This window comes from Rhizophagus irregularis, chromosome 3, assembly GCF_026210795.1.
Source record: "Rhizophagus irregularis chromosome 3, complete sequence".
Classification (NCBI taxonomy): domain Eukaryota; kingdom Fungi; phylum Glomeromycota; class Glomeromycetes; order Glomerales; family Glomeraceae; genus Rhizophagus; species Rhizophagus irregularis.
In genome coordinates, this window is record NC_089431.1 from 1,280,467 (window position 1) to 1,389,635 (window position 109,169).

Sequence of the window (109,169 nt, forward strand, 5' to 3'; positions counted from 1 at the left end):
TGATTATCTGAATAAATTTTTAAATAAAATTTATTCTTTCTTTTTTAGACTTTAATTGATCTGTCTGAAATTATTTTTGAGGTGAAGGTTGAAAAAAATCGTGTATTTTTTATGAAACAGAAACTGCAATTGCATCCGCAGTAATAACTCCAGAAAAATATTAATCTTATAATTTTCTTTTATTTCATTTCAAGTTTAATTATTACGTTCACAATATTAAAAGATAAAAATAATAAATTGATCCAATTAAGAATTTTTATCTTCTAAAATTCTCCTGCACCAATTTATTTGATTATTAACTGAACCAGTTTAATGACGAAAGTAAAGTATTTAATTAATTATAGATCATGCTATTCACGGACTGGAAGCAAAATAAGAATGTTTGTTGGTTGTTATATTTTTATATAAACATTACTATTTAAATTTATAAATGAAAAATTATTTTTAAACGAAATGAAAAAAAATTAATTATAAGGTATGTAATGAGCGTTACTTTAACAATGCAAAATAAAAATACTTTTATAATAATAAATTCAATTTTTCATCTTGGAATAAAATATACTAATATATACAATACATTTCTTTTAAAAAAGTTTATATAATAAATTTAGTAATATTGTACCAGCCATTTTATATGATATCAAAGGTTCTCGATAATCGAGACATTGAAAGATTTTTTTTTTTTAGAAAACATTACATTTATTGAAACAAGTAACATTCAATCCACGGGATCATGGAAAACGATAGTAAATACTATTTCTATAATATTATTTATTAATCAAAGTATTTTAAAATGTGTTCACTATTATACTTTCTATTAACGATAGCGTGTCTTTTAAAGAATCCGAAATGAAATTGGGATTACGCCATTCTTATTACATCGAATTGCATAGGCGTTATAAAGTAAATATAAAAGTAATCAATTTTTAATATTATAAATAGACATTAAACGTAGTTACAGAGCATAAATAAATAAAAGAACGATCATCATGTCCCTGCTTATTCAAGTCACCATCATATTAAGTGAAAGATTTCACTTTCCAAACGTGACGGTTTTCTTATATTATAGTTACTTAGAGTTTTTTGTATCTATTCCAACAAAATAATAATGTAACTTTCTTCACGCAATTGTGACCATCAAATATCATTGAAAATGTAACAAATTATTTGAATTAAATACACAAACTTTTAATATTTAAATATAGGAAAATTTATATAATACTAGTTATCATATATTCTTCAATTTGTAAATTATATAAATTAATAAAAAAACTTATTAAATATCTGAAGTATGAAATTTAGTCATCAAAATTTTGACCGATTCCTTATTTATCCAAATGGTTTCACAGTTGTTCGATCAGGTAATAGTTGACAATAATATGTGCGGCTGACAAAATTGTTGATTCTGATTGGAATGGAGATGTGCATGATGCAATTAATGCATGTTGTGCAAATTTTTGTATACATTTAGTGAAAATAACATTACGATCTTTACGTTCACTAAATTTGTTTTAACAGTACTATACATACAGTATATAAAATTACTGTTAATAACTCATTTTGAAATTGGTTCGAAATTGTTAAAAAAGATATTCAAAAAGCCAAGAAATACTAGTATGGAAATTTTAAATAAAATATCCAAAGAAAAGCCAAGAAATTTATGGAAAAAAGTTGATTCGAATAAATATCATGTAAATGAAATTTCAATTTATAATTTATTATAAATATTATGATTAATTAACAAATATATTTTGGTTACTCATTTAGAAACATGTTACAATTTCTTCTATTGATTCAGCTACTAAATCAGAAGAGATTGATGATAGAATAATTTATATGGATGAAATAGAAAAAAGAAAAGAAGTATATGGTATATGTGGAGAATGTAATGAACCTGGCATGGGAGAAAATTGGTGTCAATCTTGTAATTCAAAAAGATTTAAGGAAAATTTTAAAAATTGGACTAGTGGAAATAAACATATTGATGAATTAATACAACATTCACAACTTAATTCTTTACACCGCCTTAATAGTCTTGAATGGATACCTTTTGAGAAATTTCAAAATGTTACCTATATTACCAGAGGAGGCTTTGGTAAAATTTATTCAGGTGAATGGCCTGAAGGAGATATTAGGTATTGGGATATTGAAAATCAAAGATGGAAAAGAAACATAAATTGTAAAGTTGCATTAAAAAGTTTGGATAATTCTTCTGAAATTAGTGCTGATTTTATAAATGAGGTAATTAAATAAAAAAAATTTAGTGTTCATTATGTTTAAATTGTCATTGTTATTTTTATTAAAAAATTTTAATTATTAGATCAAATCTCATCTTCAGATTTATTTTCGGGGTATCATTTTCTGCTATGGACTAACTCAAGATCCAAATACCAAAGATTATATGATGGTTTTAAAATATTGTGAAGAAGGAAATTTAAGAAATTACTATTTAAATAATTATTGTGATACTGTAAAACTTTATGAATTATCAAGCATTGCGAATGGACTGTTAAGTATCCATAATGCTGAAAAAGTCCATAAAGACTTTCATTCAGGAAATATATTATATGGTGGGGCTATATTTATAAGTGATTTAGGAATGTGTCAACCAGCAAATGTGATGTCAGGTAAAGAAGGAGTTTATGGAGTATTACCTTATATGGCACCAGAAGTTTTACGTGGATATCAATATACAAAAGCAGCTGATATTTATTCATTTGGAATAATTATGAATGAGTTTCTTTCTGAAGAAATTCCTTTTAATGATATTCCTCATGATCATATTTTAGCTGTTAAAATATGTAAAGGACTTAGACCAAAAATTTCTGAAGATATTCCGAAATTTCTTGTAGATTTAATTATGAAATGTTGGGATGCTAAAGCAGAAAATAGACCAACTGCTAAAGAATTATATCAAATATTAAAAAAATGGGATAAAGAAGATGAGAAATTCAATAGTGAAATTCGTTCTCAAATGAGGGAATGTTATACAAAAATTAGAGAAAAATCACTGAAAAACATTTCAAATGAAAATAAGTCTGAAAGTATTAAAACTCATCCTCAAGCAATCTATACAAGTAGACTTTTAAATTTCAAAAATCTTCCAGAACCAGTAAATTCTTTAGATTTATCATCATTTCAAGTTGATTCAGGTAAATTTTCAATTTTAATTATGAAAAAATCTTATCCAAGTTTTAACGATATCAATTTTTTTTTTTTTAATAATAGATGATGTTTCATCTGTATCAGAAAACCTAAGTAAGTAGTACATAATAATTAATTATTTTTGTAATTATAAAATTTACTTTATATTTTATTTTAACATTATATTATTATTTAATTAATTTATAGTTTCAGAATGCTTTGATGTTCAATTCAGTGAATCAGGTAAAATAATTTATTTGAAGTAATTTATTATCTTATTAATAGTTTTCTCATCTAATTTTATTTAATTATTCTAATAATAGATCTCAACGAAATTAATCAAGAAGAAGATAATTTGAATGATGAGTCTTAAAATAATAATAATAATAATAATATTTCGAAATCAAATATTTTAGAAGAGCTACGACTATAATTTGACTCTCAATGTTCCTATTAATCATATTGCCATCGGTTTATTATAAATTATTAGTAGATTTTTTTCTGGATTAGTCAGAATATTGCAGTATTTAATAAACTTAAAGTTAGTATCATATTTAAATATTTTTATTTAACTTAGTTTATATTTTTATTTATTTTAGTATTTTATATCTTAGTAGAAATTTTTATGACAGGATCAAATAAGCGAAAAATAAAATATATTAAAAATATATTATTATTGGGAGGGTTTTGCGTTGATAAAGAGACGCTCAACCTTGATTGCAAACGTTAGAAAGCGAAATGCTTGGCAAATAGCATTCTGATGATACCAGGATAAAAAAAAATTTATTTGAGTTAGCTGGTCTATTAGTAAATATTAAGAAATCTTTAAAATTATCTTTATATTTAAAAGTGATTTGTTTTTTATTTATTATTATTAGTTTTTTTATCTGAATAAATTTTTAAATAAAAAATTTTTTTTTCTTTATGTTATCTAAGAATTTAATTGATTCCTCTAAAATTAATTTTGAGGTGAGAGTTGAAAAAAATCGTATATTTTCTTTTATGAACCAGAAACTGCACTAGTATCTGCAGTAATCACTCCAGAAAAATATTAGTTCATATTATAATTTTCCTTTCTTTCCAATAGTACAATAAGATAAGTTTAATAAAATATATGGTCACAATCTTAAAGGACAAAAATAATAAATCGACCGAAATTCGTTTCAGTTAAAAATTTTTTATCTTCTAAATTCCTCCTGTGCCAATTTATTTGATTAATAACCAGTTTATTGATGAAAGTAAAGTATTGAACTGACATAGACCACGCTATTCACGATTATCGGATCAAATTAACCAATTACAAACAAAACAAGAATGTTCATATTTTTATATAAACGTTTACAAATGAAAAAATTATTTTTAATCGAAACGAAAAAAAACTATTTATTATATTATCTTTTATTTTCACAAAATAAAAATACTTTTACAATAATGAATTCAATTTCAAGATTTTTTCATTACATCTGAAACAAGTAACGTTATATTATTTTTTTTTTAATATCGGATTTTTAATATTAAAAGAAATAAATCGAATGAATCGACTATCATACCATTCTATTATACTTATATACTGTACTTAACGTTAATAATAACGTACTTTTTTAAAAAAATCTGAAATAAATTGGAATTACGCTCGCTCTTATATTGAATTGCAAGTAGTATCTTCACTTAAATATAAAAGTAGTCAATTTTTAATCTTTATAAATACTTTATTATGACAACATTAAATGTAATTACAGAACATGCCTTATTCTTTGGCATCTATTCCGGCAGAATAATAATGTAATTTCTTCACGTAATTGTGACTGAAAAAAATTCCAAATATCATTTGATGGAGTAATAATGTTACTGGCCTTAACTAAAAATGATTAAGCTCGTTTCATATCATGTGAACAAATATACAATATTATTTCTATCGAGTTTTGACCTAAAATAGTGTGACTTACTACATTTAAAGCCTAAATGAATGGATCATATTGTTAATTGTCGATTTGCCATAGAAGATAAAGTTAAATTATTCATATCAAAAGAGCAAAAAAATCGAAGTGCCAGAAAAAATAACAGTCAAAATAACGTAAAAATTAGAATTTACATAACAACTTAACATGATTTATAACATCTTATCTTTTTCATACTGCTTTTTACATCATTATACAAACATTTTTAACAGTTCATTTAATAATAAGCGCCTATTTATTAAAAATTTATATATATATAAGATTTAATTAATTTACCAAATTAAATTAATAATATCAGTTTTTATTAGTATATATATTTATGTATATTATATACCACATAATCTAATTAACAAGGTATATTTAAGTTCTTCTGTAAGGTCTTTTGTTATCATAATTTTATATTCTTCTTTATAAATTCCTAATAAATTTCCATTGCTACTTCATTATTATGAAATCCTATATAAATATCTTGATTAACCATATCAATCTTACCACCATTAGGTCCTAAAATATATCTTTATAAACTATTGGGCGTATTTTGATTTGATTTATAGGTAAAAATGGCAGAAATCAAGCAGTTAGCAGAAATCCAAGATAAATTAGGATCATTCCTCTTCGACAAGTTTATCCTGAGAGTGTTATCAAAAGGCATATGCAAGCAATTGATTTCTGATATGTTAATGGAGACCCCAATAATCCACTTTTATATCAATATCCCTAATCCGATGTTTAAAATTACATTATGAAATAGCTTTATGTATTTGTTATTGATTTAACAATTTATGGTTTTTTTTTTATACTGGGAATGCAAAAATGTCACGTGTTGAAAATGTCACGCGATGTTAGAATGATCGATAATTCTTATATAAGCATGTTTTTGATTGTCATTTTCAGTAGGTGCATAATTTTTTTTCACAAGCACAAATACACATAAACGTCATGTCTTCAAAACTCTCCACCTTCTCCTCAAGCTTAAAAATGGAAGAAGTTTCAATGGCGGACGTTGCTAAGGGTCTAAATTACAGAAAAGCTTATCGAATATTTGCAAAAAGGCTTTAAAACTTGATGATATTAAAATTCTTCTTAGAGAGAAAATTGTTGTACCTGACTTTCTTAGCAAAAGAGAAATGTTGGTTTGGCATTAGGATCAGTAACGAGACTTGTAGACTCATTGAAGGCCTCAGCCAGAAATTATGCAATTATCCTTCATATAGATCTCTTGACGAATTGAAGAAAATTTTGTTTTAGAAATAAGGTCAATGGAGAAGATATGATAGCTTACTCCTGGTGAGTGAATACACTCTTAATATTACTTCGATTTATAATGGACCATCGTGTATAATAATTTATTTTCTTTTCCTTGCAGCCTACGAGGAAATTCCGTTATTTATTTTGTTTTTTTCTTCATTTTATCTAGTAAACGTATTTATATATTAACGTAGAAATGGGAACAAGGTGAGAGACAATCCGCAAGAATTCACGAGTTTCATCGTGCGAATGATTCTTATAAACGATTGCAACATTACCAGAAGAGAATGGCCCCTAGTCCGGTAAGAATCTTTAATTATTTTTTAATATTTAATTAATATTCACTAAATTTACTAAATTTCTTTCTTTTAACGTTGCAAATTTATTTTATCGATCTTTCACGCATCTATCGTATTGCAAAATAACTTACTTTCAAGATATCTTCATAGTATTACAAAATATATCTGTTGAAGAATCAACCGGACAAATCGATTGCGCAATCAAAAGTCTGAATGACTTCCTTTATATCACTGAAGGAAAGTCTTGCGCCTTCAAAATAGGTTATGCATAGGTACTGTAATTCTACTACTTGCGTTTTTTTTAGGAGATTCAATGACATTAACACCGACATTTTATTTCTTAGAATCTGGCACAACTTGAAAGTGTATACTAAATAAATAAGATGGAACAAACCACGGATCAAGCATTTTGGTAGTAACAGTTATTTTGACTACTTCTGTGCTGAATTCTACAAGTGGCAGCGAGTACCAATTGTGGGTTGTTGAAGGATGGATTAGTACCGATAGTTTTCCAGCTAGCAAGAGGGCTAGAATCAAAAAAAAATCGATCAAAAAATGATGGGCATCAAAACAGATAGGCGCTAGTGAAGCGCTTCACATTTTTTTTTACTTTGCTTTCGTGTATTATCGGCTATGTCCCGACACTTGTAATTTATTTTTCATATAATAATAAAAAATTAATATCGTGTAGCATTATTTTTTTTGCTTTGGTCAACATGATAACAGGCACCTAGCAACTTTAATGCCGCTAGCATGTATTATGCGGTTATATAGCAATATGATAGTGGCTACATTTTATAAGGAAATATTTTATCAATTTACGTTAATATTCATACGGTACAGTACTATTTTTGAATAATGTTAATTTTTTCATAAATATTATTCAAAAATATTGATTTTATTATTAACTTTAATGAAAGTATGAACCGATTTTTATTTTTAATATACTTTGCAAATATATAGTAAGGATTATGCACAAGATGCCGGATCTCATAAGGCTGATTGTGGCAAAACTGAAGGATAAGCTAAAGTCTATCAGTAGTTTAAAATTGTATACGGGACGTTAATCTCAGTTATTTATCATCACGGCTCCTCCGTGATAATTAATGATTCCCGTTAAATAACTATTACTATAGACGTTTATTTTTTTTTTATTTTTTAATGAAGGAAAGGGACGACAGACTGTTTATTATCATTATTATTTTTTTTTGTACAAGTTATTTTTATTTATATATAGTTAATTAGTGAAAGAAATTATGTACAATTTTTTTATATATATTAACAAGAAATTAAGTTGATTAAGAAAGCGAAACCTTAACAGCTACATAAAGAATAAAATTTTAATTTTCTTTAAGTTATAATTAATACTATGTACTGCAAATAATTACAGTAATGATAAAAATATTATAATGTTGTAGAACTGCCCAAAAGGATCTCCTGTGCTCAAGTTAGGTGGCGTTCGGCTTTAAGATATCTTTTTGCTTTACTAACCGCATCATATTTGTAGTCCCAATCATCGTTTTCTGAACAGAGATATAACTTAATTGTTTGTATACGAAATTCCGTTTTCAGGTCATTAGTACATTTATTCATTGGATTAACAATCTTTTCAATTCTTTCTACGTTGATATCATCGGAGTTCTCCCATTGTTTCGCTCATTTTTCAGTTCTCTTTGTGGTTCTTGTCCATTTTTAAAAAAATGAAATAAAAGAGACGTGAATCAGCAGTTCATAAATATGACCAAACAAGTTTGCACTCAGTACTCTCAACAATAGAAGAGTTGACTTTCAACAGACAAGTTGTTTGATGTTTAAGAAAGGTACGTAGCAGGTTCCTCCTCCTCACAGAACCAGCAGATCTTAAACCAGGAACTTGAAAATAAAGAAGCACCACTCTTTTACGGATTGTAATGGACAATACTTTCTGATTCACGAGCTCAATACTTACATCCCAATTATCAAGAATATTTTTTGCTTTTTCGCGGAGATGAGGTTTTAGTTCTTTTTTACTGAAATGTTTTAGATCTTTTCTGATTTTAATTAACACTTCACTCAGGGTTTTGTTGTCTTTATTTTTGTAGTAATTATAGACCTCGCTATACATCCACTTCTCAGTTAGCTCATCGCTTAAAAAATTCCATAATGAAAACGCGTAAAGCCGTAAACTTTCTAAAATCACTGATAATAACATTTCCTTTTTAAATTTCAGGCTATTTCAATCAGTGATTGGTGTAACCCGATCAGACCCATGTGACAAAATTTTCATCTATGATTTTACAGATACTACTGGGATACCACCCTGAAGAGCATTCCAACAATTGAGATAATAAGTTCATTCTCCACAATATTCACCGGAACCCATTCACCTATATTATTCCATATACTTTTTTCTTTATGATCTCTTTGCAAATAGGGCAGATTGCTGAATTATTAAGATTAAATCTGTCACCACATTTGTCATTATCTCTTAAAGATAGATAAGGAAACTGCTCTGCACCAATCCAATGATATGTTTTCGTTTTTCTTCTGGGTCATCAGGTAAAATAGAAAGTCAGGATTTGTTAGATAATATTACCTAACGGGAGGAAGATATAGATGATACACTTGCTTGAAATTTGATTTGTGTGATACTGTTGGTATCTGCACCTCTACATCGGGTAATTTTCATATTTTTTTTGTGATCGTGTAGTAACTTTTGTAGTTTTGTTTGATCTTTTTTTATCTTTACGTTTTGTTGGTTAACTCAGCTCTTTACCAGTTACTTGACTGTCTAAACCAAATTCTTCATCATTATTATCAAGATTTTTTGCTTTTTTTAAACGTCGAAGAGATAATTCTGCTAATTGATTTTTCCTTTTACTACCTTGATTTGTTAGATTCATTACAGATTTATGATCAATTTTATCATCACTTTGTTCTTCACTCTTGATTTTGACCTGTAGATAAAACTTTTTCAATTTCATTATCTAAAGATTTTTCTTTTTTGATAGAAATTGGTTTGTTTGTCTTAAATTTTTGGGTACGTGAAAACAAAGACTGTGATAAACTTGTATTTGGAAGATCATCAATGGAATTTTCTAGTAAATCGATTTCTTCTTGCTTCAACAAATGGTAAATCATTTTCGCTAAGATCGCAATGAATACCAATTTACCAATTTCCAATTTTGGTGCAAGTTTCTAAAACGGGAATCTTGACCTGCATCATATACAACTTGTATTTTAAAATTTACTTTTCCTTTGTTAGTAAAGTTGAAATTATTATTATATTCCGATACATTAATTCCAAATACACAATCATCTTGTTTAGGCCTAGAATAAACTTTTCCAACAAAAGAAATATATGGTCCAGTTGATGGTATTTCATCTTCAATTAATTCTATCTTAAAAGCTGTTGATATCATTACCTTATCAATTAATAATAGAAATATTATTATTTATATCGATATGGTCATATTAGTTATTATAAAGTTTAATATACTTACATACATATCTTTGTTATCAAAAAGGCACTTTCCACTTATCAATACGTAAATCTTTAATGTTGAATTCATGGAAAGTTAACGGAAATGTTTTGTTTTTTATAGAAGCCATAGTGGAAGTTTTTAAATATATTTGGCGAAATCATATAATTTGCCAAACAATTAACAAATCCCCATCTGGTCCTTTTGATTTGATTTGACATAACACAGTGACTGCTGATGGCATTTTTTTTTTTTTACTTAAAAAAAAATCTGAAGTAGGATGGAAAGAAAGGGGTTTAAATATATATTAGAAATTTTTTTTTAAATAATAGTAATTAATTTCTTAATTATTCTAATCTTGATCTATTTTAGATTTCTGACGAAAAAAAGAATTTAATTCTCAGACAATTGAGCCTTTTGTTTTTGATAAAAAAATTGTTATTTAATACAAAAGAATCTATTCTATTGTATCCTTTAGATTATTTCAAAAAAAAAAAAAAAAAAAATCTTCGTAATTGTTGATATTGGTACAATTATTTCTGATGAAAAAAAAAAGATTGATCTTAGACAATTATAATTATGCCCTTTGTTTATTTTATATTTTAATGATAACATTATTACTAAAAAAGCCAGTTACTGGAAATAAAAGAAAAAATTTAATTTTCTAACCTAACCATAAAAACATTAGATCAGCCGCAGATGAATCACATTGACACATGAATTTTTTTATTACTCTTTTTAGATTATTTCAAAGAAAAAAAATCTTTCGTAATTGTTCATTTTTGATTTTTGACGAAGAGATAAATTGTTTATTATTAATTTTGCAGAAGAATTTTTATATTTGATACTAAAAAAAGTATATTTTATTGTACTCTTTTTAATTGTTTAAGATTATTTCAAAAAAAAAAAATCTTTCGTAATTGCATGATTTCTGACGAAAAAAAAATCTTGGACAATTATAATTATGCCTTTGTTTATTTTATTTAATTAATAAAGAGAATCCTAGATAATTATTTATTATTAATTCTGTAGAAAAAAATTGTAATATTTAATAAAAAGAATATATGCTATTGTACTCTTTTTTATTAGTATTCAAACATTCAAAAATAGCTATCTTCTAAATACATTTCTTAACAATAATAAATCTTAATAATCGTATTAAGACTAAGAAAAAATCATATTCTTTCTAAACACATAAGTTTTTTAGTCAATATTTTATTTATTTTTATTTATTTTTTATTAGTGAAAAAATTAAATTTGATCTTATAATTTAAGCGAAAGGATTTAAATTTGATCGTTTAATGATCATTTTTATGGCATTAGATATAATAGTGAAGTTAATTTGGCTATTAAAAAATAATTTGATTACCTAATTTAGTTAGTATTATATTTCATATCTGGTATTCCAATCAATGATCTTTTTTTAGCTTAGTAATTTTTGACGAAAAAAAATTAATTTTCTTATTAATAAAAAAAATACAATTGTTTTATTTTGTAATATTACTTTTTTTAATTAACTTATTAAAGTTAGCTTAGAATCACTATCCCACAATTTTTACAAAAGAAAAAAACTTTATATGAATGCCTCTTGTCTGACGGGTGAGATGGGCGGGCCGACAAGACAAGTATTGAACTGTACGAAACGACATATACAGTATATATACTTATATATACTTTTACATATATATAAAATTTTGTCTCTAAGTAGTTTCCTTTTTAGGATGCTGATCTTCTATATTCAGCATTGATTTACACATTATGTAATACATTTCTATTATCTCGGATTTAGACTTTTCCTTTTTTATATTAAAATCGATCAACAAATCTTTTAGTGGTGTAATTATTCTTTTGTGTCAATGTGAATTTAATAACAAATTAATTAATCATTGAAGAAACAAGAAAGTTGTGAGAGATTAACTGCACAACCGTGATATTACGGCAACCGTTCTTTCAAAATATGATCGATTTCATTTGAATTTCTTCTGATTTTTGCTATATATTAGAAATGGCAACTCCGATTGAAAGATATCCAGTTAAGAATAGGAATATAACATGCTTGATCTAAAAATTTAAATATATTTCGGTTGGTTTTCTTAGTTAAATGAATTAAATTACGAAAAAGGATCAAATGAAAATGGATCTAGAACTGTACCTTTTCTTCTTCAAATTTTCTACTGGTTTAAGGATACTTGCGCTCTGAATAGTGCTCGCAATGTTACTCCTCTTTTCATCAATAAACTTACATAAAATCAGAAATAAATATCTGATAGAATTCTGGATTCTGTCGTCTTGTATATTATTTATTACACAAAATTTCGTAACTTTATGGCAAGCTTATTTGTAAGCCATTAAAGCCATTAGATTAAAATTTTGTGGCAAATCTGGTCTATAAATTTAATTAATATTGAATATAGGAGTTATTTTATTTTTTCTTAAAAACAAAATCACATTTAACCATTATTTTAAATAAGGCTTTTTTCGTTGTTGTTATAAATATATATACATTTATCCTTAATTTTTTTTTTATTACAGAACATAAATCAAAACATTTACGCCAAATCAAAAAATTTCAATATCTCGAGAATAAATAAAATGTCTACACTAAATCAAAAAATTTCAATATTTTAAGAATAAATCAAATGGTCTACGCTAAATCGAAAAATTGCAATATTTCGAGAAGAAATCAAATATCTATGCTAAATCAAAAAATTTCAAGAGGAATCAATCAAAAATTTAAGTTAAATCAAACGTCCACGCCAATTAAAAAAGTTCTCAATATTTCAAGAGGATCTATATGATATCAATATTTCGGGAGGATAAACCAACCATTATGTCAAATCGAACACCTACACCAAGTCCGGATTTTGGAAATACCTTCTTCCCATCTTTTAACGATTTCTATTGTGAATTTTCTTATATCATGAGGCTTGTAGCATTTAAAATAAAATAGAATAAAAAAATTAGTATTGGAAAAGAAAGAAAAATACATTAAATATAAAAATAAATTTTGTTACAATGTACATACTTGAAAGAAGAAATTTTTAAACTTTTGAAATGAAATTTATAAACTTTCGTATAGAAAGGAAGAGGAATAACTAGAAAAAAAAAAATTTTTAAGCAATGTAACTCCTTTCCTCTCTCCTCAACGTTGGCGATCAGGTGACAACAAGCTTTTGAAAGACTCGGCTAAGTTAGCAACAAATAGTCACTTTTAGTAAATATATTTATAACTATAAATTAAAAATAATTAATTTCTCATCTATAATTATTATTCCGATTATTGAATTTTTAATTTTCGTTTTTGTAATAATTTCGGATGATGACCCATTTATATACTAAACTAGATCTTTTTTATCATCCTAAGATATACTAATTGGTCCGCCAGTTTATAACTGGCGGAAAAAATCCTAAATACCAATTAGTAGCCATGTTTATATATCGAACTGTTTGTTATATAACAGCATATAATATTTAAAATTCAGATGATTACATGACTTACCATAACACTATGTTTTATCTAAATTTTATGTGATCATTAAATTTTTAAGTATTTACTTGCTATTCAATACCATATTAACAGAAATAATTTTTCCGGTAACATCCAAATAATCCAATCTTTTATATTACTCCAAAAATGGTAGCAGGATTCATTTTGCCGGGTTACATATAATATTATGTATGTGACAATTAATGGGCGACAATTTATTATAAAATTGAAGAGTGACACTACGTGACAAATTACTAAAGAACCGGCAAAATGAATCCGGTTACCATTTTTCGGATATGATGCTAAGTTCGTCTACTAATTAAAAGTTATAAGATAGTTCGGTATTATTAAATACCGTTGGCCACTGCATTAGTAAGATAATTATTCCTGAAATTATTGTTTAATTTAGATAATCTTTAAAGTAAAACATGAAACCCTAATAGTGGAACCTATAAATAAATAAAATTTTTTTTATGAAAAATTTAAATAAAAGTAAATGTAATTATTACGTACTTTACTAAATTTATTTTATGTCCTATCATTTTTACTTTGTGTCGAGACTCACGTGAATAAGTGTGCGCACTGTGCAGCAATACTTGTGTCACGTCAATTAGGTAAATCTTTTCACAACCATCATTACTAATTAAGTGTATCAAAGAATTTTTGTGTTTATGCATGAAATATTTGCATGTATAATATGGCAAGAAGCGTGAGAAAAAATTTTCCCTTTTAAGTTAAAATAATATTTATTTAGAAACGAATACCTGATAGTTGTTTCAAGAATCATCTTTGATTTTTAAAAAATATAATGTTAAACAACCAAATCAAATAAATATTTAATATTTATATTATAAAGTATCTAATAATAAAAAGCGTAATTACTAGACAGCTTTCATTAAAAAAGCATAAAAAAGATATATAATACAAAGTTTTTTATTATATGAATAAAAATATATAAAATTTATAAAATTACTAAGCAAAGAGACTTTATGCAAATGCCAAAGAAATAAAAAAAGGCCGACATGAAAAGACTGACGGATCACTCCGTCCCGTAAATAATACGTAAATAATAATAAATAATACGTAACACCAAGCCACATCTAGAAATAGCCTGTATAAAAAAAAATATATATATATTTGCAAAAAAAGTTCGAATTTTATTCATCTCTTATTTAAAAAAATTGCAAACGCTTCAAGATGTCTCAAATGTCTCAACACACTGGATCCAGAAAGAGTTTTGGTAAGTGTTTTGATTGCGAACGACAACGACCAGCACTAGCATGGTGTGAGAATTGCGATATTGCATTTTTAAAAGAAAATTTTAGTAATTGGACTAAATTCTAAAATAGATGAACTTATTAAACATTCTCAGTTAAATGCTAGAGAGAGTATGGATTACCTTGAATGGATTGATTTTGATCAATTCGACTTGATCGAAAATATTAATAAACGAGGTGCTTTCAGCTCGATTTATTCAGCAGTATGGATGGATGGCCCAAAATGGAATCTTGACGAAAAAGCCGAAATATGGACTCGTACTGGTCCAGTTAAGGTGATTCTAAAACGATTAGATAATTCTCAGAACATAGATCAGGAATTTGTAAATCAGGCAAGTAAACAAACACTTTTAGTATATATAGACATGATTAGGAATTTAGGATTATAAATGGCACGTTAGCCAGTTCAAAATATGATGATGATTGGGAAACTAAATGACGTTATTTCTGAAAAGAACTATAAAATTCAAGTAAATTCTAAACAAATTTAGGACGGTTAAATGTATTTCCGAGTTGAAGTCACAATCTTCGTTATCCTAACAAATCTATCTAAGAAACGACAACTGCTAACTAAATTTCTAATTCACATGAAAATGATTAACTATTGATATTAACTCTATTATTGTTTTTTTTTCTTTTTTAATCTAATAAAGTTATATAGATATCATAAATGCTTGCAAAGTGGAGCACTTGCAGATTGTTTTGGTATAACTAAAGACCTAACATCATGCTACATACTCGTTATGAGATATTATAAAAATGGAGATTTATACTCGTACCTTGAAGAAACTATGGAGATTCTTTGCTGGAGAGATATTGTAGACATGCTATGGTCAATATCCGCAGGTTTAAATTTTATTCACAAACATGATCTTGTTCATGGACATTTACATGGAGGAAACATATTAGTCGAAAGTAATGTGAACTCTATTGATACTAAAATCACGGATACTGGATTACACGGACCTTTTGATAATCAAATATTGTCCAAACAAATTTACGGTGTAATTCCCTTTGTTGCGCCAGAGATCTTTGATGGAAATACGCCAACTAAAGAATCCGATGTCTATAGTTTTGGAATGGTCATGTGGATGTTATCGGCTGGTGTGCGTCCTTATTGTGATAGACCTCATAATAAACAATTAATTCATGAAATCTGCTTAGGATTAAGGCCAAACATCGTAGATGGAACTCCACCTGTTTTCTCCAGTTTAATGTTACAATGTTTAGATGCAAATCCATCAAATAGACCAACAGCATCACAGCTTGATGAATGTTTTGGAAATTGGGTCATAGCAATTTGTGATGACCCTAATCCATCTGATTTATCAAATCAATTTGACGCTGCTGAAGAAACTAAATTCTCAAATTTAGAAAATTCTAATTTTAATACTTTCGCGAGTCACGAAGAAGCATTTTATTTCAGTCGTCCGTTATTAGATGCTTAAAGAATGGCGCTTCTTTTTTTTTTTAATTCTCGTCGTTAAACGTATTTTCGATTTCTTCAGTTTTTAATTTTATTATAATTTATAATTTTATCGTAGATTTTAATCAGAAATTTAATTCCTTCTATCGTCAATATTTATTCGTTTATTCCGAAATCACAAACACAAACTCATACTTATAATATGTTTCATAAATTTAAGATTTTCTTTCACAAATTAATTAAGTTAAACCCTCATTTCGTTTAAAATAAGCAAATATTATACGCAAACACAATTATTTTTTTTGAATATTTTACATCGTTATAATAAGTCAAAAATATATGACAGTAAGTTTTTAAAATAGTCTCATATGAATTTTGAATTTCTTTTTCAAAACAATGTATCTTTTCTGTTTATTCGATAACCGCAATAAAACGAATACTGTTTACCCGTCTATTATGATAAATTAAATACTCTTACTTCTGATTAAAATTGCCCTAAAAGCGCTCGATAATTGATATTTTTAATCAAAGTCATATTTGACCAAAATCATTCCGTAAAAAAAAAAATTCTCTTGTTTTTAACCCAAGATTATTTTTTTTTCACGTTATATTTATTTTTCTATTTTTTGGCTATATTTCTTTTTACATTTGAATAAGTTTTTTAACATACTGTATATAGAATTAATTTATATCACACAAGTGCCATACATTGATTGTAATTTTTTTAATTTTGGACAATTGAATCATTTTAAACAGGGAAGATAATTGTCATGAGCCAACCAGGTAAATATTATAATATTTAAATGTTGACAAATCGGACGTTTAATATGTTAAATTTCGAACACAATAACCAAAGAAATTCCGAATAGTACAAACAAATCATCAAATTTAACGAAAATGAAATGATTTTTTCTTGAAAATCCCACATGAATGAAGAATCTTAGCTTTTCACGCAGTAAATATAATTTACTTTGATGATCATCATGTTTATCATTTTCATGTGATGTGGCGTAAATATTTGTATGGCAAACGGAATTGCCTCGGAACTTTATACTCCTTTTTTTTCCTCTTCTCTCTTTTTCGTTTTAATACTTTATATGGCATATTCAAAGATATTTTCAGGAGATTTACCTGAATTATTAAATGAAATTATACAATATTTTCATCATGATTATAAAACATTACATTCATGTATATTGGTTAATAGATTATGGTGTCGTTTAGCAATTCCATTATTATGGGAAGACCCATTTTCAATTCCTACCTTAAATTGTCGTTTTATTGATATTTATTTATCTTATTTAAATGAAGATTGTAAATTAAAATTAAATGAATATGGAATTAATAATAATTTATTTCCTTCAAATACATTCTTTAATTATCCAAGTTTTATTCAACATTTGGATACACGTAAAATTAGTAATTCTATCGAAAATTGGGTGGCACAATTAAGTTATTCAATACAAAATAATAATTTACAAATAACAAATTTCACAAAATTAATTTATAGTTCACTTTTTTTAATATTCATTGAAAATGAAGTAAAATTACGTAGTTTGGAAGTTTCATTACTTTCACATCAAGTTTGTGAATATTTTGATGAAGCATTTGAATTAATCTTAAAAAATCCAAATTTCATTTGTGATATCAAAAATTTGAAATTAGATTTTATTATAACAGCTGAAACTATAACAAAATTATTATTATTTCTCAATTCTAATTGTAATTCAATTTCTTCACTTTATTTTTTATTTCCATCATATTACAATAATTATCCAATAAATGAAAAAAGTTTATCCCAAATTATTGATTCTCAAGAAAATCTCAAAAAAATTTTACTTGGTTATAATAATTTTCCTTTATATCACTCATTATTATCATTAAAGAATTCTAATTGTTCAAATACATTAAATACAATTGTATTTTATTATATTGATTTTAATAATATAATTGTTTTTAATGAAGTATTTAATCAATTGAATGTTTTAGAATCAATTCATATTATTTATTGTCATTCTTTAGATATTAAATTTATTCAACAAATTATTAATATTACTAAACCATTTAAATTAAAATCTTTATTTTTAAATGAATTATTAAATATTGAATCATTAAAATTATTAATACAAAAATTTGGTAATAATTTAGAAGATTTTGGAATTTGTATAAGTAATATAACAGATAAATCACAACAATTAATTCAATTATTTGAATCAGTTTTAAAATATTGTCAAAAAATTAAATTTTTATATTTACCTGTTGGTTTAAATAATCAGAATATTAATTTATTATTCAATTTAATTGATAATATTAAACAAAATCTTAATTATCTTAGAATTGATGCCCTTGATTATGATAATCATTTTAGTTCAAATATATTACAAAATTTAGGAAAAATTCTTCCTTTAAAATTAGAATATTTAAATTTGGGTCTTGTAATTAATAATTATGGAAATGATTTAGAAGTATTTTTAAAAAATTCTCAAAATACTTTTATTAAAAAATTATTAATTAGAAATAAAAAGGAAGATGAAAGTGATGATATTTTCCCTTATATAAGAGAATATATTATGAAAAAGAAAAGAGTTAAATATTTGGCTATTTTAGAAACTATTGATGAAAAATGTGAAGATTTATTTTCTTTAAAAGATAAAGTAAAGGAATTAGAATTATATGATATTCAAGTTTTATATTATTATAATTTATATATTGATATTTATTGTTTTGTAAAAGAAAATTATTTACAGTAATAATATAAATGTAAATTTCATATTAATTAACTCAATAAAATATATTTGAATATAATTTCAAGTTTTGAAAATCTAAGCATTATATAGGATTATATATTGTAAGTTATCAATGTTATTACCAAAACTAAAAGATTAATTTTATTAAGTATACAACTTATTATTATAATTACGAAGAATGAAAGAATGGTATTTATTAATGATGTTACATAAAGTGAAGTATTGGAATTTTGACATACAGTATATCCTAACAAAATAATAATGTAATTTTCTTCACGTAATTGTGCCATAATTATAAATTCTTATTTTATTTTAACAATTTAGTAAATCAGGTAAATTAGTGATTTATTATTTTATTAATAGTTTTCTCGTCAAATTCGTCTAATTTATTTATCTCTAATAATAGATCTCAATAGTGTTGGTCTCCGTAAATAATATTACAACCGCTTAAAGTTATAATTCGATATATAATAATCGTTACTTACGGCAACCAACCTTAGATCTCAATAAAGAAGACAATTGAATGATGAGTTTTTTCGGGAATATATATGGTCAGATATTATTCGATAAATTTAAAGATAGTATTCAAAAATTTTTATTAGTAGCCTATATTTTTATTATATATTTTAGTGGCAGAACCAAATAAGCATAAATAAATAAATATATATATACTGTATATTAAATACATTATGATAAAAGAGACGCTCAACTTTGATTACAAACGTTAGAAAGCGAAATGCTTGGCAAATTCCTCAAGATTAAATCAATTTATTTATTTTATATTTATTATTTTTTTTTTAACTTAAAGTATTGAAAACATCTAATTAAAATGTTTTTCAAAATTTCAGACTCTTTTGTTTTAAAAAAAAGAAAATACATGAACCTTTTTTCGTGTAATAGTAGCTGGCGATTTATATTTTTCTACTAATGTTTAAATAAAATAATTTTTATTACAAAGACATTATGAGTTAAAACTGAAAGAAAGTATAACGTTACTTTTATGATTATTGGTATACATAAATTTCTTTAGTATGGAATACTATTATACAAAAAAATTATGAGATACACATTAAGTTAAATGGGGAACAAAATCCAATTTATATTTCAAATCTAACTCATTTCAAAATTACATACTATTGGCTTTTACAATCATACCCAAATATTTGAACTGATTTATGATAAATGCTAAATCTATTAATAGCAAAATCATACCCTAATTTAAGATATCTCAATTTGTGGGATAGCAATGAAATGTCTATGTATGGTCACGCAGTGTTGTCAAATGACACAGAAATGACATTGAAATGACATCAAATGATATTAAAATGACAAATGTCATTTGAAAATGGGCAAATGACATGGCAATTTAACAACACTGCGGTCACGAGATTATGCCAAAAACTAGAGTATCTAAATATCAATTATTGTAAAATATTACTAAAAAAATCTTTTCATGATCATGATCTGCGAGAGTTTCATTTTTGCTGAAGCACGTGGGATCACGGATAAATCTATAAGTTGCATCATAAACAGATTCTAGTATGTTAATGACGCCTCAATATAGAGTATCTAGACTTTAATAATGACATGCCTTTTCGAGGTGATGCAATAATTGTAGCTATCATCAGATTCTCTCCGAAATTAAAAGAATTTAGGGCTAATGGTAATGAAATTATCAGTGATGAGGTTATTGAAGCACTAGCCCTGTAGCCCATGCATGTAATAAATTGGAAGTTCTTTATCTCGTACATTGTGATTTTATTAGTGAGCTATCGATTTGTAATGTTGTTCGTTCCTGTCCAAATCTCCAAAGTCTTAACCTTAGTTACTGTAATATTACTAATGTAACTCTTGATTTAGAGGGGTGCAATAATATTAGCAAAAAAGCTGTAGATTAGCTTAATCCAAATATCCATATCGAGAACTTAAGGAAGATTATTTTGAACGGAGTAGCTCTGAGGAGAGTATGATGTTGAAGAATTTACCTATGGTAACAATGTGTTTCTTCCAATGTTTCATGGCATTGGTAGTTCCAGTATTTTCAATCAGGTAAATCAGGTACAGTCAGACCTCTATAATTGCACTCTCCATAATTGCACCCACTATGTATACCCCCTCTAAATGCACCCTCTGGTTCGGTCCCAAGCTTATATGATCTCTAATTATTTTACCTCTATAAATGCACACCCTCTTTAAATGCACTATTTTGAAAATTATGCATATGGTCCCAAGGGGTGTGCAATTATGGAGGTCTGACTGTAATTGGTTTTATTACCGCATTTAGTGATTATATTTAAGTCAGTATTACCAATCAGAATTTGGCGCAGTCTGGAGCTTCACACACATTTCTGTGCAATGACATGGGTGATCACACGGGAAGGTCTGTGTAACATTTTAATTTCTAAAATACAACATGCTAATATAATTTTAGTTATTTCAGTTAGGGGTAATCCGTAACACAATTTCACGAAAGCAATAAAGATCCCATATTGAGATTGATTTAATACAATAACAACAATTATTTTCAAACTTTCTTTATCTTCTTTTTACGGTTTGTGGTTTACGCCAAATCCTGAGAAGATAATCTAACAGGCATTTTGTAATGGCTCCGAATCTCCGATTCACTTTTATGAAAATGATAAAGTAACCCGTTGCGTTGCGGGGATGGGACTTTGCCTATTAAGCCAAGAGAGTAATCACGTGAATAGGTCTAGTTTTTTGCTATTATTATGATGGAATTAGTAAGTAATAAATGTAATAAATTTATATAATTTATATGCTTATACAAATAATAGTAAATTGTGTGTGTGTGTTACACAGTATATGAAATATTATTATTAAATAATTCAACCTTTTTTTTCGTTGATCTTGTTTGTTTCAGTGAAATCATTATTGAAGTGATATTATGTGATATATTGATGGAAAATCAATGCAAATTTTATTTATCATATGAAATAAATGTTGCAGCACTGTGGAATTTATTATTTATTTATATATTTACAAATTCATTACAAAAACAATTTTGAATACGTAGTCTATTGTTACAAAAAAAAAAATAATCCTTTTTTTATTTTTATTTTTTATCTTAAAAAATTCATTATAGCTACAGAAAAAAATATCTCACTAGTTACATGAAAAAAAAAGAAATCCCATAAATCACGTGTTCACAATTCAGAATTATTTTTACAGGCTAGATTATTGCTTAAAATTATTTGATTCAATGCCATTTTCAATTTAGTGCGACCCTAATTGTGTAACCAGATGTAAATTTAATTTGATTTCCCCATTTTTTTTCAATTGCTTCTAATAAAAGTTTCTTGTTAAGTTTTATTTCTCGTAAATTTCCCATGATTTTATAAACTTTTTATGACAAACTATACACTTACAAGGTTATAAGTACGATATTTTCCAGGTAAGAGTTGGTTTTCTAGTTATGAAGTTTTACAGATTTCCTTCGACTTTCTTTTTATGCAAAAGTTGTCTTAAAAGTTATACTTTCGAACAAAAACATTACTTTTATTTAATTATACAAAGTTAAACAAGTGTTAATTAAGTATTTTTTAATAGGTTTAAGTTTTATTGAATAAACTATACATTTCACATAATTTATGTTATAATTAGTATTATGTCGGTATAACTATGTATAGTCATGTCAGATTAAGATAATTTTAAAGTATTAGGACAAGCTTTGTTTGTTCTTTTAGAATATTAAAAATTATTTAAATTGAATCACAGAAAAAACATAATTATTAAATTTTAAAATTATACTTGTTTCTTTTTTTTTCGCTCGAAATTAATCACGTGATACAGCTAATTTTATTGGCTTCTCACTATATGATACGCGTCCTGATGAAAAATTATGGAGGTCGCACTAAATTGAAAACAGCGATAATTATATTCGCTCAATTCTGTAAATTTTTATATTTTGACCGTTATTTGTTAAAAAAAGCAAGGTTAATCTTTTGATCTTTTGGAATATTAATATGGGTAGATCGTTATACTAAAATGGAAACAGGACGCTTGACGTTCCCTCCGTACAAATAAATTATCATGAGTGACCAGAGTCCACAGCTAGTTACACTCAATTGGTAAATTAGCCTTGCAAAACTCGGGGCAACGCCCACAACTATTATCGATTTTTTAAAAAAAGTTATAGTAATGGTAATCTGGGAAAAAATTTGTCCATGTCCTGTTTTTAAGCAATGCAAACAAAGAAATGGGCGTAATCGCATCAGTTTGATTTTATCGATTCTTTCATTAGAGATGGCCCATTCATTCTTTAAAAGGAAATCCTATTTGTTGATTATCTGATTATTCAATGGATAACGAATAAAGGTTATATTATTTCATTTTCTTTTGCTGCTGACTAATTTATTTTAACGAATTTTCTAATTGACTAACTAATTTTATTTAAATTATGATAGAATTATAACCGGTTGTTAAATAAACTATTCTTGAAATTGAAATTTTTGTTACTTAAAGGAGCACAAATTCCGTGTATATCTCTGATATTTATATAGGCTACAAACTAACAGATATACACTATCAAAAAAAAATAAAAAATAAAAAAAAATGGATACTCAAATAGGTTGCGCTATCAAAGCCAGCAATGAACTAGTAAAAAATTTACATCGTGATGGATTTGATCGTGGATGTATTGCGACATTCAACGATTATATGACGGTTAGGCAGGTGAATGATATTTCCCTTTTAATCCCGTATTATGTACTGTTTTGTATGCTTTTTTTTAAATACGTTACGTTCTTTCTATTTATGTACAAGACCTTCACTAAAAATAAAGCATCACTTCATCGTTCTCTTAACGGGATAAATAATGCTAAAAATGGCACTCGTCTTTATGACAGTATTGTTGACGTCATACAAATCTTTCGGAATAGAGGTGAAGTTTCTCGTCCCTGGATTTTGGTTGTCGTGACTGATGGAGATGATAATATAAGCAGTCGAAGTTTACATAAATGCGCTCAAGAAACATCAAGTCTATTTACTACTAAGGAATCTAATAATTTCTTGTTCCTTGTCGGAGTTGGAGATGGTGTGAATTCAGAAAAAATGAATGAGGTATTGCCATACTTTTTGTTTATGAATAATTTGTTATTTTAAATCACATAATTATACTTTTTAATTAGATGGCTAGTGCTGGCAACTTCATCTACATCCATGCCAAAGATTTTTTCCTTCTTGAACTTATATTTTTGAAAATTGCCAACAAAATTACCACTTCCTTATCTCTTTCGCTTGGGAACCTCACCGTCGGTGACCATTCCGCGTCATGGGCCGAAGTTCAAAGACACAGAAATCTCAGCAAAGTAGCGATCGATTATGCTCTCTTGATTGACGTATCGGCATCCATGAATAGTCGTGTAATAAGTTCGAATAGTGTAACAAATCTGAATAGTGTAATAACTCATGCAACTCGTGCAATTGGACAATCCTTTGACTCTAGGATTATTAATACTACAAATGTAGCATTATTAGCAAGTTGGATTGATAAGAAACGAGGAAACCCTTATAATTTTAGTGATTTACCTTTTGAATTTAAGCTTATTCATCGTGCTAGTCGTGATGGTTTTGGGAATGACAAATTTCATAACAATTGTGATAATAAGGGGCCAACCATCGTTGTTATTAAAGTTAAATATTCAGGAGAGATAATTGGCGGATATAATCCATTAGAATGGCGTTGTGTTAAAATAAATGAATGGAGTACTCTATTGCCTAATAATCATGATTTTTATATTGATCAACAACGTAGAACGTCAAAGAGTTTTATATTTTCACTAACAAATCAAACAATTAGTCGAGTAACTTTAAATAACGATGCGATCATTTGGAGTAGAAACAAAGGACCGTGTTTTGGCTTACAAGATTTATGTATAACAAATAATTTTGGTAAAAGCGAACAACGTTCATACGAAAATAGAATTATTAACAAAAAAAATTTTGAAATAGAAGAATATGAAGTATTTCAAGTTATTGATAAAAGACCTAGATTTTCTATTTTCTACTTTATTTTTATGATTTTTATGGGGATTTTTAAAATTATTAAGTTTATATTTATGAGATTATTTTTGGGAATTTATTGGACGTGTTATATTGTATATTGGATTATATATTGGATTACATATTGGACGGTTATAACACTAATTTGCGTTGCAGGCATAGGGTTGATTGTTTCTATTCTTGCACTTCCTATTATACTGTATCTGTATCTGGAAGCTGAGATAGCTTGGGTTATTCTTTCTGCCTTATTTATATATGCTCCAATTTTGGGGCTTATTGGGGAATACTTGGTAATTTGATGTTCCAATCACGTGATAATATTACACATGTGGTTCAGATTTTGTTTTTAAATAAATACGTATTTTATGATATATGTATACATATATTTTTTTATTTCATTTATTCTGTATTAAATTCATTGATTAAAACTCGAAATTATTATCTTGAATTATTATCCGAATCTGACTTAATAACAAACTACAATAAGCAAACCAGTACCTCTATTTTTTCCCGAACAAATGTAAAAAAAATGTGAAAGAATGTCTAGTTGCGATACAGTTGGGCATGTGACATAACTACGCCACTGTATCATCGCATTACGATCTATAGGTCATGCATTTTTCGATTTTTTTACTCGAAAGTTCTGGTATATTTTTATTACGCAAGTTGAATTTTTAATAAAAAAGCTTCCCCCTGATTTACATAGATCGTGATGGTAAGCAGGGTGTTGTTAAAATGAAACAAGAATGGAAATTGAGCGATTAGAATCTACGATTTACAGATTTTCGGATAAAACGGTAAATTTTTATCTTCAAATTACGTGTATAGGCTAATCACACATTAATCCGTTTTTGAATAGGAATTAGTGGTACATATCCCAACATATGTGATTCATCATCTACAGATCTCGATCAAATATTTCAATTTTTATTCTTTTTTGTGATTACAATTGAAATAGGGGGGAAATAGCATTCATTCTACAAAACAAACTTCATATTTGAGGGTACCGGGGAACCCAAAGATACATGAGTTTTAACCCTCATGCAATTTTCTGTTTTTTTTATCTTAGAAATAAACGGTAAATTTTGTATTAAAATACGGCATACCAATTTGTCATAAAACCGTAATTCGTCGGATTTTCTTTTAAGCACTATTGCCTCAATTTCAAGGAAAGACATTTGTTATTATTAGACGGGATCCAGGCCGTTATAATTGCTTTAGGTGAAAAAAATGTAATTATGAAAAATAAAGTAACGTATTATTTATTAAATCTGGTTAAATTCTCATTTTCACGTGCAGTATAAAACATATCGGCTGATCAGAAAAGCCTCCCATAATTTTATATGCTAATGACATTAAGTAACCCATCAGTTATATAATGAACCCATCAACTGAGCTTAAATATTAATTGGCTTGATTTTTCCAATCAGCCGATATGAGAATCTTTTTTTCAGCGCATTTGCGTAATATAACTATTGCTATTAAAAAAAATTCTGTCAAACCAACTATCGATCCACTAATAAGTTCACTTCTCAATAAATTTACTACGCATCATCGATTTATCTAAACATGCCCAGTTTAGTATCGTTCAGCGCTTCGGAAAGCGCGTGCCATTTTTGGCCTTACCCGTTGTTTTTTTTTTGATCGTTATTTCGGTGATATTTATGGGGATCGTTATCATGCGGTCTTTCTGATAAGATCAACGTAGAATCTGCAAAAAAAATTTGCCTTCCATTAAGGTCTGGTTGTTTACTGTTACACCAACTTCGTTATGTAACGGCGTGAAGGCTGAAAATTTTTTTTGAAAAAAAAAAAACCTCTTTCAAACAAAAGAACTCTCCGCACGTGACACTAAAATTAAAAATGTTTATTATGCGGAGATCACCAAAATTAGAAATGAAACGGGTTGATTTTCAGTTCTTTAGTGGGTGATACTTTACGATTTTTTTCGTTTCTATGTAACATGTTCTGATGCTTGTACATCGAAAATAAAAATAAAAATAAATTAAGAATGAGACCACCTTAGTGTTCCTGGCGTTTTACATTGGGTTGGTTAATCAGTTTGTTTTTGTACTATTTTCGATTCTTGTGTTAAGTTTCTGTATAGTCTTTACTGATTCCTGTTCGCTTCGATAATAAAAATAAAAATTAAAAATTATTTATACTAAAATCGCGAATGAACTCTCTGCACGTGGCACTAAAGTCACCAATGAACTCATCGCACGTTTATCCGGTAAACTTACCGCAAAATCAACTCACGTGATGTCAACTACACCAAGAAAATATTGGGAAGACTTAATATATCTTCGAAGAAACTTATCATAATAATTTTAACAGAATCTCGCGTCAATCTATGCTTCTACCGAAGCTCTACAAAATGAAATAGATCAAAGTCATGTAATCGCTCAAAGAATTCAGCCGGTTGCATCTGATGAATCCAATCATCAGAGTTGTGTCTGAAGCTTCAAACCGGTCACGTGGAAGCTCTTCTTCCGGAAGATCCGGTAAGAAAAAAAAAACGGAATTAATGCTTTACATGCATATGTGATCATATTTTTTTTACTAATATACATGTGATTGTAGGCTCAAGCCAAAAATTCGCAAATATCATTTCTGTAATCCAGGAACAATTTCCGGATATCTTTAATAGTGTTAAGGGTTCGAAGGGTTATTCTTTAGTCTTAAGATCATATGTGTGCTGTTGTATCGGTTGATGTTCTTAATCTTGGGATGGGAATAATTGGAAAAGATACGATAAAAAGTTTTTACCATGGGGCTAATATAAAAAGCGAAAACTTAGAAAAAATATGTGCTTGGATAGATCACTATCATATGTATCACTGAGTAACGGGGAAGGAACTGCCATTCTCACTTTAATAAATTAATTTAATAAATTTTTTTTCCAAAAAAATCAAATATTTTCATAACTCTTAATTATAATAAAATTTTACTATTTTAAGCTCCCTGCCATGTTTAATGTTTACTTGTTATAATAAATAAAGTATTTCAATTATAAAAATATGTACATACGCAAAAGAAAAAAACAGTTAACGAGCTTCTTTTGTTAAAAAGTATAAAATTCTAATAATTTTTTAAAAATTTTGATAAAAATATGCCTAGAGTTGATTAATCACATGATCGATTATATTTGATCAATTAAACTTGTTCGATCAAGCCGAATTTTCACTCGATCAAATCATCGATAATGTGTTTTGGGTTAATTAAAATCACTACTCTAAATATTAAACAAATTTAGATCAGATCCATCCATACTGTTCCTAGGTACAGTATATTCGCCGGTAAAATAGTGCGTCTTACTGCGCTTAAAAACCTTACAATTCTTTATAATTATGAGAACGAATGGATGAAATCATTAATTATTTTAAAATACAAAACTTAATTAAGAGAAGAAAAGAATCTAAAATATCTAAAAGAAAAATGGCAGAGTTTGACATTATATTATTCAGAATCCCAAGTAATGTTTTTTACATTTCTCATATAATTCGCAACTTTAACAATTAGGATCACTTTGATAATTTTGACTTTAAAGAAGAGAATTTTGGAACAGCAAGCATATTTTCTCGATTTGATTTTTTTTTTAAAATAATTTAACAATACGTGAAACATTATTTTATTCTGCAGCTATTTATTGTCATCGTTAACGGGCTAACACGTGATGATCGATCGGAGTCTAGTACTTCATATTATTAAATCGTTTATTATACAAAGTTATGTGCTCCGCAGAAGTATAAATTTTGTCATTAACACAATCATTATAAATTTCTAAATTTTACTATTACTAAGATTCAACAATGATATGCTAAAGCAATACGAACTACGAAATGTTGATATAACAAATGGCACTACAAATAAGCTGCGACAATATCTTTTTCATATTCATTTGCGAAAATAATCCATATAATTATAAATTAAATATAAGTATGATATTTAATTATGATCAGTAACAGCATGGTTTTTTCCATTCAAATTTTCTTGAGGTTAAATTAAAAATATGCAAAAGTTAATTTCTTCCCTAAAATCGATTCAATTTATTTATTTTATGTTTATTATTTTTTTAAAATTAATGTATTAAATGTAAAATTTCTTTCTTTACAAAACATCTAAATAAATTGTTTTTCAAATTTTTCGGACTCTTTTTTTTTCAAAAAAAAAAAAAATTCGTAAACTTTTTTCGTGAAATAGCAATAACAATTGTATCCGCATTCTACGATAAATCTGGCGATATTAATTATTTTATTTTTTTTATTTTTTTCTAAATTAATTGTTTAAATAAAAAATTATTTTTAATCATTATAAGTTAAAACTGGAAGACAGCTTGATACACATTAATTTTTCAATATAGAATACTATTATACTATTTATCTTCTAAAAAAAATTATGTAATACCAGTTGTCATACATATTTCAATTTGTAAAATGTGGTTTCACAATGTTTCGATTAGGTAATGAAAATAAAAATGTGCGGCTGAGCAAATGTTGAATCTGATTGGTATGGATTGTAGCCCCAAATGTATGTCGTGCATATTTTTGTATACAACTAAAATAACTTTTTACGTTCACTAAATTTGTTTTAATAATTGTCATTTATTGTAAAGTAAATAACAGTACTACACGCATAACTAAAATAACTGATTGATAAGTAGTATAGAATCATAAAAAAAAGATATTCAAAAAAAAGCCAAAAAATACTAGTATGGAAACTTTGAATAAAACATCCAAAGAAAAGCAAAGAGATTTGTGGAAAAAGGTTAATTTAAATAAATATCAGGTAAATGTAATTTCATTTTATAATATATTATAAATAATATAATTTAAATAAATGACTTATATATTTTAATCATTTATATAGATTCATGTTACAATTTCTTCTCTTAATTCAACTATACAGATGGTGATCAAAAGTATACGGACATTTTAATTTGCCAAAATTATGCCGATCATCACGTGATGACGTAATATAAACAATACGTCATTTAACGCCTTATATCATAATAAAAACCTCCCCAATGTTTTTTTTTTAGTAAACATTCACCAAATATGAAGCCACTCACCCCAAAAACCCGATATGCGATTATTTATGGTTATAATTGTGGACAATCGGGCCGTTTAATTGCAGAACACTTGGGGTGTAGTAAAACTGCTGTTTATGATGTACTTAAACATTTTCGTGAAACTGGCTCTTTCACACCAAAAAAAAATCAGGTCGCCCTCCACTCTTTGACTCACCAGCACGACAAGAACTCAAAGCTTTTGTTAAAGAAAATGGTGAAAATCGTCGACTTTGTTCAAAAAAGCTTGCAACTGTTTGGACAGCTCGTAAAAAGCAACCTATTTCTGTGTGTACCATACGCCGAAACCTCAAAAAGGTTGGACTTAGTGCCTGTATTCCCCGTCATAAACCTGCAATGACAGAAGCACATCGTCAGGCTCGTCTTGAATGGGCTCTTGCGCACAGAGATTGGACAACAAGAAAATGGAGAAGAGTGCTTTTTTCAGATGAAAGCACTTTTACACAATTTCAGAAAGGTCGTCAGGGAAGGGTTTGGCGTGAACCAGGAGAAGAATTGAATCCTGATTGTATTGCAGTTACCGTTAAACACAGTCCTAGCAGAATGTTTTGGGGTTGTTTCTCCTGGCGTGGGCTTGGACCAATTGTTCCGTTAAAAGGCTCAGTTACAGGTCAAACTCATGCTAAAATTATTCAAAACTATGTTGTACCTACTTTGGATGAGCATTTTCCACAGGGTAATGGAATTTTTCAAGAAGACAATGCTCCACCACATCGTTCAAAAGTCGCTATGGCCACCCGTGAAGATGCCAAAATTGTGGTGCTTCAATGGCCAGCACAAAGCCCCGATTTGAACCCCATAGAGAACATGTGGGCAGAAATGAAAGCAATGGTGCATCGACGTGACCCACCACCATCTAATATCAAAGTACTTGAGAAATATGTTAAAGATGCGTGGGATGATATTCCTCCAGAATATTATAAAAAATTAATTGATAGCATGCCACAGAGAATTGAGGCAGTTATTGCTGCAAATGGATATAGTATTAATTATTAATATATAATTTTTTTTTACATAAAATTAATAAAGGACAATCAGATTAATATATTTACTTAATAAATTTTATTTTTATTATATTATTTTATATGAAATTTTTATTTTAAAAAATGTCCGCATACTTTTGATCACCATCTGTAAAATCAGAAAAAATTGATGATAGAATAATCTATATGGACGAAATAGAAAAAAGAAAAGAAGTATATGGTATATGTGGAGAATGTAATGAACCTGGCACAGGTGAAAATTGGTGTCAATCTTGTAATGCTAAAAGATTTGAAGAAAATTTTAAAAATTGGACCAGTGGAAATAAAGATATTGATGAATTAATACAACATTCACAACTTAATGCTGTACATTATAAAACATGTCTTGAATGGATACCTTATGAAAAATTTCAAAATGTCACTTATATTACCAGAGGAGGCTTTGGTAAAATTTACTCGGCTAAATGGCCTGAAGGATATATTAGAGAATGGGATATTGAAAATCAAAAATGGAAAAGAAGAATATATCATAAAGTTGCATTAAAAAGTTTGGATAATTCTTTTGAAATTAATACAGATTTTTTAAATGAGGTAACTAAATAAAAAAAATTAATTTATCTTGTTATGTTTAAATTGACATTATAATTTTCATTAAATTTTTTTTTTTTAAATTTAATTATTAGATCAAATCTTATCTTCAGATTTATGTTTGGAATATTGTTTACTGCTATGGAATAACTCAAGATCCAAATACCAAAGATTATATGATGGTTTCATATTATTTTAAAAATGGAAATTTAAGAAATTTCTATTTAAATAATTCGGATAATATAAAACTTTGTAGATTATCAAAAATTGCAAATGGACTGTTAAATATCCATAATTCTGAAAGAATCCATAAAGACTTTCATTCAGGCAATATTTTATGTGATACCTCTTTCTCTATAAGTGATTTAGGAATGTGTCAACCAGCAAATAATAAAGAGAAATCAGATAAAAAAGAAGGCGTTTATGGAGTATTACCTTATATGGCACCAGAAGTTTTACGTGGATATCAATATACAAAAGCAGCTGATATTTATTCATTTGGAATAATTATGAATGAATTCCTTTCTGAAGAAATTCCTTTTAATGATATTCCTCATGATCATATTTTAGCTATTAAAATATGTAGAGGACTTAGACCAAAAATTTCTGAAGATATTCCAAAATTTCTTGTAGATTTAATTATGAAATGTTGGGATTTTAATGCAGAAAATAGACCATCTGTTAAAGAATTATATCAAATATTAAAATTATGGAATCAAGAAGATGAGAAATCCGATAGTGAAATTCGTGCTCAGATGAATGAATATTATGAAAAAATTAGAGAAAAAAAATTGAAAAACAGATCAAATGAAAATGAGTCTGATAGTATTAAAACTCATCCTCAAGCAATTTATACAAGTAGACTTTTAAATTTCAAAGATCTTCCAGAACCAGTAAATTCTTCAGACTTATCATCATTTCAAATTAATGCAGGTAAAATTACAATTTTAATTATGAAAAAAATCTTATACAAGTTTTAACGATGTCTAATTTTTTTAATAATAGATTATATCCCATCAGTATCAGAAAATCTAAGTAAGTATATCCATTATTTATTTTTGTAATTATAAATTTACCGTATATTTTATTTTTAACATTACGTTATTGTTTAATTTATAGTTTCAGAATGCTTTGATGTTCAATTTAGTGAATCAGGTAAAATAATTTATTTGAAATAATTTATTGTTTTATTAATAGTTTCTCGTCTAAATATATGTACTAATTATTTAATAATAGATCTCAACGAAATTAATCAAGAAGACAATTTGAATGATGAGTCTTAAATTTGTTTTTTCGAAGATAGTTTAAAGATAATATTTAAATATTTTTATTAACTTAGTTTCTTTATTTACTTTGGTATTATCTTAATTATTGGGAGGTTTTGTGTTGTATCCGTAGTAATCGCCACAGAAAAATATTATCTTATAACTTTCTTTTATTTCATTCCAACACAATAACAGATAAGTTTAACAATTTTAAAGGACAATAATAGTAAAATTAGCCAAAATTTGATTCATAAGAATTTTTAAGGAATAAAGTTCGCAATTTTCTTCACGCAATTGTGAAATTCCAAATATCATTGAAAATTCGACAAATTATAAGCTGATTGTCAGGCATTGGTGTTCTGACCTTAACCCAAAATGATTAAGCTTGTTTAATATCGTGTGAAAAAATATAAAAATATATAATATTATTTACAACATTTAGAGTTTGGATCAGTCAATCACAATTATTTGTCTCCAATAACACTGATAAAGCAATCTGCAGACGAAAAATCTGCAAATAAGCAACCCGCAGTCGAGCAACCTATAAGGTAAATGAACAACCTATGGTAATTAGGCATCCGGGCTGTGATAAATAATGAACAAACCTACAGTAGAAGAAGAGTGTATAAGTGGCTAATTTATATTTTTTTACGAGCATCTGCAGTCGCATGTATGACTGCTCGTGCAAAAACTAGACTTTCATAATTTTACTGGAAATTTTCTATATTTTAAAATTAATTAAATTTAATAAAATTGCCATAAAAATGTAATGTCAAATTAATAATTCACTTATACGTATTTTAAAAATTGATTTAATATTACATCGGATCAATTGTGTATAAATCCATTCACTAAACTTGACGCCCGATACGTTCGATGAACTTCGTTTTTTTTTAATTTGTTTTGAAAAAATAAAAAATGTCCGAATTTCGGCGCAAGTTAATATAAAAAGAAATTTGCAAATATTAAATTTATCTCCGGTACTTTTCGTGTAACATTTGTACTAATATATATGCTATATAATCATATAATCGTCAATTTCGGATTTCAAGTTTATTTTGAACTCATTCCTTTTATTGATTTTTTTATGACTAAATGAATCAAATGGTAATCTAAAGAAGTCATGGTTCAACTCCTAAGATGAAATATCTAAACAAGAAAAATCAAGAAAAATTAAAAAATTAATACTTAATAAACAAAAATCCAACATATAACAAAAATCTAAATTAAAACATTCAAGTATCCCTAAAAAAAGAGAGACAAAGTAGAAAATTTACCACATTCTTAAACAAAAAACACCTTCTTTGTTATAATGGTGTAGATAGCCGAAAAATAATTAACCGCAAGTGATCCGGGCGTGATTAAACCGGTCTGGATGGAATTCGGCTCCGTTTTTCGGCTTTATTTCTTTGATTTCTTTGTTTAATCAATTTTTTTTGTTTGTAGATAAATGAGTAAAGAAAATTCATCACTAATATTAGAATTATATTCAGATCTTAGTTTGGCTTCTTGACCTCAAAAGCTCTAAATACATTTCATTATTCTTTTAGCAGGAAATTTCCTTTATACTTTTTTGACGTGATCAAAAAAAACTTCAAAACTTTGGTATGAAGGGAAATTTGTTTTTTCTAATCAAAGTAACTGGAAGAATAAAAATATGGAATTAATTGTAAAATTACTTTATGCTGCTTAGTAGCTTTGCATAACAATTATTTTAACTTATGAAACAAGGTAGCTAATGAATAAATCTGACAAATATAATAATTAGATTAAATAATTTTAATATCATTTTCGAATTTTAAAAAATTTAAGTAATGTAACTAGTTAATAACCAATCAACTTGCGAAATTTTATTATGTTATAACTATTTATTAAATAATAACTAGTAATAAATCGATTTTAAAATTATTTATTTATATTATTATCCTTTTTTTCTAATGTTGCCTATTACCTATTTAGTTTTAATCTATGCCAGAAATCAGCTGATTTCTCTCAATTAGTAGCCTTAAAAACCATCAAAGAAAATATACTAAAAATTCTTGCGAAAAAAATATTATGAATATCTAAGAGAATAATTTTATCTCCTGATTCAATTTCGCTTAATTTATGTGCAATTTCTCCCTCAACTTTATATATATATTAAGAATAAGTAAATTAGTATAAATTTTTGGGATAATAATACTTTAATGTTGGTCTAAATTATAGTCTGTTTAAATCTGAGATTCATAATCTTTCTCAGCTATAATCGTCACATGTCAATATCGATACTAAAAATATCAATGTATATGATAAGTGGGTTAAGTACTATATGGAGTTGAAAAGCAGGAAAATTTTCTCCGATGATATATATTTGATTCATGGTCAACTATATTTCGCATGAATCATTACGTGTATCAGACTGATATTTATATTTTTTAAAATTAATCCTTGAATAAGTTTTATAAGTTTACAACTTAATTATACTTTTTATATACTCTTACTATAAAATTACATGATCTTGTTTGACGCAATTGATCATTTTTTAAATAAAGAATTTAGTTACCGGTAGTTTAAATTTTGGTATAATTTGATGATCATTATTATATCAGAATGATAAACAGTTTTTTATTTTTTTTTTAAGTTAGAGCTGCGGTCAGTTACCAGTTTATTGGGTATACTCGGGTATTGAAATATGTTTACTATTATAAAATAAATAGATTACATAATATTTATCAATATTTCATGTGTAAACCCGTAGACTATATAGACTATCTGAGTTAATTTATTTAATAGACGCGAAAACTGATGTTTTTCGCGTTTTCGTGTGTTTATTGCTTATACAGTAGTTTATAAAAAGTTTGTACAACAAAAAAATATATAAAAAGGTCTTAAATATCCTTTTCAATTTCAATATGAAAAAATTTATTTCTACGAAAAAATTCTACAAAATAAATTTTAATTTATTTTACGAAAAATTCTTTACGAAAATTTAACTTTATAATTTTTTTACCCAACTTCACACCAACTTCATCCAACTTCACCCAAATGCCACGACATAAGAAATCGTCTAAAGGTCATTCTTGGGGTAATTTTTTACAATAAAGGACAGGTTTATCAAAACGTAGTTTCAATAAAAAAAATATTTTAATATACAAAAAAGTATTCGTTATTTAATCATGTTGAAAATAATAGTACTCCAGAAAAAACACTACACGAGTTCCATCCTCACCACCCTCATCTTCACAGCAATCACAAACTGAAAAAAAACAAGAGCAAAGAACAAGAGCCTGCTGTTGAGAAATCCGAAAAAGAAATTTCGAAGCCCCCAACTCATAAACCTGGTTCTTTAACAGCAAATAACAAAAGCCAAAACTTCATTTATCAACTCGTGATCACGTAGTTCAAATAAGTAATGATTCAACGGTTGGAGATGACGAGTCAATTTGGGATGAGGGAGATCAACCTACTACTTCTTATAATATAGCCAGAAAACTTTCTAGTGTCGAAGAAGACGTTTGTTATTTATTAAGAACCGCTAACAAAGGTGATGGAATAGATTATAATGCATTAGAAGAATATACTACAGAAGAAAAAACTTCAGCGAAAAAAGATGAGGGAAATTATCATTTATTGCCTTCGTCTATTGATGTTAAGCAGAATAAGGACAGGCAGAATGAGACTAGGGTATTACGTGGTATGTATAAATTAACAAGTTTGCTGGATGGACGTGAGTAGTTGCTGGATGGACGTGAGTAGGTGCGCACTGCAGGGTTCACGCCTCGCATGAGACATGCTTGGTGCATCCAAGGTTACAGCCAAAAGTCTTCCAGATGGTAAACTGTTATAGTCAGAAATCGTTGATAGTTTGCCACTCCAGTTGTATAGGTTTTGTGAACTATCAATGATGACATATGTATACTGGTGGCTGCAGACACTTATGAATGTTTGTAAATTATAGGTAATGCTGATAACAATGGTGCCTCCCTCAGATGATAACACAGAATGCGAAGCCTTCTGTTAATTTTTGCTGAACCTTATCCTCTGTAATGCAAATAAGGTCTTCAGATTCCTACGAGTTTGTATCTAACTCATTGTTTCTTTGCGGTATGAGGATTTAAGCTACATTTATGATGAAATTTCTCAAACCTTTTTCAGTAAAATTATCTTTTATCGTGGTTGATGAAAAATTAATGGCCATTACTTGATATTTGACCGTATATTCAACACTACCGGTTATTTCTTGTGTATAATTTTCTAGGAATATGGTCATTATTCAAGTTTGACATATTTTGCTACTTATATATTCATATTCTTTTGTTACGCTATTAAAACTCCCAGCCCACACTCGGCCCAACTCACATACCTAAAGGAAGACATAAAAATAGGGATCTAAGAGAAGACCTAATAAAGAGAAAACCTTGACAGGAGAGTGGAGGTGCACATATTTTCTTAGAGAAGTTCTTGAAAAAGAGTGCATATCAAGTATTAAAAATGCGAAATTTTTTTTTTTTGATGTTTATACTTTGTATTTGTTATCTGACCTCTTATCATTGTATTCTTTTTTTATTTATCAGTTACAGCACTATTTTGTATTGAAACACTGGACAACAGATGAAAGTTCTCTGGACGAAGCATTACTGATTTTCTAGAGAGTGTAAATGGGCAAAATGGCTCAAGAAACTTTAAAAGAGGTGTATATTTTTTTATTTGCAAAGTGGGTAACTTTCTAAGTCAAAATTAGAACAGATAACTCATTTGAGTCAGGGAGTTCACAAATTTTACTTAGGAGGGTACTGGATTTGTTTGTTTGGGTTGGGTAAGGGTGAGCAAAGTGGGTAATTCCTTGAAATTACCTGCTTTTTTCTTTTGTCTTTTTTCTTTTATTTTTATTTTTATTTTTTTTATTCCCTTTTTTTCTTCTTTTTTTTTTATTTTTTTTTATTTCTCTTGTTCATTTGATAACCAACTCAAGCAGATAAAATCCTACTTTGTTATTGATAAAGTCTGCTAATTCTGGAAAAGGAATTGGCTATCTCTTCTTTATCATTAAATAAAAATTTAGCACACTATTAATAATTTTTTCTTTCTCATAATAGGTAAATGCAGAGATTTACAATTGGAAAGTTTTTTTTTTTTACCAAATTTCTTCCTTTTTGATTTTGAATTTCCTGAATTGGTAAATTTCTTCCTTTTTGATGCTGAATTTTCTGAGTCTGCTAACTTTTTCTGAGTCTATTAACTTCCTTTTTTGTGTCATCTTAAATAAAAAAGAAAAAAAAAAGAAAGAGACTGGTAGAATGAAAAAATTTTCTTAAAGGAGTTTTTGATACAGTACAATCTGTTGTCTTGTTAATAATAATTATAATAAATTATTTCAAATAATTTTTACATTGTTAAGATAGAATACTTAAAAAAAAATACTTAAAAAATATTGGTTTATACTATAAATTATTTAAACCATAAATTAAAAGTTTTGACCTTACAAATTTTAATATAAATATGAAGACACTACTACTACACCCAAGTTTTGCTTTTTTGACATTGACAATTAACCATTTTATCATTTTTTTTTTCCTTTTTTTAATTTCGCATAGAAGAATTGCCTTCATAATGTGGATAATCATCATATACCTGTTTTAAATTTCACATTCCAAACATTCTGAAACTGTAATTAAAATATAATATTAAATAAACAAAATAATATTATAATAATCATCAATGATTAAGACTTACCTGGGGTTACCGACGCATCTAAAAATAAAAAATAAACATGTAAATAAAATAATAATAAATTTTTTGTAATTAAACTCTAAAGATTTACCTGAATAAATTTTAGATGATAATAAATCTGAAGAATTTGCTGGTTCTGGAAGATTTTTGAAATTTAAAAGTCTGCTGGTATAGATTGCTTGAGGATGAGTTTTAATGATTTCAGGCTTATTTTCACTTGACCTTTTTATCAATTTGTTTTCTCTAATTTTTTTATATTCATCCATTTGAGAATAAATTTCACTATTACTATCAACTTCTTCTTCATCCCATTTTTTTATAATTTGATATAATTCTTTAGCAGTCGGTCTATTCTCTGCATTAGCATCCCAACATTTCATGATTAAACTTGCAAGAAGTTCTGGAATACTTTCAGAAATTTTTGGTCTAAAACCCTTACATATTTCAACAGCTAAATATTCATCATGGGGTATATTATTAAAGGGAATTTCTTCAGAAAGATATTCATTCATTATAATTCCAAATGAATAAATATCTGATGCTTTTGTATATTGATATCCACGTATAACTTCTGGCGCCATATAAGGTAATACCCCATAAACTCCTTCTTTACCTGACATCGCATTTGCTGGTTGACACATTCCTAAATCACTTATATATGCACTCAAACTATATAATATATTACCTGAATGAAAGTCTTTATGAACTCTTTCAGCATTATGGATATTTAACAGTCCAAATGCAATTATTGATAATGTATAAAGTTTTAGAGTATCATTTTCAGGCTTATTTAAATAGTAATTTCTTAAATTTCCGTCATTACAATAATATAAAACCATTGCATAATCTTTGGTATTTGGATCTTGAGTTATTCCAAAACATTGAACAATACCCTCAAAATAGATCTGAAGATGAGATTTAATCTAATAACAAATATTTAAATAAAATTAATAATTATAATGCAAAAATAAAAATATTTTTTTTATTTATTTTTTGTTACCTCATTTAAAAATTCTACACTAATCTCAGAAAAATTATCCAGACTTTTAATGCAACTTTATAATCTGTATTTCTAATCCATTCTTGATTTTCAATATCCCAATATTGAATATGCCCTTCAGGCCATTTAGCCGAATAAATTTTACCAAAACCTCCTCTGGTAATATAAGTAACATCTTGAAATTTTTCAAAAGGTATCCATTCAAGACATTTTGTATAAATTAAAGCATTAAGTTGTGAATATTGTATTAATTCATCAATATTATTATTTCCACTAGTCCAATTTTTAAAACTTTCTTTAAATCTTTTAGAATTACAAGATTGACACCATCTTTCTCCTGTACCAGGTTCATTACATTCTCCGCAAATACCATATGCTTCTTTTCTTTTTTCTATTTCATCCATATAGATTATTCTATCATCAATCTCTTCTGATTTAGTAGCTGAATCAATAGAAGAAATTGTAACATAACGCTTTTAAATAAATGATTAATAAAGAAAGATTATTATTATTACTATTTAAACGGAATAAATACTAATAAAATGAATTACTGTACATTTACCTGATATTTATCATCAACAATATTATCTTTCCATAAATTTCTTGGCTTTTCTGTGGATGTTTTATTCAAGATATCCATATTAATTAATTTTAATTAAGAATATTTACTACGTCTTACGATGTGAAAGAAAAAGTTAAAACGAACAAATTAGTAAGAATGAATTTTAAATATTTATCAAATTCGGGGTATGGTATTATGTTACATCTGAACTGTCAGACAAACATTGTCCTTGTGAACATTGTGAAACCATCACAATGAATTGATTGAATCGTATAAAAAATCCTTCATATACTATTAAATGAACTCACTAAATTTGATTAAATAGTAATTGATATTTTTTTGTTATCATAATTCATAAGTAATGATATGGGTGGTAGACATAAACACATTTTTATATTTTATAATATAGCACATTGATCTAATCCGAAAAATGTCAACTTGCAAATTATATATGTCTTCAATACATTTTTTACTAAACATCATGGCATAACTTTGTTATTATTGTATATATACTGTTATTGTAGTTTGCAATTATTTAATTTAGAAAAAAAGTAGCCAATTATAACACTATTAAATCGCTAAATTTTATATATATATTCGATTCTTTATTTACGAACTTTAAAATTATTTATTTGTCTACTTTATTTATTTTAAGGATCAAAAAATTTAATAAACCAATCGGAAATTTGATAAAAAATTCTCTGTGTTTTTATTTAAATCACGAAGGAAAATACCCTTCTTTAACGAAAACTCAAATTTAGTTAGATTGCATCAATTAAAATATTAACTGATAACATATTGTTTAAATTATCAATATTTGTATATTACCTTTGGTTTTAAAAGATTTCTGAATAACTTTTTTGGATCAGCTAGTCCAAATTTAAAATTTTTCTACTGCTGTAATCTTCCAATAAAATTATACACAGCAGTTAAAGTAAATAGTTCAGATTTATTCATTTGTCCTTATGGTTTTTTGGAAGTTCCTAGTGGTGCGTTATCAATTATATCATGTGATCATGTCCCACAAAAAAATTTTTAGTAGGGAACGTCAAAATTAACATGTTACATTGTCATTATTGTATTTAAAAGGAATGATTGATAAAATGAACAATAAAAACTCATTTTTTTAGGCTATTTGCACTTTAATGCTACTATCATATGACCACGCGATTATATGATTATATGATAGTGGCAGAATTTTTGTTGCACCTAGTTTCTAACTTGTCACTTTATTTCAACTACATTTAGAAAATCAAAAGAAATTTATATTTATACTTTGTTTTTTCGAATAATGTTAAGAAATATTATTAAATAATATTCATATTGGATAACTGGATTATCTAGCTATCCATTACGAATGGTCGGATGAACGATTATCATCTTTTTTAAAAAAATTTTGTTGTAAGATTATTCCTGATATTATATTTTACAAAGAAAAATTTTTAAAATTTGTGAAAAAAGCTTATATTTTCTCTCCTTCCACCACTCCTATACCTTCTGATCCAAGATTCGAATTATTTGCAGTAAGGATTATGTACCAGATGCTCAGATCACACATGTCATATGGCTGATTGTGACACTGTTATATTTCAAAAAAAAGGCCATTCAATTTCTAATGAGAGAAATTGTTGTCAAAATTGTCAAATATGATTCAATCTTAATTAGGAAATTAGTAAAATCAACCGCTGGTGATGAACCTAGTAAAATCTCATGTATATAAAATAATGCACTTCATGAGTTACTATATTTTAATAATATTTATATACTAGGCGCTTATTTTTTAATTAAGAGACAACAAACTTTTATTTTATTTTTAGTGCAAATTATTTTTATTCGTATAGTATATTATTAATTAACGAAGAAAATATGTACATGATTTCTAAAGGAATCTTCAATAAATAAAATATCGTTTCTTGCTATTGAAATAAAATTTTCCTTGTTGTTAATTCTTATATCTGATATGTATGATTTAACTTTAACTATCTAAATCAGGCAGTTAAGGTCTCGTTGTCTTGTAAAATACGAGAATTTAGAGAGATCAACTTAATCTTCAGCGGATACAAACCATACAATAGTACTTTATCTCTGAAGATGACATTGTCATTTGGATCTAGTAATAGGATTTGTCAGCGGAAAATGGTTATGATGGAAATTCAATTTTATTATACAAAGATTTAAAGTTCAACAAATCTAATTTATAAGTAAAGGTCAATATAATTCAATAATGAGTTGTGAAATTATTAATTAATAAATTAATCATTAAAGAAAAAAGTTGCGAGAAAGAAAATAACTACATACCATGATATTATGTCAACTTGATTTCGTTTTGAATTTCTTAAACTTTCGAACTTCTTGCTATGTAAAAGATGATCCAAGAGATGATAATTCCAGTCGAAAGAAATCCAATAGTTAAGAATAGTCGTAGCACTTACAAAATCTAAAATAATTTTTTTTATAATATAAAAGATCACTTCTGGAAAGGGAATAAATTTATAAACTATTTCCACCTAAAAAGGAAGAGTGATGACTAAAAAACAGAGATTAAAATCTATGCAATTCATTTAACTTGTTCCTAATGAAAACTGATTAACCAATTAATAACAATATATATACTACTAGATCAGTAAATAACTAATACAAATAATTTACCATCAACAAATAGAATAGGATCGGAAAAATTGATTGTAAGAAAGATATTTTTCCGTTATTTTTAAAATTGTAAATAGAGCACAGTATTTTTGAAAGAAAGAAGAGGTTTGTTTTGAACAAAAATAACGTGCATTGTTTATATAAAAATACCATGAGTTTATATGCTAAGTTTATACAATGTTTTGAACGCGTAAACCATTTATATGACGTGAAATTATTTTTTCCCATTTATGTTTAGATAAGCGTGTTTATGACTTAATTGGAGATCCAATGTGAGATGTGATATCCTACAAATTTTCGTTCACTTCGTAATAAAAAAAACAAATGGTATTAAGAATTGATTCCCAGTGGGAAATCGATATTCAAGCTATAACTTAATTAACATTAGACAAACAATGGCTTTTGTTATAATAAAATTTATTGGAAATGAGGATGATACATAGCAAAAATATCCATTGGCTAAAAAATGATCTGATTCCGGATAAATGATCCATAGAATTTCTGTATGTATCAGGATGATCAAAATCGCGATGTACGCATTTATAAAATTTCATTTTCTGAACTTATTAAGAACAATATTCATTATTAAATAACTTTCTCACTAACTTTGCGATACTGATGTTGCTGCTCAAGTGCTGATAATAGTGAATTAGTGGATTGATCTGAATTGATTTGGATTTTTTTTTTCCCAGATACGTATTTAAACCAAAATCCGGTTTTTTTTTGCGTAGTCATCATTTGAAATTGGTATCTTCGTAATCGTTAACTGAAACTTTACTCTGTGAAATAAAAATAAAATCATCATGTGAAATTGGACTTTAACCCATTTATTATAAAATTGGCATGTAATTAATGATGTGACTCATAATATTTACATATCAGTGGAATTTTTCTGGGTCTCTGCTAATTATTCTGAGAAAATGAAAAATAGGCATTTTGTTTTCTTTATTGTTCATTAAAAATGTTCCCGTTTTCTAGACTTTTTGTGAGGTTTTCTCGACCTGCACCGCGTATTTTCCGACCGGTAGCCTTTTTCTCGTCTACTTCAACATTATTTGAAAAGATGACACGATAATTAGTTAAGGAAATGCTTAGGGAAAAATGGTCACACATAATTAAACATAACACATCTCTATATATATGTTTTTACGAGAAGTGATGTTTAAGGCACTTAAAGTGGACTTCTAACCTGCCGTGTGCAGTAAGTCAGTAACCAAATCTTTTGTTTATGATGCGTCCTAACGTTTGCATCCCTAAAACCCAGAAATCACCAAGAATGCAGACTGTTCATTGGAAGATGACAGCAAATACTGAATTTTTGATTAAGATGACAAACACGACCATGATTATTGCTGTGGAGGTCGTCAGTATTTTTTATTTTCTGACAGGACCATATTTATTTATTCATTAACTTGACAGCACTCTAATAGGATAAACATTTCGCAAGCCTTTGAAAGGTTATTGGGAATGGAAATTGTTGCAGAGATACTCGCCTGTGGATCTGAAAATACGCTCTGCTAAACGAGCATTGGCTTCTTAAAGAAGGGAATCTTTTTCTGTCAACACTGTAGATGCAACATCATCCAAACCTGGTTCAGTTCAGAAATGCAGCTTTATTTAAGTTTATTATTTTTTATTTTCTTAAAGTTAATAAATTTTTTTTAATAATTTTTTTTATTGGTAATCCATATAAGAACTGGATAGTCATATTAATAAAATTGGAAATATGTATAATACGGTTCTAAAATCTAACATTCCTTCTATTTAAAGTGTTATTTATAAGAATAATTATCAAAATTAACCCATTAAATCGTTGATTATAGATAGAAATAATTCGTAAAAAATTAAATTTATCGTGACTTCAAGTACTGCATTTCTATAGATATATTTTGATTTAAACTATTATTAACTCTCAAATAGTATAGATTACTATACTATTAAATGATAAAATTTTAAAATAAATTTTTTTATTAAAATATTTTTAATGATACAGTACTTAATTAAACAAATTATATGTTCACATGATTAAGTGTGGATCATATGCCTTGTGTTGCAAAGTTAATGTTATAATTAAAAATTATTCTCGCCAAAAACATCTTAATCAAAAATTAGCATGAAAATCACAAATAAACCATCCAAAAAGTTGAGAAATTTATGGAAAAGAGTTAATTATAATAAATATCAAGTAAATGTACAGAAATTCATTTTATCATTTATTTCAAAATAATATGGTTTAAATGAGAATTTTTTTTTTATTCGTTTATTTTAAAGTTACATGTTACAATTTCTTCTGTTGATTCAATTACAAAATCCGAAGAGATAGATGATAAAGTAGTTTATATGAATGACCTAGAAAAAAGAAAAGAAGCATATGGTATATGTGGAGAATGTAATGAACCTGGTACGGGAGAAGAATGGTGTCAACCTTGTAATGCTGAAAGATTTAAAGAAAATTTTAAAAATTGGACTAGTGGAAATAATGATATTGATGAATTAATACAATATTCACAACTTAATTACAAAATGTCTTGAATGGATACCTTTTGAAAATTTTTATGATGTTACTTATATTACCTGAGGAGGTTTTGGTAAATTTTATTCTGCTAAATGGCCTAATGGATGTATTGGTTATTGGGATGTTGAAAATCAAAAGTAGATTAGAGGTGCAGAACGTAAAGTTGCTTTAAAAAGTTTGGATAATTCTTCTAACTAAAATAAGATAAATAAAATATAATTGACAAAAATTAATATAAAATAATTTTTTTGTTTAAGATTTTATTTTTTTTAAAAAAAAAATATATCTGTTATTACTAGATTAAATCCCACCTTCAGATCTATACTTGGGGTATTGTTCAATGTTTTGGAATAACTCAAAATTCAAATACCAAAGATTATATGATGGTTTTATATTATTGTAAAGATGGAAATTTGAGAAATTATTATTTAACTAAACCTGAAGAAGATACTAAAAAACTGTATAATTTATCAAGAATTGCAAATGGACTATTAGATATCCATAATGCTGGAAAAATTCATAAAGACTTTCATTTAGGTAATATATTGCATGGTAGAAATATATATATAAGTGATTTAGGAATGTGTCAATCAGCAAATAATGAAGATAAAGAAGAAGGAGTTTGTGGAGTATTACCTTATATGGCACCAGAAGTTTTACGCGGATTTCAATATACAAAATCAGCAGATATTTACTCATTTGGAATAATGACGAATGAGTATTTTTCTGAAGAAATTCCTTTTAATGATACTCCTCATGATGAATATTTAGCAGTTCAAATATGTAAAGGTTTAAGACCAAAAATTTTTGAAGGTACTCCAAGATTTTTTGCAGATTTAATTATGAAATGTTGGGATGCTAAAGTAGAAAATAGACCAACTGCTAAAGAATTATATGAAATATTAAAAAAATGGAATGAAATACAATATAAAGATAATAAAATTCATTCTCAAATGAAAAAATATGAAGAAATTAGAAAAAGCAAACTAGAAAACAGATTAAATATATCTGAAAATTTAAAAATTCATCCTCAAGCAATCTATACCAGTAGATTTTTAAATTTCAAAAATCTTCCAGAACTAGTAAACTCTTCAGATTTATTATCATTTCAGATAAATTTGGGTAAATATTTAATTTTAATTATAAAAAAATTTTTTATTTAAATTTAAATTTATATTTTTACTTATTTTTTTCATAATAAATCCTATAAATAAGTACTAATACCTTTAATGATTACTTATAGTTATAATTTATATCTTATTAATATTATTTTGTTATTTAGCTTATAGTTTCAGAATGTTTTGATTGTAAAATTGAGATAAGTAAGATATAATATCTATTCGCAATTATTTGGATGAGATGAACTTTACATCATTTTACGTCTTGACAAAGTCAGACATTCATCTCTTGCACAGTCAAAATCAAATATTAAAATGGATCATTTTCTTTATTTAATTCCTTTGCAAAATTAACAGTTTAAAGTGTTAATTAGGCTAAAACTTCAACGAATAAGACATATTTTACACAATAAATTTACAGTATATTATCTGATCTAATCATATCCAGTTTCGCTTTTATCAATGTTTCAGAAAACATGCCATTTTTGCCTCATTTTTTCTTACTGGACCAGTGATATTCCCTGTAAAAATTTCCATATATATATATATATTTCACCATGTAGTTGTAAAAAAAAAATATTATTCAACGATCTTGATGTATTTTAAATTTGAGCAGTAGTAGAACAGGCTAGTATTTCAGCATCACTCTCATTATGCTAATATGATTGCTGCACGTGATTCAAAATTGCCAATGATATCTCCACACATGATTTGAAAATTAAGCTATGGTACCACTGAGGCGAAAATTTTTTATCAATGAGCAATGACATGACCACAAGACTTAATACTTTCAAAGAAGCATGCTATAATGAATTTGGCTTAATGGGACGATCCATCAAATTACTCTTTGGCCCTTCTTGTGCGAGTTATTCAACCGTTTTCACAAATGGTATAACTCATTGCGCACGATGATGATCTTCACAATCGATATAACCTTGCTTATCGAATAATATTTCTTGACGAGTTTTCCGCATACGATACAAAGTTTTCTATTAAAAAAAAAAATGAGTGAATTTCCCAAAACTATAAAATACAGTCACTGAATCACAAAGATATCTAACCTCAACACGCAGCAAAGAAATGATCAGTTGCTCTATAACGGGCAAATTATTGATTGATGAAGGTAACTTAACCTTCTTAAACGCCAGATACCCTGTGTTTTCCAATCTAATCCGTATACGTTGTAATTATAATCTAAAATCAAATAAATGGGAGATATTATAAGAATGCATCGAAAAAAATTATGATTTAAATTAAACTTACTGGATGAATGAACTCCGATAGTGAAACTTATCCGGATCTACACCGTTATTTTCTATTCCTTCGTTTATCAACACATCCCGTAACGCGACTGCTAGGTCCACTTTATCAATCCATTTTTTGGATTTCGGGGCTGAGGGAAGACCACCAGATCTCAAACTAATTAACATTTCAAATTGATCATGACTGACTCTGAAATCCAATTTTTGTCCAATTAAGCTTCTATCAGTGGGCATCTTCATTTGATTTTTGCGTAGAACCTTTAAAAGATTAAAATTATTAAAATTTCAAAAAAAAAATAAAAATAAAAATTATGTTACAATTACCCAAATCTTGTTCGACATCATCATCATCCTCTTCTTCTTCATTGTTACTCTTTGTTTTTATTGTTCTTTTTGGCATATCTCTGTGAGTAACCGATGTGTTTGTGATTTTTGCGTAGAATCTATTTTAAAAGATTAAAAGTAATTCAAATTGACCAAAAATTCAATATATATATTATCCAATCTTGTTTACCTTTATCACCACCTTCAGCATCTTCAGTGCTCCTTGTTATTTTTGAGATGTCTTTGTGAGTTGATGGTTCTTTGTGAGTTGATGATTCAAGTGGAGGGTCTTTTTCTGAAAATTTTAAATAAAAAAGTCATTTATTTCAGAATTTCCAATTATCCATGAAATTATCACAATTACCTATAATTTCTGGTGCATCGTCATTACCATAATCATCATCCTCAATAATAATCTCTGTGTTGTTTTTGTGTGTCTTTGATGATGACGAATTCGAATTCTTACTACTCACTTTCGAGTTTCTTGTATTTTCACGCATTGGTGTTTGTTTATTTGACACATTATCTCCTGACAGACTCCTGTTACTTGGCTTATATCAAGAACAAATAGGTCATGGGCATGAGCTTTGACTTCTTCTTCTATCACATAATTTGTAAATAATTTACTCAATCTCATCTGAATTCACTTCGCTCTCCAAATCGTATTAATTCAATGTCATGCAATTGCCTAAAGAATTCAGCCGATCAACAAAGTATTACTAGCCAATCCAAAGCTTTATTTATGTCAATCACATGCAACCCGGGGGTTCTTCTAATGATTGCAGGCTCGGGTCAAATTACATTCAGAGGCATTAGCCTAACTATCTGAATCCAATTTTGATCGAATTAGGGCCGAAAAGAGACTATGGTTCGGCTAGAATTATGGCAGCTTAAAAATCAAGGACTTACTATTGGTATTGTACACTGGAAATTGAATTTTATTTTTCTTCTGATTGGAAGTTCTTAATTGCCTGTTTAGTATTTAATTCTCCAACAAGTAATTATTTTTGCAATCAATCATTTCTAAATATTGATTCATTTCTTCTAAGGACTTATCCGAAACATTTTCAATAGGTGAAAACTGTTGTAAAAGGAGATCAGTACCCTCTTGATCCCCTTGACCTGCCATTTCTTGTGCAATTAAAGCTTGTTGAATACTATCATAATCATCATCATTAACGGTAAAATTTCAGTTATTGACAATTGCTTCTACTTTTACTGAATTCCAAGCTTGTGCAATATATTCCATAGCTTCTTTGACGTTAATTTTGTTGCTATATTAGAATTTTTTTAAACTGATATAAATATAGTAACAAAAATGAAAATTACAATAACTTGAATACCTTTTTAAATCCACATTTGTTTCAAACTGATGAATAATATGTCGTATGTAATGTTGTTACGTTTAATTATTTGATTTTCATGTTCATCAGGATTAAATGAAATGAAGCGTTATTAAAAATTTTTCGATTTTGTGCTTAAAATTCGTTATTATGATGATCAAGCCATTCACCAAAAATATCACTTCGTATCCAGGCATTGGAATTAGCATAATAAGAACGTGGAAGAGAATTTCTATTGACTCGATAAAAACATCTAGGGTTCTTTGAAGAACCAATTACAAGTGGGTTTGTGAGTACCAATAGCATTTGTTGCTAAAAGAACAGTAATGCAAGTTTTTATCCTAAAAACAATTTAATTAAATAAATAATAAATATACAATGAAATTTATAGTTAAAAAATTAATTAATTTGCTCACCAGTTTGGTACCTGGAGTGGTTGCTGATGCAAGAGTTTGATTAGGTGCCATACGAAAAAGAGACCAGTTCATCTGCATTGAATATGTTATTAAGTGTATAATCTTACAAAATTGATTACAACTTTCTCCTTTTCTCAAAAAGAGTTTCTAATGGCGCGCTATTTGTTTCACCATGTAAGCGATAGCAACGAATATTATTGCGTCTCTTATCAAAATAATATATTTTCATGTAGTGTTTCGATCCGGATAAAACCTCAAATATTTTAACGTGGGATTATAATTAAAAAAGGTTACAAATTTCGGCTTTGAGTGGACTATAATTTCGGCCAGAATTAAAATAATATTATTCCATAAATTTTTATTAATTTTGGTGGTCCCAGCCTAAATTAACCGAGCCGGTATCCGGATAAAAACCGGATAAAACCGCTACGGATCGAAACTCTATTTTCATGTGTAATGTTAAATTCCTGTGCAAAATAAAAGCCTTCTCTTTAATCAATTCTGAAACTGAAAGATTATTAGCATTTGCATTTTCACAACCCATAACTCCAACGTCTTTTCAACTTGTGAGTATTTGGATTGTAACAGAAATAATAATCTTTATTTAATATATATTTTGTTATTGTTTTAAAATTATTGTTTTAGATCATTTTGGTGTTTTTGTGATTTTTTAGTTTTAAAGTGGAACTCATGTGATTTGTATTTTTTGTCCGACCATAAAAATTTACTTCAAACCATTTTATACATACATTCTTTATTTGAAAAATATTATTAAATTTTAACGCATCTTTTTTATTTCTAGCTGACGTGAAAAAATCGGAACTCCATAAATTCAATAAATTATAAATTATAGAGAAAAAAAAAAGAAAATAGAAGAAACGTTAGTACGTTGAAGTCGGATCCTAAAGTATTAGAGAAAGTCAGAGGGAAACGCGAAAAGAAAAATGCTTCAATAAAACTTGAATATAATTTCATTAATTTTTAGTATTTATCAAGGATGGAAAGAGTTTATTTCTTTCATATATTAATTAACAAATAAAAGAATATTTTTTCCAAAGAAATAAAAATAAGATCCTTAAGGGATAATTAATTAATCTATGGGGAATTGGCATTGTTTCAATAATTTAACTTATTTTTAAGTACTATATATATACACAGTATATTATATATGTACTCACATATACTAATACAATGTATAGTGTATTTCAATATTTTATCACTTTTCTATATAGCTCTAAAAGTTTACACAAAGAAATCCACCAACTATCATAAAAACCCCAAGCCAATATTCTTTACTCATTACAAGTCCTTTGAAAAATATATCACCAATTAACGCTATAGGTATCGTCAAACTTAATCCAAGTGTAGCAGTCAGTGGAGATGTTAGCAAAACAGCTAGAAGCCAAAGATAATCTGATAAGAAGGTGCCTATTAATGCATTAATTGCAATCATTGTCCATATTGTAATATTTGGTGGAAGTTCAAATTGTTCTAATCCAGTAAAATGTAGCAACGGAAATATCGGCGAAAGTAAAATTACATTAAATATCCCAACAAATCCAAAGAATAATGGCATATTAACATGAGATTCATTTTGGATACGTAACTTCAACAAAATTGTATAGCATCCATAAAAAAAAGCTCCCATTAGAGCAAGAAGATTGCCAAATAATGGATTAGTAGGAATATCATCACCAGGTTCATCAGAACTGAATTCATCTCCATTCGAGATTAAGAAAACACCAAAAATGCTAAAAAGTAAAGTTAATTGAATGAGTATAATAATTTAGCTAATATAAAAATTTAAATTTACCTTATAAGAACTGCTGCTAATTTAATTAATGTAAACTTTTCAACTCCAAAAAGAGAACCAATAATTAAAGTGAACAATCCTGTAGCAGAAGAGGTTAAAAATCAAAATCAAAGTTGAAACATTTTAAGGATTTTATATTTAATCGTAATTACAAACCTGATGTTGAAGATAAGATTGTGCTACTTGCAACAGACGTATACGCGATAGATGCATTGGTACTCCAGTTAGCTAAGTATCATTTTAATTAATTATATAGGATTTAAAACAGGCGGATTTTTTAAAAGAATAACAATACCTGCAAACCATAAAATACAAAAGGTAAATCCCAATTCGGCAACCTATAAACACAATTTTTTTAGTATTCAAAGTAAAACGGCTATTTACACTACATATGTAAAATCTATAATTCAAAAATCAATACTTGTCGAGTTGTCAACTTTTCCTCATCATGCATGGACGAAAGCACATCATGAGGGTCAATATGAGGATGATTATCTAATGTTTTACGATGAGATGTTAGTTGTGATCATACAAAAAAAGAATTATCACTAGTTAGTACTAATCCGACTTCACTATTATTATGAGATAATGTGGGTTGCAACATAATGTTTTCTTGAGATTCCTGATATATCAAAAAACAAAGGACTTAGTCATTAAATCATTAAACAAAGCAACTTAGAAGTTTAAAAACTTACATTCATACCATCATTTGAATTCAATGAACGTTCACTTGACGAACGTGACAAAACATCATACAACGCAGTGTTAAAATTCGTCATTCTGTGGTAATAATGAGTATTAGAAGTGTTTTTAAGTTTTAAAATAAACAAAGCTTAGAAATATATACCTTTGTTTGTCTATATGCCGTTTCTTATTACAAATAAAATATAGTAAATATAATGAAAAAGAAGCTGTACATGTATATGTGATAATGAATGGCTTGTTATACTTTTGATTTGCAAATATATTCTAAAATAAAATAAAAAAATTTATTTCAAAGTTTCGTCGAAGAACTAAATAACGATTACGAAACTTACGTTCATCAAAAACGAAGATCCGACCCAAATAAATACTACGCAAAGTAATGTGAGAATGCCAATGGCATAACGATGCCGCTCTGTAAAATACATTTCAGACGTAAAAAATATCTAAAGTTTCGAACTCAGAATGCGAGTAGCTTTAAACATTGATAGCCAATCAATATGGATTGATAAAAATAAAACGACTAATATAGTATGAATGGTTGTGATTACTTTTTTTGGTATGTAAGAATAATTTGCGTTTCATTTCTTTATAACTGAAATTTAACCGATTTAACTGAACATGTCTTATCCTACTCGAACTATTAAGAACTTCCTTAAAATAGGCCCCAAAGAATATTTGAGACAATTATTGTATATTGGAGACACTAAGGCTGGGAAACTTGTTGGAACAGATAAGTATGGAAATAAATATTACGAAGATAAAGAAGAATTTTTCGGTACGTCTTGTTTTATTTTAATAAAAGACTCTTGTTGAATATGCCTGTATATATTCGACTTCAATCTGAAGTTAGAAAGTATTAATAACCAAATTTTACGGAATAAACTCAATATATATTTGAAACAAATCTAAATGTTTGTTTTATACTTTATTCGCTGCTTCGGACGAGTTTCTTAATAACTCTTTTTTTTTTCTTTTAACAAAGGTCGAGATCGATGGGTAGATTATGCTGAACACTATGGTGATGCTAGCCAAATTCCCTCTCAATGGTAGGTAATTTTTTATCAATTTTATCTATTTGAATCGTTCACGTTTTTGAATATTTAAAAGCGGGCGCTTTGAGATTTATTTCAATATTGATTTGTATAACATAGGCATGCCTGGATGCATAAGATTGTGGAGCATCCTCCCACTATTGATCCTCCGCCGAGCCCAAAGTTTCTTTCCCCTCATACTGAAAATGTTACAGGAACCCGTAAAGCTTTTAGAACATATAATACAACAGCTCCTAAAATTCTTGCTTGGGAACCAAAAGTTAATCGCAGAGAATAATATAAATATTTTTAAACCTCTTATTTATTTTATTTCATTAGTTTTTATTTTATTTTATTTTTTTTGATTTGAACAAAATAGATTATTATAATGTTTTACAAACAATATAATCAAGAATTATAATCAACATCTAATGACCATCTAAAATTAGTAAGAAATCAATAAAAACTATAATTGCTTTGTGTTCTGATACAGAAAGATGAGATGCAAATCCGATTACCTTATTTCATCATTATGTGTAAAAACTTGCCTTGAAAAGTTAGAGAATGAATGTTTTAGCTATATGCTGTGATGAGCAAATGTCCTGTGCAAGGGCGTGAAAAGAATTTAAAAAAGTATATATAGCTTTAAAAAAATTCGTTTTTTTATATTGATTATACGGTTTATACCTGTATCCTGATGTCATAATACCCCTTGATTCAACTAAACAGTTTCCTCATATAAAGGCTATTGTTTCACAAGTAATTCAGCCGATACTCCTTAATAGAGTAAATCTCTTAGTCCCGAAATAAAAAATTTCTGCGTTCTTACATATAACGTGGATATTAACTTTCAACAAAGAATAAATAAATTGCTACTACTTTGATTTTTCCGGATTTTTTTAAATCTAAATTTCTATTACCTTGTGCAAATTTGATTAACTAGAAATTACAATGGCTTCCCGTAAGAAAGTTCTTTTGAAAGTATGTTTCTTTCCAAGTTGATTTCATAATAATTTTTGCTTCTCAAATATGAGTGCTAATAATTTTTTAATATTTTTATTTTTTTCCATAAAAGGTTATTATCTTGGGCGATAGCGGGTATGTTTGTTTAAACAACTAGTTTACCTAATTTTGAGGACAAATTATAGATCCTGTACTATATAATTTTTTATTTTCAGTTTTTATTTCTTAAAATAAGATCTATCCCAAAAATACTGGACACCGAAATATTGTTAGATTTAGAATATTTTTTTTCGAAGTTTATCGTGAATATTGAATTTTAATTAATATATATGCATTTGTTTATTTGCCATTAAACAGTGTTGGCAAGACATCATTAATGAATCAATATGTAAATAAGAAATTCAGTACTCAATATAAGGCTACTATCGGTGCTGATTTTTTGACTAAGGAAGTGATGGTTGATGACCGTCTTGTGACAATGCAGGTTCGGACAAGATTATCTTTTATTTAATAATTTACTGAATACTGAAATTGTAGAGATCAAAATCTTACTACTATTTGTTTTTAAAGATTTGGGATACTGCTGGACAAGAACGTTTTCAATCTCTGGGGGTTGCATTTTACCGTGGAGCTGATTGCTGTGTTCTAGTGTATGATGTTAACAACAACAAGAGTTTTGAAACGTTGGATAGCTGGAGAGATGAATTCTTAATTCAAGCTTCTCCACGAGACCCTGAAAATTTTCCATTTGTTGTCTTGGGTAACAAAATCGATATGGAAGAATCAAAGAGAGCGGTATTTTTAAATTTTATTTGTCTTAGACCGTGATTCTTTCCGGTTTAATAATAATTTTTATGATTATTTAGGTATCTCAAAAACGGGCCATGACTTGGTGTCAATCCAAAGGCAACATTCCTTACTTTGAAACAAGTGCTAAAGAAGCAATTAACGTAGAAAATGCATTTCAGACTATTGCGAAAAATGCTTTACAACAGGAGACCGATGCAGACTTGTATGCATTTTATAAAGATCATTAATTCATTATAAATGTTTTCAATTTTTTTATTAATTTATTATCTTTTTTTTTTCCTTGAAAAAGTTATAATGACTTTCCGGATCCAATTAAGATTGACAATGATACATCCAAATACGATTCTTGTGGATGCTAAGAAAGATTCTTCTGTGGCCTTCAGTTATAAATTTTTAGCCGAAGGAGTATGGTTGGACAATTTAAATTAAAACAAGGATGCTGTTTTTAGGACAATGAAACTTCTTATTTCTTTTATTTTTTCATTGAACTATATATGTCATCAAGTTTCAAACAGTGTTTCTCTTTATTTTATTATTTCATCTTTATATTATTACTTCTCATTCCTTATTATGATATTACTGGACATTTATAATAGGAGTGAAGAATTAAGGTAACATTATGCACATACACACTTTATTTTTGTACAATTATCAATTTGATCTTCTGGTATTTCTATTTTATTTTATTAACTATTGTAACTTGGATGTTTTATTTGGTTTTAGTGTTGTATTGGTTGTGGGTTAAATAAAAAAATTTCATAATACTACGTTATATGTGAATGATATTTTGACTTTATTATAATGTTATTATTCAGTTGATTCGATATTTTATGAGACATCCAATATTGAAATCAGTATTGGTAGCATTAATTCCTATTGGTCACTGCAGTATTCGACCAGTTATGTCCCTAATTATTCGTTAAACCGTAAAATTGTAACTTACCGGATTCCTGGAGTTATGGTTGTGTAATAAATAAGCAGGTTACACGACATCATGATTTTATCATGTGATACTAAAAACATTACAAAAGTTACGTTTCTGTTGCTAATGTTAAATACTACTCCGTATTTCTATAATAATGTCAACTTTCTCACCTACAGGCGCTTCGGCTAATAGTACTCCTGCTGGTAACTGGCAAGGTGACTTGCTCGTTAAGCTACTGGTGAGAGATAGACGAGAAAAAGCATTTACGGATTTTGTTGAGTCTTGTAAGTTCCTTTAAGCAAACAACTAGATTGGTATTTTTGGGTGAAAGGGACTGGTTAGATCTAATTCCGGCCCATTTAAGAAATATTAAACAGGCTGGTCTTATTTCTAACCCGATCCAGAAGAATAAGTGTTAATGGAGTTTATGTTAATGGTGTTCTTGTTTGCAATTTCTTATATTCGGATACCAACTTTTACGTGAAAAGTCGATATTCTAACGAACTAAATTATTTTAATTAATTTAATTTACTTTCTATGTTCAATTTCTATCGAATATCTAGATAATTCTCTCGTTCAGAAACTTGGAAAATTCGCGGAAAGAAATACAGCATTGGAGTTATCAGAAAAGTCTGCAACAGAAAAACATACAAACCTATTACGTGAAGTAGACATTTTAAGAGAGCAAGGGTAATTGATCTTTTTGCCAGCTATAAGTTGTTATTAATTATTTATGAACATTATACGAGTTTAAATAATTTATTTATTAAAATTGAATAATAAATATTATTTTTACCTTTGACAACCTAAGGAGTCCATCAAATCAAAAGAAAACTGCGGAATTAGAACAGCAAATACAAGCTCTCAAAGAAGAACTCGCAGATTTGTATAAAACGCGAGGACAAAATGCTCAGCGTTTATTAGATATGAATGACGTTTTACGAAGTCATGAAGAAGCAGCAAAGAAGAATCAAGAGGAGTATGTTGGATTTTTTATTTATAAGATTAGTTGAAAAGATAAAATAAGTTTTGGTAAATTGTATATTTTATATCTAGAATTCGAAGATTAGCGGAGTTAAATCAAGCTTTATCCGCTAAAGTGGACCTTCATCCTCAAGCTATTCGTGAAAAAGAAGTTACAATACAGGTAAAATTAAAGATTATTATTGTATGTTATTTGATGAAGCAATTTGTTAATTCATTTCTTTGTGTAAATCAGCTGTTGCAAGATGAAAATGCTACTTTGCAATTGGAAATAGGAAAAATTGATGAGCGTATGAAAGATTTAGAAAGAGAAAATGGTCAACTTTTACAACGTTGGTTGAAAAAGATGAATGAAGAAGCTGAGAAAATGAATGAAGCAAACCAATTTTATGAGAGGTTTGTCCGAAGATATTTGGAGATTTGAAGCTTTTATAAGATTAGTAATATTAATTTCATTTAATTGTAGTGCCCTGGAAGTTCATGCTAAAGCTTTAGAATTCCAGAGTGGAGTTGTAATTGTTGACAAGGAATTTACTCCAATGAACAATGTACCAAAATCAATCACATTTCCAGAAGCTGGTACTGGTACTATAAGGTGGTATAATATCTTTTAATTTTTGACTTGTCTTTTATGTTGTCCTCGATTTTCACTTGCATAAGTTCCAAATTCAAAGCATCTAAGTATTTTAATTCATTATGTTCTCAATTTAAATTTAAATTCGGTTTATTTAATAAGTCATATTAGGCAATTTATTACATAATTCATCAAACAAATTTTGAAATTATAATGTATATACTATTTATTATTATTAGCATAAACATATTTATTGATTTTATAAATATTTCTTTCGTAAAAAGATTATTTATACAAAATTTTACCATTAGTTCTGTATAAGACGCCAAACTTAAAAATATATGCAGGTAAAATCGAGGCACGACAATCGTCATATATGATTTAACCTATCATTTTGCTGACTTTAATATTATTTTGAATAGAACACGCGGCAAAGACTTTGGTCCCGTTATAATACCGACGGCCGTGATTAAAAAAATTGTAAACATTTAATTTATTTTATTTTATTATTTAAGAATATTTTCTTGTTATTCAATTTTAAGGTCCTTTTCTCTATTAGACACCACATGATGGCGAGATACATTCAATTGCTTCGTCTTATGATGGAAGTATGTTTGCCACGGGCAGTGCGGATAAAACTATTAAAATTTTTGACTCCACAACAGGTTGGGTAAAATTCACATGCTTGAATTCGTTCTTTGATATATTACCCATATTAACATTTACTATATTCAGGCCAGGTAAAACAGACGTTGTCGGGATCAATACAGTCTATTATGCATGTTTCTTTTAATAATACAAACGAAATGGTCGCTGGCGCTTCAAATGACAATGCCGCAAGGTTATGGCATTTAAAAACTGGACGGATAAGGGTTTGTGAATAGTTTTTTGTTTATTGTTATTATAATTAAATGAAAGTTATGTTTAATCCTGGTAAAAATATTTTTCAATTTCTTAGCTTACTTTAACCGGTCATGTCGGGAAAGTATACTCTGCTAGATTTAACGGAGATTCCACTAAAGTGGTAAGAAACACACCAAATTTTATGTGTTGTTTTATATGATTATAATTTCATTTAATTTTTATCGTGCTTTCTATTTAACAGATTACAGGCAGTCACGATCGTACAATTAAAGTGTGGGATCTACAAAAAGGATACTGTACGTGAAATCATTTATTTAAAATTTCAAGTTATATATTCATTTATACTTATTTTATCGAATATTTTAGGCATTCGGACTATTTTTTCATTTTCTAGCTGCAATGATGTAGTTCCCCTAGATGATGAAGGGTAAAATTATCTTTAGATTAATGAATTTGTTAATGGAAAATGAAGCTAATTTTTTTTTTATGTTATATTAGTACGACACTTGTAAGTGGTCATTTGGACAACAATTTACGTTTCTGGGATGTACGATCTGGCAAGGACATTAAGGAATTAACTGGAATTCATCTTGGACAAATTACTTCTGTTTCTGTCTCCCCAGGTAAATTCATTGTTTCAATTTCATGATACAGATTTGTTTCATGATATAGAATTTGCTAAGTTCTTAATCTTTTTTAAAGATGGTGCCAAAGTGTTGACTAATTCACGTGATAATACGCTCAAGATAGTTGATCTAAGGACTTACGATGTTGAACAAACGTTACAGTATGCTATGTTTTTATTTGTTTCAACCTTTTTTCCCATTAATTTGTTAATGTGATTTATATATTGTCTAGTTCTGATGGATATAAAACTGGCGCTAATTGGGCTAGGGCTTGCTTTAGGTAAAAAATAATTTATTTGTTCTTTATAAGAATAATCGATAATATGCTAACTTTATAACGTTAACAGTCCTGACGGGAGATATGTAGCAGCAGGTTCATTAGGTGAGTATTAAAAAAAACTTCATCCTATCTACCAAATGAAAAATTTCTTAATTAAAATATAATTAATATTATCAATTAGATGGGACAATTTTCTATTGGAATATCCAAAAGTCAAAGTTAGAAAAGACGACAAAAGATCATATGTATGTATCGTTAATTTGTTTTATTATTATTTTGATTTCTCTTTAAATTTCTTAATTATTTAATTATTTAATTATTTATTATTTATTTTATTAGTGCACCTATATGTGGTGTATCTTGGAGTCCACGAGGTGGACAATTATTTAGTGCAGATAAGGATCGGACAGTTTGTATTTGGACAGGTGGATTAAGGTGACCCTGAAGACCTTTTAATTATTTGTTGGTAGTTTTTTTTTTAATAAAAAAAAACCTAGGGTAAAATAAGTCTACATCTTAGCTCAGGAATTGATTATATTAAGGATTTTTATTTGGAAATATATATATTTTTTTTAATTGTTATTTTATTACGTTTCAAATTAATGTTGTAAGAGCAAAAAGGAAGTAATGTAATAGAAAATTACCTTTAATTGTAATTATTATTTTGATAATCACGGTTACGATTTCATAATTATCAATCGATTAACCACACAACAATCATACCAGTTTAATTTATTATTTATTTATTTGTTTTGTTAATTAATTTTCATTACATTTTCGTGTATTATAGATGATGATTTGAGAAGGAAGACAATATTATTGATTTTATTTAATTGTAACAGTCATAGAATTTTTGTAAACCTCGTATAAATAAGAAAAAAAAAGGAATTAAGTTATTACTATTTAAATTATAGATTATTATTATTATACTTATCCATTAATATCGTAAATCTATCTTTAAATTCGCTATATTCTATATAAGTACCTTTAAGATGCCTTTGACCACTACGAGAATCAAATGATTTTCTTCCATGTAAAACACGTCTATTAGCAAAAATAGCCAAATCACCAGGTTTTAAAGTTAATTCAAATATCAAAGAAGGATCTTCAATACAAATACAAAATTGTTGATAAGCCTTATAAAATTCAGTTAAATTAATTTCATCATCTAAGTTAAATTCAATAGGGCCTTGAAAAGGAGGAGAATAATTAACAACTAAAGTATCATTATAATCATCTATTACAATAGCGGGACGATTATAATGCATATGATGACCATTATTCTTATAATGAAATGTTAAAGGAAATTTTGTTAAAATATTAAAATAATTTGGATTTGTAAGTTTTAAGTTATTAATAGCTTTGAATGAATCTGAGAAAATACTTTGACCACCCGTAACTGAATTTTTTATACAATGCAAAAATTGTAATCCAGGTGGTGCATCATAATACCTTAAAAAAAAAAAATTTAATAAAAAAAAAAGAATATAAAAAAAAAAGATTATCATACTTACAATAAGTCCATATGTAAACCTAAATGTAAATCAGTATAAGCAATATTATTAGCAGCAGGTTTAGATTCAACATCAAATAGTTTGCCATAAAAAGTAGACTTAATAGTTCCAATTCTTTCAGCAACACTTATAATTCCTTTATCATCATCATTAATAGGAACATTTTTAACAATTACTAAACCATAATCCCAAATTTGTTTTAAAGTATCAAGTAAATTTTTATTTGATTTCATATAATCATAATAAGTAGTCCAAAGATTTTGAGAAGATTTGAGAAGAGATGAACGATCCCATAATACTGGTTTTAAATGATTATAACGTAACTTTGAAATATTTTGTTTTGTAGAATATGAGTGAAGGAATGAAATTGGATATGTACTCTCATGAGGTTTATGTACAGAATTATTGTTAGCATGATTCTTGTAAGTTATAGATTGTAATCCTTTATCCCAAACGATTATAAGTTTATCTGAATTGGAACCGATTGAAAGTGGTTTTATATCAATAGGAACTTCCGAACTTGAAAATAGTTTCTGACGATTATCAGGATGAATACATAGAGGACACTGACAATTATCACGTAACCAAATATAATTAAATTTTGTAAAAGAATTTGAATTTGACCATTTTATAGAAAGAGAAGTTGGATTATTTATTATCTCTTTGATGAATAATCCAGAAGTTGTTGTAGAATAAGAATAAACCGAATCACTTTTTGATTGATATTTATTCGATTGGATAGGATTTCGAAATAATAATGAGGATGATGCAGATTTATTAATAATATTGTTTGCTAGTGATAATTTATGAAAATAATGAAGATGGCAAGAATTTTTTTTATTATTTTTTTTGAAATTCAAAAATCGAAAATAGTTTACTAATCTCATTTTTTTTTTTAAAAAAAAAAAAAAAAGAAAAAAAAAAACCTCGGAAAGAGGGGTAATATAAAAAAATTGGATCTCTTTTTTTTATATACATATTTAGGTATATCGGAAGTTTAGTTGATTTACATATAAATTTCCCGAAACTTGCATTTGTTAAACAAACTATATAAATTTATGCCTTATTTTGTTGTTTTCTCTTAAATAATAATTCTTGCATTAGTGATTATTTAATTAAAACATAAACTTTATAAAGCATACGCTAAAAAAATCGCGCAATAATTTTAATATTTTGAGCAAATGGTTTACTTTCATACTTGACGTGGGTTAATCCAAATATGCGTGGGACACGATAAAATATCTATATGTAGTTTAATGAGTGAATTGTTGATGCTGTATCCAGAGAATTTGTGGAGCAAGATGAAATTTACTAATAGCGATAGTGAAATAAACATACTTGAGATTATGATTAGGAAATAAAAGAATTAGGAGTGGAATTGTTATATTCCTTTATTAATGTTGATGTATTATTACCTTATAATCTGAAATCGTAAGTACATTACATTTTTACAAAGACCTAAAGAGTGTATTATTAATATTGCTATTCATTATGGCAGTAACTTAATAATGCAGAAACGACGTTGAACTAACTGGTTAAAAATATCAGGTATCTTTAAATAGCTTTTGCAGAAATTCAACTGTTAGAAGATTTATTAGCATGATTTGTTATCAATGATACTCAAAGTATATTAGAACGTTCTTTTAATAAAAATAATATAAAAGCTTTTTTCATATGGCCAATGGAAGTAGTGTCACGTGTTACACGTGAAACTGAATGTGAATAAAAAAGTAAAATCAGGATACCAGAGAACTTTTTGTTTGTAAAAATGCCAAAATGTCAATCTTTATATCAGAACCAGTAAAATCAAAACTTTATATTTCACATTCATCCATTACATTAAAAAAATCTCGGCATGAACAAATAATATTAGATCATCCATTCAATAATAATTTAGATATTTTTTTCCCTTCAATAATTAATTCCAAAAAAATCACCAGCTTATTTAATAATGAATTTTTTTATTATAAGGTAGATTTACCTTTATCATGGTTTATTGAAAGAGATTTTATACGAGATTACGTTAAATCAGGTAAATAAAAAGTCATATCTATTTTCCATAAAATAATAATAAAATAAATCTTCTATTTATAGGCTGTGTTGTTGCTTTAAGTTTAACCGAAGGAATTGATATTGCGAATGTAATCGCGTTAGATTCATTAGGTAAAAAAAGAAATTTATTTTATCGGTTAAATTCGTTAAAAATCCTTTTTTTTAATTGTTAACATTTTAGACAAACATCTTTAGTTGTATTTTAATTAGGAACTTTAATATTAAATTTAACGAAAGATACATACGAAGAACTTGGATTAGATGGTAAATCAACAAAATTTGGTCCAGATAAACAAAGATTTGGTAATTTCATTATATACATTAAAATATATATAAATATTTATTTATCATTTCGCTTAACTTAATTTATGCTGTTCTTTTTTAGTTGTTCAAATTGATTTAAAAGAAAAATCATTAATTCCAGGGAAAAAGGGATATGAAAGAATTAAATGGTGTTTTAATAATACGTTAACAAAAAAATTCACGTTTTTAATTTCTTTTGTAAAATCGGGTACAAAAAAATCAAGTGAAATTGATTTCCCATCATTATTTAATGCGGAAAAAATTTTGGGAAAATTTGATTTTAATAATACATTTGATAATATTTTGATTCCTGATTTAAATATGATTAAAAATATTTCAAATGAATTTCAATGGAGATTGGACGCTGTAGAAATTTATGATTGGATCGGATTAGCTTCTATTCAAGCTCAAAGGTATTTTTTTTAAAAAAAATAATAATTCATATATATTATATATATTTAGTCAATTGATTTTGTTTTTTATATATTTTAGAATTAAATCACACGATCAAGTTGATCCGTTTATATCTGTTTATAAACCTCCTGAACCATATTCAAACGGAAATGGATCATTTATTAAATATACGGGATTCATCCCATCTTTGACCATTAAAGAATTATTTGATTCAGTTTCGTATGTATTTATTTTCCATTTCTTTTTTTTAACAATCATACTAGACTTATCAATCAAATAACTCCTTTATGCCAAAAAAAAAAAAGAAACTTCCTTCGAGAGGATGCAAGTAATAATATTCCATGGGCTATAATTAATGTATGGGGATTCAAAGATTCTCCGATTTCTTGGAATAAACATGAACATGGATATTTTATGAATGGTGAAAATAATTACAGTTTTATCGTTTATAATGATGGAACTTATATTTTATATCAAGCTCTTGGTACTTACGATACTTACTCTTAAAAAAAATCATCCTTATCAAATTAAATAATTATGCCATTTGAAAAACTGTGTCACGTTCTAGTCGATATAAAAAGCAAAAGGAAATTAGATAAAAGTATATATAATTGATACTACTGATATCAACAAAATGTTAAATTACCATGATACCTGATCAATAATTCAATTGCAAGAAATTGGTTATGATGCTAAAAATACTTTCCAAAACGTAGCGTAATAACTCTAAGAATATTAGAAAAACTTTGAGATCAATTTTAAAATCTCATTATTCTTAATTATTGAGAATCTGAAATCATTCAGAAGCGTAGTAAAAATTTTTAATACAATCCATTTCTTGCAGCTTTTCAGAAAATTTCGACAATATTTTTAAAACATTATAAAATTATTGTAACAATTAATTGAATGAATATTAAACAAAAAAATGTATGTTATATCTGAAATTTTATTTAATAATTTTTTTAATTTTGTCAGTATATAATACAAGTTGAAATATTACTAATGTAAAGGTTATTTCACTTCTTCACTTCATTTTATTTTACCTTTTTTTTTATTATAAATTTATTATAAGAAATTTGTTATTAATAAAAAATGTAATTGAAAGAAATAGGAATTAAAAATTTTTAATTAAGTATATACAAATTTATTTATTATTAATACTATCACAATATTAGATAATAAATCTATAAAAATTTAATAGTTTATTACAAATTAAATTTACTTTTTGTAGATTATTACAAAAAAAATATTTACAGTAACTGGATTATTAATTTTTAATAATTTCAAATAATTACACTTTAGGCTATTGTCTTATTTAAAAAATTATATAAATAAAAAAGTTATTAATTATAAAGGCTATAATATAAATAAAATAAGTAATAATGGTTGTAAATAGAAAAAAAAATTCTAAAATATACATGAAAATTTTTATTATAATTATATATAAAAGGTTTTTAATAAGAATAAAAGATTAAATTTTTAACTTTACCATTATATAATAATTAATAAAATGCAAAAAAAATCTACTATTGTAATATAATTAATTTTCATCTTTTTTAAAAATTAATACTTTGAAAATTTTTATTTAAAGATAATTGTACATCTTGTACTATAATATTTTATACTAATACTTTTAGTTTGGTTATTTATTCTAAAGTATAGTAAATATATTATAATAATAAAATATTAAGTTTTGAAAAATAATTATTAATATTATATAAATAAAATACAAATAAATTGTTATTTTCTGTTTACAAAAAAACTTTAAAATTTTATTTTGATTATAATTAAAACAATCCTGATCCAATGACTTACTTTATATAGAATAAAATATAATAAAAATTATTAGGTATTAATGAAATTTAACATCAAATCTCTTAAGCATAAATCGGTTTATTATTTATAAAATCTCATAATTGATTCCTTTTTTGATGTAATGATACTCTATACATCAAGGAATATAGAAAGATCAATTATAAAATAGTGATATTTTATGGCATTATAATAAATGATAATAAATAGAATGATATAATTAATGAATCAAAACGAGTCAATTGTTAGATTAAAATTGTTATCATTAAGTATGCGTATGATTTTCATTCCGAAGTAAGAATCGTTTCTTCCCTTTGTTTAGATTTGCTATCAGAAGTTCTTGGAGTATGTATAGGTGCAGGTAAAGCTTCTAACTCTGCAAACATTTTCTCTAGTTCCTCCAGTTCTTTATCTTCAACATTTGAGATTGATCGTAAAGTTGAAAGAGGCGTTTTGTCTGGTTGGTCGATTTTCTTCGCTGTAGATTCCTTGATTGGTTGAAAACTCGTAGACTCCGTAACTGGTTGAGATACTGGCCGTTTTTCCGGTGTTGATATAGCATTCTCTTCCTTCAACAATGCCTCTAGTTCTTCCTCCAATTCCTCATCTATTCCAAATGATGTTTCAATCAAAGTCTGATTTATTTGCATTGCGTCTTCTATTTCTTTTTGATCTGCGAGAGCATCTTGTAATTTGTCCATTGTCGCGTCCACAGTTTCAGTTGTGAGCCCTTCTGAAGCTAAGACACCCTTTAAGGTACCTGCTCCAAAGCTATATATATCAATAATCTTTGATTATATATATGAATGCGTTCATTAGGTACAGTTATCATTAAACGAATTAAAATAAATAAATAAATAAATAAAATTTTTTACTCTTACTTCGTTATCGCTCGCAGCACCCTCAATTTTCAGAAGGATCCCTTCAATCGTACCTAAAGAACTTAATCTTTCTAATAATATCTTTTCAAGATTCTTTTTTTGCTTTAAGGAATATTTTGCTTGCACTTTTTGTTTACGAATCAAGTATCCACTTATCTTCTTATTCAAACTAAAATTTCATACAGGGATTATGATAAAGAAAATATAGTGCACTTTTTTAATATGTTTAAATTACTAGGCTATTCTTACTCTGCAATTTTTTCCTCAACACTTTCGACTTGTGTATGTAATTTCTTTCTCGTTTCCTTAATACAAATAATACCACGATCTATTTCTGAAATTTCAAGTTTGGAAATATTTTTTTCTTTCCTGCTCCGTATTTTAATTATCTAATTAAATACAACAAATATTTAATAAAGAACAAAATAAGGAAAAATCATATATTTTACATATTTTATGTTATTCTCACACATTCTTCCTTTTTCTCATCTGACATTTCATGCAAAACTTCCGTAACCAGCATTTTCAGTTCAAATTCTAAATAACATAGTAACACTTTTAAGTCAGTTTCTGATAATACGACGTTCGGAATTGCTACTGCAGCATACTCGGCCTTAAATGAAGTTAAGGTAAACAAATTATCAGTGATTCCATGGACTGCATTTTTTTCGTGATATTGAAGGACGCGTTCTGCAGCTTCTTTTAAAGTAGGCATTATCACCAACTTTTTCGCGACTAAAATATTATTGGATCCAGCCACTTTTTGTAGTCCCCAAAATAACGACTGCAAGATCCATCCTGACCATGTCTTACAAGAATAAAATTCTTCAACTGGAATCAATTCTGATGTATGATACATTTCTTGCTAAAATTTAGAGAAAGTAAAGGAACAAATTCGATAATTTGTTAATGCAAAATTAGTTAATAGCCCGAGATTGTTTAGCAAATAACATAATCACTACATAATATTATAACTTTACAGTAACACAATTAAATCCTGCTGGAGAGACTCCATTATACACAGAAAATGTTTCTTCTAAATGTTCACGATCAAGGCAAAGAATATCTTCGCCCAGCCAACCGCGTTTACTTGTTTCGATCAAAACATTTGACCAAAACTTAAGAATATCATTAAATAATTTTGGATTGAAATGTTTTTGATTTGAAAAATCGCTCCAGAACCAAGCCTCTTTATCTAAATCTTTAACTCGTAAATCAGGATGCTTTTTGAGATAATCACGGATATCTACTTTCTTTGCGATGTTCATTTTTTCTATTAACGACAAGTGAAGGACATTATTCCATATTTCCATTAATGATGTGTCATGAATAACACGTGATACTAGATGCGGTAATACTGCGGTAATTCTGCCCACATTCACCTATAATTCGATAATTAAGAACACATGACAATGTTAAATGAATTTCTAAAGTAAGTTGATGAGTGATGTAATGCATGCAGTAGGTGATCTTCGATTCTTCGTGCGACGCTTCCGCCCGGTTTAGTAAATATAAATTTGAAAATTACTATTATTTTGAAAGTTTCGCAAGGACTCAAAAAACGGATCATGTCATTGTAATCTTTTTTGCCGTATAAAAAATTACGGCTTGCAATATTTAAACCAAGACTTTAGATGTAATTTATTGAGACATTAAAGACATATCGAGTATGCTAATTTGATGTCAGAAGTTATTACATAATACAATCTATTCTTTTGATGGACTGAAACTTTGCTTGCATATTTGTTTATTATAAAGCCACAGATTAGGTAGTTAAGTTACACGAAACTAGTCTGATTTTTTCTTTAAAACAATGACGATTCTCAAGAATTTACTTTACAATAAAATAGTGCGAACAATTGAATTTAAAGTTCTCTATGTAGGAAATTAAAAAAAAAAATCTTTTATTAAATCATGTAAACGTTCTTATATAACTGAACATTTATAATAATTTTAGTTTGTAAATTATTCTTAATAGTAACAAATTTAACGCTGCGGACTGCGTGTTGTGAGATTTTCATGTGCAATCCTATAGGTTGAAAAAAGGAAAAAAGGGGGGGTTAACTTTTAAAAAAAAATTTTTTTTTTATGCGATATCTCGAAAATATTCCTTATATATCAACAGTAGACCTTTCGTTTGCCCCAATTCTTGAAAGCATTTAGTTCATAAATTCTGCAAAGAATTTTACTAACAAGCATCCGACTACTACTTTCGCAGACTATTGAAGCAAAATTTTTCTTCTATCTTTATTTTATTTTATAAGAATAAGCTCGTTTTTTATTTTAATTCATTTGAACTGCATTGCATATTTCTAAAGCGGCATTTTACTCATGCAAACAAATACTATGGATAGTTTTAGACCACCAGAAAACCCATATGGTCCACCAGCACCTCCACGTTCAGAAGCACCTTCACAACGAGGATATCGGGGAGGAAATCGTGCAAGACAACAGAGATCGTGGAATCAACGATCTAATACAGGGGGAAATAATAATAATAATAACAATGTTGGTAATAACAATATTGGGGGTGGTAGTAATGGGAGAGGAGGACGTAGAGGTAGTTTTTATGAGCGAAGACCTAGAGATAAAAGTCAAGATAGTTGGAGAAGACAATACAATGATCGAAACTCACGGTCATATCGTGATGGTACAACTTACAGAGACGGTGCATATTGTAGGGATGGGACAGCATCTCGTGACAGGAGGGATAGTTGGAGTCATCGACATTATAATGATAGGTCCTCACAACGTTATGGACGTGATAATCACGGACCGTCAAGAAACAGACAACAACAAGAGAGACAACCTCCGTGGCACCAGGATCGGTACCAACAATACCATCAAAATGGTATTGCGCAGAATAATTGGAATACTACAGGTATTGCTGGATCACATGGACATCAAGGATCACATCCACCTGTATCACACGTTCCAGTTCCAGGACAGCATGCGCCGGGTTTATCACCACAACTTGGACCGCCAGGAGTATCCGGGCACGTTAATATGCATGTTCCTCCAGTGCCGCCCGGCCAAATTGGTCAGCAGGTTCAACATAATCAGAGTCAATCAGGACATTTGGGAAATTTGGGACAACAAGGACAACATGATCTTGAGAGGCAATCTGCACAAATTGCTCAGCCAGGCGCACCTGGAACGCACCCAGTACTTCCTCCGTACGAACAATCATATCAAGAACCTGCCCCATTTCAAGGACAATTACCCCCTCAGATACCTGCTTGGGATCAGAGTATTAACTATCATCCACAACCTCCGGGTCATCATTACCCAGAACCATATTATCCGCATGCATACGATCATTATCAAGCTCAATATAACCCTTACATGAATGGCGCTGACAGTATAGGGTATAATCATCCTGTGGAAAATAAGCACACGATACCGCCACAACCTCCTCAGCCTCCTCAACCACCAAATCCATCAAATTCTAGCACTCATACAAATAATTTGCAACCGACCACTCAATTACGATCACCAATATCTCCGCATACGGCCTACCCACAAATACCTATCCAATCGATACAGCCAACTCAAGTATTGCAACAACCATCAGTAGGATCGAGATCAGTGAAGTCTCATGTGTCCCCGATTGAAGTTACTCCGGTGACCGTTAAAAAGTGTGCCGAATTGTATGAAAACTTGGGTCAAGTAGGAGAAGGCACTTACGGGTATATAAATACCGTATAATTTAAATTTAAATGTTCATTTCAATTATTTATTCTTACTCATATTTATACTTGCACTTCCATTAATGTTTATAGTAAAGTTTACAAGGCAAGGAATCGTGAGACAAAAGAAATAGTAGCATTGAAAAAGATACGTATGGATCCAGAGAAGGAAAAGGAAGCTGGGGTAAGCTGATGAAAATTTTTTTTTGAGACTATATTTTTGTTTATATACTTAATGTTTATCATTTTAGCAGTTCCCTCTCACAGCAATACGTGAGATTAAGCTTTTACAACAATGCAAACACGGAAATATCGTGCAACTAAAAGAGATAATGGTCTTCCAAGGTGGTAAATTAAGTGCTTGTTTTGTTTTAAGATGGTTTAATACAAAACTAACTAATGTGAATTCTCAAATAATCAAACCTTTATCTATTATAGGCTATGTGTACATGGTCTTTGAATATATGGCTCACGACCTAACGGGTGTTCTCGCGAACCCAAAAGTCGAATACAAACCACGGCACGTGAAGTGCCTTATGAAACAAATTTTGGAAGGTTTGGCCCACCTTCATGAAAACGGTATTTTACACCGCGACATAAAAGGTAAATTTCTTCACGTTCTGGACATAATTATCGAATAATTATTTACGCGTATATGTTTAGGATCAAACATTTTATTAAACAATCGTGGTGAAGTAAAATTGGCAGATTTTGGACTTGCCCGCCAATTTGACATTAAATTTAAACGTGATTACACTAATCGTGTAATAACATTATGGTATCGACCCTCAGAACTATGTCTTGGAGCAACAGAGTACGGTTGGGAGGTTGATATGTGGAGCGTAGGGTAATTAATATATAAATCTTTTAAGGATAAAAAATTTCTAAATTTACGATCATACCTGAAAATCATATTACTTTTTCTTAAGATGCATTATGATGGAATTAATAACGGGTAAACCGTTGTTCCAAGGTAAAGACGAGTTTTCGCAACTCGAAAGCATCTTCAGCTTGATGGGTGTTCCAAACAAAAATGAGTGGCCCGAAATAGCAAATTTGGCGTGGTACGCAATGGTCAAGCGAAACGGACCAAAGGTGTCCAAATTCCGTGAACAATACGGGCAGTAAGTGCTATGTTAGAATTTGTATTATTTTATTACTTTACGATAATTATATTCCAAATTCTTATAATTTTTCTATAGCATGTTATCTTCAGGTGGTCTCGAATTAGTTGAGGCTTTACTTTCTATAAACCCAACAAAGAGGCCATCAGCACGTGAAGCATTGAATTATGCTTATTTCAAGGTCGAAGTTCCACTTGCTTGTTCACCTGCCGAGTGAGTACACGCTTTAATACATCTATTATATTATGTATGACCTTCCTTTATTTATATATTTATTTTATATAGACTCCCCGAAATATCGGGGGATTGGCATGAATATGAATCAAAACAAAAAAGCAAGAAAGCCAATCCATAGATAGTGAAACTCACAACTAATATTGCTTTTATAATCCGCATTTCTGGACGGGTATGTTCATGTTGTCCAGCCTACGTAAAAAAAATTAAATTATTTCTAAATTTTAACTCTCTGTTTTTCCTGTCATTTTTTAATCAGTATCCGCCAATTTGCCATTGTCCTTTTTGAACTACTTACTCTCTTCGGAATTAGTAATAGTATTAACTATGGATGAATATCTCAGGCTGATGTACTTATTAGTACTCAAAATAATATAATGTGATGTGATAATAATATTAATAATTATAAGAACGATTAAAGTATCTCTTGTATAATATATAATGCAATCAAAAGTGAGAAAGAGTACCGTGGATACTTAAATCTTGTCATAAAGCTACATAAAAGTATATATATCTTGCATTCATTCAAAATCTTTGCGGTTATTATTATAGGGAGGGTATTATAGATAATTGTTAAGGAATTGGTGGTGTATTATTCATTAATTGCGTTTGCATCAAATATAGTCTCGAAAGTTTACAATGTTATCGCAAAATAGAATTGAGTAAAGATTAGCCGAGAAAAGGTATAAAGAAAGACGAAATCTGAGTACATTGATTGTATTCTTTATTAGATTATATATACATGTTTAGATTAATATTAATTTTGTAAATAGTTAATAGTGTAAATATAAATATATAAATTAATTGTTAGATAAAAGTAATTATTCTTAATAAAATCAATTTCTATTGTAATTTTTTAACAGTTAGGATATACTAGCTAATAAACCATTTTGTGATCTGTAAAGCAATCAAATTATATTTATTAGTATAATCATTTAAGTCATTTTAATCAAATTTAAATAGAATAAAGATCTAATTTCAAGATCATTGATGAACCGAACTTTTAATTCTACATCCTTTTTCAGTGCGTGCATACAAAATTTTTTTAATCATTTCTTATTATTTTAAGTAACAAATTAAATACTTTCCTTTTGACCAAGTAGAAATTATTTTAATTTCTAATAATGAAAAGGTAAAAAATTAATAATTTTTTAATTGTTCATTAAAAAAGATTGTTTTTTTTTGGGAATCAGAAAATAGACAATCGACATGATATTATATTCCGTCCGCCCGTCTAATTTTCATCATATTAAGAATTAGCTAATTAATTAAAAAAGAAAGTTTACCAATTGATTCCAAGAACTATGTCTGCCTTGATTGACTCTGTATTTCAAAAAAAAAAAAACGGATTACCATAATAATAAATGAACAAAAGCTCTCAATTTTTCGTCTCTTTTTGATCAGACAAGGCTGAAACTATTTATTTCAACATACTAATTTTATTCTGAGTGTAGGATAAGATTTATATCATCACGTAAAATTTTGAATATGTACCAAATAATAATAAAAAACTTACCTATGTCAATAACTTGAAAAAATATTTCTTAAAAAGTTTTTTTTCCCGATCAAAAAATAGGATTGTGTTAAAAATCGGTAAAATCATGTGATTAGCCGCGGAAATGTGAACTTGACTTTCACGTGTCGTATGGAGCACGTTTGTCGCATGTGTACCAATGACTAAGATCAATTACGGTTAAAGCAAGGCAACATAGTACAATCTTTCAATTCTCTTTTACGTAAATTTGCATTTTTCTCTTGTTAATATACTTACTTCAAATTATGGCTAGTCGGTTTCCTTTAACCCGTTTTTCTGTTACAGCTGCAACAGCAACTCGTAATAGAGTTGCTCATATTACTCGTCGTAACTTTGCTGCAGAAGCTGTTCCGGAAGGTTTTGTTGCTAAACGCAAGGGTGTTGAGGAACATGCAAAATGTAAATTTAGAAAAGTAAAAATATTTATACCGATTTATTTATAAAATGTTAAATTTTTATCAAATTTATTTTAGCTAGCTCCGATCTTTGGAAGAAAATTTCGTTGTACGTTTGTCCCATAGCTTTGATTGCTAGTTCTGCTAATGCTCTCATGATCATGAAACAACATGCTCAACACCATCATGAAGCTGAAGATCACCCTCCTTTTGCTTATCAAAAACTTAGAACTAAGGTATTTAATAATAGTCATTTAATCATATATTTTATTCAAATAATATTAAAATTTTGTATATATTTATTAGCCTTTTTGTTGGGGAGATGGAGATCATACTCTTTTTCACAATACTGCTGTCAATGGACCATAGACGATTCGTATTGAATAAATTTTGATAGTTGAGATATTTTATATATTTTGCTTTCATTTTGACTCTTATATTATAAAGATCCGTTCAATTCTTGATAAAATTTGCTAATAAAACTATTATTTAACGGAATTAAATTATATTTACGCAACTATCTGAAATCTAAACTATAATACATTTAAAGAAGTATTATCGAGAACAATTCTACAATTAAAAATATTAATAATTAATTGAAAAGCAAATAATTTATTAATTACAAAAAAATAGGGTTATATACATATTAAAAAAAATAAAATAAAATAAAAAAAGAAGCAAACCTTCCGTTGTTTATTAATTTTCAATTTCATTAACGTCGAAAGTTTTTCTTGCAGTTTTAATATCTTTTTCCATAAATAATAATTCTTCGACACGTGCAAGTTTCTTTGAATCATTTCTTAAAATAAATTTAAAATCTTCAACAGTAACCTTGCGATCTTTAGCTACTTTTGATGCTTTCAAACACTGAATTCACAAAAAGCACATAATTAGTAAAAATAAAAATAAGAATAATTTCTAAGAAAATTTTAATACCATTTCAGTAATGTAATCATTTACAAGTTCCTCCATTACGTTTACCGTATCAGGTGCTGGGTCAGGTTCATCTCCAAACCCATACATTAATAAGCGTACTAAAAAAAAATAAAAAGATCTGCTAAAACTAAATCTTCAACAGCTAATTTTATAATTCTGAAAATTATACTTACAATCTTTCGTAAACACACCCTTATTGCCTTTAGGCGGTCGTCCCCTTTGCTTGTATTCAGCCATAATAACGATTTGTTAAACTAAAGGTGTTGCAATCTATTTAAATTTTATTCTAACTTAAATTTTATTCTAACTTTCACTAGCTTCGTGACGAATTTCAGGTTAATAAATACCATTTTTTAGTTTATCACGTGATTATGAAAATCATTTGCCCACTAATCATCTTGAAAAAGATCATGGTTCGTCTGAAACATAAAAATAAAAAATCTTGAAAAGATCAGTGAAAATCTATCTTTCAAGTTATTTTATACAAGTTTATACAAGTAATATCAGGAAGAAAAGCTTTTTTGCTGATTTATTATGATCTTTATATCTTATAGTAGCAATACCAGCATAAAATCTAAGCTTTATTACTACAGTAGAGCAATTTTGGGGTTCTAACCCGAAATTTTCACACATTGAACATGTATAGAAACATTTTTTTAATTCACAACTAACTTCAATTTCAACAAGTTATCTCTTGCAGAGGCATCTAAGATAATTGCTCAAATGTGACAAGAAGATCAATTTTATTAGATTTATTAGAATAGATAATATTAGAACTTCGTACACATTCAATTATTCATTTTTTTTTATAAAAAATAAACTATAATAAGAAGCTTTAGCCTTCTGAAATCATTCTACTGCTTCACAACTTTAACTGTAAAAGAAAATATTTTTTAATTCACAGCTTTAACTTGGGATGAAAATATTTTTTTTCTTCACAACTTCTGTCAGTGAGAAAAGCTATAGCCTTCAAAATATATTTTACTTCTCAACTTTAAGCTTAGGCGAATATATTTTTTCATCACAACAACTGCATGTTAATCCTTCATATTGCTGATATTAGTTTCCAATATTGCCAATACATTAGTATTTGATACATATATTTTGATGAGCTTAAAAAAGAATCAGAATCTAAAAAAAAAGTCGCAGATTTCAGATTAAATGCATTCAGATAGCTAAAAAGGAGCCAAAAATTAAGTATTGCCCTTCTTTCTTGAATGGATTAGAGCTTGATATCTTCTTTCAAAAATATTGAATCGCATCAGCATTGGTTTCATAGCACTAGGATATTTAAAAAATTCTAAGACATTATTAATCGTAATCAGCAATAAGATGCATATATCAAGATAATAGAATCTTCCTTCTCAAGGTATGGTATAATCAAAACCCAGAAATTGTTATTTCAGAAATTCTATCTTATTTTAAAGAATTAGAAAGCAGTGTGCAGATCTCAAAAAATGGAATTCTGATGAAAATTTACTACAAAAAGAGAATCTATCTGAAGAGGATAGCAAAGGTTCTAACTACAAAGAATTTGAATTATATAAATTATCATTAAAAAAAGATCTATCAAATGAATAATTTGAGCAAAGATGAAAGGCACTTGTAGTCCATACCAATAACTACTCAGTTAGCTTCACGTATATTCCTCTAAGTTCTACCCATCATCTATTGCTATAATCAATTCAATAAGTTCATATCATCAGATTAAGAATCAAAAGTTTCTTATCAGCCACCCTTATAATTGTGTCAACATACTATTGGTTTTATATAATCCTGTTTTTTCTAATTTCAAAAGATATTATAATGACAAAAACTATTTATAGATAAAAAAACTTTATCAATAAACCTTCAAGATTATAAAACTTATGGCAGATTTTTATAAGAGTTCCATACTTCTATAAAAATATTTGTGAATTATTTAATAAGAATAGAACTTCAAATGTTAAAAGTTTAACATTAAATTTATACAATACTGTAAAAAATGAAATTGGTATTAATAAATTTGATCCAACCATTCAAGCAGCTACTTTATATATGAAGGTTTATGTCCAACAGATTTTTAACTTTAGTTTATTCTTAAATTTAATTTAATTATCTAGTTTAATTATTTCACAAAATATAGTTTATTAATCAGGAAATTTTTCTAGACAAACTTATTGGTAATATTTTTTAAGAAATTAGTTTGTATTTACAGTCAGGATTCAATAATGTAGACAGAAGAATAAAAAATTACTTAAAGGGTGCAAGATACCATACTTTATAATATATTTGGTTGGACCTTAGATGTGTATTAGAAGCTGTTTATTTCAAAAAGCCAATTATTGAACCTCTAATAGCTTTTGAACCTCTTATCTTTACCAATGATCAAACTCACATCAAGAAAATTGTATGACTTTTTAATGCTTTGATCTACTTCTAGATCTTCTTCTCTTTAAATTAAGACCTTTTGTTTTCTGGTAAAAATGGATGATATAAAAAATAAAAAATTATTTATTAAAAAAAATCATATTAATAATACCAAATATCCATTTGTTTTTTTTTTCCTACACATTTCATTCTTCTCTTTTTCATTCTTCACCTTTTCTCTCTCTTCATTTTTCCTTTTTTCTTATTTTTGTTCTTTCCCTTTCCTTTCTTTTCTAGTTAAAATGGGTGATTTAAATTATTTATTTAAAAAACATAATCAACAATACCAAATCCATTTGTTTTTGTTTTTATTTTTGTTTTTTCTACATACCTTTTTCTTTTAATTTTATTAATATATAAGTAGGTCTCTCCTTGTTTTTCAATAAATCACGATAATATTATTAACTTTTTAATTTTCATAAAATTAATTTCATGAATTTATCATGATAATATAATTAACTTTTATAAAATTAAACATTATAAATTTCTATAGTAACTTTTCTAAGCTTTTTTTATCTCTCTTCCACTTTTTCTTTTTTATTTTTCACTTTTTTTCATTCTTCATTTTTTCATTCTTCCCTTTTTCTTTTTTTTGTCTTCTTTTTTTCTCCTGCATTTAGAAAATGATAATTTGAAGAATTATTATAATTTACTACCATATACTATAATAAGTAATAGAGATTCAGGTTTACCCTACTCTTGCCAAGTTAATATTATTAGAGAGTTCTTTTGCAGAGAGAAACTTTTTAATGTAGAAAACTGAGACAAAAGAAGGTGATTACTAAATATACATATATCCATTTTTAATGAATCCTGATATTAATTAGCTGATTGGAACTCAAGATAAAGTGCCATTAAAAAAGAAATATAATATATATTGGCTGGATTTCTTGAAAAAGACTTATAGATCTAATTGAAAATTTTATAGATCCACTTAAATAATTATATTTATAAAGACTAATCATTTAAGTGTTATAGTTTAAACTTATTGTTTATTTTATCTTACGATTGAAAAATAATAAATTTCTTTATTATATTTATATTTATGCATTTTTTATTTCATGAAGAGAAATTTATTAAATCTATTTTGTGATATCAAGACACCTTTATTTCATTAATAAAGTGTAAAATATTGTCTTTTTGAAAATAATATTTGAAAATAATAAAGTTTTACTTTTAATCTGTATACGCATATATATAGTACAGTCAACTCTTCTTATAACAAATTTTGATATAACGAATTTTACAATATAACGGATCTTCAGTATGGTACAGATTTTAACATATGAAAAAAATCTCTTTATACCGAATTTTACTAATTAAATGCCGTATACCGTTTAATAAAGTAAATTTTATAAACCGTATATGAAAAATGCCCCTTTTAACAATGAATTTTCTTTTATAACGAATTTTTTTTCAATATAACAAAGATATTTTGTGTAACTTGCGTTTTGATACAATTATTATACGACAATATACCATAATATACAAAAATTTTCCAGGTTATACCAGATTTTCCCATCATATTAACGAATATTCCTATAACGAAGGCCTGATCAACCCGGACGCCAACTTCGTTATATTAAGAGTTGACTGTATATAGGTATTAGAATAATAAAAAAGTTTTGAAAAAAATATCAGTTTGCTAAGTCTTTTTTATATATATGGGCTATGTTCTAGACTTTATATTTATTTTTATTATCATATTTATAAAAAATTTTCATATACACACATGCATTTAAAATTTAAATGAATCTTTATTATGTTTTTATAATATAAAGAAGCTGGTTGACTAAATAAAATAAAATGGATAGTAGATATTTAAAGGAAGGAATTTGCCTATCCCTAGATAGTAAAAAGCAGAAGTATTAGTATTATTAGATAAAGTATTATCTTTTCTTAATATTTATTATAAAATTCAATACAGAAATTTATATAAGGTAACATAATATTAAAAAATTGGTTTTCATTTTATGAATTCAAATTTTAAGGTTAGTGATTGGTATTTTATTTAAAAATATTATATATTTATAAAATAAAATGGTAGTTCCAAATTGTTTAATATAAAATTTTCTCAGTAAATTTTCACATTTTTTAAACCTAATTTTATTGTTCTTTTGATAAAAATAATAGAGTTTAATCAGATATTTCAGTTTATTAATAATATAATTTTTGAATATTTACATTAATGTAATTTACTAAATATTTAATTTTTTTTATTATAGCTTAATTACATTACATTTTCTTGCTAAAAAAACTCCTTTTGATTTCTTAAAGTTTGGTTCAATTTAATGAATTTTTATTCATTTTGTTGACTCGCAAGTTACGCAAGAATATAAAGAATTCAATGATATTGTGAAGTATAAAAAATTAATGTTCAAGCAACTTTGTTATCTATATAAATGATAGTAAGTTTCTTTTTAAAGTTAAGTTTTATGTGCAAATTATATATTTATTAATTAAACTATATACATAAATTACCGCTTATTCTGCTGTACCTTCAATGAATCTTACTTTATTGTGTTCTTTTTTATTAATTGGGCTATATGATCTATTTGGTTATTATAATCTTACTATCTTTTTAACGTTTATAGCAATCATATCACCACCTTATACTTTATACTTAATGCTCCTATTATGGCCTTTATTAGTCTCATACAGTATATATTAATCTTTACTACATAATTTTCTTTAATTACAGATTTTTTAGCATAAACAGATGTCCTGTATCTTAAAACTAGCTGGTTTTATTATGAAATAAGAGAAGCTAGTTCTATAAATATTCAATTATGCTTTTCAGACCCTTTTTCTATAACTAATAAACAATACCCTTTTTTTTACAATTCTTTTAGTATTTCATAAATATATGAATCTCTTCAAATAAAAAATATTCACTTTTCTTTGCAATTTACTATTGATGATAGTAAATGTCTCTCTAATATTAAACAAATTTCTTTGGCTCATTTTAATAGAATATATTGAGTTGATATTATCTATTAATTTTTTTAGTAAGTATACATTAATCCATCTATTTTACATCTCAAAATGAATTACTTGGTTAATAATAAATAGCTTATACCCTTATTACCTGCTGGACTTCTTAGATTTTTCCAAATATAACAAGATTTTATAAATAGTAACTTATCAAATTAATAATACAGTCAAACCTTGATATAACGAACCCTTGATATAGTGAATTTTTTAAACAACTATAATAAATTTCCCTTCACTATAACAAATTAACCAATCAAATCTCTTAAAATCTTTACTATAGTCTTATAGCAAAGTTGAGGTCTGGACCTGAGTTCGTTATAATAAGGGCATTGACTGTAATACGACACTTTTTTGGAAGAAACTTAATTACTTCTTTATAGCAAAGTTGAGGTCTGGACCTGAGTTCGTTATAATAAGGGTTGACTGTAATATGACACTTTTTTGGAAGAAACTTAATTACTTCTTTAGTATTGTATGAACTCATTCTCCTTCACTAGCAACCAGTTTCTTCATCTTCCTTCTCTTAAAAAGATTTTACTTCATATTCATGATAATTGCAATTCAAATAATATTCTGGGTATTTATTTAATAATTTATCTATTAAACAGTCTAAATATATTATGAAACATGCATTCTGTTTAATTAAAATTTTCTTATATGACACTATTATTTTTTTTTATGTTTCTAATAAACTCGTCTTTTATCTGTTTTAACGTTATTGCAACTCTGACCTTTCACATTACCTAGTATTTAATAGTTATTTCTTTATCATTTTATTCTTTATACTAATAGTTCAATGTCTAACTTTAGTCTGAATACTATCAATATGGGTATCACTTAATGATAAATTAATGATGATAATTTCATTTTAATATATCATATAATGTTATAGCTGTTTTCTTTTTAGCAGAATTATTTGCAGTAATTTTCATCTTACAAAATATCCTTATTATTTTGGAGATCTAGTACTATCTAAATCTATCAAGTTTGTTTAATATAAAATTAAAGCTCATTTATCTATTCATCATAGAAATTACAATTCTTTTTTTTCTTCTAATCTTTTAAAACTTATATCTCTCAATTATTTAGAATACTATAATGATCTACTGATTAATATAGATATAAAAAAATTCATCTCAATATAATAAGATATTTATTTCTTAAGTTTAACATAAATGTCAAAATTCTTAACTATTTTTTAAATATCTATTGACTTGCTATTATGGTATTTATCAAGTTTTTGCTATATCCCTATATGACTATCGATCTTTTCAAAGGATTTATTCTATATATTCTGTTATTTTTAGTTGTGAAAATATATAACTCTTCTTTTAAAGGCTTTTTCTTTATATATAGATACTTTACTGCTAGAGTTTTGATATTTTACACAAAATATTTTCTGATCTAACAATATATTCTACAGCTCATATTACTCAATCTCGTCTTCCTATTTAGCCTATAGTTTTCTCCTTATAATGGCTGCAAAAAAGAAACCAACAAAGTATTATACTGAAATAAACAAAAAAAGATATTTACAAAAGGATTCATATTATCTTTATCAAAAAAAAAAAATACAGTAACCTATAAAAGATATCAGCCATTCCAAATTAATTTTTAGTTTACATCTTTCCCCTTCTCTATTTTTAAAAATTTTAAAATAATTTAAACATATATATTCACATATATTTAAAATAGCTCCTCTCTTTTCTGAAATTGAATATATCAAATATTTTTGATTTTACTGAAAACTTCCAGAAATTTTAATATGTTTAAGTATTATGTTTGTTTAAATTATTCTCTTCCTCCTTCTCAAATTTTTCAGCCAGAAAAAATATTAAACTAATTATTAGTTTGGAATAGCCTGATTAAGACTAATAGACCGGATCTGTATTTAATTAAACAAAAATATTAAAAATTAGAAAATCTACATTTTTGAATTGTTCAATAATGCAAAAAATCTGAAATATAAAATATCTATGAGAAATTTCAGTTTTCTCTGATAAAGTTAAAATTGAGACATACATCAATATTTTATTATTAAAGTTAATTTAATTTTATTTTCTGTACAACTAGTCATATATATGATTTTTATTTTAGATTAAATAGTTATCTCTAACATACTAAAAAAATTCTATCATATATATTATATGTGATTTAGCTTACTTATAAAGTTTGGCATATAAAACCAAAGTGGAGTTGGCTAGGTTGGCTTGGTTTACAGTTTTTTGATTTAAACTACATTGTATATAGTTTCTTGTAGTTTATACTAAACCTTTATTTACTCTACAGAACTGATATCATCAATTGAACCATACATTAGTATTAATTTCATAAGTATAGGTATAATATTTGTAAAGAAATTACATTTTTCATAGTAATACTAACTTCAAATTTTTATTTTTCTATTTGCTAATTTCAGAATATAACTTATCATTTTGGTCAAATAAGTTCAATATCCTTTATTAATTGAAAATTATTTAGCAAAATTAAATTACTTATATATCAATTTATAAGTATAAGTATAATACTTGTAGAAAAAATTATTACCCCTGGTGTATTTCACCTTTAGTGAGCAGTAATATCATCTTTATTAAAATAATTAACTATTAGTAATGATTTAAAACTAGAGGTTTTTATTCTTATCAAAATGTGAATAAACTTTGCATTATGCATTTAATTAATAATTGGAACTTTTACAAAATTTGGCATTTGTAATAAATTGTAATAATTTGTATATTTAACCAGTTGAGTAAACCATATATTAATTTATCAATTATTACTAGGATGACTTCAATATCTTTAGTAATATGTTTATCTTTTCCATAAAATATAATATCAATAATCATAAGAAATCAATAAAGGAGTTTAAATATTTATATACTATTATTAAAGTTATATACCATGAATTAGTAACATATTTTAACAATAAATAAATAAATTAATAAAATATATTTCTTACCTTCATAGCCCATTCAGGATGAATTGTACCAACCATTTCAATAGAATTAATGACTTGACGAATTTCATCTAAATCTTCATTAGTAAGACGTATATTTTGAGTATTAAAATTTTCTTCCAAATATTTTATTCTTTTGGTGCCAGGAATAATAATAATATTATCTCTCTAATTAATAATAATTAAATCAATTTAGTATTAAAAAAATTCATATTTTGGTAAAAAAAAAAAGATACTAACTTGAGCCAAAGTCCAAGCTAAACAAAGTTGACTTGGAGTAAGACCTTTCTTGGTAGAAAGTTCTTGTAATTTATATACGAGTTCTAAATTCTTTTTAAAATTTTCACCCTGAAAACGCGGAATTTTTCTCCTCAAATCGTTTGGTTCAAGATCATCAAAAGACTTAATCGTACCCTTACAAAAATATTATGTATTTGTTTAGATATAAAATATATTATTTTATTATAAGAACAAAAATAGTTTTTAATTACGCTTAAGAATCCACGTCCGAGAGTACCGAATGCCACGATGGTAACACCTAATTCACGACAAGCTTCCATAATTCCATTATTTTCAATATTAATAAACCAAGGACCATATTCAACCTAATTGATATGTTTCAAATGTTAAATAATATAATAATTAAATATAATTGATTTAATTTAAATTTACCTGAATTGCAGAAATAGGATGAACCTTATATGCTCTTCTAAGAGTTTCAGCAGAACATTCAGAAATTCCAAGGTATTTAACTTTACCTTCTTTAACAAGTTCTGCCATGGCTTTAACAGTCTCTTCAATAGGCCTAAATAATTTTTTTCATTACATTAAAATAAAAACTAAAAATTCCTAAAAAGAATTTTTTGATTTTTTTTAGAAATTTACGTATTCGGATCCACACGATGTTGATAATAAAGATCAATATAATCCACTCCTAATCTTTTTAAAGATCTTTCACAAGCTTGTCGAACATATTCACGTTTTCCTGATACTTCGTAAGATTGATCGGGTTTACGAATATAACCAAATTTTGTACAAATAAATATTTTGTCACGATGTTCTTTAAGAAATTGCGAAAGTAATCTTTCGTTATGACCATCAATTCCATAGATATCCTAAATAATTTTGTTAAAAATTTACTGAAAATTATGGGAGGTTACATTAATTACATAGTATATATGCATGTATTAATACTTGCAGAAGTATCCCAAAAAGTGCAGCCTATTTCAATTGCACGATTTAAAACTTTTAAACTTTCGGTTGAATCAGATGTTCCATAAATTGCGCTAGTTTCCTTTCATTTTTTTGGAAAGATTAAATAAGATTAAAACTTGGTAAATGGATATAAAGATTATTAAATTTTATACCATGCATCCTAAACCGATAGCTGGAATCTTAACACCAGTTTTACCAATTTCACGAAGTTGGACCATTTTATACGTATTATGTAAAAATATTTTCCTTTTTTTTTAATTCAATGAAAGTTTTTTTTTTAATAAATTCCCGTAATAAAATTTATTTGCTATAAAAAAGGGGCGAAACTTTTATATTGCTCAAGGCGGTGAATTGTTAATCCGAAATTTTATTATTTTATATTATATGATTTACGGACGAGTCCCGAGACCGTTCGGGCATGTGATTTTGTGTTCCGGATATTCCGAACCGTAATCTTTTAAATTCAAAACTGCTAAGCTGTCTGGACATTGGATGGAATTGCGAAGTATATGATAAAATATAGGTACAATATCGCTATCATATACGATTTGGTAATACTATTATAGCATGGTTGTTTACTTACACCCTGTAAAAAAGTCGATCCGTTTTTTATATTCCATCCTTTTTCCGTAAAAGGCTCATATTTCCGGAATTAGTAATCTTATATCACGGAATTTATCGAATTATTTACATTTTCCGTGAATGGATCCGTGAAAGGCGGAGTTTTTACAGAAATAACGGATAAAATTTTTTATAGGGACAATTATGAACTAAATATTAAAATAAAAAATTATAGTTGTAATATACCGAAAGTTTAATGTAGACCAATTGATTTTGAAGATTAGAAAGATATTCTGTATTTAGTTACGTTACGACCAAAAATAAAAGGATTCTTAGTGAAAGGAATCAAGTAATTTATAACTCACGTATTATATTGAAATGTATAGCTTTTAATAAAAACAATTTCAAATATCGCTGCTATGATGAAATCACTACCAGTGATAATTATAATTAGATAATAGAAATAGTTATTTCACGGGAAACCGGTAAATAATTGATCATCACGGATAAGATCAAGGCTGATCTATGTAATAACTGGTTTATACCACGGAGACTAACGTATACAATTTTAAACCAATTTTAAACTGATGAAACTTTTTTAGCTTATCCTTTTTAAATAAACATCATCCATAAAAATATCAATAAGAAAATCACGGAAAACGTGGTATAATTTTAAATAAGCATTCAAAAGTTATTGCATATATATATATGTTGTGCGTCAGATGCTAGCCCATTATCGGCCCAATATTATAATGCCTTAAGTGGGTTAGCCAGCATTACTAGGCCAGCCGTTCATCGGTATCATATATATTTATTAAAAATTAGGTAAGTTCTAAAGTTGCATTCTATAATATAAGCTTCAAATAAATAGTAAATAGTGAAGTTTATATTTGAAGGAACCTTTGGTACTTTTTTTATAACTTATGAGTACACAACTGATATCTGTGAAATTATAATACTTCAAAGATATAATATATATAAATTAAATAAAGAACTGTAATAATAAGATCAGTTTCATTATTCTATTATACATGCTATTAAAATCATAATAATATATTTATATTATTAATATTGATTAACATAAATTAATTAATGTAAAAACTATTATATAATATTTATATTATTATATAGCTATAAAGTAATAAACTTTTTCTTTTTTTATATTCTTATTAACTAGAAATCAATTAACAATATTACTTTATTATTATAAAAACTAGTAATTTAAATATTTAATTAACTTGATATATAATGAAATTTTATAATATTATATACAATTAAACTATCAATATTGGTTTAATTCAAATGGTTTAAGTTAATATTTATTGTAGCTTAATTTATTATATAAACTTAGCTTTGCTGTTTTTGCATAGTTTTTCAGACTAAATTTAAGTTATACCCAAGTTTGGTTTAATAAACTAGCTTATATATATGAAATGCTAAATTAAAAAGATTTAAGAACTGAAAAGATTACTTTATATTCCAATTCAAAAAATATTTTTTTACTTGCCTTTTTGTACTTCTTAAAGAATGTATTTGCTTTTTAAAATTATAGCATTTTCAAAAGATTATTATTTAAATTTTTATGGAAATAATTTTCATTACATTTAATTAGATAATCTGAAATATTTTATTTTAATAGCTTTCTTTTAAATATTTGTATATCTGTTTGATATAAGTCTTAGATTCAGTACTAAATAGGTATCAGAAAAATATATTATTGTAATACCAGATAACTTTGTGTGACAGCATGTGATCTGTTAGGTGACTTAAGTCATGCAATTTCCGGCATATTTATTAATTTTAAATTCAATAAGGCTTCAGTTTAAAAAAAATGTTGCTTATTATGGTCAAAATTTAAACTTATGTGATTTATCCGAAAAGGTGGGGTTAAAATTGTAATTGTTCCCAACCTTTTTTTGCCATGTAGGATTATCAACTTTTCTGCGTATTAATTTTAAATTCACGTGTAAATTATTAATGATATTACTAAAAATTCGCTACAATATCTTTTACTGATGCTAATGATATATTCTATCGATATGAAGTCCCTAAGACACAAAAAAATAAATTTGGTATTGATGTTAATGTATAAGGAGTTAATATCTGAAAATAATTAATTTTGTGTTTGTATTAGGAGAACCCTGAGTGGATGATTCCTTTCGACCATATGATCAATATAAATCTGTCAATTATTTCCAAAAAAAATAGCATGGACCCATGGGTGCAGGGCACATAATGTATACCAAATTTATGCATGCCCCTATCTGCTATGAACTATCACCCACGCCCTGTCATATCTTATAAAATTCACGTGATTTATGTTTATGTGATATTATGTAAAATATTATTACTATTATTTATTGAAAATTTATTCCGGTTCCTGTCTATATTATATAAAAATTATTTATTGAAAATATCCATCAGCGACGCATTTATAAAATATCGAATATTCTTGCATTTCTTTCAGGTTTATTTCAAAATTTGATAAATAGAATAAATAAAGTTCTTGAAATCTATTAAAAATATGTAAATAAAAATATATATATGGTATATTCTTGATAAGAAAAACTGGAATCAAATCCGGATCTACCAAAAATATTTATGATCGATGCTTATAAATTGTTCCGAGTTCTTTCTCTCTCTCTTTTTTTTTTTATTCTTTTTATCCTTTATGATTTTTATTTTGGGTTTGTTTATAAACATTATCTTTGTTTAAATGTTATTGTAAAAAACCATAACGGAATTATTAAATAATTTTACTTGCTGATAAACTTGAATTGTACAAGTTTTATTTTAGTAATTGAAAATCACATGTCACCAAACTCGCGTAATATTTTTAGTAAATGATATTTTTTTTTTGGCGTGACAAAGATTTTATCAAAAGATGAAATAATAGATGAAATCATCATGCTTCATCGTACTTCATCGATACTATATAATTTCTTTGTAATAATAATAAAACATCATAATCAAGGAAAAAATCAACGTTAGAATCGATGTTGTTTCATTGGTTTCATCGGTATTGAAATCAAAGCATATGGTCAGATTATTCAATATATTAAAGAAAAATTATAGGTTTAGTTAAAATATTTTTATTTTTTGTTATTATTATTTATTTATGTATCGACAAGTTGCATACTATGACCTTCTAAATTAAAATTTTTGTGGTTGACCACTAGGACTGTTTACTATGAGGCCCGTTGTTCAATATAAGCAGGGATAAGCACAATGACCTTATACATGTAACTTGTAAGATATTTAAAATATTTATGAAAATACGTAAGATAGTAATTGCATATCTAAAATGAAAATAAACCATGATAATTATATCATTAATAGTTTTAAATTTTCACAAATATAATTGTGATGTAAATCTAATCTAAAAGTAGGTTATTATTTGGAGTCCCGGTAACAATTGTCAATTAATGTGTAATAATAACAATCTGTTGAAAATTTACAAGATAGGAAATTGTGATAAATTCCGAAAAGAAATTCTTTTTGTTACGAATAACAACATAACAAATATTGACTAATACTTTTGATGTCGGTATGATTTGTATCTCATATTTTCGGGAAAACACTAATTTTCCGTTTTGATATCATATTGATATATATTGATATAATATAAATACAAACTTCATCCCTTTTTTTTTGTTTTTTGAAAGAAAGTTTAAAACTTTTTAGTATGTAATATAATCTAAAACCTAAATCAATAAACCTCTTTCTTTTCTTATTGAAACGTCGAAAATTAGACTTTTTAAGCCAATAATATCATTGCATTTCAAGCAAGTTTCAAAAAGAAAGTTTCGGGAATTTAATGGTAATATTTCTAAGTTTAGATATTTTAGGGGTGGGAAATTAATCTGAAACAAAAAAAAAAATTTCCTGTTTCTTAATAGTTATATATTTGTATTCATTCAGATAAAAAGGATAATTCAAAAGTTTATAATAACGAAAAAATCTTCGGCGAGGACTGTGGGGTTTTTATTCATTTATGCATAAGTGCATTGTATTAATTTAACAAAGGTAATTTAAAATTCCTGTACGCGATAATGCATATATTTTCTTTTATATATAAATTGAATTTTTCCGCCCTTGGAAATAGATATAGTATCAAAAAAAAAAAAATGTTTTCAAATTTTATGTCATTTTTTCAATGTGCAGCAAAGAATTTAAAACGTTCCTCTTCTATATCCTCCTCCTCTTGTTGTAGACAACAATATAAACGTAATATGATTTCAGGAACAAATATGTCAAAGTTATCCGCAGCATTCCGGCCTTCTGCGCCAAATGATAGAACATTTAAATCTGTTAGTAAAGCTAATGAATACTTTGCTAAAAAAGAATATAAATTAGCTATAGGTAATTATAAAAAATGATTTTTCTCATTACGAAAGATTTGTTAAATTAATTTTAAACTTTTTAATTTTTAGATGAATATACAAAAGCATTAACATTAGCACAACCAAGTTTAGATAAAAAAACCGCAACAGCATTTTCAGCATTAATATTTTCAAATAGAAGTGCAAGTTATTATCAATGTAATAAATGGGTTGAAGCTGTTAAAGATGCAGATCAAGTGATTCGTATAAAACCTGAATGGCCAAAAGTAAATTCTTAATGATATATTATTCTTTATATTTGAGTTTTTTTTTAAACGATTATCCATTTTTAGGGATATTTTCGAAGAGCCGAAGCAAATTTAAAACTTGGAAAATATGATGAGGCTTTAGAAGATTATTATACAGCACAAAGAAAGGACCCTCAAAATCCACAAATAACATTACGAATTGCCAAAGCTTTAATATTAAAAGATAATCAAGATATGAGTAGGTTATTTACTACTATAACATGAACTCGTATTCCTAAGATTTGACCTAATTTTCAAAAATTTTTTTTTTTTTATTAATAAAGAACTAGAAATTTATGCATTAGAACCTGGAAAAGATATATGTTTGCATACAAAGACAAATCCTATACAAAATAAAATATTTGATTTTGCAATCGATATGAAAAATATAATTTATATCATAGCAGATCTTGAAACACGTAAATGTGTAGTTATAGATGCAGTAAGCAGACTTTAATATGTTTAATATGTTTGATGTGTTTTATGAAAAATTATATAATTTTAACGTTTAATTAATTCATTCATCTTTTTTAACTTAGTGTTGGGATGTTGATGGAATATTGAGATTTATTAAAAAAAAAAAATTAGACCTTGTTGGAGCTATTGTAACACATTATCATTTTGATCATGTAGGAGGTAAATAAAATATTTTAATTCCTATTTATCAAAGCGAAATTTTAAATAAATATTTTATTATATGATTTTAGGTATACCACCATCTCCATATGATCAATTTCGTATAAAAGTATCAGGAATATATAGTTTAATGCGTCGTGTACCAAAGTTATCAGTATATATAAATCCAGAAGATATTCCACATGTATTAAAATCAAATCCTGGAATGTCAGAGTTGAAAAGACGTATAATTTCAACACCAAATAAATTTACATTAAAATTAGGTAATTTAACAAATTTACAATTTATACATGTACCTGGACACACAGAGGGTAGTCAAATTATACTTGTCAATGAAACAAGATTATTCACTGGTGATACATTAATGGTTGGGTGTGTAGGTAGAATAGATTTACCTGGTGGAGATATTAAAGAAATGAAAAAAACTTTAAAAGAAAGATTAAGTGATTTGGAGGATGGTACTGTTGTATATCCTGGTCATAATTATGGTGGAGAATGGACTACAATTGGTATGGAAAGAGACAAAGGTATTATTGGAAAATTTAAAAGAAAGTAGAAAACAAAACATTTGGTTATATATTATAGAATAAGAGTGGACTTTTTTTGCATTTATTAAAATAATTCTTTCTTCAATTGTATTTATTATCAAAAACCAAAAAAAAAAAAATAGCATAATTATATAAAAGTATATACATAGTAATTATTAGCATTATTAATTTATTTTTTAATTTCTCCTTTATATTTTAAATATTCTTGTATTATATCAACAATATTTTATTAATAATACATAGAAGTATATTTTACATAATAATAAAATATACATGCATTATACAATCCAATCCATGATTAAGTAATCTCTATGAATTATTATTTTATAACAGTTCTCTTTTTTCTTTTATAAATATTAAAAAGATTTTTATTATAAATGTTAGAAATTGAATTCATTTGGATTGTCTTATAATCTTAATAGAAAAAAAAGACATGATACTAAATATCGTAAAAAAAAAAATACTGACATACTTTTTTGATTAAAAATATTTTTTAAAATCATTAGATAAATATTTTATAATTAGTTGTTTGAGCATGTTTGACGTACTGATACAATTATAACTAGGATTACTGTATACAGTCAGAACTCGATCTCCGTTTCATTAAAAAACACTATATCGAAATTCAAAAATCGGTTTATCGTGAAATTCGTTATATCGCATAGTCGTTATATCGAGCTCTGACTGTATAGTACTAATTTATTAATAATATATTTATGAAATTCAAATATCAAATATAAATTAGATCTGACTCGCCCACCAAATCATTTAGGGCACACTTCCTAAACTTGCGTTTCCCATTTTTTTACAGTCATGCTTTACCTAAGAAGTTTCTAACTATAACTTGAGGTGAATGGGTGAAGGATTTACCTTTACAGCTAATTTCAAAAAGGTCGGGACATTTAGCAAATTTTAAAGAACTCGGAAATATTCGGTAAAGCTCAAAAATAAGATAAAATAAATTATACCACCATTCTCGGAACAGTACTCTAAAATTAGCGTATAAATATCAAGCTTTATCGAATATTTCCGAGTTCTTTAAAATTTGCTAAATGTCCCGACTCCCGACCCAGCTGTAACAGTTTTTCCAGTATTTGTCCGCAAATATTTGTCACGAGATTAATTTCTTGATGCCCAGCCGAACGTCATAATGCCGGTCAATTTTGGTGGGGAGTGTTCATTCTTCCGAGGGCCAGAATTACATAATTCCAATTGCTGTCAGTGAATCTCCTTATCAACTATTGGTCAACCTGTTTGATATTTACGAATTTAGAATATTGTACATTTTATTTTAATTTTGAAAAATGAATATGTTCAATTTTGCATATGCAATATTCCTAACTAATAGTTTATTGAAAAATGCTCTTTCCAACTTAATCAACGTCAATAACGCGAATTACATATATTACATTAACGAAATTATATTACAACAAAGGTAAATTATATTACAATAGCGCCCAAATTGTATTTCAATATAATGAACGCATATTAAAAAAAAAAATTAAAAAAACAATCGTAAATTCGTTACATAGTCCCATCCTAAATTCAAGGAGAAACGCATATATGCAAAAGACCCTTTTAAAAAAATTCTCGCTTCGCACGTTCAAAAATTTTTTTTTTATTTTATTAAACTTGTGATCGCCTCGGTTATAATGCAGTTTCATGTTAGTCATAAATCCGGAATTGCAATGAATTTGAATGCATCATAGCAATATCAAATTTGGTATCTTCCATGTTATCAAGATCCTTCGTGGCATCATCATTTATCGAACTTATAAATGATTTGTTTAATCCGAGCGTATTTAAATTTTCAATATCGCTCATCTTAGTATCTGATTCATAATCATTACTCTCAAGCTGTGCTATTTGAGTTACTTTCTTTCGAGTTTTCATTCGATAATGAATATCAAGTGTATAATCATTAACATCTCTTGAAAACTTTTCTTCGGTTGGATTCATACGTTCGGTACTTTCTTCCCAATCTGTATAAAGTCGACCTGCAAGATCTTCCATGTCTACAGTATATTCTTCCTGAGGAAAGTTCTTTGGAATATATATGTATTCCCCTATATTCAATGTTTTTTTCAACCTTTCATCATCTTCGCCCATTCCCAATTTCTTAAATACGTCGTCCCCTTCTTCTATTCTAACATACATATCTCCAGTAAACTGAATTTGATCGTGTTCAATCCTATAAATAGTAACGATTCTAAAAAATTCCCTTTCCTGAGACGATAGTTTATCATCTTCTATGGTCAACCTGATTAAATCATTCGTACGAATAACTTCAGTTCCAAACACCACTTCGCAATAATGTGGATATTTCTTTGATTCTTTTATTCTCTTTTTTTGTTCCTTGTCTTTGATCGACGTTATATGATGATTGTCTACTTTGAATTTATACTTCTTATTCGTCACGAATGATTTCTGGCAAGTAGTAGCAATGTTAATTGCTTTATTAAAAGGATCATTTATATATGAATTGTTACAATAACTTGTAATAGTTGGTTCAACTTCACGCACAATCCATGGAATCAACGATGACTCGGGGTAATATCTTATTCTATCCAAGGCCAAAAGTTGTACTTCATATATTGTCTCATTTATTTGTGAATGATCTGATGATATTTCTCCCTGTTCACTAATATTCATCACATATCCTGGCCAATTATAATACTCGGCGATATCTCTTTTATTGAACGACTCATCAGAAGTTGGAATCATCAGATTTACATTAGGACCGACCACCCAGACAATTTCTCTGGGACGATACATTGGACCAAAAAGATGTGACAATGTTTCACGGTCACGATCAATTTCTTTATCTTGAGTAGTAGTAGTAATAGATTTTTTATTTCTATTCCTTTTATTACAATATTTACATATACAACTTCCATTTTTCCCTAAATATAACCACCGAAAATGTGGTATAAACTCATTTTTTGATCTAAAACGACTTCCTCTGGGTAATCCTGATCAAATTTTAATTTCGATAAGTTTTTTTAATAATTAAATAAAAAAAAGAAAAAAAAATTATATATAAAAAGATTTACCAAATAAGTATATATCAGTTCTCTCAATTAATCCTTTATTATTATTTTGAACATTATGCACGGTAGACATAGGTAACGATTCACGATCAATTTGTGATGATGCAGGAAGTTTCGCATAGAAAAAAAGCTTATATCCAGGGGGGAAATCCTGTAAGATAAAAGATTCTATATTGATCAAGTAAAGGACAGTAAGGATAGTTGGATAGGTTAAATCACAGTTTAGTTTAATCGAAAAAAACAAAAAATTCGAAAAATTTGAAAATTTTGAAAATTTTTTTTAATTCATACCATTAGTCTTTTCGATATCAGAAATAACATCTCCAAGGGTTTCCAACCATTGTCTGTAAACTGGACAGTCTTTATCAACTTCATAAAAGAAAAGCGCATGGTTTCCATTTCTCATGCGAAGGTCAGTATTTGGCCATGTTGATGAATCACCATCTGAAGTTGTAACCTGAATAGAAGTACGTTCAACTTCGTAGTCGTTCATTTCCGTATTAAAAGAAGAAAAAAAATCAAAAAAAAAATTTTTTTCTTATGAGAAAGAAAGAATTGATCAGATTATAAATATTTACACGGTATTTGATTAATTTAGCTGATCCGCATTTCGCATCCTGGTACTTGTATAAATAAGGTATCATCTCATATGAATAATGAGAATTTACGTGAACAAGTATGATGAGTTGTTCAACCTTGTTTGACTTTATAGGAATTTAAAATATAAGTAAAACTCGTGTAAAATGTGTAATCGTGGTTTTAGAAAACGCGAATTAAAAGTGATAAATATATTGTATTATGTAAAAAGTAAAGTAAAGTAAAGTAAGGTGTGGCAATTTTAATGACGCGAGACAAGTTGACATCATGATGTCACCTATGTTACCTATGTTTATAATGATAATCCAGAAAATCTTTATGTAATTGATTAATGAAAATGGATAATAATTAAACCAAATTCCAAAAAAGGAAATCAATGTTTATAACAAATATACTATGTAAAAAAAAATATGTTTAATATATTATAAAATAATAATTTTTTTTATTAATTTTTTTTTATAAACAAGTATTACGACTCGATATAACAATGTATCCGGATTAATGAAAAAAGGTTATACCGTATACCGATATTTATACGATTTCAAGATCGTGAAAAAATAGAATTTTATCGTTATATCAAATTTTTAAAAACTATTCGAATGTAAATTACTAATAACTATTCGAATGTAAATTATTATGATCACAAAAATTACAAATATATAAAAACATTAACTACAATAGGGCAAAAATTATAAATAATCTAAAAATTAATTCATTAAATTATAATATCATTCTAATTTCTATTTGGTCCACCTCCTTGTTGTGCATAATTATTATATCGAGGTGTTCTATTATGTTCTTGTTGATATCTTGAGGGAACTCCTCGTGATCTAGGATTTGATGTTGTTGATGATACTGAAGGTGCAGGAGAATAAGAACGAGCCGGTGAAGGTGCTCGATATAAATCATGTTCATTATATTTATTTAATGTAGATCTGTTGTTATTTTCACCTTGAGATCCACCATATTCTGAATATTTATCATCATCACCATCACTTCTTTCTGAAGGTGCGTAATTAGTATTATTTAATACAGCTCGTGCAACTAAATTATTTTCATGACCGCGCCTTGATGGTGGCGTTTGTGATCTATTAGGAAGACCGTAAGGATGATATCCTCCGGACCCATAAGATGTTGAATAAGATGAATAAGATGATACATTGGTCATTCCAGACATTACAGATGAAACACTATTACGACGCGTCAAAGCTGGATTCGGTTGTTGTCCATTTGGTGGACCATAAGGTTGTACTCTTCCATATCCTGGAGTACCAGGTCTGGGTGGAGTTCCAGTTCTATATATTGGAGGAGTTCCAGTTCTTGGTGGAGTCCCTGTTCTTGGAGGATAAACTGGAGTACCAGTCCTTGAAGGGACATTAACATTTGGTGAACCTGGTCTAGAAATGTATGGTGGTGGGACTCCCACATGTGTATAGGCTGGTGCTGGAGGATCGTCAACGACCACAGGAAGTGTAGGTTCTTTTGGAGGTATAACACCTTTCTTATTTTTCAAATTACTGGGATTACCCTTGGCTAATGCGGCTGCTTCTTTATTTTGTGCGATACGTTTCCTAGATCTAATTTTAATTAATTCCGCGATTCTATAAATTGATTAATAAATGTATTTAATTAAAATGTTATATACATAAAAAAAAAAAGGATTTGATCATACATACCTTTTATCTACTTTGTGACAACAATATTCTTTAAGATTTCCTCTAATATGACATAAAAGAGGAATATACAAAACAAACGCTATGCAAAGCATAGAAAATGACAGAATAAAAACGATGAGTGTAAAGGCCATTAAAGCTACAGCAAATTGTTGAACTACATTATCTCCATAAGCTTTAATATCCCAATATCTTCTTGTATGATTGGATTGAACGATTGAATAAAGTGTAACAGCATTAACAGCTTGACGTGGTAATTCAGCAAATATAAGACGTTTCCATCCTAAAAGATAAGGAGAGAAATTAAAAAAAAAATTCCCTTTTAACATGTTAAAATAAATTAATTATAAATTAAATACCTTTAAATGAAAAAAATACAAAAAAAGCCACATCATCAACTAATTTTGTCGATTCTTGAATTTGACAAAAGAAACAATAATGTGTGTAACTTCTTAATGTATAATATCTTGTCGCAACAAGACTTGTAAATGTATAAGAAATATCTCTTGAAGCAACAATTGGTTTAGCCTTCTTAATATCCCAAAGCAAAATAATAAATGACATTAAAATAGCTCCAACAAAAATCCATTTTGAAATATAAATTGGAATTTTTGGTTTTACGGATGATCCCCACTTATCAAATATTAACAGAATTCCCGCCGTCCATAAGTCAGCAATGTACACCAGTATCGTTTTTAAGACCACAACAAAGACTAAACAATATTTAAATTTTCTTGCAAATGAACGCTCGTAAAATTCATCTATATCTACAAAGTCAAATTTATGATCTTGAACGACCTTCCTTTCATTTCGCCATTGTGATTTTTTACAACAACACATTTTTTTTATAAATTTTTTTTTATGATATCGGATGGGATGGTATGGTGATTGATTATTTCGAATAAAAGGGTTAGGGAATAATGGTATATTTTTGAAATGTTATAATTTTTTTTTTCGTTTGTTCTTTAATTATTTGCCAAAAAAAAAAACCAGAAAAAAAAAGGATAAAAAATAAAATATCATTCAACAGAAAAACTAGCACTTATTAAGTAAAAGAATGCAAAGTAAGTCTATTTATACGTAGAAGTCTGAACCTTTTTTTTTTTCTATTAAAAGTCACAAGAAGTTCTGAAAAAGAACAAAAGATCAAACGAAATTTGCGTAAAAAAAATTATTAAAAAACAAATTAAAGAGAGTTAATGATGGTGAGATAGAAGAAAAAAAGAGAGGAAGGTATATAAAAAAAAAGGAAGAAAAAAGAACGAAAGGTATTTTTTAAAGGAAATTAATTAATAAATAGAAATTAAAAAAACATGCAAAAGGTTTTCTCTTTTTGGTCTTTGTGGGCACACAAAGATTTCCATATTAATATACAAATAATTTAGACCAAAATAAGTGGTTCGAATTATGCGTTATGTATATGTTTTATTAGTGTAACCTTCGGTTTTAATGTATAAAATCATGTGATTCTTTCGTTTAATTATATAGATTAATTGTTTCAACTTTGTTGTTCAAATTTTAACTCTGACGATTTATTGTGGCTCATTTGAAACTCATTGTATACCAATATTGTAAACAAACAATATTTTTTTTTTCTTAAAAGGATGGAACCATCTCAATCACGGAAATAATTTTCAGTGATTCCATTTGGGCTAATTTCGGTTTCGGAACAAACAAATTTCGCTTGAACATTTATAGCTAATATTAAGTGGTTTTGCCTGGCCAAAGTTTCAAAAGGACTTTAACCGTTTTAGTTTGAATGGTTGATCTAAAACACCTTCAACAATTTTATTGGATGTCAAAAAAATTGTGATCCAATCATTTTGGACCTTTGAGGCTGTGCTGATTGATACATTTTTGGTTATTGACATTAATTGAATAATGATCGAACTTTCTTTTTTACAAATATTTATTTCTTAATTAATAACTTACTAAATAAGTTATCGCTTGTAACATATATTTTAAGTAGTTCCGCTTTTACATGTACAATCAATTTTCATATTTCTAGTTTAGTTCCAATCTTTTATGAACGCATATCTCTATAATTGCATTTATTTTTGAAAATTATGTATGGGATCCTTGGAGATGATGCTCATCCTATTGTTATGATATACGTTAGCTGAGTACGAATTATTGCATTTCATGAGAAATATATTTGACAAAGGGATGTAATAGACAGCTTTCACCCGTTAATAAAACCTGTTAATTAAGATGGTCTTGAATATTTAGAAATTTAAATATTTACGGGTTAACTTTTGGGGAGTTTCCGATAAAGTCCGGTAATTGTTTTTTAATTTAATTCTCTTTAGAAAATGAAAATGAGAACAAAACCAGTTACTAAAAAAAAATAAAATCATGCGTGGAAACGAATAAATAACTTGAAAATATCGTCTAAAAATTTATTCTTTATGATAGAAATTATGGGATGACTTGATGACTTGGTGGTCAATTTATAGTGATCATACAATCTTTTTTTTTTTTAGAGCATTGAAGTTTTAAGAAAAATAAGTTTATGTAGTTATATTTATTCATAAATTCATAGAATAGGAGTATAAAAGGAAAAGAAAATTTTTCTTTGACCGGAATTCCAAAAAAGGACAGGACTTACGAAATCCCGGCGACCAGACCAGAATCCGACTCACAATTATAATAAGGTGACCAATAGGAATTAATGGTACTAATAACGATTGATGTCTCATAAAAATATCGGCTATTAAAATCCCGCATATTCCTAATCGACTGAACAATAGATTTTGCGAAGTATGATTAATAAATATTAATAAAAATATAATTTTTAAAAATAAAAACATCGATTTTTGCGAAAATCATATTACAGGTACCGCCCGTTATAACGAACACTCTTCGGGTCATTAATAAATTTTTTCTAATTGTCGTTATAATGTGATTTATTATGTTTTATATAACGACATAAAGGAACCCAAAAAATGATATGTCTTATACAATTATATGTCGTTATAACGAGATGTCGGGCGTCACTTGTATATATAAAAATATTTAATTTTTTGGTTAATTACGGCTAATAATAAAAAATATTTTCTTAATGAAGAATTAATAATACTCTCCTTGTTTTTGATATATTGTATCACTTAAATTACTGTCTTCTGAAAATAGAAGGTCATATTTTATATACAAATAAAATCTTGTGGAATTTAATAAAAAATTAAAACTATTTGAAATCTATAAAAGTTAAATTTTTGAAAAGGATTTGCTAAAAATAAACATCCGCACACATATGGTTTATTTATGACACATCATTTTTACTAACAATAAATTGCCAAGAAACATTGGATTATTTTGTCAATACCGATAAAATTGTGAACAACTAAACCAATCGTATACATCTTCTAAATTAATTACCTCCTAAATTAATTATCAATACTTTTACTTTTTTTAAAATATAAATTAAAAAATAAATTCCCTTTCTATTTTTTGTGTAAAATATTATTAGAAAAATCTTTTCATTCCAATAAGATAAAAATACAATAATATAAAAAATACAATAATGTTATATATACATACCGATCCATGTTCGAGAAAATATGCCAAGATCATATGTTCAAGCATGTGATCAATGTCAAAGAAGAGGAAAATTTCTTAATTCTCGTTCATATTTTGGATTTTCATTTACCAACTGTCTAATAGTTATACTTGCTCTCACGTTTTTCAATATTACGTGATATTCAACTTAGTTTAAGTATTTGTGAACGTACTGAAATTACCACAATGTTATGAAAAAGTGTTGGGATGAAGACCCATTAAAAAGACCATCTTCTGAAGAAAGTCCCCAGAAGAAGACTATGGACACATACTGGTTAGAACGAGATTTTGGTGGCGGTGGATGGATCCATAGTGTCGCTTTTTCACCTAGCGGTGAAGCTTTAGCTTTCGCAGGTCATGACTCTGAAATTAGTATTGCTTATCCTGGGGTGCTATTAAAAACATTAGGTTAACTGGTTTACCGTATCTAAGTTTACTCTGGACATCTGAAGAAAAAATAATTGCAGCTGGCTATGATTGTGCACCTGTGTTATTTGAAAAAGCTAACAAAGAATGAAAATAATCAAGAATAATTGATGCTGGAAAAAAAAAGTCATGGGCGAGTCAACTGCCTTTAATAGATTTCACGATTGGGACTCAAAAGGTCGTGGTGGTATTGAAGATTCTGAATTGAATACTATTCATCAAAATACTTCAATTCGACATTATGCAGGGAACATGTGAAAACGTAACATTTGGGATTTAGAAAGTTTGAAACCCAATTTAGAAACTTAAAAGTAGATTCATAATTTTTTTCTAATTTTGGGTGTATAATCCGAGTTTTTAATTAATCAAATACCATATTTTGCGGATAGTAAGCACCCCGAAAATAAGCACATCTGGCCAAAATTATGGCGACTTTGGCCAGAATTATGAGGATCTTGACCAGAATTAGGTGCAAAAAGGGGGGCTTATATACCGCAAAATTCGGTTTTATTCTAAGAATTTTTTAAGTTACGTTGGTTTTCTAATAGTTGTAGGAATTGATTTTGGAAAGGCCAGGTAATTATAATAAAATTTTCTTTAATTAATTTAATTAATGTTTACAATTACATTCTAAATCTTAATTCAAAATTACTACGGAATTTTTGTTCGCTCAACAACCAATAGTTTGAACTACTCTATTCAACTAATAGTTCAGCAATACATCAAATTACAAACTTTAATGGTTTGGGCCAGCATATTTTCTTTCAAGATTCGGCTTTCTTTCTGTCATCAATTAATGTTATTCCAAATAGGACATACGCTAGCGCTACCAAAAAATCAATTACGTATTCGTGTAATTGAATTTTATAGATGGGATCCTTCACCTCACGAAGTTATTCGTATTGAATATGATCCAAATCGTTCTTCTCATTTGGCTTTGTTACGAAATACAATCAATGAGACATATTCTTATGTTATTGCTCCATATAATCTTCAACCTGGTACTATTCGTAGCAGCCATGCTAATCTTCTCTGTATCGTTCCAATTTTAATAAGTGTCGCTATTATAAGATCATTTCGTCAATCTCCAAATAGTGAAAGTGTTCAAACTTTACAAGATTTTGAGATAACAAAGTTATACCTATAGAAAAAGGTAATTGTATGCCATTAAAATTAATTCCGGTTGGGACTACAATAAATTGTATTGGATTAAAACCTGATGGTCCTGCAATATTATGTCGTTCGGCTGGAGTTTCTGCTCAATTGGTTCGTACAGGTGAGAAAGGTTATGCACAAGTAAAATTAAAAAGTGGTGAAGTTAGGTTGATACATGTGGATTGTTGTGCCACGATTGGAACTATTTCAAATCTTGATCAACAACATGAAAAGCAGGTAGAAGTAGATGGTTATGTGTTAGACCAACTGTTAGAGGTGTTGCAATGAATGCTGTTGATCATCCTCATGGTGGTGGAAGAGGTAAAAGTAAAGGAAATAGATATCCTGTAAGTCTTTGGGGTGTTTTAGCTGGTTTTAGCTAAGGGTGGTAAAACCGTGGTAAACCAGAAAGAAACCAAATAAATGGGTTATTAAACCTAGACAGAGAAGATAAAATAAAATATCGATTTTTTACAAGTTATATGATTGAATTGTTATTATGATTAATAAAATCAAATTGCATTTATCTCAAATAAATGCGATTTCATACTCATCATTAAATTTTTTAATAGGCTTTTTTTAAAAAATTCGATGTCGGACAAAATCCCGACATCCATTTTCCCGACAGGACGTTTGCCCGACACCGTTGGCCTACATTAGTTTTAATGCTGGTCAAAGTTGTCGGGAAAATGTCCTGTCGGGAAATCGTCTGTCGAGATAGGAGTTAAATTATGGAGATACGGATCTACTGCTCTACGCAAGAAAAAGTAGAGAAGCGAAGTTAATAAGCACTGTCAACGAAGCAGACAAGTATTTAAAAAGATTTAAAAGTTTAGTAAATTACAAAAAAAGGTTTGATGTTAAAAAGAATTAATTAAATTACATTCTGTATATGTTATTTATATAAATATTATAAAATACATAAAGAAGAAGGAAGAAGAAAAAAAAAGAATATTTATAATTTTTTTTATATTTAAAAAAAATTTATGTAAAATTCCATTTCATAATTTACAGAATGTATAAATTATAAAGATGTTTGTAAATAAAACTCTATATTAACAATGTCTTTTGATTAAAGTGAAAACCAATATGGTAAACAAGAACCCATGTAAATCTATAAAAATAATTAATTAATATGAAATAAAATATCATTTATTTGATCAAGAATAAAAAAAAAAATATTAAAATAAATTTTTACCAAATGCTTTTTCAGGATTACAATGACATTTTCCCTCTTCATGAACATCTTTCTCAATGGAATGGGACAATGTTCAAAAGGATCATGTCTGTACGATGATATATCATTAAAAAAAATGTATTTGATTTTTTTCTAGGAATAAAGCGAGTGCAATTGTATAAACTGGTGCATCTCCCCATTTAATATAATAAATTTTTTTTTTTAAAAAAAAAAGGAGAAAAAAATTTTCTTTGACGGTAAGAAAAATTGTATTACCTTTCATAAAAAAACCCTCCAGCTTTATCTAAAAATTCAAAAAATTTAATATCATCTTATCATTTGTTTCTATATCGATGATTATCCGTAAAGAAAGTTTGCAAAGTCCGCAACCTTCTCAACCAGCCATTCAACCAATCGTTTGACCTCCGCAACCAGCTTATAATTTGTAAAAGATTCTCCCGTTGAAATCGGTTTTAACGAAGATAATGTAGCGTCATGGAGTGAACCAATCGAAGTCCCTTTTGGAGTTTCCTCGACTCTATTTATAGCTCCATTATCTCCCGTTTTCCATTTCCATATGTTAATCTTTACCAAGAACTCGAGGGTATTTACATGACTCCCTTAAAACATCTTGTCGATAGAGAGCGCAGGCAATCTCCTTATCACTGATCCTCTATAATTATTCGTGTCGATCAACTGAGGTTAGAGATCGAATTGCTAGATATTTTATGTTTTTTCAGTTAAAAGATCTGCTTCGAAATATACTACAGTATATTCATACCCAGTCTAAAGACAAAATTGATCCGTGAACGAAAATATGACGACACCATCTCCGTCATTTTAAAAAAGAACGGGACAATATTCTTAACTATAGACAAAACAAGGATATTATTACCTTGGGGGGAATTTTTGAATATATAATACACCACCTCATGAATTAGTGCCAAGTGAAGCCAAGTGAAACACCATATCATAAATTAGTTATAAAAGTCAAAGCGGACTGATATATCTTAAGAGTATAAAATACAACTGGATAATATAAAATAAAATTTTTGAATTTGAGCGTCAAGAATTGAGGGTTTCTTTTGGCACTATTGATGATTGCTGTTTAACATGCAAGAGTTCTCACTTCAATTATGTGAAAAAATATATCAGATAAAACAAATGGATATTTGTATAGATAATTTTTATAAAGAATTGAAACCTTGATAACAACAAATCAGTTAACCTCATGTATAAAAAAGTTCTGGGTTTAAATTTATTCATTAGCAGAGTTTATGGATTATTATATTGACATCCAGCAAAGTTTATGGAATATTATATTGACATTCAACAAAGTATATGGATTATTATATTGACATTCAACAAAACAAAGTTTATGGAATATTATATTGACATTCAACAAAACAAAGTTTATGGATTATTATATTGACATTCAACAAAGTATATGGAATATTATATTGACATTCAACAAAGTTTATGGAATATTATATTGATATTCAACAAAGTTTATTGGAATATCATATTGACATTATGTATTAAAGAATCACTACTACTAGGCTTGATAATAATGCCTTACTCAATTATCTTTGACGAATGCACAAGGATATTAAGGATATTTAAAAAAGGAATGTTTCGATCACATATCTTGAGTTAAAATATGAAAAGCCATTTTCACTGTATTTTTCATATAAAAAGCATTAGAATTATGATCTAAAGCTTGCAAACAGAGACTGACATTATGTATAAAGAATCATTAGACTACTGTCATTATACCCGTGAACAGCTTGGAAGATCAACTTGCATCCACACATGAAACTCGTATAGTACGCCTGAACAGTCTTGATAATGTCTTTCCTATTATCCTTGACGATGCATATCTTGAGCTAAAATATGTAAAGTCATTTTCATTCATTGTATTTTTCATATAAAAAGCATTACTTTTATTGAAAAAAAAAAATGTAGAAGTTAAACCTTTTAAAGTTTTCCGTTTGTTTTGTCCTTCGAAACTTCTTTATTAAACGAAACATCATTACTTGGAGGTTCGAACGTAGGTTGGATCACTCATAATTTTGGTATACTTATAGTTTAGTTTACGCAAATTAAACCTATTTGTTTTCTTTTTTTTGCTCACAAAAATTAGATATACAGTAGATATTACATAATTCCTACCTCCTTCTTGGACACATTCATTTTGAACGCCACAACGCCACAATAAAGTTCAAAAAAATTGAAATTGCGATTGATAAGAAAAATTAATAATTTTTTCTTGATACAGCTTAATATAATTTGTTTCATTCATTCAATAATTTTTTTTGTTCATATTATGATGGTTACCGCAAAGTCATAAGCCAAGGATTAGTATGTATAGGCAGTGCTGAAATTCATGAGCAATTGAACATGATACATTACAATTAAAGAAATAGATAATGAAACGCACAGTTGAGATGCATGCACATTAGGAGCATTATTCAAGACAAAAAAAAACCATCGACAAAAATATATATTTATTGTGAAAGCATGGAGTTGGCGTAATTTTTAACATCACATCATCACATGTTAGAAGCACTAATCAAACTACCAGATAAGTTTACTGTAAAACATGGGGTCGGCTATCACATGTCGTGAGCAATTCAACATATGGATTAGGGTCGGCATAGATTTTCATAGTAGGGAACTTACGGGCGGGTTATAATGAGGATAATTATCTAGGTAACTTAGCGTAGGACTATAATTATATTAAAAAACTTATCGAAATTGAGAACATACATTTTGTATACTCATTTTTAGTTATAATTGAGGAACACACATGTAATTAATGATATTATATTTAAATAAATCCTAAATTTAAACTTCAAACTTAGTTATTTTAACTTACTCTTTATATAACTAAATTTTTGTTAATTTATGAGTGTTACTTTTTTTAAATTTTGCGAGTGTATAATTTTGCGAGTGTTTAATTTACGAGTGTTTAATTTTACGAGTGTTTTAATTTTACGAGGGTTTAATTTTTAATTTTACGAGAGTGTTACTTTAATTTCACGAGTGTTACTTTAATTTTGCGAGAGTGTTACTTTAATTTTACGAGCGTATTATTATGAGCGTGTTACTTATTATTCAAATTTCAAAATATTACGTATTCATAATATCAAAACATTTAATTATTAATATTTTGTCAAATAGATAATGTTTGTAATATAAATTTTTTTTAAATATTTTGTAAATAATTATATAATTTTTAAATATTATGTTATCTGTTATACATTACATAAAAAAAAAAGGTTATTCAAGCACGTAAAGTACGTAAAGATCGTAACGATTCGGACAATTAAAAAAAATTCTTGTAACAATGTTAATAATCATTTAGTAATACGAATTTATTCGTTTGTAAACCAAAATACGTAATTCGGTAAACCGAACAATTGTAATTTTAACAATATCAGATATTAATAATAATCATTAATCAATGGTTTCTCAATGGTCAGACAAAGAGAAATAACTAGGTAACTCGGAATCTCGGATAATTAAATTTCTATATAATTTAATCAATGTTTTGGTCATACGAAAAATGATGAAAAAAATTTATTCGTTGTTGAATTTAATCGATTATAATTAGCACGTAACATCGTAACTAGGTAACTCGAAACAATTAATTTCTTGTAATTTTATAACCTATCGATCGTGACGATTTAACACGTGATTTGACCAATATTTTCACGATCATATTGGTCGTACGAAAAGGGGGGATAGAACAACGACTGATATTTGTTAGTGAAATATGTCAAAAAAATTCAAACCGATAACGTAATGATTTGTAATATGACTTTAAAAAAATAATTTACTGATTTTATTTAATGAAATACATTAATTTTTTTTTTCTATCTAAAAAATCTAAAATATAAATATAAATAATATAAATAATATAAATAATAATATTATTCTAAGAATCTTCTAAAATTGTAAAAAAGAATTTTGTATTTAATAACTCTAAAATTCTATATATCAAATATATATTTTTCAAATATTCAAGAAGTAACACCCCAAAGAAGTTGCGATGACCAAGATTAATGATATAATGAGTGTAACAACGAAACGTTTTCCGACCTTTTTCCATGATTCTAAAATAAATAAAAAAAAAATTAAAATTAAAAAATAAATATACAAGTTTGTTACACCAACTTACGTGAATTTGGCTGAAGCAATAAAAGTTGTAGTTGTATTTGTCGTTCAAGATTATTATTTTGAATTTCATTTTTTTCTTTATTACTAGAACCATCAGATAGATTATCTAATAATTTCGAACATCTTTGAATAGATCTTAAATTCATTTCTCTTCTATCAACAAAAAGACTTTTATCTTTTTCATCATTATTAAATAATTTTAAATTTCTTTGATTAAATTCTATTGAAATATCAAAATCTAAATTATTTTTGTTCATGACATCATTTATTTCTTTATAATTTGGATACATTAATTCAAAAACTTTTTCAGAACATAAAGAGATTTTCTCAAAAATTTGTTTTTCATCATCAGTTATAATATTCCATCTTTCCAAATAATTAATCATGCAAGAAGAAGAATCCAAATGTTTCGAATACATTGGACAAGTTTCATAATAACAAGGTTCTAAATTCTTAATAAAAATCTCTTGAACGGAATCAGGTTTATAATAATAACCGAGACCATGACATTTAAATTGAGGAATAATAAGTTCATAAAGATTAGAATGTAATAAAATTGATTCTTCAATTTTCTTTCGAATATCAGATGAGATAATAGAATTGATAATTTCATCTAATTTATCTTTATTGAGAAGAACATGTTCCTCGGTGCAACCTTGTACGTGAGATTCAAAGGATATCCTGTATAAACGAGTAAAAAATTCTGTAATTCGTTGATCTTTCTCTCGGTCGGTATGTTTAAAAAATTTATATTGTCTTTTATTATTATTATTATTATTTTCCAAATCTTTTCTTGGACATAATGAGAATTTGATTTGAATATCGGAAGAAGAATCTTGTTGAGGCGAAGTAATAGTGGTCATCTTTTTTAAGAAATAGACAAATATTTTTTTTTTTTTTTTTTTTTTAAAAAAAAATTAGGACCTATTTTTTTTTTTTTTTTATAATAAAATAAATTCGGGAGAGAATTTTTTTAGTTTTATTCACTAAAAAACTTATATATATGATTTTATGTAAATCTTGTTTTTGTGAAATGTTTATCATTTGTTTATCGGCTAATACCACATAATAAATTATTCTTTTTCATGTGAAATACGTGTATAATTTCTTGTTATCAAAAGAAGAAAAAGGGAAATTGTGGGGCCAAGCCCCCAATGAATTTTTTTTTTTTTCCTCCTCAATTAAAAATTGATATAATTGGATATGAAATTAAAAATTCCATATTTCACTTAAATGATCGTTGTTTTACTTTGAGGAATTAAATTTAAATATTTTAACTACGCTTCGAACATCATATCCTTACACGGTTTAACTCTAATGCACCAATTAAAAAATTACTTCCCGTAAATGGATTCGAATAACCAAACTTTTTTTCCCTTACAAAAGTAACAATAACACTTTTTTACTGTAACGGTAACGGTAACCCCTGTGAAAAATCACTTTCTTCGGACAAACAATTCCGAATGAAAGGTAACAGATAAAGTCTGATAAAGAAAAGAAGATGAAAACAAGATGAAAAGAGATGAAAAATGATTTTTGAATGATTTTAAAAATTATGATTAGAGTACAATATTACAACATAAAAAAATTAAAAAATTTTTTAAAAAATTTTTTTTTTTAAGATTTTTTTTTAAAAAAAAATTTTAATAATTTTTTAATTTAAAATTTTTTTTTTTAAAAAAATTTTTTTTTTTTTTTTTTTGTGTAATTCGGATTTTTCGGTTTTTTTTTTTAAAAAAAAAATTCATAATTATTTATTTTATCTAGACATTTTTTTTTGTAGAACAAATAGAGCAAATTTTAAAATTTTTCAAAAATTACCCGAGATTTACCAGGACCCTTTGTAAAATTTTTTTTTTTTTTTTTTTTTTTGAAATGGTTTCGGTCGTGTTCTTTTTTTTTTATTATGATCCCTTAATCGGTTAAAAAATAATCGGTTAAGATAATCGGTTAAAATAATAATCGGTTAAATTATTTAATTTACTATTTTACTATTATTCTTAAATTTAGTAATTTTAACTTGTAAAAATTTAAACCAATAAATAATGATTGGAGGTTTTGGAATGATCCTGAGAAGTTTTTTTTTTTTTCAAGTTAAACAAAAGTTAAACAAAAATAAAAAGTCCATGATTTCATAATTTCATGCAAAATAATAAAACCTCCTTATTTCATTAGATCAAAAACGTAAAACAAAATGAAAAAAAAAAAATAAATAAATAATTTTTTTTTTTAGAAAAAAAAAGAACTTGTCCAATTGTCCATTGTTTTTTAATTTGTATATAAAAAAAAAATTTGTGAACATTTGAACATTTTGCGAACACAAAAAAAAAAATTATGATATGAAAATTATTGTTTTGAAACACGAAAAAAATTAACTATGAAAAACTTCGTACTTCGTATTACAAAAAAAAAGATTATTTTGATTATTTCATACTTTTAATTTAAAAGATTTATTTTTATTTTTTATTTTTCGGGTAAATAATTCTTTGTTATAAAATTCCGCGTGTTTAATCTGTTTGTTCGTAAACATAATAATAAAAAATTTAAACGTGCATTTATTAAAAATTTCATTTTTTTTTCTATTATTATTATTATTATGTTTATCCCTAAAAATATTTATATAACAAGATAACATAATTTCCTGTATGTACTATTTATTGCATAAAGATTTAAATCTTATTGGTTTAAAATGACCCAATTTTTTTTTTTTTTTGAGTGTACACCGTTTTGTTTTGTTTTGAGAATTGCGAATTATTTACGCGGTGGCGTTTTATGTTTATTATTATTATTATTATTTATTACTTTCCCGAAAATCATGTTTAATTAACTACATTTTTTTTTAAAAAAAATTGATTCTAAGAACTTGACGCGTTTTATAGACGCGTTTTTTTAAATAATGATTGATTTTTTAATACATTTATAAAATTTTCTTGGATTAATTTAAAATTTTTTTTTAAATACATTTTTGGAATTTTTTTTTAATACATTTATTAATTTAAACTTTTTTTTAAATACATTTATAAAATTTTTTTTTTTAATACATTTATT

General features: G+C 27.1%; 30 protein-coding genes across 32 annotated transcripts; 17 read left to right on the forward strand and 13 right to left on the reverse strand.

Moving 5' to 3' along the window:
• Positions 1–1,616: 1,616 nt before the first annotated feature.
• OCT59_020328 (uncharacterized protein) lies at positions 1,617–3,517 on the forward strand (the record flags this gene model as incomplete). Its single annotated transcript, XM_066149116.1, has 7 exons — positions 1,617–1,691; positions 1,768–1,924; positions 2,111–2,241; positions 2,321–3,152; positions 3,229–3,258; positions 3,352–3,387; positions 3,468–3,517. The coding sequence occupies 7 exons, from the start codon at positions 1,617–1,619 to the stop codon at positions 3,515–3,517; spliced, it is 1,311 nt and encodes a 436-aa protein (XP_065990062.1).
• Positions 3,518–6,372: 2,855 nt separating this feature from the next.
• OCT59_020329 (uncharacterized protein) lies at positions 6,373–6,862 on the forward strand (the record flags this gene model as incomplete). The annotated part of the gene is made up of 4 exons (XM_066149117.1): positions 6,373–6,389; positions 6,469–6,484; positions 6,545–6,652; positions 6,800–6,862. The coding sequence occupies 4 exons, from the start codon at positions 6,373–6,375 to the stop codon at positions 6,860–6,862; spliced, it is 204 nt and encodes a 67-aa protein (XP_065990063.1).
• Positions 6,863–9,387: 2,525 nt separating this feature from the next.
• Positions 9,388–10,200, reverse strand: OCT59_020330 (uncharacterized protein; the record flags this gene model as incomplete). 2 transcript variants are annotated; one of them, XM_066149119.1, is made up of 3 exons in its annotated part: positions 9,388–9,585; positions 9,802–10,053; positions 10,132–10,200. In XM_066149119.1, 3 exons carry the CDS (start codon positions 10,198–10,200, stop codon positions 9,388–9,390), a joined length of 519 nt encoding a protein of 172 aa, XP_065990065.1. The 2 variants fall into 2 exon arrangements, with proteins under 2 accessions (XP_065990065.1, XP_065990064.1); XM_066149118.1 differs by lacking the exons at positions 9,802–10,053; positions 10,132–10,200 and having other exon boundaries at positions 9,388–9,612.
• Positions 10,201–14,794: 4,594 nt separating this feature from the next.
• On the forward strand, positions 14,795–16,322 carry OCT59_020331 (uncharacterized protein; the record flags this gene model as incomplete). The annotated part of the gene is made up of 3 exons (XM_066149120.1): positions 14,795–14,837; positions 14,923–15,149; positions 15,528–16,322. 3 exons carry the CDS (start codon positions 14,795–14,797, stop codon positions 16,320–16,322), a joined length of 1,065 nt encoding a protein of 354 aa, XP_065990066.1.
• Positions 16,323–17,350: 1,028 nt separating this feature from the next.
• Positions 17,351–19,121, forward strand: OCT59_020332 (uncharacterized protein). The gene has a single exon (XM_025331483.2). The coding sequence runs from the start codon at positions 17,398–17,400 to the stop codon at positions 19,048–19,050; it is 1,653 nt and encodes a 550-aa protein (XP_025187106.1). The 5' UTR covers positions 17,351–17,397; the 3' UTR covers positions 19,051–19,121.
• A 4,498-nt stretch (positions 19,122–23,619) lies between these two features.
• OCT59_020333 (uncharacterized protein) lies at positions 23,620–25,522 on the forward strand (the record flags this gene model as incomplete). The annotated part of the gene is made up of 3 exons (XM_025331484.2): positions 23,620–23,739; positions 23,830–24,126; positions 24,195–25,522. 3 exons carry the CDS (start codon positions 23,620–23,622, stop codon positions 25,365–25,367), a joined length of 1,590 nt encoding a protein of 529 aa, XP_025187107.1. The 3' UTR covers positions 25,368–25,522.
• A 6,715-nt stretch (positions 25,523–32,237) lies between these two features.
• OCT59_020334 (uncharacterized protein) lies at positions 32,238–33,011 on the forward strand (the record flags this gene model as incomplete). Its single annotated transcript, XM_066149121.1, has 4 exons — positions 32,238–32,661; positions 32,734–32,763; positions 32,848–32,883; positions 32,965–33,011. The coding sequence occupies 4 exons, from the start codon at positions 32,238–32,240 to the stop codon at positions 33,009–33,011; spliced, it is 537 nt and encodes a 178-aa protein (XP_065990067.1).
• A 3,006-nt stretch (positions 33,012–36,017) lies between these two features.
• On the forward strand, positions 36,018–36,707 carry OCT59_020335 (uncharacterized protein; the record flags this gene model as incomplete). The annotated part of the gene is made up of 2 exons (XM_025330002.2): positions 36,018–36,057; positions 36,373–36,707. The coding sequence occupies 2 exons, from the start codon at positions 36,018–36,020 to the stop codon at positions 36,705–36,707; spliced, it is 375 nt and encodes a 124-aa protein (XP_025187109.2).
• Positions 36,708–38,608: 1,901 nt separating this feature from the next.
• On the reverse strand, positions 38,609–40,342 carry OCT59_020336 (uncharacterized protein; the record flags this gene model as incomplete). Its single annotated transcript, XM_066149122.1, has 7 exons — positions 38,609–38,637; positions 38,706–38,723; positions 38,794–39,057; positions 39,388–39,625; positions 39,703–39,721; positions 40,030–40,175; positions 40,265–40,342. The coding sequence occupies 7 exons, from the start codon at positions 40,340–40,342 to the stop codon at positions 38,609–38,611; spliced, it is 792 nt and encodes a 263-aa protein (XP_065990068.1).
• A 4,684-nt stretch (positions 40,343–45,026) lies between these two features.
• Positions 45,027–45,445, forward strand: OCT59_020337 (uncharacterized protein; the record flags this gene model as incomplete). The annotated part of the gene is made up of 2 exons (XM_066149123.1): positions 45,027–45,098; positions 45,185–45,445. The coding sequence occupies 2 exons, from the start codon at positions 45,027–45,029 to the stop codon at positions 45,443–45,445; spliced, it is 333 nt and encodes a 110-aa protein (XP_065990069.1).
• Positions 45,446–46,135: 690 nt separating this feature from the next.
• On the forward strand, positions 46,136–46,733 carry OCT59_020338 (uncharacterized protein; the record flags this gene model as incomplete). Its single annotated transcript, XM_066149124.1, has 2 exons — positions 46,136–46,550; positions 46,711–46,733. 2 exons carry the CDS (start codon positions 46,136–46,138, stop codon positions 46,731–46,733), a joined length of 438 nt encoding a protein of 145 aa, XP_065990070.1.
• A 709-nt stretch (positions 46,734–47,442) lies between these two features.
• OCT59_020339 (uncharacterized protein) lies at positions 47,443–48,159 on the reverse strand (the record flags this gene model as incomplete). Its single annotated transcript, XM_066149125.1, has 6 exons — positions 47,443–47,535; positions 47,608–47,639; positions 47,699–47,740; positions 47,810–47,846; positions 47,911–48,066; positions 48,133–48,159. 6 exons carry the CDS (start codon positions 48,157–48,159, stop codon positions 47,443–47,445), a joined length of 387 nt encoding a protein of 128 aa, XP_065990071.1.
• Positions 48,160–48,189: 30 nt separating this feature from the next.
• On the reverse strand, positions 48,190–50,134 carry OCT59_020340 (uncharacterized protein; the record flags this gene model as incomplete). Its single annotated transcript, XM_066149126.1, has 5 exons — positions 49,892–50,134; positions 49,476–49,816; positions 48,497–49,406; positions 48,323–48,427; positions 48,190–48,251 (listed from the first exon to the last, which is right to left on the reverse strand). The coding sequence occupies exons 3-5, from the start codon at positions 48,630–48,632 to the stop codon at positions 48,190–48,192; spliced, it is 303 nt and encodes a 100-aa protein (XP_065990072.1). The 5' UTR covers positions 48,633–49,406; positions 49,476–49,816; positions 49,892–50,134.
• A 738-nt stretch (positions 50,135–50,872) lies between these two features.
• On the reverse strand, positions 50,873–52,834 carry OCT59_020341 (uncharacterized protein; the record flags this gene model as incomplete). Its single annotated transcript, XM_025313525.2, has 8 exons — positions 50,873–51,642; positions 51,705–51,783; positions 51,861–51,932; positions 52,000–52,042; positions 52,126–52,199; positions 52,408–52,484; positions 52,552–52,673; positions 52,742–52,834. 8 exons carry the CDS (start codon positions 52,832–52,834, stop codon positions 51,126–51,128), a joined length of 1,077 nt encoding a protein of 358 aa, XP_025187114.1. The 3' UTR covers positions 50,873–51,125.
• A 131-nt stretch (positions 52,835–52,965) lies between these two features.
• OCT59_020342 (uncharacterized protein) lies at positions 52,966–53,990 on the forward strand. Its single transcript, XM_025313526.2, has 3 exons — positions 52,966–53,184; positions 53,392–53,455; positions 53,561–53,990. Exons 1-3 carry the CDS (start codon positions 53,028–53,030, stop codon positions 53,736–53,738), a joined length of 399 nt encoding a protein of 132 aa, XP_025187115.1. The 5' UTR covers positions 52,966–53,027; the 3' UTR covers positions 53,739–53,990.
• Positions 53,991–54,210: 220 nt separating this feature from the next.
• On the forward strand, positions 54,211–55,997 carry OCT59_020343 (uncharacterized protein). 2 transcript variants are annotated; one of them, XM_025313527.2, is made up of 6 exons: positions 54,211–54,421; positions 54,516–54,538; positions 54,761–54,887; positions 54,974–55,198; positions 55,270–55,415; positions 55,503–55,997. In XM_025313527.2, exons 1-6 carry the CDS (start codon positions 54,392–54,394, stop codon positions 55,570–55,572), a joined length of 621 nt encoding a protein of 206 aa, XP_025187116.1. In that variant the 5' UTR covers positions 54,211–54,391; the 3' UTR covers positions 55,573–55,997. The 2 variants fall into 2 exon arrangements, with proteins under 2 accessions (XP_025187116.1, XP_065990073.1); XM_066149127.1 differs by having other exon boundaries at positions 54,974–55,415.
• A 295-nt stretch (positions 55,998–56,292) lies between these two features.
• Positions 56,293–59,905, forward strand: OCT59_020344 (uncharacterized protein; the record flags this gene model as incomplete). Its single annotated transcript, XM_066149128.1, has 18 exons — positions 56,293–56,422; positions 56,702–56,828; positions 56,950–57,117; positions 57,195–57,285; positions 57,358–57,518; positions 57,589–57,717; positions 58,119–58,176; positions 58,256–58,361; positions 58,432–58,568; positions 58,655–58,720; positions 58,802–58,856; positions 58,927–58,987; positions 59,059–59,183; positions 59,263–59,347; positions 59,419–59,466; positions 59,534–59,568; positions 59,648–59,711; positions 59,806–59,905. 18 exons carry the CDS (start codon positions 56,293–56,295, stop codon positions 59,903–59,905), a joined length of 1,746 nt encoding a protein of 581 aa, XP_065990074.1.
• A 361-nt stretch (positions 59,906–60,266) lies between these two features.
• On the reverse strand, positions 60,267–61,867 carry OCT59_020345 (uncharacterized protein; the record flags this gene model as incomplete). The annotated part of the gene is made up of 2 exons (XM_025313529.2): positions 60,267–60,918; positions 60,981–61,867. The coding sequence occupies 2 exons, from the start codon at positions 61,865–61,867 to the stop codon at positions 60,375–60,377; spliced, it is 1,431 nt and encodes a 476-aa protein (XP_025187118.1). The 3' UTR covers positions 60,267–60,374.
• Positions 61,868–62,756: 889 nt separating this feature from the next.
• On the forward strand, positions 62,757–64,256 carry OCT59_020346 (uncharacterized protein; the record flags this gene model as incomplete). Its single annotated transcript, XM_025313530.2, has 6 exons — positions 62,757–63,012; positions 63,075–63,143; positions 63,243–63,335; positions 63,418–63,748; positions 63,828–63,968; positions 64,055–64,256. 6 exons carry the CDS (start codon positions 62,757–62,759, stop codon positions 64,254–64,256), a joined length of 1,092 nt encoding a protein of 363 aa, XP_025187119.1.
• Positions 64,257–65,845: 1,589 nt separating this feature from the next.
• On the reverse strand, positions 65,846–67,710 carry OCT59_020347 (uncharacterized protein; the record flags this gene model as incomplete). The annotated part of the gene is made up of 5 exons (XM_025313531.2): positions 65,846–66,349; positions 66,443–66,611; positions 66,692–66,831; positions 66,912–67,307; positions 67,423–67,710. The coding sequence occupies 5 exons, from the start codon at positions 67,708–67,710 to the stop codon at positions 65,846–65,848; spliced, it is 1,497 nt and encodes a 498-aa protein (XP_025187120.1).
• Positions 67,711–68,773: 1,063 nt separating this feature from the next.
• OCT59_020348 (uncharacterized protein) lies at positions 68,774–71,610 on the forward strand (the record flags this gene model as incomplete). The annotated part of the gene is made up of 8 exons (XM_066149129.1): positions 68,774–70,131; positions 70,225–70,315; positions 70,383–70,476; positions 70,570–70,734; positions 70,795–70,978; positions 71,061–71,255; positions 71,334–71,468; positions 71,541–71,610. 8 exons carry the CDS (start codon positions 68,774–68,776, stop codon positions 71,608–71,610), a joined length of 2,292 nt encoding a protein of 763 aa, XP_065990075.1.
• A 1,589-nt stretch (positions 71,611–73,199) lies between these two features.
• Positions 73,200–74,116, forward strand: OCT59_020349 (uncharacterized protein). Its single transcript, XM_025313533.2, has 3 exons — positions 73,200–73,422; positions 73,497–73,654; positions 73,725–74,116. The coding sequence occupies exons 1-3, from the start codon at positions 73,269–73,271 to the stop codon at positions 73,785–73,787; spliced, it is 375 nt and encodes a 124-aa protein (XP_025187122.1). The 5' UTR covers positions 73,200–73,268; the 3' UTR covers positions 73,788–74,116.
• OCT59_020350 (uncharacterized protein) lies at positions 73,664–74,666 on the reverse strand. The gene is made up of 4 exons (XM_025309018.2): positions 74,528–74,666; positions 74,355–74,452; positions 74,102–74,285; positions 73,664–73,988 (listed from the first exon to the last, which is right to left on the reverse strand). Exons 1-3 carry the CDS (start codon positions 74,589–74,591, stop codon positions 74,115–74,117), a joined length of 333 nt encoding a protein of 110 aa, XP_025187123.1. The 5' UTR covers positions 74,592–74,666; the 3' UTR covers positions 73,664–73,988; positions 74,102–74,114.
• A 7,956-nt stretch (positions 74,667–82,622) lies between these two features.
• On the reverse strand, positions 82,623–84,146 carry OCT59_020351 (uncharacterized protein; the record flags this gene model as incomplete). The annotated part of the gene is made up of 8 exons (XM_025313534.2): positions 82,623–82,637; positions 82,717–82,881; positions 82,954–83,127; positions 83,205–83,318; positions 83,386–83,518; positions 83,599–83,828; positions 83,912–84,007; positions 84,081–84,146. The coding sequence occupies 8 exons, from the start codon at positions 84,144–84,146 to the stop codon at positions 82,623–82,625; spliced, it is 993 nt and encodes a 330-aa protein (XP_025187124.1).
• Positions 84,147–88,149: 4,003 nt separating this feature from the next.
• Positions 88,150–90,311, forward strand: OCT59_020352 (uncharacterized protein; the record flags this gene model as incomplete). Its single annotated transcript, XM_066149130.1, has 8 exons — positions 88,150–88,309; positions 88,411–88,515; positions 88,654–88,851; positions 88,923–89,098; positions 89,165–89,318; positions 89,404–89,561; positions 89,659–89,755; positions 89,827–90,311. Exons 3-8 carry the CDS (start codon positions 88,722–88,724, stop codon positions 90,309–90,311), a joined length of 1,200 nt encoding a protein of 399 aa, XP_065990076.1. The 5' UTR covers positions 88,150–88,309; positions 88,411–88,515; positions 88,654–88,721.
• A 1,657-nt stretch (positions 90,312–91,968) lies between these two features.
• On the reverse strand, positions 91,969–93,846 carry OCT59_020353 (uncharacterized protein; the record flags this gene model as incomplete). The annotated part of the gene is made up of 3 exons (XM_025324273.1): positions 91,969–93,275; positions 93,357–93,521; positions 93,645–93,846. The coding sequence occupies 3 exons, from the start codon at positions 93,844–93,846 to the stop codon at positions 91,969–91,971; spliced, it is 1,674 nt and encodes a 557-aa protein (XP_025187126.1).
• A 562-nt stretch (positions 93,847–94,408) lies between these two features.
• OCT59_020354 (uncharacterized protein) lies at positions 94,409–96,886 on the reverse strand. The gene is made up of 3 exons (XM_025313536.2): positions 95,983–96,886; positions 95,627–95,906; positions 94,409–95,551 (listed from the first exon to the last, which is right to left on the reverse strand). The coding sequence occupies exons 1-3, from the start codon at positions 96,461–96,463 to the stop codon at positions 94,684–94,686; spliced, it is 1,629 nt and encodes a 542-aa protein (XP_025187127.1). The 5' UTR covers positions 96,464–96,886; the 3' UTR covers positions 94,409–94,683.
• A 2,486-nt stretch (positions 96,887–99,372) lies between these two features.
• Positions 99,373–99,594, forward strand: OCT59_020355 (uncharacterized protein; the record flags this gene model as incomplete). Its single annotated transcript, XM_066149131.1, has 1 exon — positions 99,373–99,594. The coding sequence occupies one exon, from the start codon at positions 99,373–99,375 to the stop codon at positions 99,592–99,594; it is 222 nt and encodes a 73-aa protein (XP_065990077.1).
• Positions 99,595–102,296: 2,702 nt separating this feature from the next.
• On the reverse strand, positions 102,297–102,778 carry OCT59_020356 (uncharacterized protein; the record flags this gene model as incomplete). The annotated part of the gene is made up of 2 exons (XM_066149133.1): positions 102,297–102,559; positions 102,721–102,778. 2 exons carry the CDS (start codon positions 102,776–102,778, stop codon positions 102,297–102,299), a joined length of 321 nt encoding a protein of 106 aa, XP_065990078.1.
• A 3,178-nt stretch (positions 102,779–105,956) lies between these two features.
• Positions 105,957–107,202, reverse strand: OCT59_020357 (uncharacterized protein; the record flags this gene model as incomplete). Its single annotated transcript, XM_066149134.1, has 2 exons — positions 106,123–107,202; positions 105,957–106,057 (listed from the first exon to the last, which is right to left on the reverse strand). Exons 1-2 carry the CDS (start codon positions 106,982–106,984, stop codon positions 105,957–105,959), a joined length of 963 nt encoding a protein of 320 aa, XP_065990079.1. The 5' UTR covers positions 106,985–107,202.
• Between the last annotated feature and the right edge of the window lie 1,967 nt (positions 107,203–109,169).

Excerpts from the sequence above, each read along its gene's own strand:
- OCT59_020332 (XM_025331483.2), top strand. The coding sequence starts at position 17,398 with ATGGCATATTCAAAGATATTTTCAGGAGATTTACCTGAATTATTAAAT.
- OCT59_020342 (XM_025313526.2), top strand. The coding sequence starts at position 53,028 with ATGTCTTATCCTACTCGAACTATTAAGAACTTCCTTAAAATAGGCCCC. Across the intron at positions 53,185-53,391 it reads AGATAAAGAAGAATTTTTCG|GTCGAGATCGATGGGTAGAT; the intron begins GTACGTCTTGTT and ends CTTTTAACAAAG. Across the intron at positions 53,456-53,560 it reads AGCCAAATTCCCTCTCAATG|GCATGCCTGGATGCATAAGA; the intron begins GTAGGTAATTTT and ends TGTATAACATAG.
- OCT59_020343 (XM_025313527.2), top strand. The coding sequence starts at position 54,392 with ATGGCTTCCCGTAAGAAAGTTCTTTTGAAA. Across the intron at positions 54,539-54,760 it reads ATTATCTTGGGCGATAGCGG|TGTTGGCAAGACATCATTAA; the intron begins GTATGTTTGTTT and ends GCCATTAAACAG. Across the intron at positions 54,888-54,973 it reads ACCGTCTTGTGACAATGCAG|ATTTGGGATACTGCTGGACA; the intron begins GTTCGGACAAGA and ends TTGTTTTTAAAG.
- OCT59_020349 (XM_025313533.2), top strand. The coding sequence starts at position 73,269 with ATGGCTAGTCGGTTTCCTTTAACCCGTTTTTCTGTTACAGCTGCAACA. Across the intron at positions 73,423-73,496 it reads TGTTGAGGAACATGCAAAAT|CTAGCTCCGATCTTTGGAAG; the intron begins GTAAATTTAGAA and ends AATTTATTTTAG. Across the intron at positions 73,655-73,724 it reads ATCAAAAACTTAGAACTAAG|CCTTTTTGTTGGGGAGATGG; the intron begins GTATTTAATAAT and ends TATATTTATTAG.
- OCT59_020350 (XM_025309018.2), bottom strand. The coding sequence starts at position 74,591 with ATGGCTGAATACAAGCAAAGGGGACGACCGCCTAAAGGCAATAAGGGT. Across the intron at positions 74,453-74,527 it reads GGGTGTGTTTACGAAAGATT|TACGCTTATTAATGTATGGG; the intron begins GTAAGTATAATT and ends ATTTTTTTTTAG. Across the intron at positions 74,286-74,354 it reads ATGATTACATTACTGAAATG|TGTTTGAAAGCATCAAAAGT; the intron begins GTATTAAAATTT and ends TTGTGAATTCAG.
- OCT59_020354 (XM_025313536.2), bottom strand. The coding sequence starts at position 96,463 with ATGTGTTGTTGTAAAAAATCACAATGGCGAAATGAAAGGAAGGTCGTT. Across the intron at positions 95,907-95,982 it reads TGTATTTTTTTCATTTAAAG|GATGGAAACGTCTTATATTT; the intron begins GTATTTAATTTA and ends CTTATCTTTTAG. Across the intron at positions 95,552-95,626 it reads TGTCACAAAGTAGATAAAAG|AATCGCGGAATTAATTAAAA; the intron begins GTATGTATGATC and ends ATCAATTTATAG.